Source organism: Crinia signifera, chromosome 9, assembly GCF_055691185.1.
Source record: "Crinia signifera chromosome 9, ASM5569118v1, whole genome shotgun sequence".
NCBI lineage: Eukaryota > Metazoa > Chordata > Amphibia > Anura > Myobatrachidae > Crinia > Crinia signifera.
In genome coordinates this window covers 48,703,972-48,824,750 of record NC_139225.1, presented here as the reverse complement: position 1 = coordinate 48,824,750, position 120,779 = coordinate 48,703,972, and the positions used below count along the sequence as shown (strand labels likewise).

The window sequence follows — 120,779 nt, the reverse complement described above, 5'->3', positions numbered from 1 at the left end:
AGGGACCCCATTTCACTGCAAGTCCTACACTAACAACTGGTTTTCATGGGAACCTGGCAACTGATTGCACATCATACCTAAAATGAACATGTGTTCTTTTCTTGTTTAAAGCTCAACTGCCAAGTACCTTATGGCTTTTAAAGGTGAGACCATCCCAAACACAGCACCTGAATTAGTATTAAAGGGGCAGTTGTCACAGGTTTCAGGTAAATGAGCTTATCTAGAGTGCATGAGAAAGCTATGATCACAGTAACATAGGTTAATTAAAAATCAACCCAAATATATAGATACAGAAGTACCAACACACTCGCCACTCCTAAGAATGGGCTGCAGGCAGCACCCACTTCCCAGGATGGGGTGCAGTGGCCTGTGATCATGCAATGTGACAGCCGGCAGCCACAGAGGACAGCAGGGGATGTAGTGCATGAGGAGCACCTCTACTACCCGGTGCCTCCCTGCCTGTATCCTCTGCTGAGTGGGTAGCGCAGGCCCTGTACATCGTAGTCCAAGGCTATATTGCTGAATTACACTGTATAATAAGATGCTAACACTGCTCCTAACCTCTATGGGGGAATTCAAGTGTTGCTCCATCAAGATGTGCACAGCCACCAGCTCTAACATTACGTTCATGTTGTTTTTATGGTCTGGGAACTAATACTAAAAGAAAAAGTCACTGATATTGTAAAAAATTGCATTTTTGTACTTTTATATTTATATACTTCAATAAAAAATTGACAAAAAAAAACAAATGTACAAAAACGTCAATAAAGATTTGCCTTCAAACATGCCTTCAAAACATGCCTTCAAACATGACGTCTAGGGGGTTATTCTGGTTTATTCACAAGATTGCGAATTCGCAGCCTTGCGAATAAAACAGAATAACCCCCCTAGACGTCATGTTTGAAGGCATGTTTTGAATGCATGTTTGAAGGCAAATCTTTATTGACGTTTTTGTACATTTGTTTTTGAATTCGCAACCTTGCGAGTCCACCGAACCCCACCCGACGAATGAACGCCCACCCGCCGCCCCCTCGAAATGCGGCTTCGCCCGCACAGGCTGCAAATGGATGTTTTGCATAAACATCCATTCGCATGCCTCGGGTAACCACCCACATCTTTCGATGGTCGCCGACCATTGAATGATGTGGTGCATGCACGCATATATAAGTGACTTTTAAGTCACTTACATATGGGTGCACGCTGGCGCGGATATGGGCGGGCAGCTGACATCCGGTGATGTCAGCTACCCGTCCCCCGCGTCACTGCCTCATTACCATGAGAACACCCAACGTTCTCATGGGAATGCCCATGGAACGCTGGGCATTCCCATATGGTAATGGCGCAGCCCGACACCCCCTCGCCCATCTCCGCCCCCCGCCATGGGTGCGTGCACCCGGCGAACCGAAAGTTTGCAGTGGGTGCACGCACCCTACAGTATGTCTGCAGAAACGCTCATGCGCAGACGCGCATCATCACATCCTTGATGTCACTCATTCTTTCCCTATGTCCCTGCTGTCACTATTCCTGTCCCTAGGTCCCTGCTGTCACTCTCTCTGTCCCTATGTCCCTGCTGTTGCTATCTCTGCCCCTGCTGTCACTCTCTGTTCTTGCTGTCACTCTTTCTCAAGTCCCTGCTGGTACTCTTTCTGTCCCTTCTGTCATCCTCTGTCCATATATCCCTGCTTTCACTCTTCCTGTCCCTACTGTCACTCTCTCTGTCCCTATGTCCTTTCTGTCACTCATTCTGCCCCTGAATTTTGTCTCTAATGTGTGGCATAAGGTTATTTTTGTCTCATTCCTTGTGAATTGTGCTACTCACAGTCCTCTACAAATTTACAGGTGAGTGATCAGGTCTGAATTAGGCCCTTAGTCACAGATTAAAAATACTGCTTTTGGATCCAAATACATACCCAGTGCTGATAAGAGATCCCAAGTGCAGAACAGGAATGCAGCATTTACAGTATGTGTCAGCAAGTTTAATAAATAATATGCTATGCTGGTGCATGTAATACAGTACAGGTCTTTATTTGACCTGAAATAACATAAATCTGCAGTACACAGATTTTGAAATGAAATGAGGTCTGGAGTTTAAAAGGGGCGGAACATTATTTAAACAGTAATACAGGTGTCTTAAGGGACCTCAGGAAGGACAGAGACCTCCAGCAGAGCAAAAGGGCATGTTTTTAAGGACAGTACTCTGTGTGGAGGGCTGGTTTGGCTGGTTGATGCACCAGTGTAATTGTTATTGCTATGTTTAGCGCTTAATATAGAGCTGTCTGGTTCATGCTCTTGAAAAAGATAATCTGAAATGGCAAGGTTATCACATCACATCTATGTCCAATTGTTTTAGTTTTTGTCTAATATACTCTCCCGTTTCTTCTACCAGTCCAATCCAGGTAGATTTAGGAACCTTTAGCAGGCCCACCTGGGGGAAAGATGAGTATGGTGAGGTATGACAACATAAGACAGTCATATGTTCAGGTGTGTTTGTGAACAGTTCAGCCTGTAAATTGTTTATGTAACCAGAGAAGGGTAACCACTTATGTGGGAGGGGAGGTGGAGGTAAACGGCAATTAGTGGTGACGGTGAAAAATATCAGGTGTGACAGGTAATAGTCCCAGTTATTAGTGGGATATGTCAGGGTCTGCTGGAGTAAAGGGGTCTGAGCTAGCTCAACCAGGTATCTTTTGGCATCTGAGACCATGCTAAAGTCTTTGAAAGAGGAGCCCGAAAAGATGCGCAGCCACGCAGGGAATAGGAGGGCGAACAAGTGTGATTTTTCATGAGACCTGAGCAAAGTGGTGTAAATTATTTTCTAGCTCTTCTGACTTCAGCTAAAAAGTCTTGGTAGATTAGCAGTTTACTGCCATTCCATTGTAGGTTTCTATTCTGCCAGAATGCTGACCAAATGGCCTCTTTGTGTTATTTGAATATGAGTGCTCTACATCTGCTATTAGAGTCGTCTCGCATAGGTGTGGCATCCCAGAATTGGGGGTACCCTTGTCTTTATGCCACAGACCTACTGGTGGCCAGCACTAACTATGTTTGTACATAACTGCAGCCCATGCTGCTCCCAGGAACTGTTACAACTTGTGCTTCAGGTGTTAGCTCCCTGTACTATGTTGCTAGGCACCCACCCTGCAGTCTACACAGGAGGAACGTTAGGACCCAGCAAGGTGCTAAGAGAAAGCAGGAAGTTGAGCCCTGCCTGTTGCTGGGCAGATTGGAGTGTAACCAGTTTGCTGTGAGCAGTGAGAGGAACCAGGAAGGCAGTCAAGAGAAGTGTGCCTGAGAGTAAGGAGTAAGCAGCACGTTACGCTGGGCGTGCTGAGGAGGGTGGTGAAGAGTGGAGCAGAGGCAGGACAGAGCAGCCAGAGAGAGACTTCTGCAGCAGCTTCCCAGTGGTGATTGATGGTTGGGAGAGAGGGAGAGAGAGCCTGCAGCCCACACTCGTGTAGAGACGCCATTCACACAGCAGCAGTGATTGACAGCAGGCAGACCGGCCTGCAGGGAGACGTGACTGACAGGAGTCAGCAACAGCACCCGGTGTGCAGGTACCATACTACCACTCCACACTGACACTGTCCTCCATTTCACGCCACAAGTTAACCCAGCACAACGCCATTTTTAGCCTGAGGCACAGTCCACCTTGCAGTGACTGCCTTTACCATCACCCTTTCAGTTATTGGAAACCTTTTGAGAAGTAACCCCAGTGTTGGCATTGTGCCAGAGCTCAGGACATAACTTGCCTTGGATTACAACTCCTTGTATTAGCTGTTACTTCAATTTACGGTGCACCTAGGCCAAAAGGTACCTAGGACCAACAATAGAACTGCGCAGTTTAGGGACTTACTCTTTCGACACTGGACAATTATTGTTAGTGATATATGGTTTAATATGCTGCATATTATTGTCAGTCATTTAAATGTCATTACAAATCTTTTGATTGAGGGTTGGAATTGTTTGCACTGTAGTCTTATGACATTGGTGACGCAGTATACCGTGCGAGTTGCGGTCCACAGAGGTTACCTGTGGCCCCATTGCGCACGATATCTTCTTGACGGAGTATCTTTATTCTTCCATCTTTACCTGAATTCATTGTGAATAACAGTGCATTGCATTTGTTGCAGCGTATTGTGTGAAGTGTGGCCTACCTGTGCCACAGTGGCCCCATCGCACACAATATCATAGAAGGGAAACTGTCCTCATTCGTAAACTGTTAATTGTCATTATTGTATTGTTTAATTATTTCATAGCGGTGATCCACGGTCCTTTTGCTACTAAAATAAATCCTTTTGATCACCGTCCTCACGTGTGGTGACCATTCTGTGTGGTTGTGTTGGGGTATTGTCTTCCCGTGGTGCCTTTGTCCCTCCGCCCTCTGAATTGCAGGCGAGTGAAGCAGTCAGGTAGCCACCAAGCAGTGCCGAGAGGAGAACAGGAACATCAGGTAACGGTCACACACCTGCACGCAGTCTGACAACATCACACTTGGCGTCACGAACAGGATTCAATGATGTCGGACTCGGACCAATCGGAGGCGCCCACATCAACCAGAAGGAGGAGACGACTTCCTGCATCACCTGGGGAAGGAAATCCAGCGGCACCAATCACCATGCCATACTACTTTGGCGCACCCTGGGTACCGACGTACTCGGGAAACAACACCCCAGGGACGCACACGCTGAAGGAATTAAAAAATCGGATACTTTCCATGACGCATCTGTACCGGCTCGGCAACAAACAAGCGGTAGAAATACTGGTGGGGCAACTGAGAGGCCCAGCACTACGTGAAGTAAGAACATGGGAGGCCGATGAAAAAGAAACGGCAGAGCAAATCTTTGAAAAGCTGCGGGAGATCTTCGAATCAAAGACAATAGCAGATTTGAAGAGCCGCCTGTACTCAAGAAAACAGCGACCGAATGAACCTCTGCGGGAATATGCGCTAAGCTTACAGGAAGCCATGAAGGCCATACAGCTGAGGGAAAAGACACCAAAGGAACAGGTGGATGAAACATTAACCAACCTCTTCATTGAAGGAGCGTGGGAGGAGGCGGTCAAGTCCCAATTGCGCATGTGGAGGCGACAACAACCTGACAGCTCCTTCGCCAAATTTAAGGAGACTGTCCTACAAATCCTGGGCATGAACCAGAGTGGTCGGGATGAAGATGAGGACTCAATAGAAGGGGAAGCCTGCTACCAGGCCCCAAAAGGGCAAATCACAGACGCCCTATACCCGAACAGAGCAGTTACCCAACAGGCACAAGCCCCCGCAGAACCGAGCCCACTCGAAGTGCTGACCCGCCAGATGTCCGAATTAACGCGTAATGTGACGCGCATGTCGCAAAAGCTGGAAGACCTAGACAAAAATCAAGGCAGAAACCGACGCAGAAAATGGCGTCAAGACCGTGACACAAGGAACCGTCCGTGGCGGGAGGTGACCCGAGAATCGAACCGACGACCCACCGACAAGTATGATCTACAAGGCCAACCGATTTACAGAAGGTGCCACCAGCGTGGGCACATTGAGAGGTACTGCCCAAACGCCACCTCCAGACAAGAGGATCCCGAGGCAAGAGACAGACTCTCAAGAGAAGCCCCAAAAACAATAGTGCAGAACCAAGTCCAAGTGAATGTGCCATCCGACGCTGTGGATTGGCGAATCAGAACAAGAAAGTTAACAGGCCAAGTGATGTGGTTTGACGTAGCACGTGGCTATGGTATTATCCGAAGGACAGATAATGGGAGAACCGTATATGTCCACTATACAGGCATCCAGAAGACCCATCGGAATGAATGCTTCCGGACCCTAGCAAATGAAGAGTGGGTCGAATTTGAAATGGCAAGTGGAAGGAGAGGCGTCAAGGCCATTAACATGACAGGCCCCGGTGGTGCTGCGGTAAGAGGCAACAGAGACACAGGCCAGAGTGAACGCAGACGCTTCACGCATCACTGTGATAACCCACACAGCCACCGGCCATATGGTCAGCAGAACCAAAGGGAAAGAAGACTACAGGAAGGTCTTGGCGAGACTGACAGGCCTAACACGAATTCTCCGCGACCTGAGCAGATGCCCAGACCACCAGAACCTAAAGTCCCCAGGAAGAGGGAATGGCTGGAAACGAGCCAGAGACCAGTTGTGATGACTCAGAGCGAAGCAGAGCAGCAGTGCATGGAAGGTGTGGTTAGGCCACAATTTTCTCCAGAGCAGAAGCGTGCCGCTACACAAGGAATGGAAGATGCAGATAACGGAGAAGCCAACCCTCGACTGACAGATGTTGAAGCAACAGACCGAGGAAAGGGCAGTGAAACCGTGCATCACGTGGCAGCGGAAGAAAGGATGGACCGCATGGAACCGAAGGGCTCAGAACCCATTATGCCACTGTCTAAACCCAATGTCCCTACAGAGAAGCCAAAGGAAGTCGAGAAGGCCGAAGCCCAGTCTAAGGAAGAGAGGCCTGGAAGCGAGTATGAGTACACAACGATTTCGAGTGAAAAATTCCTATTCTTGATGCAACAGGCCATCAACAGGTCCAAGAAAAGGCAGAGAGAGGAAGCACGTGCTCATTGCCGACCGCACGCAGTGATTTAAGGTGCAGTCGAAGAACACTGCTGAAGAACAGGAGAAAAGACTTGCCTGAGGCGGAGGAGCAGGGAACCTGGGGGGGACATGCCTCTGCACAACCCAGGCCCCATAGTTAACAGGTTTTTACACGGCTGAGGTAACCAGCCCTGAATGTAATTGTAAATGCTTTAATGTATAGATGTAAGGCAGAAATGTAGAAATGTTTTACAGTTTATAGGTAATGTTATCTTAGAATGCTTTGTTTCTAAATGAGAGACTGTAACAGGACATTTGTTACTTCAGCCGCCATGTCCGCGGACGGGCATTCTTCCAGCAGGGAAGCATGTGGCATCCCAGAATTGGGGGTACCCTTGTCTTTATGCCACAGACCTACTGGTGGCCAGCACTAACTATGTTTGTACATAACTGCAGCCCATGCTGCTCCCAGGAACTGTTACAACTTGTGCTTCAGGTGTTAGCTCCCTGTACTATGTTGCTAGGCACCCACCCTGCAGTCTACACAGGAGGAACGTTAGGACCCAGCAAGGTGCTAAGAGAAAGCAGGAAGTTGAGCCCTGCCTGTTGCTGGGCAGATTGGAGTGTAACCAGTTTGCTGTGAGCAGTGAGAGGAACCAGGAAGGCAGTCAAGAGAAGTGTGCCTGAGAGTAAGGAGTAAGCAGCACGTTACGCTGGGCGTGCTGAGGAGGGTGGTGAAGAGTGGAGCAGAGGCAGGACAGAGCAGCCAGAGAGAGACTTCTGCAGCAGCTTCCCAGTGGTGATTGATGGTTGGGAGAGAGGGAGAGAGAGCCTGCAGCCCACACTCGTGTAGAGACGCCATTCACACAGCAGCAGTGATTGACAGCAGGCAGACCGGCCTGCAGGGAGACGTGACTGACAGGAGTCAGCAACAGCACCCGGTGTGCAGGTACCATACTACCACTCCACACTGACACTGTCCTCCATTTCACGCCACAAGTTAACCCAGCACAACGCCATTTTTAGCCTGAGGCACAGTCCACCTTGCAGTGACTGCCTTTACCATCACCCTTTCAGTTATTGGAAACCTTTTGAGAAGTAACCCCAGTGTTGGCATTGTGCCAGAGCTCAGGACATAACTTGCCTTGGATTACAACTCCTTGTATTAGCTGTTACTTCAATTTACGGTGCACCTAGGCCAAAAGGTACCTAGGACCAACAATAGAACTGCGCAGTTTAGGGACTTACTCTTTCGACACTGGACAATTATTGTTAGTGATATATGGTTTAATATGCTGCATATTATTGTCAGTCATTTAAATGTCATTACAAATCTTTTGATTGAGGGTTGGAATTGTTTGCACTGTAGTCTTATGACATTGGTGACGCAGTATACCGTGCGAGTTGCGGTCCACAGAGGTTACCTGTGGCCCCATTGCGCACGATATCTTCTTGACGGAGTATCTTTATTCTTCCATCTTTACCTGAATTCATTGTGAATAACAGTGCATTGCATTTGTTGCAGCGTATTGTGTGAAGTGTGGCCTACCTGTGCCACAGTGGCCCCATCGCACACAATATCATAGAAGGGAAACTGTCCTCATTCGTAAACTGTTAATTGTCATTATTGTATTGTTTAATTATTTCATAGCGGTGATCCACGGTCCTTTTGCTACTAAAATAAATCCTTTTGATCACCGTCCTCACGTGTGGTGACCATTCTGTGTGGTTGTGTTGGGGTATTGTCTTCCCGTGGTGCCTTTGTCCCTCCGCCCTCTGAATTGCAGGCGAGTGAAGCAGTCAGGTAGCCACCAAGCAGTGCCGAGAGGAGAACAGGAACATCAGGTAACGGTCACACACCTGCACGCAGTCTGACAACATCACATAGGGCCCAATCTGTGAGCTCTCGCTATGATCATGTCAGAACATGCTTCCTGGATATGAATTAGTACAGGGAGTGTGGTAGTCAGGAAGGTATGCAACCCTGAAACTCTCAAAGGGAACTTCCCAGTGACTCTTGAGTAAAGTTACAGTCTAATTGGGAGGCAATAGTCACAGTACAAGCCAGCTCTATATATGCTCCCACTGTACCCAGCTACTATATAAAAGCATTATACTGGACATTATTCTAAGCTTGCACCCAAGGGAGCTGGTGAACATACAGTATGCTTCAGTGTTAAACTCTTCAGGCACACTTTTCAAGATTCCAATTGAGAAAGCCCCACCCCCGGTGAAATGTACGTCTTGGAATAAACAGGTTCTATTCACCTACAGTCTGACGGCTCCTGCCTGAGGGGTTTATTCTAGTTCATTCTTTCTGACAAAATCCTTCTTAGATGGACAAAACCATGTGCACTGCAGGGGGGCAGATGTAACATGTGCAGAGAGAATTAGATTTGGGTGAGTTTTTTTGTTTCTGTGCAGGGAAAATACTGACTGCATTATTTTACACTGCAATATAGATCTCACTTTGAAGAAAACCCCCACCCAAATCTAATTCTCTCTGTACAAGTTACATCTGCCCCACCCGCAGTGCACATGGTTTTGTCCATCTAAGAAGGATTTTGTCAGAAAGAATGAACTAGAATAACCCCCTGAGTCTCCACACTGCGGCTACTGTGAGAATCCAGTGGCAGGCACACCCGCTATCCTCTGCGGGATCCCCCAGCTCCCAGCGCATGATCCAGTGTCCCCAGGAGAACATGCTGGAAGCCTCCATTCTGTTTATATGCGCTGCGATATCTAACTGTTTCAGAGCCGGCTTGAGCCACTTCTAGAAACAGTGTGTCCTGTCACTCACTACTTTGAGCTCCGGTCCGTAAGTTAACAGCACCATAACCTGGTCTGTTTAATTATTTCTTACAGCAAACTTATATTGTGCCCACACCTACAACACTTGTTAGTGTTAATTTGGGTACTTGTGGAGTATCACGGCTCCCATCGTATGGCATCGTATGCCATATGTAGTGGCATACGATGGCATACGATGTGATACGATTTTTACCGATTTTTTAGCATTTTTGCTCAAAAATCGTATGCGATCGCATCGGATGCCATACGATGGCATGCGATGCGATGGCACCCGATTTTGCACTGAAATGCATCAAAATGCATTGAAATGTGTATTAAAGTTGTGAAATGCCCCCAAATGCCATTTTTCATAGTGCACCACCTCCACTATCAACGTCTACCTGAAGCGTGGCAAGTGCAGCGAGCCCAAGAGGTGCGGCGGTACGCGTCCTACGACGTTTTCATACCCCCACTATCCACGTCGGCGTGGAGTTGAGAATAGAAAGTGTGGCGAGCGCAGCGAGCCACTGAGCCTGAAGCGTGGCGAGCGGACGCGGATACCTGTGAAGCCCGCGAGGGGACGCGTATAGCTGTGAGGGTAGGTCATAGGACGCGTACCGCCGCCGCTCGCCACGCTTCGGATTGACGTTGATAGTGGGGGTGGTGCACTATGAAAAATGGCATTTGGGGGCATTTCACACGTTTAATACACATTTCAATGCATTTTGATGCATTTCAGTGCAAAATCGGGTCGCATCGCATCGCATCGCATGCGATTTGATCGTATGCGATGCGATTTTTTAGCATACGATCAGCATTCGATGAAGGTTGTGGGAGCCGTGATACTCCACAAGTAACTTAATTTGTGCCAGCACTTTATTATGCTATTGAACACCAGCAACTTCTATTCTGTTAATATCTGCAGCACTACTGAGTATCATCTTGTGCCAGAACTTTATTATATTATTATCAGACTCCACTGTCTCTATACCTACTAAACCATTACTTCTATTTGTCTTCATACTCTGGTGTTATCTCATGGTGCTATTAATGCACTTCTCCTGCAATGTCATTTAGATAACAGTACTAACACCTAAAGCACCGATAACCACCACTGAGGCTACTATTTGTTTTTTCATTGGTTACACTGCCTATGTAAAATCGCTCATCCCCTGTTCACTACAAAGTAATTTTTTCTCTTGTACACAAGGGACAGCAGCATTTCACGATGGGACCCAGTGAACCAACTCCGCTATATCCCTTGCTACCCCCCCTACTTATACATATGCCAACAATAGTTGCCGACAGTAGTAACACTGTCTACACATATGCCGACACCAGTTGCCGACAGAAGAAGTGCTGCCTGTACATATACCCACACCAGTTGCCAACAGCAGTAGTGCTGCCTGTACATATTCCCACACCAGTTGCCAACAGCAATAGCACGGCCAATACATATGACTGCACCAGTTGCCAACAGCAGTAGCGTTGCCTCTACATATGCCCACACCAGTAGCGCTGCCTATACATAAGCCCACACCAGTTGCTGACAGCAGTAGCACTGCCTATACATATGCCCACACCAGTTGCCAACAGTGGTAGAGCTGCCCATACAAAATTGCTCATCCCCTGTTCACTACAAAGGAATTCTTCCTCTTGTACACAAGGGACAGCAGCATTTCATGAGGGGACCCAGTGAACCAACTCCGCTATATCCCTTGCTATCCCCCCCTACTCTGAGGTTCTCTCATTCCCGCAAGTTCCACCCTCAGACTCTGCTCTGTTCCGACATCAGGGCAAGGAGGTTACTCGCGACAACAGCAGAAACCTGTTCTTCTCTATAACTACTATACTTGTGAGTCCGCTCAACTACACATTCACTAAACCATTTGGGTACATGCGTAGGTAGCAGCCACCCAGGGTGTTCATTCAACTCAAGTATCTGCCATTTATTACCATCTTTATTCCTAAAATACTATTTAGAGAAGTCAGAGGTCTCACTAAAATGCAGACACGATCTGCTACATTGTAGAAACCTCTTAAACATTTTTTTGATACAAAGGGAAGTGCAATTGAAAAGGTATACACTGCTTGCTACATTATCCACATTGTTTTGCTGTACAAGAAAGACTCAGACAATCGTCTAATTAACTGTGTGATGCTTATGTACCATATATACTCGAGTATAAGCCGACCCGAATATAAGCCGAGGCCCCTAATTTTGCCCCAAAAATCTGGGAAAACTTATTGACTCGAGTATAAGCCGGGGTGGGAAACACAGCGGTTACTGGTAAATTACAAAATTAAAATAGACACCAATAAAACTACATTAATCGAGGCATCAGTAGGTTTTTGAACATGCACAGTATACATACACACACATGCACAGTATACATACACACACAGACAGGGCCGGCGACAAGGGGGGTCAAGGGGGACATGTGTGACGGGCCCCGGCGATCTGAAGGGCCCCAGAGCCCGGCCAGGGCCCGTCTGTTTGTTTCCCCCTTGGCCACGGCAGTCTGGTGTCTGTGTGCTGCCCCGACACTTGTGTGACAGTGCGCACCGCCCCCGGGCCCCGGTTCTCTCCTGCAGGCTGCCGCAGCGCTGATGTGGAGTGTCACTCAAAGTGTCCGCCGGCGCCGTCAGTCCAGGCCACCCGCAGCTGCTCAGCGCTCAGAGGCTGAGCCTGAGTCGGGAAGGGAAGCCGCTCAAGGAAGCGGAGCTCAGCTGACTGGTTTTGACAGTGAGAGCGACCAGGAGCGTCCGCAGCTGCCACACTTCATCCTCCTGCAGCCAGCGGTAAGCACGGTGGTAGGGGGGGGGGCGGCGGCGCAAAAAGGCAGAGAACAGTGACTACTGTCCACCCGGCTACTGTGAGTTGCATGGGTGGGGGCACCTGGGCACATGCTCCCCCCCCCCTCCCCTTTAATTTCAAACTTTTCGCTGCCGCACACTGAAGCAGACCGCAGAGAGCCATAACAAACTGGGAGCTGTCCAGCTCTGCCAGACAGTCCCCTCAGAGTCTCCCCCCTCCCTGGCTTTTACCTTTTACTTCCTCTTCCTATTGCCGGGGCTTGATGTCACGAATTAGTGACTGCTCCGGCACGTAAAACTTGAGCAGCGGCTGGGGGTGCAGGGACAACCCGCTGCTTCCAGGACCAGCTACTCACATGGACGGGTGACGGCTGGGTCCGCAGCTGACAATAGGATGGATCCCCGGCTGCCTTAGGTACCTGTTCTAATGCAACAGGGAAGGAGGGTAGCGGGGGCGGGGAGGTTCAAAGTAACCCAGCTACACATGTACTCTGAGGATGGCGTAGGGTAGAGAGATATATGCACAGTGACATCTCTATTTCCCTCTATCTGTTTCTCTCTCTCCCTCTATCTGTTTCTCTCCACCTCTCCCTCCCTCCCTCTATCTGTTTCTCTCGCCACCTCTCCCTCCCTCCCTCCCTGGGGGCCAGATTCTCTAAGCTTCAAAAGTGATCAAATGGAGAGTGATAAACAGCCAGCCAATCAGCTCCTGTCTGACATTTTTCAAACACAGTTTGTGACATGGCAGGTAGGAGCTGATTGGCTGGCTGTTTATCACTCTCCATTTTATCACTTTTGAAGCTTAGAGAATCTAGCCCTCTATCTGTTTCTCTCTCCATCTCTCTCCCTCTATTTGTTTCTCTCCACCTCTCTCTCCCTCCCTCCCTCTATCTGTTTCTCTCTCCACCTCTCTCTCCCTCCCTCCCTCCCTCTATCTATCTGTTTCTCTTTACATCTATGTCTCCCTCTATCTATTTCTCTCTCCCTCTCTCTCTCTCCCTCTATCTGTTTCTCTCTCCACCTCTCTCTCCCTCCCTCCCTCTATCTGTTTCTCTTTACATCTCTCTCTCTCCCTCCATCTCTTTCTCTCATCTATTTCTCTGTCTCCCTCCATCTCTTTCTCTCATCTATTTCTCTGTCTCCCTCCATCTCTTTCTCCATTTCCTATCCGTTCTCCACCTCTCTCTGCTTTTTATCTCTCTCTCCCCACCGCTTTAATTATTCATGTTTCCAGTAGGTTCTACATGCTAGAAGAGGGTTGGTTATGTCGGTTTGAGATTAAGTGGGGAGGGCCCAGAAATATCATTGTACAGGGCCCCAAGATTTCTGTTGCCGGCCCTGCACACAGACATGCACAGTATACATACACGCACAAACATGCACAGTATACATTACATACACACACACAGACATGCACAGTACACATAGTGTGTAAAAAAACAGCATAAAGGTAATTTATTACAGCACATACCCAGAGCCCCCTCACTGCCCCCCCCCCCCCCCCCCCCCCCCCCCCCCCCCACACACACACACACCAGAATTTATTTAACATTTCATGTTGGTACCTTTATTCACAGTACCGGTACTTTAATACTTTAAGACGCAGGACGGAGCAGAGGGAGCAGAGCACCAGGCAGGAAGTGTCAACCTCTGACACTCCTGCGTGTTCCGGCCCCTGCTCTGTCCTGCTGCAGCGCGGCGCCGGCGGGAGAACGGGCGGGCAAGGTAGGGAAGCTGGGAGAGCGGGCGGATAAGGCAGGGGAGCCGGCGGCAGCAGTGCACAGCTCCGGCGCTTTGTGATATGTCTGCGCCCGGAGCTAGTGTTCTGCCGGCTCCGCCGCTGCTAAAGATGTGTATTTTCCACTTGACTCGAGTATAAGCCAAAGAGGGGGTTTTCTGCCCAAAAAATTGGGCAGAAAAACTCGGCTTATACTCGAGTATATACGGTACTTAAAGGAAATAATTATTACAATTATAATTGAGATTTTTCCTACTTCATGAGCCCATCCCCACACTAATATTGTGCCTAATTCCAGCCTGTTAGAATTGTATCCAGACCAGGAGTAAATCAACATCTGCATAATTATATTGTAATATCCTGGGATACTACATACTTAAGAAGCCCGAATATTTCCCTGCTTTCTTGTTTAAATTGAAAATTGAACTTCAATTTATAAACATTCTTGTTGTTATCGTCATGTTTGTCTATCTGCATGTTCTATGTTGATTGGATCACATTCCTCACCTTTTTGAGGAACTTTTTAACATATATTTAATAAAAGTTAATTTTTACTTACCAAAAGGCTTGTGCCTCACGCAGGGAGACTTTTATATATCCTCTCTTGGATATATCTCTTTCCATACACTTCTCAAGGGGAAAGAAACGCTTTGTTTATTTGTATACTGCACTTGAGACAATATACAGGGAATCTGTATAAACCCTCAGGAAAGTGACAAGATCATTTCGGTCAGACATTGCTTGGTACTTATTTCCTAGCACGGCGCCCATCGCATAAGATTGTATGCCTTAATTAAGACATACAATCTATACAATTGAAAAGATTTTTAATTGTATGTACAATATCGCATCTTATGGATCCATAAGATCCATGAGTTCCATAAAAAGCCATAAGATAAAAGATCCATCAACACCAACCCGAAGCGTGGCGAGGGGCGGCGGCACACGTGATTCGACCTTTTTATAACCCCACAATCCACATCGGCGTGGAGTTGATTTTATAAAGTGTGGCGAGCCCGAAGCATGGCGAGCGCAGCGCGCCCCGCGAGGGGACGCGTAATACCTGTGAAGTAATGTGCGTCCCCTCGCAGGGCTCGCTGCGCTCGCCACGCTTCGGGCTCGGTGGCTCGCTGCGCTCGCCACACTATATATATTCAACTCCACGCCAACGTGGATAGTGGGGGTATGAAAAGGTCGGAGGACGCATACCGCCGCCCCTCGCGGGCTTGCTGCGCTCGCCACGCTTCGGGTTGGCGTCAATAGTGGGGTGGCGTTAACAATGGGGGGGCATTTCACCCATGAGGGGGGGTATCAATTAAAATTGGGGTTTTGGGGGCTTTTTACATTGGAATCAATGTAAAATTGGGTCTCAGGGACCATTTCACATTGATTCCAATGTAAAAATCTCATCGATCGCATGCATCTTATGCCGCACAAACACATAAGATGCATGCAATGCTTGCGATATCGGCCCGACACATACAATCTAGATCAGGGCTGGGCAATTGCGGCCCTCCAGATGTTGATGAACTACACATCCCAGCATGCCTTGCATCAGTTTCAGCATGGCAACATAGCAAAACTAATGCAAAACATCCTGGGATATGTAGTTCATCAACATCTGCAGGGCCTATTCTGCGTAGTAAAATCACATCGCATGGGCCATTTTAGGGCCATGCGATGTGCGATGCGATTTTCCTATGTCATTTATTCACTGCTCTCTCAGCCCTAGGCCATCGCATCGCATCTGCCGCAAAATTGCATGCGATTTTCAATCGCATGTGATTTTATAGGGTGTGCGATGCCGTGAGATTAGGTAAACAATAATATGATTGGATGTCCTAAAAATAGCTTTTTCAAACCCTCCACTATCCACGCCACCCTGAAGCATGGCGAGCGGCGGTGGAACGCATCCTCCGACTTTTTTATTACCGCACTATCCACGTTGGCGTGGAGTTGATTCTATATAGTGTGGCGAGCACAGCAAGTCACCGAGCCCGAAGCGTGGTGAGGGGCCTCGGAATACATGTAAAGTAATCAGCGTCCGCTCGCCACACTTCGGGATCGGTGGCTCGCTGCACTCGCCACACCATATAAAATCAACTCCACACCGACGTGGATAGTGGGGGGTATGAAAAGGTCAGAGGACGCATTCCGCCACCGCTCGCCACTGTCCAGTGTCCAGGGGCTGTGTCCATTGTCCAGGGGCTGTGTCCATTGTCCAGGGGCTGTGTCCATTGTCAAGGGACTGTGTCCAGGGTGACAGGCTGTATCCAGTGTCCAGTGTGACGGCATATATCCATTGTCCAGAGTGACGGCATATATCTAGTGTCCAGTGTGACGGCATATATCTAGTGTCCAGTGTGACGGCATATATGTCTAGTGTCCAGTGTGACGGACTGTATCCATTCTGTTGGTGAAGCTGGCACACAGAGGGATGCGGATGATGACGATGTTGAGGATGATGTTGTTTGTTTTAAGGCAACGACGGAGACAGTTGTTGTCCGGGATATGGAAAAGCCCATTGTCATGCCAGGGCAAAAGACCAAAAAATCCACCTCGTATGTATGGAATTATTTCTACCCAAATCCGGACAACAGCTGTCAAGCCGTGTGTAGCGTTTGCAAAGCTATTGTAAGTAGAGGTAAGGACGTGCAGCACCTTGGGACCTCCTCACTGTTACGTCATTTGCAGCGCATCCATCAGAAGTTTTTGCTAAAAGAAAATGTGAACAAACATGTAGCAGCCTGTCCAGCGTCACCGTCCTGCTCCCCTTTCTCTGTTAAATCCAAGGTCCTGCAATCTCCTCAAACACATCATGCATCATCCACATCCTCAGAGATTATGGGATTGGGAAGTAGCCCTGCACCCAATGTCATGATCCTGACTGAATCCTCTCCTATCCTGGATTCCTCAGAAGCATCCTTAACAGCTACACCTGTTGCTTCTGCTGCTGCTTCCAGGAAGGGGACCAGGAATGCTAGTCCTGATCAGTTAACCAAGCAACTGACTGTAAGTCAATCCTTTGCAAGGGGGACGAAGTATGCCAGCAGTCACCCCATTGCACAGTGTATTACCGACGCCATAACAACTATGTTGGTATTAGATGTGCGTCCAGTATCCGCAATCAATTGTGTGGGTTTTACCCAGTTGCTTGAGATCCTGTGTCCCCGGTACCAAATTCCATCTAGGTTCCACTTCTCCAGGAAGGCAATACCCAGACTGTACACGGACATTAAAAAAAGCGTTGTTAGTGTCCTTAAAAATGCTGCTGTACCGACTGTCCACTTAACCACGGATATGTGGACAAGCGGAACAGGGCAAACTAAAGACTACATTTCTGTGACTGCTCACTGGGTAGATGTATTGCCTTCAGCAGCAGCAGCACCAACAGAAGCAGCAGCAGCAGCAACATCATTTCCCATTGTTATTCAGAGGCAGGCTACTCTGTGTATCACCGGTTTCAGTAAAAGGCACATAGCAGAAAATCTCCTAGAAAAACTACGGGAAGTCATTGCGCAATGGCTTACCCCACTTGGACTCTCCTCGGGATTTGTGGTATCCGACAATGCCACCAATATTGTGAGTGCATTACATCTGGGCAAATTCCAACATGTCCCATGTTTTGCTCACACAATAAATTTGGTGGTGCAACATTTCTTGAAAAAGGACAGGGTGTTCAAGAGATGTTGTCAGTTGTCCGGAAAATTTGTGGACATTTTCGCCATTCTGCAAGTGCGTGCATGAGATTGCAACACTTGCAAGAAATGCTAAATTAATCTGTTATTTTAGCAATTTTTAGCATTTTTCCCAAAAAATCCAGATCCAAAACACGAAGGGAGATCCAGATCCAAAACCCGAAAAAGTGCCCGCCGCTCATCTCTACTAAATATGAATTGAGAGAGGGTATATTGTTGAGAGAGGGTATATGGTTGAGAGAAGGTATACTGTTGCTGTACAACGTTGCTTTTAAATCAGGATGACAAATAAATTCGCATTATGGCAGGACCAGCAGGAGGGAATTACACGGATGCCTATCTCCCCATTGAGGGTGTAAATTTTCAGTTCCTGTATTTCCCTGATAATGAAGGATTGCCAACACCGGTGTGGAGATAGGTAATTTATAAGAAAGGTGTTTCACGACAGGTGATGGCAATTATTACTGTTCCTTATAGCATCAGCCATCTTTGAAAACACATGTAGGTCCTCTTCCCTAGCTTAAGTGTCGCTGTCTGCTGTAGAGGATCTAACACAGTGTGGTCTGTATATGTGCAATGATATGCAACAAAGACCTGTGGTAGAAACTCAACAGCACACCGCGAACAGGAACTGCATGTGTTTTTCAAAGATGTTGGTATGAACACTTTTTCAGAAACGTTTCGGTGGAGTGTGTTGTTGCAGGACTGGTGAACATCACATTAGTGCAAAGGGTTACTTCTGATTCAGCAAACATAGGGGTTAGATATGTAAAGCTGGGTGAAGTGGTTAAATGTTTGCTTTTTATCAACAGTCAATCTTCTCATAACTAGCAACTTCGGCTTTGTTTGCAAAGTTACAGTTAGGAGCTTTTCCGTCTTTTTTTGATACATTAACAGTGCTATTTTTCAGCAGGCTCCAGCAGGAACCGAGGCCCTTATTCTAGTTCACTCTTTCTGACAAAATCCTTCTTATATGGATAAAACCATGTGCACTGCAGGTGAGGCAGGTGTTACTTGTGCAGAGAGAATTCGATTTGGGTGGGGTTTTACTTCAAAGTGAGATCTATATTGCAGTGTAAAAATAAAGCAGCCAGTATTTACCCTGCACAGAAACAAAATGAAACTCACCCAAATCGAATTCTCTCTGCGCATTTTAAACCTGCCCCCCTGCAGTGCACATGGTTTTTGTCCATCTAAGAAGGATTTTGTCGGAAAGAGTGAACTAGAATAAGGCCCTCAGTTCCTGTTGGAGCCTGCTAAAAAATAGCACTGGACATTAATATATATACCGTATTTAACTTTTAAAACCTTTTTTATCTAACACATTGTGATCAAATTGTTTTCTGAAATGCTCTCCAAAGTTAACCCATGCCACTGTCCCTTACGGAAGAGTGTGACGCTGTGAATATACAAAATCATAATGCTATTGTAAATCGTTCTATTTGTTTTAGAAGTCCAAATATGTTGACGGTGTGGAAATTCCAGTACATATAATTAGAGATGCAGCCTACCCCTTGAGACGATGGCTCATGAAGGGCTTCACGTAACATGGTACCTCGACCCAGAAGCAAATACATTACTCTCACACCCTGAGCTCAGGCCGGATGGTGGTTGAGAATGCGTTTGGATGGCTCAAAGGACGATGGCGCTGTCTCATGAAGCGCAATGATGTGAACCTGGAAAACATGTCTAAAATAGTAGCGGCCTGCTGTATTTTACACAATCTGTGCGAGTTCAAGAGGGAGGAATTTCTTCCTGAATGGGCCAATCAGGACATGTCTGCTTATTCTGCACCTGATTCAGATTGTTACAATGGTGAACGTTCTTCTACAGCAGAGCAGATGAGGACAGCTATAGTGGCAAACCTTCTTGCTTTGCTGCATTGAAAATTGTTGTTCATTCTTGTTTTTTTCTATTTTGTATTCAAATAAATCAGTTTTAAAATTTTATGTGCAATCCCTTTTTAAAATTATGTAGACACACACATTTTGTAGTAATGAATAACAATTTTTATATAGCACAAAACATGTCTAGTAAAACTGTTGAAATATGCAAATTTTAGAAAAATAACTTCAGTATAAAACTGTATACTCTTAAAATATATAAAATTTAAGCTAAACGTGTAAAAATTGGTTCCTCCGGTGCTGTTGGATCATCACATCGAGGATGCATAGTTTCGGGGGGGGGTGGGGGGGGGGTGGGTTTGGGTAGGGTGGGAATGTGTAGGATGTACAGATTCGGGTTGGGGTTGGTGATGTGGAGGGTAGGGAAGTGGAGCATGGCTATATTGCGCATGATGAGTTTGGAAGGTACTGTAGGAGGCTGGCTATGGTCACGGAATGACAGATGGCCATAGTGTGTGTATTGTGGAGGGGCCACACGTTCTGGTGGAGGCAGAAATCACTTAAAAAGTGCGAATTGAAACGCCTGCATTTCTCTCTGTTGGGTCACTGTGAATTTCTTCATCTCTCGAAACAGACGTAATTGGTATTCTTGATTTTGCCTTTGTGAAGTATCCTCATTTAATTGGGCCAGAAAGAACGGGTTTAATTCCTGCTGAGCCTGCAAATATCTGTCCAGGCGCGCATCTTCCCATGCTGCCATGGCAGCCGTTCAGCTAGGACTGTCGTCATGATCCTAGCCGCTTGTTTGGTCCAATTTGGGCGCCTTCTTCTTGGGGGCACATTGTATACTGTGGGCACAATATAGTCACAAAATTCATTACTTTCCATTGTAAACATTCTGTATTTCACAAAATGGTTGTGTCCTACTGAAATCTACGCAATGGCCCTTATTCAGCTCTGATTGCAGTACAAATTTGTTCTCCAAATGGGCAAAACCATGTGTACTGCAGTGGGGCAGGTGTAACGTGCAGAGAGAGTTAAATTTGGGTGGGGTGTGTTGAACCTTAAATCTAAATTGCTGTGTGAAAAATGATGCAGCCAGTTTTTACCCTGCACAGAATCAAAATCTCACCCAAATCTATTCTCTTGGCACATGTTACATCTGCCCCCCTCCCCCCCTTCAGTGCACATGGGCCCTTATTCTGATCGGTGCGGATATATCCGCGTGCGTTTGGCCCGCCGATGTTTTGTGTCTGCGCATGTGCAGAGGCGTCTCTGCGCATGTGCGAGCGGGGCGTACGGCCAAATTCCGCATGATATGTGAACACTCCGAACAGGGGGTGGAGAGGGGCGTGAAGGGCTATTTGGGCTCATTACCATATGCATACGCCCCGCGTTTCATGGGAGTTCCCATGAAAACGCTGGGCGTACGTATGGTAATGCGGCCGTGACGCACGTGTAGGGGGCGGACATATGACATTGCCGGATGTCAGCTGCCCGCCCAGATCTCTGCTTTTGCACGGAAAAATGTCCGTGTGGTCTGAGGTTGCGGGTGCTGGTTGAGCACTCGGTCCTGCATTCGATGGTCTGCGACCATCGAATGATGGGGGAGGTTCCCTTAGATGGAGGAGGCGTATTCCGTGAAAAATACACGTGCGGTCCGTTCGGACAGCTTCTTACCGCATACGGACGGAGTTGGCGATCCGTATGGAAGGCGGGGTTTCGCACGCACGGTCCTGGTCGCATAATCGGCTCCGGCCGCACCGATCAGAATAAGGGCCATGGTTTTGGCCATTTTGAGAACAAATTTGTACTGCGATCAGACCTGAATAAGGGCCAATATACACACTGTGGCAGCCTTGTCCAAACTGTGGCCCTCCAACTGTTGTGAAACTACACATCTCTGCATGCTTTGGCATGGTTTAAATATTCGGTACTTGTGTAGTATCACGGCGCCAGCATGGCGCCATGCGTCTGAGTCTCCTTGTGGGGCTCGCTTTGCTCGCCCACGCTGCGGGCTCGCCACGCTATCTAAAATCAACTCCATGCCAACGTGGATTGTGGGGGTATGAACTATCCACGTTGGCATGGAGTTAAGTTACTTTATTTTAGATAGTTTGGCGAGCGTACCCAACCCGGAAGTAGCACGGCACCATGCTGGTGTCATGAAACTACACAAGAACCAAATATTCCATAATAGCAAATCTGTGGAAAGGCATGATGGCACTTTCACAACAGCTGGAGGGCCATATTTTGGACATGCGTGCATTATGGCCTTTCCTCCTAATCCAACCACACCCACCCTCCACAATCTCTAATTCACTATGAAAACACTCAAAAATAGAGGCATGCACGACAAAACCCACCCTGAAATTACTGGGGGTTTGTCTTGGTGGACATGTGTCGACATGGTACATGTGTCGACCTATACACCTGTTGACCTTCCGGTATGTCAGCCTAATGACTGTCGACCATGTTATGGTCTACCAATCAAACAATACCCATCCCCAAGGGGCTTGGTCAACAGATGTACAATGGTGGATTTAAATATATTAAAAAAACATGCTGACCTTTTCACTGTGGACCAAACCCATGTCGATTGACTTAATGCATGTGTCGACTTCTACACCTGTCATCATTGAGATATGACGACCTAGATACCTGTCAAACTTTCTATATGTCGACCCTACGATGTTGACCTAATGACTGTCGACCATCTTATGTTCGACCAAGCAGTACCAACCCGTTGTACTTACAATTTCCACGTAGCGGAGTAGGCTCAGAAGTTGGGGACATGTGCCTGTGCCCTTCTGGATTAACTGCCATGTCCACGTCCACATCCACAGGCTGCGCTTCATCAACAATTTCTTGTGTCTCCAGAACGACCAATGGTGGATGGTGTACATCATCATCATAGAGTGAGGGTGATGCCGGCGACTGTGCTTGTTGGACAAGTGCAGGTACGGGTGTTTCAGATACACACGCCTCTGTACATTCAGACTGTGTGCATTCTGACGCTGCTTCTTGTCCATTTTCTGCCGCTGCCAAACCTGAGGACAATGACAGCGGGGTGGCAAGTGCAGAATGTCCAAAAACCGACATGCATTGGTCCAAATAACGCGAATCCATGCGTCCTGCCCCACTGTGGTTGCGGTTGTGGTCCACAACCTTGTGAAATTGCCGTTTAAGGGCCTTCAGCTTATTAATGATCTGGGATGTTGTTCGGACAAATCCTGCAGCAGCCAACATGTTAGCAATGTTCTTATAAATGACTGTGTCCTTTACAGTTCCCGTCATTAGACGCAAAATCTCCTCCTCACCTCTGATTCGCAACATCTACCTGGCCTCTGCATCACTCCAATTGGACATGGTTTAAAAAAACGGGATTAAAATCACTTCCGTGTAAAGCACTAGAAAAACAGGTCTGCTCTCTTCAAAATAATCTCCCCACAGTTTATTTCCTGGTTCTGGGGAGTGACATAACGCAGGGGACAGCCTATCACAGGTCTGTAGCCTGTTGTTTTTACTAAATAATGGCAGCACTATAGAAAAATTAACACATATGGGATTGCCTGTAGGTTAATTATTTATTAATACAAAATTAAACACATTAAATAAAACAGTAAAAGAATGTAAAATACACTAGTACCCTCCCTGGCCACTAATATGATCAGTCCTCTTTAAGGATAGGACAGTTCTGGCAACAGATTGGCAGATTGAGCAAAATTTGGCAATGGTATGGTCAATTTGAGAGCAATGGGTCTCACCACTTGATGTTAGGGATTTTATCCGGGCTTGGGTCCAAGGTCCTCACTATTTCTGCTGTATTGATCTTATTTCCAATTTGCACAGCCACTGGAGGAATGTCAAGGGCCTTGTGGAGCTTCCCTGGTGGTGTCCTTTAGTTGTTTTTCTCTCTCAGATGGAACTTGAATTTGTTAGTGCCAGAAAGATTTTCTTTGAGAATCGCCAGAATTGGTTGTAGAGTCCTTTTCCTTAGGTGAATGCCAAGGAAAAAGCTGATTTCTCAGCGAAACGCGTCGGTGGGCCACTGCACCCCCCTCTGGCATTCACCTAAGGAAAACAGGACTCTACAACCAATTTCTCAAAGAAAATCTTTCTGGCACTGACCATACAATTGCCAAATTTTGCTCAATCTGCCAATCTGTTGCCAGAACTGTCCTATCCTTAAAGAGGACTGATCATATTAGTGGCCAGGGCAGGGTACCAGTGTATTTTACATTCTTTTACTGTTTTATTTAATGTGTTTAATTTTGTATTAATAAATAATTAACCTACAGGCAATCCCATATGTGTTAATTTTTCTATAGCGCTGCCATTACTTTGTTTCCTGGTAAATATATCCAGTGGTTTACTATAAGCCACCCCCTGGCAGCTGCTCTATCTATTTTACCTCTCAAAAAAACACCTCAGAGCAGCACTCGGTTCATTTACCTTGGTAAATACATCTCTTGTTTTTACTAAATACCATTTCAGAGCCATTCTCATTGCACAAAAAAAAGTCTCTGAAACGTGTAGGACTCTGCTTTTTAAACGTTTTGAAATACCGGTTAACTTTAACCATTAAATCAGCTCTGGCGCTTTCCCACTGCAGCCTTAAATGTTTTAAAATGGAAAAAAAATGGCAATATACCATTTTAAAAGTGCGTGTGAAAGGGGTATGAGTCTTACATGTAAAACAGTTAATGTACAGTATTTATTCCCTTTTGTAGTCAGTTATAGTGTCTTAAAAGAGTAAAGTTACTAGGTTTAAGAACCTGAAAATCTCCACTGGAGTAAGTAATTGTTTGCTGACCCGTCACCCTCACCACAACTAAGTCAGGGTGTTTTATTGACATTAACATAATGTAAAATTAAGCTCATTTGTGTAAAATTTACACATCAAAACTTGGGTAAAGGCACATAAATAATGAAATATCCCATCATTCCTCCTTTGCTTTGGAGGAAGGTTACACAGAGAAAGCAGATTTATTTTTTTCAAATGGACAAAACCTAAGCTCAGCCATTTACATGTGGGTGGGGCTGGTTCACTTATGGGAAAAACAAAAACACAGAAAAATGACGTTTACAATACAGGTTGACGTTTACAATACAGGTTGAGTATTCCTTATCTAAAATGCTCGGGAGCAGGAGCATTTTGGAGAAGGGACAATTTTGGATTTCAGATTTTTTTTTTATATACTCTCCAAGTCCTCTGGCAGTCACCAGGCTTCCATCCCCAGAAGCACCCCCAGTTCCAATGCTGCTTTGCTTGGGTGATGCGATGACGTCAACGGCGCAATGCATCATTGGGACCAGGAATGGCTCTGAAGATGGACGCCATGGACACCAGGGTACCAGGTGAGTATCACATCTAAAAATCACATTTGAACAAAAAAATCAGATTAGTAGTCAACTTTTGAGTAGTCAAGATTTTTAGTCAACAGTATGGGTGACTGCTAACTGATCGTAAATTTCAGCTGTGTCTCATTCCTATTCATCACTGATGGGACCACCCTTGTCTGAAGGATGTATTGCAATATGGTTGTATTTACTAAGATCACTCAAGGCTTTTCTTATAACAGTGACAGATTACAATTTTATTTTTTTATTCTCCTGCCCCCCCCGCCGCAGCTCCTCAGGAGTCTATACATGCCCCCCCCCCCAGCTCCTCAGGAGTCTATACATGCAATAAATTGCAAGTGCCAAATTGTAAGTGAGCCCTCCAGGGGAGCACAAGGGGAATTTGGTCCAACTTGTCCTCGGGACAATTCGGACTTTGCTTGTCTGTGCCAATTAATTTTAAATAAATTATTGCATATCCGAAAAAAGCCCCATCTGTTAAATGCTTAGATGGAGGCTTCCGGTTCCGGCTGCATGCAGAGAGCAGCGTGACCGCACAGCTCCGTCCTGTGACCCGCTCACCACCGCTGTCCAAGGGCACACCCGCATAAAAATAACCACGGTGACTACCTTACATCTCGGCTGACCTCATGGACAAATTTCTGTCCTCTGGGGATCCCAGCAGAATCGCCAGGAGAAGCTCCGTGCAGAATCAATATGGCGCCGGGACCCAGCTCAGCTCCCCAGTCTCCGACATCTAACAAAAAAGCAGCAGCCCTGGACACTTCCACAAACACCCAGGTACCCTGTGACCTTAATGCCCCCGTGTCTTATGGAGATGTCGTTGAGGCTATCACCTAATTGCTGACGGTGAGAGTCACTGACAATGAACATAAAATTGGTGCAATATGCCATGATGTTCTCTTAGCCCAGAAAGACATACTGAAATTGCAAAAGGAAAACTTCCAGCTATGGAAAAAGCTGGATGATATCGAAAATAGATTGAGAAGAAATAATATTAGGGTGGTGGCCTTACGAGAATCCAGCTCTGGAAACCTTTGTTACTGTTTCACTGCCCCAGTTGCTGGGCATTCAAGAAGAATGCAAGGATTTGTTGTGGAGAGAGTGCATTGTGTGGGCCCTGTCCCTAGACCTAATGACTCTAGTCCTATTTAAATGTTTGAATTATCTACATCAGGCATGTCCAACCAATCTTCAATGGGAAGGAAAGAAGCTGCGACTGTTTCAAGATTTTTCTGTTGAATTGTCCAGAGCCTGAAGATCCTTCTGACCTATATTGCTCGGCTTTAGTGTAAAACAAAAACGTAAATTTGCTCTGATCTACCCCGCCAAGCTACGCATTTTCCTAGATGACACACATTATGTCTTCCACACTCCTGATGGTGCCCGTGAGTTTCTTAAAGAAAAGATCTCCAACGCCTCAGCAGATATAACGGACACTCCTGAATGGCTCCCATCTTGCTGGACTCTTATTGCTTCAACCATCTGACCTGACTCTTTCTCCGCATCTCAAGAAACAAGATGATGTCTTCCTACGAACTCTCCCTTACTTGAAGTTAATAATCTTATTTTTTTTTCTCAGATCTTCACGATGAAGCCTTGTTGTTCCAAATTCCTCATGTATCTAAATGTTTTCTTTCCTCTATTCTAGATATAATCATATCTCACCAATATAGTTATTGTTTAGATTTGTTGTGTTTTAAGCCCGTCCTCTCATCCTGATTGCTTAATATTGACCTCTCCTGATACTTACTATAGGTGCCTGGCTCATCAGTGCCACCACAGTTGATATGGCTACCTTCTCCTCTCCCTGAGGTGTTCATGGACCATTCTAATCATTACTTTCGTTAGGTCTGCATTGCCCCGCTTTGTTATTAACCTGTTATATACTGAAATGGGTTTACCTAATTTCTTAGAATATTTTTCTCACAGATACCGTTTGTCACTGTATTGCTAGATGTTTATAGTAGGTTGATCATACTCTAACTGCATTGTTTTATATGCACCCCATGTCTTGTGCTTTTTTTTGTGTCCCCTCCCCCCCTCTTTCATTTTGTTTCTCTCCCTTTAGGTCCAGAGTCTCAAAGTATACCATCACCTCTTGCACAGGGTTGACGGGTCCATCCCACCCCGATACACATGACTGGTTTAAAAAATAGGATCATTCAACGTTTGGAGGCCTCCACTCCCCAGCGAAACACCGTAAGGTATTATTGTACCTAAGCAAACAGTCTCTTGATATTGCATGCCTTCAAGAAACTCTCCTTCTTCACCCAGAAATTCTCAAACTGCAAATGGTAAATTGGAAAGTCATAGCATCAGCCCCACATAATAGTAAAGCGAAAGGCATTGTTGTTCTGACACCCCAATCATTACCCATTGAAGTATCTCTAACCATTTCGGATCCAGAAGGGAAATATGGCCTGCTATGTATCGAGAAATGAACAATCACATATGTACTCTGCTCATTACATGCCCCAAATATATATACTCAAAACACTTTTTCAAGAAGATTATTGGCCTACTAATGCCCAATGCATCATCTTCACTTATTTTATGTGGTGATTTTAACCTTACCTCCCACCCCATATTAGAGAGATCAGATCCCCAAAACAAGTAAGACATCTTCCGAAACTAGGTATCCCTTTCCTACTAAACTCTCTTCAACTAGTTGACACATGGCGGGCTCTTCATCCCACTCTTTGAGCACACAACACGCTATCTCAAATTGACTACATCTGTGTTTTTGGCTCTCTATTTCCACTAGTGAAGGAGACAGATATCTCCCATCATAATCTCAGATCATGCGTTAATCAATGTATCCCTTCAGGTTTCAATGGAAACAACTACATATCGAGCATGGCGTTATCCAGCATATTTATCAAACCCACCCTCCTTTCAGGCTTACTTAACTGACACTTGGAATGACTACGACACCCATAACCACCATAAATTGGCAGAGGATCCTCCATTATATTGGATGGCAGCTAAAGCAGTACTGAGAGGTGCAATTTTAAAATAGGAGTCTTCTACGAAAACGCCATTCTCACCTATACCTTTCCCAACAACAAGCTGTCACACAATCCTGCTCTGCATTTATCTCTAATCCTCCCCCTCCATTAAAAATACGTATTTTCAAGATAAAGCACTTTTAGAAGAAACTTTACAATCTGACAGACAAATAACAGTTTACATCCAATTATAAATATCATAAATGTGGCAACAAAACTGGCAAACTCCTCACCAACACGTTTAATTCTTCTAGACCCCCAATGTTAGTTCACCCTCTCCCATTACCCGATGGTTCCCTCACTACGACCAACACTCAGATCTTCCAAATAATGGCAGATTTCTACGCCTCTATATACTCCAGTCCACTATCTCCACCTTCCCATCCTTCTCCCCCTCCCACTGTTTCTTCCTCAAACCTACCCCATGACTTCTGGTCCTCTTTGCAATACCCTACTGCCCCACCTGATCTTCTCCCTCCCCTTATTTCACCCATTACACTGGATGAAGTTACCAGAACCATTAAAGGATTAAAACTAGCAAAGGCTCCTGATGGATTTTCTCTAATGATTTTTATTGCTCCTTCCCAGACAGAGTAGCTCCTATCCTAGTCTCCACCTTAAATCACATCCTCCAAAATGCTTCTCTTCCCCCTCACTTCAATTCTGCGATCATCAAAGTTCTCCCTAAACCAGGCAGAGACCTCTCCAAACCAGGTTCCTATCGCCCCATTTTGTTACTGAATTGTGATTACAAGAAATTAACAAAAATTTTAGCCGGCCGTATTAGCCCCTCAGTAGGAGGATAGAAGCGACACTATCCACCCACTGAGGACCGTGCCCCCCTGATGCTCTTTGGTAACTACGCAGGAGACAACACCTTACACATATCGGCGATTTCAACGGCATTACCGGCCAGTGATCCCTGACTTTAAGGGGCTGGAACTATTCTGGGGGTTTAGATACCCTATAAGATTGACTGACCGGTTTCCCTTCTTTTAAGCACAATCAGAAGGCAACATATCCCACATTAATACTATCCAAGTGCTGGCCAGCCACTAATGATAGAATTAAAAAGATGGCTTAAAAAATCCCTAGGAGGCTCTATTATTCATTGTTTTTCGTGGAAAATAGTGGTTTTCATTTTTTTATTTATATGTATTTGTGTATTTTTATTGTTCTTTATTAACTGTGCTGTTTTTTTACTTTGATTCATATTTGTAATAAATCATTTATTATTGAATTAGTGCGCTCTCTGAGAGAGAACTCTCGTATTCCTTATGTTCTTAAAAGTGAATAGGACCATGGGCCTTATTTTGGTTCATTCTTTCTGACAAAATCCTTCTTAGATGGACAAAACCATGTGCACTGTAGGGGGGGCAGATGTAACATGTGCAGAGAGAATTAGATTTGGGCGAGTAAATTTGTTTCTGTGCAGGGAAAATACTGGCTGCTTTATTTTTACACTGCAATATAGATCTCACTTTGAAGTAAAACCCCACCCAAATCTAATTCTCTCTGCACAAGTAACATCTGCCCCACCTGCAGTGCACATGGTTTTGCCCATCTAAGAAGGATTTAGTCAGAAAGAATGAACCAAAATAAGGCCCCATGTCTAGATTCCTCTGGAGTGGTAAAAAGTATTGTGTATATTGTATTAAGTATTTTCCACGTTCTGCGACTTTCTTTAGGTTTCGTTGCAGATCATGTAAAAAAATAAAATACAAACCTGTACACCAAACACATTTGGTTTACACAAGCTAGTTTGACATGTATTTGAACACAAACCAATAGCTATGTACAATGCAAATATGTTGGAAAAACACAAGAAAAAAATATGTTCAGAGACTGTCAACAATTTTATTAAAAAAAAAAAAAACACTAGGAAGGAGAGTAAACAACATTGGCTAGTGACATGGTAAAGAAACAAATGCAGGTTATTCCAATAGAATTCCTTACGAAACTCAACTCTTACAGTACGGACACCACCCGAATATGTTACAGATAAGCAGTGCCGGCCTAAGTTTTTTGCATGTAAAACATTCTCATTTAATACACATTCTTAAACAGGCAGAATAAATTTGTGTCTCTCACTGAACATTCACATGACAGTTTTCCCCCTTATTCCTTCCTTGGCTAAACCATAAGGGCTTCTACACACTTAGCCCCTCTCACATTACAAATAAGATTAATTTGCATTATTCCAATCAATGTGTTTTCAAGTGTGCATATGACTTTTATTAATTTAAACTTCAGTATGCCACATTTCTCATGCATCACCACATTATACCAGTACCAAAGGAAGTACTGGCAAGAGTGTAGGAGGAAAACACATTAAGAACGAAAGAAACGAAAGAACGAAAGAAAATAATGAGAATGTTCATTTCATGTCATATGTTTGTTTCAAGTGTGTGTGTGTGTGTGTGTGTGTGTACAAACAATACTGTTTTACTCTAAACATATTGAGCCTCTCTGGCCTGAAACACTGCCATTAGGGTATCCGTGCATTCACAATCAGGTTGCCCCTGTGGATTTTTGAATCTGTTCCTTTAAGATCAGGATGCTCTGTCTCTGCTCAGGTGGCAGCATAGCTATCTGGTCTGGGGTTAACTGTAAAACTTGCATAATGAGGGCAGCCTATAGGAAACAAAGAGAACAAAGTGAGCAACATTTAGTGTAGCTTTAGTACATGCTACATAGAAACATGTATCCCCTTTTCTATTTTTTTCAGCCCAGTGGATATTTTTTTTATGATAGATCACTTAAATTTAAAATAATATTTAAAATGTGATCCTTAAAATAAAAAAAATAAAAAAGAATTCACCACCGAGTGGAAGAATCCTGAAGCAACTTTAGAGAGATTAACACAGATATTAAGGGCAAATGTACTATACCTTGGAGAGTGATAGAGGGGACATAGATAAAACTACGACCAATCAAATCACAACTAATTTTTCAAGCACATCCTGTAATATGTCAGTTAGCAATTGATTGTATGGTACTCTCTGTTCACTTTAAAAACTCTTTAAAAAAGGAATAATGGGGGTGTGGCCTAGCGGTGAGGAAACCTTTCTGCAGAGCTCCTGCTATATTTTCAATAAAACGACACTTTGTGCCTGTTCCTGACATCTCACCTGCTTGGTGGGGTCTCCCCGGACTGAGGCTCACAGCTCACAGTGCTGCGGAGCCGGGGGTGGGAGAAATCCTGCCCTGTGGGTTGCGGCCTGGTGCCTCGAGGGAAGCAGCGCCCTAAATTTTAGCAGCCTCCCAGTGGCCGAGCTCCGGAGTCCGATCGCGTTGCAGGGCTGTGAAAGACACCAACCGGCACCCAGAGGCTCCCCCTGCACAGATCACCGGTGTGCCCCCCCCCCCTTATCCTAGTGTGGCGGGAGAGGCCTGGGGCTCCGGGTTCTCTCCCTTTCTCATGCCGCGGTGGCCATCTTGGATCCGGCCGGCGGCTCTTACAGGCGGGCAGAGGGAGAGAGTGCGGAGACTTCTGGAGGGTTGCGGTCTGTACTCCAGGATAACAGGACACTTGTGACTGGGGCTCAGTTTGCCCAAAGCTATCTACTCGACCCCCCCCCCCCAAGCTAGGTGACACTCCCCGGGCAACCCCTACCACACAACAGCACCTCTGGTGGCTGGTGGAGCAGAGCTAGAGCCGGGGGATTCACGAGTCCTTGCAGGTTGTGGCCTGCACACCTGGGTGAGAACGGGACCGCGGTTAACGGGGCTCCCCGCAGAGTCACTTTGCAGTGACCAGTTTCCTGAGACAGAAAAGTCGGGGCTAACAACTCATACATATCCTTTTAAACTATCAGACTGTCTCTATTTACGGCTATGCCCTGTGAGAGGCCATCCTGCCCCACTCAATGTTAAGGAAATATAACTCTTAGGGCAGTATTCAATGAGGCTGATTCGCCATGTTCTATGGCGAATGTGTGCTATTTTCGTGCTGTAAGGCAATTTTTTGACAAAAAAAAGTGAATCACCCTATTCAATGACCAGATGGCGAATACAGTTCAAGGTTATTATCACCGTGCTTCGCCGTGTAGCAATCGCTATCTTTTTATGGTGAAGTGGAATGTGAACTTTTAAATTAAATGGTTTATTTATTTATTTTTTTTAAATGTGGTGTCAAAAATCAGGAATTTTATTATGTGAAGGGGCATGCTATTTTTATTCATGTGCTTACGGCACATGAATAGATTTAATTTCCAATTTAATTTTTACATTTTCTTTTTCATACACATTGGCCAGCAGGGGGCCGGGAGCCGCTCATTATATATTCACTGCTCTCGATCATTACATATGCACGATCGGGAGCAGTGCTAGCCGGTCCCCTGCTAGCTCTCCCGGGGGGGCAGCTTGTGCTGTCTTGGTCCCGGGGAGCCCTCCTCCCCCCCCACATACATTCTGGGGCAGGCAGGGAGACTTCCATCTCCCTGCCTGCCACCGTTCCCCGGCACGATGCAGCGTCCGCCGCAGGGGTTAAGAATCGCTGTCAGGGGCAGCGAGCCCCTGCGACGTTGAATACGGGGACAGCGAGGCTCCGGAACACGGCGACTGTGCAGCGAATCCTAAACAGGATTCGCTACACATCCCCATAAAACTCATTGAATACTGCCCCTAAGGTATACCCTTTCATTCTCTATTCTGTTGGACATTAAGACTGGAGCTCCATCTTGTGGACAGATGCATAATTATTACAACTACAGAACTTCTCCCTGTTATTAAAAAGTCTCTTAAGAAGGCCTAAATAGGCGACACAGCCTCATTATTACCTCTGCATCACTTGGCACTGCTTACACCGTTTTTTCTGGCAGAAGTCAACGGGATCACACGTCCTCCGCAATATGTGATCGGAGACTCACAGAGATAATTCGCATTGTTTCTTAATGTAATCCCTCAGGCCTCTCAGGGGGGATTTGGAGACCATCCTCTATAATACTATGATGTGTGCTATACTGAATACACATACTACTGGACCCACTACACCTCATTATTAAACCTAGGATGTGAAATCTTCTACACAGCTGCACCCGTGCGAGACATTGCCTAAAAAAAAAAAAAAAAGGCCCTTAAACTAAACCCCCGCCCATGTACCTACCTCAGAATATACATGAGTCATAGGAAAAACAGAGGCAGAAAAGGTGTAGCAAGCACTACTAAGTCCCTCACAGGTTCTGACCTCCGCAAATACCTGGGCACCCAAAGTAACTTGGGCTACGGAGCCTGCTCCTCCCTCCCCGACCCACTCTTTTGCCTCCATAGTTGAAAGAATCATCTTCATTAGCTGCACAGCCAAATAAACAAGACATACAACAAATATACTAAATTCTACAAACTCTCCCCACCCAGATATCCCTACCAAGGATGACTGTCTCTTTGGAAAATAAACTGCGAGAGGTGGTGCATACTGAAATTACAGGGATAAAAAGAAGAAAGTACTTAGTTGGGATCTCAGGTGGAAAACTTAGAGAGCACGGGAGAGGAGATCAGCACCTTCCACAAAGCTTTGGTAAATACTATTAGGCAAAAAGCTGAAGAGATTCAATCCTTCGAGACCATCTTGTTATTGACAACAGGGGGCGGAGAAACAATCTCAGGATAAGAAGGATCCCAGAAGACATCCCCTAACAAAGTCTCCACGATGTTCTGACTAAAATTTAATGAAATCTTGGAAAATGACCCCAATGACTCCATCACCCTCGACAGAGCCCATAGTGCCCTGCGGCCTAGAGGCCTTCAGTCAGAGCGCCCGAGAGATGTAATTTGCAGACTTCATTACTTCTCCCAAAAGGACAACATTTTGAGAAAGCTGCAGAACTCAGAAGGCCTTGAGTTTAATGGTCACCCTATCCAAATATTCCAAGACCTCTCCTGGCTGACGCTTCAGTCCCGTCGCCATGTTAAACCCCTAACGGATGCCCTCCGTAAACTGAACATCAAGTACAGATGGGGATAACCCTTTAGTATCACAGCAACACATGGTGGAAAAACAGCCTCCCTACGTCACCCAGAAGATGTGCCACCCTAGGAATCCCTGTTGTACCCTTTTTCAATCCCTGGTGCACCCTTTTGCACCACCTTAGGAATCCCTGTTGTGGAAACTTCGGAATGGCGCTCCCTCAAATCCCAGATCTTGCCTCCACAAGCCCCCTAATCAAGCCCCCCCGTTTCAAAGAAGGGCAAGGTCTCCCAGATCCAACACCCGTTCTCAGACCCCAACACCTTTTTTCTGCAACATTTCCACAAGAGAAGACCTGAGACTATACCCATCCTTAGTCTCTTTGAATATGGAGATGCTGAACGGTAACATATAGATTTTTGTCTTTTGAAGATCTGCATAACAACTACAACCTTTATGCCTTTCTTATGTTGGTAATTCATTTTATTTTCAGGTCTCCACTGTAGGCAGTTAAGGCCTTTTTTTGGAACTTTTTCTGGTTAATACGTTCTATCTTACATTAGTTGGTACAGTTTATATATGGTTTGATAGATGCTGTATTTATCGCTGGACTAAATTTGTTTATGTTTTCTCTTGTGATATTCAGATGTTAGAACACGGGACTATGTTCAGCTAAATTATCACCTTTGATTATATCTTCTCCTAGGTCACACAGTGATTATATCCAGTAGTTTATTGCTTTGCTACTTTATTGCTCTTTATAATATAATGTTTATTACATGTATCCTGATAGTTTATTTCGGAGCCTATATATAAATATAAATAGGTAAAACTTAATTTTTATTGGATAATAAATAATAGTTATATATATACCTGGCTCAGCGCTATCTCTAATTTTTTTCTTGTATCTCTGTTTTAAGGGGTAGACAGCTGCAGACCCAAGGGAGCTATAATATAGACCTGCGCTCTGACACAATTTCTTCCAATACTGTAAATGTTCTCTTTTTTTCTGTTCTCCTTTCTTTTTTCCGCCTTATCATAGAATTTGACTGCAGATAAGAACCACTTGGCCCATCTAGTCTGCCCCTTATTTTAAACATGTTACCTCAAACCATATTTGATCCTTATTTTTTTGTAAGGATATCAATATGCTTATCCCAAGCATGTTTAAATTGTACTACTGTATTTGCGTCTACCACCTCTGATGGTTGGCTATTCCACTTATCTACTACTCTTTCTGTGAAAAAAAATCTTCCTCACATTTCCCCTGAATCTTCTTCCCTCTAGTTTCAGTGCATGTCCTCGTGTTCTGCTGCTCCTCTTTCTGTGAAGAATGTCTCCCCCCTGTACCTTGTTAAAACCCTTGATATATTTGAAAGTTTCTATCATGTCCCCCCTTTTCCTTCTCTGCTCTAAAGTATACATATTAAGATGTTTTAGTCTTTCCTGGTTATTTATCTTAAAAAGTGCATTGAACGCACAAAACACCGGTTGCCCCATTGAATCCCTACAGGAGCCGCAGGGTAGAATTACTACCATCTCCTCATCCGCTGCAAGCTGACAACTTCACCATCAGAAAGAGCAGGAAGTCCCATCGCAAGCCGCACAAGTTATCACCAGTGAGATTCAGAAGCCGGCAAGCACCTGCATAGCGCACTGTGCAGGCCATCTTACACTAGACCCACACCTGCCACGAGCGGTATCCATCTGCGGCACAACCAGCATTCACACCCACATGGGACTGCTTCTAACTTCTCACCATCTAGATCTGGGGTAGCCAACCCTAGTCCTCAAGAGCTACCAACAGTGCATGTTTTGCAGGTCTCCTCACAGAATCACATTTGAGCTAATTAGCTCCATCTGTGTATCTTTTAAAATGTGTCAGTGTTTAATGAGTGCAGCTGTGCAGCAGCTAGGTTGTCTGGAAAATGTGAACTGTTGGTAGCTCTCGAGGGCTAGGGTTGGCTACCACTGATCTAGATGCACAGATAGTATACACCTTCCCTAGGACGCCAAACCTTTATTTAAAGAGCTGCAAACATTTCTCTAATGCTGTGTACACACAGTGAGATTTGATATTACATTTTGATATTTTTATATAGTCAAAATCGCATGCTGATCGTATGTAGATCGCACAGGTTTTTTACCTTGCGACCCTGATGCGCGCTTCTGTGACAGCACAAATCGAAACCCAGGTAGACAGGGCAGCAATGACTATATAGTGCAAATCTAAAGCTGATTGTATGTCATAAGTACAGAGATAGCAAAGATTGCATAGCACTCAAATCTTAAGTTGAATAGCAAGAGAATCTCATCGTGTGTACACACCAGTACCCAGATTGTTTTACAGGTGCCAATTATTATTTACATTTTTTATTTTATCTGTAAATATTACTCCAAATAGGCGGCACTCACACAGACTTTTGATAAAAAAAAGTCCTTTAATGGTCCGACAGTTTCGGGGTTCCCCCCTTAGTCAGGGACAGGTGCTGCTGTCCCTGACGAAGGGGGGAACCCCAAAACTGTCGGACCATTAAAGGACTTATTTTATCAAAAGTCTGTGTGAGTGCCGCCTATTTGGAGTACTGTGAAGTCGGATCAGGGATCTAACAAGGAAGGCACCTCCAGCAAGTATACTTTCATTAATTATTGCTTCACTGTGTGCATTACAGTGATCAGAAGTGCCGGGTCATCCCCTTTTGAGATATATCTATCTATCTATCTATATCTATATCGGTACTCTTTACCTAGAACGGCGCCCACGATTGAAATCGCGGGCATCGCGGGTAAAATCGCGGTAATCGCGGCATCGCGGGTAAATCGCGGGTACATCAAAATCGGGTACCCGCGATTACCGCGATTTTCCCATAGAGAACAATGTTAAAAAGCCTGATTGACCGCGATTTTAGCGTTAAATGCCTCAATGCCCGCGATTTTCCCATAGGAATCAATGTTAAATGGGCTACAGAGCCCAAATAGCCCCAATTAACCCTTAAATGTCCCCCCAATTTTTGTACGCCACCCCACGATCCACGCCAACCCGAAGCGTGGCGAGCGCAGCGAGCCCGCGAGGGGCGGCGGTACGCGTCCTACGACCTTTTCATGCCCTACTATCCACGTCGGCGTGGAGTTGAGAATAGAATAGTGTGGCGAGCGCAGCGAGCCACCGAGCCCGAAGCGTGGCGAGCGCAGCGAGCCCCGCGAGGGGACGCGGATACCTTCACAGTTATACGCGTCCCCTCGCGGGCTTCACAGGTGTCCGCGTGGCCACGGACACCTGTGAAGCCCGCGAGGGGACGCGCTTACCTGTGAAGGTATCCGCGTCCCCTCGCGGGGCTCGCTGCGCTCGCCACGCTTCGGGCTCGGTGGCTCGCTGCGCTCGCCACACTATTCTATTCTCACACCACGCCGACGTGGATAGTAGGGCATGAAAAGGTCGGAGGACGCGTACCGCCGCCCCTCGCGGGCTCGCTGCGCTCGCCACGCTTCGGGTTGGCGTTGATCGTGGGGTGGCGTTAAAAATTTGGGGGGACATTTAAGGGTTAATGGGCTCTGTAGCCCATTTAACATTGATTCCTATGGCCAAATCGGGTGGATTGAGGCATTTAACACTAAAATCGGGTCCATCGCGGCTTTTAACATTGCTTCCTATGGGAAATCGGGAGCATCGCGTCGCGGGCATCGCGGGTACGTTTATGGCCGGCCGCGACGCGACCGACGCGATTTTTCAGGTTTAACATGGTTTTCAATGGGAAAATCGCGGGCATCGCGTCGGTCGCGTCGCGGGCAGGCATAAATGTACCCGCGATGCCCGCGACGGGCGCCGTTCTAGGTAAAGAGTATCTATATATCTCTATCTCTATCTCTAGATATAGATATAGATATAGATATAGATATAGATATATATATATATATATATATATATATATATATATATATATACACACACACACACACACACTTTTTCTTACACTTTTCTTTCTCCAAATACCCTCTTTTTCTGTATCATTTACAAAAGAGGGCTCTAATTCTTTTTTATGCTTAGTACTACCAATAGAGCTGCATACCAACACCTAGCCCAGTCATTCATCATTACACTTAAGTCTGTCAGAGGTATTCGCCTGAACTAGTAGCAAAGCTACCCATTGCAATAAAGGATAATTATAGGTTAATAGCAAAAACATGGCAGGTATTAAGTCGGGGTCTGCAATTTATTAGAATGTGACTTTGAAATTGTGGAAATGACAAAGAAGGGGCATATAAAAAGAGTAGACACTACTCATTTAAAATTGTTTAAACCTCAAACCTTTTATATAGAAAAATTTAAATCTCGGATATCACTGAAAGAAAAGTGCTATTAACAATACGGACCCTGCATAAGCAACTTATATACCTTTTCATGGTCCTGTGGGGTGATCTGGTTCTGCCCAGGACTAAAGCCACCCTGCTGGGAAGGTGCTGGACCACCAGGAACCTAGAGAAGAAGAAAGTGACATTTATTAAAGATTAATGTTTAAACTAGACAGGAGTACAAACGCATCTGCAGGACTTCTTCACGTACTCAAAAGCAACACTAAGCTCTTCGTTAAGTTACTAAAATTATGTTTGCTAGCTTAATCACCACTGACAATGACTGGAGGTTAAAGATGGTTTGAAGTGAGACATTTTAATAATTTGCCTTCATACAGTATGGATGGCTTCTGGGCAATAACCCCATTGAGGGAACCTGGGGACTTCCATTTCTAGCATCCAGAGATCAGTTATTTCCATCAGGCTGTGCAAATCTCATGCTTACCACCAACAACTGGCATACAATACATTAAATATATTTATAATTGTTAATGTTTATTTAAATCTAATGATATTAGCCATGGTTCAGAGAATGAAAATAATGTGCAGTCACGTCAAGCAGCCCCCTTAGTATTCCTGTGGGAATCTGGGAGTCTTATTTATTTATTTCCAGTTTCTTATATAGCACAGCAGATTCCGTTGCGCTTTACAATTGTAAACAGAGATAAAACAAACTGGGTAACAACAGACAGACTTGGAGGTAAGAGGGCCCTGCTGCAAGATTACAATCTATAGTCTTGTTGAAATGGTCTTGTTAAATTCTGCATACAAAGGGCTACAATGCAGCAGCTCTGGAATTTTTTTAACATATGTTCAATGCAATATCATCAGTAAAATATATTCTAGAATAGGGCTGACATGGATAAAAAAAAACTCAGACTGTACTAGAATAGTTTATTACCCACACAATCATAAAAGCGATACACTTCAATATGCACACACAAAAAAACCCACAAATGCATAAAAAAAGCAACCAAAGAGGTGGAATTTTTTTTTTAAATGTTCAAGTATTAAATTAGCATCAATGCATCATATATTAACAAAGTCCATATATTATTTTTATTATTAAGAGTTTCTTATATAGCGCACACATTCATATATACTTTTCTCCTTTAAGGCTGTATTAACCAGTCACTAAATATATAAGCAAAATTGTCCAAATTAATACTGTAAAACAGACATCGGCACTCCTATACAATATGAATTTGGAGTGTTCAGGTCGGCTGGGGGGGTGTTACCTCTCCCGGGATGGAACTCATCACTTGTTAGGCCGTTGGCACTGGCGCGATGCGGTCACTAGGTCTACAAGCATTTAGTCAACAGTCAATGGGTCAACAAATGAAAAAGGTAGACATGAGTTTTTTTTTTTTTTTTTTAAAGGTGGTTTTTCATACTACACTATCCAAGCGAGGCACCATGCCCGACGCATGGCGAGCGAAGTGAAGTTGACAGACACCAAAAACACATGAAAGTAGTCAACCTATTCCTTGTCGACCTAATGACCCTTTTTCATTTGTCGACCTAGTGACTGTCAACCTATAGTTTAAGCTAATGACTGATGACCCTATAACCCATACCTGGCGCTGACTGTGTGCTGTAAAAGGGAAACCGTGAATGGCAGCAGCTGTGGCTGTGAGTATCCTGATCTCCCTTAAGCCGTATGAGTAGCAAATGGGTAGCTTTTAATGACGTATGGTGTAATGGTTAGCAATACTGCCTCACAGCACTGAGGTCATGGGTTCGATTCCCACCATGGCTCTCACTGTGCAGAGTTTGTATACTCTCCGCGTGTTTGCGTGGGTTTCCTCCGGGTACTCCGGTTTCCTCCCACAATCCAAAAAATATACTGGTAGGCTAATTGTCTCCCAACAAATTAACCCTAGAATGTCTGTGTGTGCGTGTACATGTGGTAGGGAATATACAGAGGCAGAACTCTGGGAGGCAATGGAGTCATCTGCCGCCGGGCTCCTGCTCTCAAGGGGACACCTCTCCTCCCCTGTAATTTTAAATCCATTAATTGAAGGCCATTGATATCACTTCTGGAGTTCTGAAATATGTGTTCTATCTCTATCTCTAGATATACTGTATATATGCCTGTTATATTTCATAACAGACATACAGTATAAACTTTATATAAGGTTTTGTGTGTGTATGGGGGGGGGGGGGGGGGGGGGGGAATACACATCTTGCCTCCGGGCAACTGGGACGAACCTACGTCACTGGGAATATAGATTGTAATCTCTCCACTGGGGCAGGGACTGATGTGAACGTTCAACTATACTCTTTAAAGTGCTGCAGAATATGTGTCCAAGGGTATAAGTACAGTAACAGGTCCAATGAAATAGAACTCTCAAGTGAGGAGCTCCACCCCAGGAGAGAGAGAACACCCCCCAGCCGGCCCAAACAATCCAAATTCATACTGCAGAGTCTGTTTTACAGGATTTATCTGGAAAGTTCCACTTATATGGTCTTAGTGACCGGAAAATAGAGCCTTAAAGGGAAGTGTCCATATACAGACTTGGTAAATATTTTATGCATCAATGCTAATTAACTTTTGAATATTGAAAAAAAAAAAATCCACTAATTTATGCATTTGTATGTGATTTTGATAATAAATATTTAAATATTTGATAAATGTTATGATGTGTAGGTAATAAACTATTATAGTGCAATTTGAGTTTGATATTAATCCATGTCGGCCTTATTTCTAGATAATATATTAGCGCAGATATTGCACTAAACGTTTGTCTGTATACGGGATACATCCAGATGACCAGTTGTGGGGATGCTGGCATTCAGAATCCTGCTGTGGGCATCGCAATGGAGGGAATCCCAACAGGTCATATATCTTGGTAAATAATTATATAGGTAATGTTGTGCCCCACCTTAATACGGATACATATTTTATGTTTTTTTGCCTAAGGACTACAAAAGCCAAAACTCCTATTCCTCTATACCTGCAGAGGTTCAACGGGAAGCTCATTGCTTGATGGCGCTGATCATTGTTACATTACTGCCTTAAGGATTTTCTATTTTTATTTGACTTATTTGGTATCCCCCCCACCTGTACCCACAATGTTAGAGCAACTACAGGATCCTGGAGCTCGCAGTGGAAGTAACACAATTGGTAAAATCTTCTTGCCTACAATTACCCTAGGTAAAGTCAAGTAAGAATTTTTGCCCACAGTTCTGAGACATGACTATGTAGGATTTTCGTCCTTGAAAGAGGCCCTTAGCCTGGAAGAAGTCTCCAGAAAAGAGGTTACTCTACACGCTCTGAACATTTTAAGACCTCTCTAGGTCTATAGGACCTGTGAAATTTGTGGGAAGGATGAATTGTTGGTCTTCTACAATGTCCACCTGCCACATGATAGGTTGATAAATGCCTAAATTGACCACTGCCAAATGACTTGCCTCAGTAATTCACCAGGCTAATCTTGAAGCACAACAGCCTGTTCAATAAACCAGTGGGTGACTCCGGAGGCAGTATTTGGCCACAGCTGATCAGTTGTGTTGGGTGGCCACTTGGCTTTTTAGAACACTCCCCCCTTTAAAATGTTTACCAATTCAGAATTCATTGTGCAATATGCCACATTTACATTTAAGGCGCTGCACACTACTTTAGAGTGCAACTTCCATTAGGGTCAGCTTTGGAACATCCCCAGCGCCCTCACACAGATCAAAGAAACAAATAGATTTTTAAATAGAGAGGGGACACTGCGCTCATTTGAAATAAAGTAAAATGCTCGATAAATATTGCGCTCCATCAATATAGAAACACTCTCTCCACTTTATCCTGCTCCCAGCCAATTAAGCCCACTCTAGAAGCAGGGAGAAGACTGGTATACATGCCAACATGCTTACAGAAAAGGAGTTCAGAGAACTGGTACTATATGAACCAGCCCCCCACAAGCTAAATGCATCAGAGTGAGTTAACTGCATCTGAAGATGTAAAAGGTGTAGAATTCATAAAAACAAAGAGAAAAAAAAAAAAAGTGTGTGTAGAGGACCAAGTGGACACTATACTAAGTTGCACTGTAGAAGCACCACACTGAGCTACCCAAGAAACTAGCACTGACCAGGTGGAATGAGCAATCACCACAGCAGAACCCATTAAAGCCACTGCAGAGTAAGTTAGAAGCAAAATGGCCAAAGTCCGATTTGAAACCCCACTTGTGATCAAACAGGACAAATAATCTTGATTGCAAACTTCCCTTGTCTTGTACATGCGCGTTGCACGGCTGCGCGTTTCCGCGCATAAGCAGGCGTAGGGTGCGTGCACCAATGGCAAACTTTCGGTTCGCCAGGTGCACGCACCCATGACAGCTTACGGGGGGGCACCGGGCTGCCTTATTACCATATGGGAACGCCCAGCGTTCCATGGGCGTTCTCATGGTAATGAGGCAGAGGCGCTGGTGTGGGGGGTGGGCAGCTGACATCACCGGATAAGTCACTTTTATGTGCGTGCACGCACCACATCTTTCGATGGTCGCCGACCATTGAAAGATGTGGGCGGTTACCCGAGGCATACAGATGGGTGTTTATTAGTTAAGGTTAGAAAAATACTAATGTGTCCTGCTCCTGACTACCTTTAAAAAAGAACAAATCTAAACCCGGTTTCATGTGACTCCAGTGATCGAACTATGGGCCTAATTCAGACTTGATCGCAGGACACATTGGGGGGGATGTAATATGTGCAGAGGGATCAAGTCTGAATTAGGCCCTATGTCCGGTTTACTATAAAATAAACAGCAGATAAGTGGACAAATCACATATCAAGTATAAGGTTTAGGTAGAAGTCTGACTATCTTTAACGGGGAAAGTAGCTGAATGCCTCTTTATTATGCAAGCAGAAGAAAACTACATAATGTTTCCAAACCTGTCTGGGGGGTTGAGGACCAACTGGGCCTGGTACTTGCATTCCAGGCATAGGCCCTCTTGGTCCTGGGCCAGGAATAGGGCCCCTTGTCTCCATGGCTCGTGGTTCCATTGCTCTGGGATCCCTGGCACCTAAAAAGCAGAAAATGAAGTATACACAAAAACATAAATCAGTGTTCGCGAAAACCACCCAAAAAAGTGGGTCCTACCTGACCTTTTCTGGGTCCCAACGGAATAAAGGGGGGGGGGGGGGGGGAGTATGAATTGGGCCACTCGCATAATGATACATATATACTAGAAACTATACAAACCCTTAAGCAGGGACAGTGCGCGCAGGAGGCGCGCTAAAAATTTAGGGCATTTTTTGGGAGGGTAAGTGGTGTGGTCACATAGTAGTACCAATTCACATTACAGTACACACCGTAATGCCCAGTACACATTATAGAACACACACCGTAATGCCCAGTACACATTATAGAACACACACCGTAATGCCCAGTACACATTATAGAACACACCGTTATGCCCAGTACACATTATAGAACACACCGTTATGCCCAGTACACATTATAGAACACACCGTTATGCCCAGTACACATTATAGCACACACCTTTATGCCCAGTACACATTATAGCACACACTGTAATGCCCAGTATATATTATAGCACATAAGTGCTGCTTACCTACATGCTTGTTGCCAGGGGTTATATGCTCCTTGCAGGGGTTACATGCTGGTTGGCGCAGGGGGGGGGTTTGAGTTGAGCAGCGTGTCAGCTCTTCCAGCCTCATCCAGTCCCCCACTGCACTGACAGCTCGCTCACCTCTTATGCTGAGAGTGGCTGTTAGTTGTTACAGCCATATCGCATCCCATCCCCAGCTCTCAGCAGCAGAATGAATTTACACAGCGGGGGGTGGCAGAAGGATGCAGACTCGCAAAGCCACAGACACTGACCGTGAACCAGGCTGCCGCTGCTCTCAAAACAAATGGCAGGGTGCGCGGCTTTAATGATTGGCGCGCACTTGCAGTGATTGGCTGCCGGGCGGCCACTGTGCAGTGATTGGGTCCCGGCGGCCGCTGCCCTGATTGGCTTACAGTGGCTCACAGACGCAGCTCAGCGCGTCCTCGGGGACCCCTTCAGTTTCAAAAACTGAGTCCCCAGTGAGCTTTTAGGGTAAAATACGCACTATAGCACGTATTTGCGAACCCTGATTAATGCAGGAGCGTTACCAACTAACACCACAAAGGCCAAAACAATGGCATTCCCAATACATATGGTGGCAAGTGGATGACTGCAACTATACCATCATGTTAAAAATGTTCTTACCTCGTGCATCTAAAGGAGGTCCACGTGGATCTAATAGCGGTGCACCTCTGGATTCGACCATCATAGGCCGGGGTGGTTCCCCCATTGGCCCACCTCTCATTTGAAGAGGTGCAGGACCTCGATCATGATGGATGGGTGGTCCACCTTGCAGAGGTGGTGGCATGTACCCACGACTTAATGGAGAAAAAAAAAAAATTAAAGACACCTTAGTTTGAGGCTACGGTTTAAAAAAAATAATAAAAAAAAATAAACACACACAATTTGACCAATAAGTTTAGTTTTCACATGCAAACATACAGCCTGATAGACGTCTTAAGGGGCCCATACACGGTCCGTTAAACGGATCCGTTTGGCTCTTAATTAGCACGCTTCGCATCGGATCGCATGCCTAGTGCATGCAGTGTGCATGCAATGCGATCCGATGCGAAGTTTAGCTAGTACAAAAAGTATGTGCAGCACATACTTTTTGTACCGTACTATGTGATGCGCGGGAGCGCGCATCACATAGTACAAAACGGACGGTCTGGGAACGGACCGTCTATGGGCACCTTTAGACTTACTTCTCTAAGTCTGAGGTAGCCAACTCCAGTCCTCGAGAGCTACCAACAGTTAATGGTTTCCATGTCTCCTCACAGAATCACAAGTAAAGTAATTAGCGCCACCTGTGGATCTTTTAAAATTTGTGAGTAATAAGTGCACCTGTGCAGCAGCTAGGTTGTCTGGAAAATCTGTTGGTAGCTCTCGAGGACTGGAGTTGGCTACCACTGGTCAGTCTATGGGGACAATATACTAAGATGGGAGTTCTATTGAAGATGGGATGCAACCAATCAGATTCTCCTTATTTATTTAGCACCTTCTAGAACATGGAATCCTTCGGCCCTCCAGCTGTTGTTGAACTACACATCCCAGCATGTCTTGCTACAGTTTTGCAATTTAAACCTAAAATGGTTAAAGGGCATGTTGGGATGTGTAGTTCAAAAACAGCTGGAGGGCCGAAGGTTACCAATCCCTGTTCTAGAACATAATAGTTAGAATCAGACTGGTTGCTTTGGGCAACATCTAATCTTTAATCAAACTCCCATCTTAGTAAATTTACCTCTAATAGTCTAAGACAGACGTTCTCAAATTATTTTCCTCTGAAACTCAGACAATAAAAATGTCAGAACCCCCGCAAGTTACCGCAGAATAGCCGCCACAAGTGGCAGCAGATCACACATACATGGCAGCATTGCGGAGGCACAAAACAGAAGCAAAGTGACCGCTAATGTGATCACTTAATTCCTTACACAATTGCAGAGATGAGCTCCTTTCGGTGTACCTGCCCTGCATGTATTTTTCATATATTCATGTGAATTTTAAGCTATACCTGCTGTGAAGGTTTTGGGTATGGCAGGGAGGCAGTGGGTGGCAAGAAGAGGCAGTAGAAGACTGGGCAGGCAGTTAATAACATGAGGAGACAGAAGATAATCAGAAGCCTGCCTGATGACTACTCTGATCTTTAAGCCGGAGATCCAAGGAGTCTGAAATAACCAGACCATTCATTGAATTTTTAGACTCCTTGGAATACTGAGAGAGATATCAGAGAAGTCATCAGCCTGACAGTCAGCAACATGGAGTCGTGAGCCAAGCTGAACAGTCGCAGCACACAGATTGAGAACCGCTGGTCTAATATATAGGGTAAAGGACAGCGTACTGCTGTGGAACTGGCTTATCTTCTCTAGTGGGCAGGATGTGCAACATTGAGTCAAATGAACCCTGAAACAATGCTGAATAAGTCACGCAAGAAAGAATACTGAACAAAACAGATAATAGTTTCCATTTACTTACTTAGGAGTCTGCTCTTCACTTGTCACTGTAAGTAAAGTTCCTCCCCGTGGGTCATTGGGGCCATCTCCAAGAAGACCACGGGGCGGGACGTTCGCATTTGGAGGGCCACGCTGTACAGGAGCACGAGGATCAGGAATAGGAACTACATTTTGGATTAAAAAATATGTAAAAAAAAAAAAATCTGAATGTCAGATAGTTTCAAATATATGTATTTTATGTATTCTATGGAATATACGCTGCACCAAGAACTCATAAAGTCCATACACACTGGGCGATTATGCCCACCATGTATGGACAGCGATTATCGCTGGGGGGCAAGCCGCTCAGTGCATACACACTGAGCCACTTTTCCGCTGTCCGGCTCGGTCAGCGTGGGGTCGGACGTCTTTGCATAGCACAACGCTATGCGAAGCGGTCCTCAAACCTCTCATCTGCTGGAAATACCAGCAGATGAGCAGCTTTCCCAGCAATGATGCAGGAGTGCACATCACAGCTCATCGCCGGGCCATACACACTGGGCAGCTTTGAGCTGAAAGCCGCTCAAACCTGTTGTTTTGAGTGGCTTATAGCTCAAAGTTGCCCAGTGTGTATGGGCCTATACTTTCATGATTTTTACAGTGCAAGTGATAACTGGTTTCCATATAAACAATATGATAATAGAGTAAACTCTAAATTATTAGGAGATTGCTACTTATGCTTTACAAACATCACCTCAAATGTGATAATACAATGGATATAATTAAAAGTAAGAGATTTAAGTATTTGTTGTATTGTTAGCAGTTTCTTGCAGCTCCACAAACTACCCATTGTTCTGCAGACATGAAAAGATGTAAAATTGACTACGTATCATAAAGTACAAGCACTGGTTTATGCACTTACTGGGTTTTTTTTGGCATTACAATCATCCGCCTGTGGCCCTTTTCTTTACTACATTTTGTGCATTCAGTGTTTACGGTCCCTTACTAAATCACTGAACTCGTTATAAGAATATAAGGTAACAGCATAAATATGAATACAAATTTAACTATGATAATATATTAAGAACACAGTGTAATTTTAGTTATCTGGTGCTTGTTTAATGCAAGAAATAATTTTCTAGTCTACAGAATTGAATTTTTATTTTAAAATAAGACAGCTGATACATATGCATTTGCTGATTGTCTTTAGAGATGTGGTTTATTTCCGGATTTGGAAATGCTTTAAAGGCACTGCGGATTTTACACAATTTGTTTGTTCCCAAACATCAATGATGGTCACTTGAATAAAACATTGTCCATATCACATATAACAAATACAGTAATAAATAATAAAACATTGGATAGATTTGAATCTGTATAGGTTCATCCATTCCGTTTATAAAAAGACGCAGCCGATCCTGGAGACTGGGATTTATTTCAAGATTAAGTAACAATTGCAGTTAAATTCATTGCTATGGGTTAGTATTATTTTCAATGTATATGTTGCCAATAGAACTACATTTTTCTGTTAGACAACTTAGGATGGGTATTCAATGTCCCGCCGCTATTTCCAACAAGGGAAATAGCGTCAGGGCCCTATTCAATGCTGTCTTTAGCGACAGCATTGAAGAGGGATCACGGCAGAACAAGCCCGACTTTAGAAGCCGTCAGGCCCGTTCTGCCGATAACGGCCATGGAATGTCGTGATCGACAAGGAACGGCCGTTTTCATGCCCTCTTTTCGTCAATCGGCAGGCGGGACATTGAATCCGGCCTGCCGATCTGCTGTCGGTCAAACCGCAAACTGGCCAGGATCATGGCTGTCGGGAGGGTTCGACAGCCATGATCCTGGATTGCATACCCCACTTAAACGTTAAGATAATACCAATTATTGCAATACCCAAGCAATTGCAACAACAACAAAAAAACTTAACGTTGCTATTCACTAAGTGTCAAAGCTCACATCAGCATATTGCTACTACACACTAAATCTTTTAGGGATGGATTCCCAATAAATAGGCTTTTTTCCATGCATAGTAGGTACCTGATACTCTCTCTAAAGGAGCAGGCCCAGTAGAGGGCACAGGAGAGTGCTGCAGGCTCCCTTCCAAAGAAAGCATGAAAAGAAAGAGCAAGACAAGGCAATGAAGAAATAGCAATTAACTGCAATATTCCACAACGCATGCGAAAATACTTTCCTCTTGCGTTTCAAAGCTAAAAATTTTGAACTTCAAAGAATATTTTTCTTGCACAAATACACAAAGCAACCTAAAATAAAAAAAGGAACCTAAAAGTAATAAGGGCGGGGGACGGGTTGGGACACTATACTTCAAAATATGAAGAACTAAATTAAATTAAAGCACATAGCATTCAACTTGATAGAATAATGTGCTATGTGTAACTTTCAAGTCGCTTGTATACATCTATTGCATATTACCAATACAATGTATTTCATTTTTACATTTGTTCAGTTGACTATGAATAATGGGTTGTGCAGTACATTCATAGTAGGAGATTTTCTGTAGAACAAAAAAAATGATAAGATACACAAAATAAAAATCCACCGTCGGAAATATCTCCACATACCTATTCAATGTGTCCATTTTAATCCGTATTTTGTCCCAAGCAGATCTGACTTTGTTACAAGTCAAATCTGCATTGTCCAAAATGGTCACTAAATTGTCGAATCTGCAGCAGTTTGACAGAAAAACACCTGGATTTGCCAATCCACGTGTTTTCTGACAGTTGTATAGATTGAATGGGTTAAATGTAAATTCGATCTATTCTTGTCGGAAATAAATCGGCACACATTGAAATAACACCCAAGTGGTTTAAAGCTTACTTTGATTTTCAAACCTTCTTAAGTAAAACAAATGAGCAGATATTTAGCTAAAAGAAAAGTTGTTCATTACATTTTTTTTTTTTTTTTTTTTTACTTATGGACTAAACCTAAAAAGGAAAATGTGCTAATGTTAAAGCATTTATCATGCTGCAATGCACCCCAAACCATTAAATTCAGGCGGCTAATGAGTAATATTTTACATCGGATAAAGATTAACAAAAAGTAGATATCCAGACTTTTACCTTGGCCTCTTTCTAAAGGAATCGATGGGCCAGGTGGGATCCCAATCTGAGGCTGCATGACTCCTAAGAGAAGAGGAGAAATTATAAAAGCACTCCAACTAGGCATCAGTCTCTGATCAAATGGTTCCCGGATGGCTGGCAAGTTCTAGGTCAACAGTCAATAGACATATATAGTCAACAAAAATACAGTTGACATGAGGTTTTCAGCCTTTATTTTTGTAACCTTTACATACTTTACCATCCATGTGGACTACGACTGGGAATGGTTAAGCCTGGCCTGAAGCAAGCCATGCGAGGGTACGCATACCTACTAACATGACCCCCTCCAAGAGGGACACAATGCTCTGTTCCTGGACTTCCCTCTTAATTTATGATTGCCATCACATGTTTTAAACAGGTAAATTGCTCAGAAAGGTATTTCTATGTGATGGTAATCCTAAATTAAAAGAGAAAAGTAGGAACTGAGCATTCTGTCCCTTCTGAAGAGGGTCATGTTGGGAGGTATGGGTATGTAATATACATTTTGGACCACGCGCTATGGTGTCAACATTTAAACCATAAAAAAAAAAAAGTGAGAAACTCAGATTGACCTGCTTTACCACACCCTGCCAAAAGCAACCGGTTTAATTAAAGGGAGGGGAGACAGCAGATTATATTAACAGGTGTGGTATAGGGGTCCGACCGTCATTATCCCGACTGGCCGGACCCAGACAGCATGGCAAGCGCAACAAAGCCCCTTGCGGGCTCGCTACGTGAGCCACCTATTCTATTCTCCCTCTATGGGGGTTGTGGCCCCCATAAATGGAAAATAGCCGACGGCCGTCGGGAACCCGGCTGTCTGTTTTGACAGTCGGGATCAATGTTCCCTCTAATTTTACGAACGCTGTGTGCGGCTAAAGATTTTGGCTGTGCAACTTTGGAATGAAATTTACATTTTTGTGCGTCACTTATACTGTATATAACTGGAAAATGATGTTCAGCATTTGTGTTAACTTTACTTCAAAATGATATTAAACATTTAAACATTCAAAATACAGTACACACAATAGTTAATGGGTAAAACACACATTAATTGAGTCCACAACTGCAAAAATGGACCACTGCTGCTTTGTGCGCTCAATTGTAATGTCTGTGCGCACGCTCGTCAAGGTGTGTGCGCGCGCACGTGCGCACAGCTTAGAGGGAACACTGGTCGGGATCCCGACGTCGGGTGAATGCCTGGTCGGGATCCAGACTGTCTGGACCCCGTCCGGCACCCATACATATGACAATTCCATTCTTAGGAATACTTCATGGCGACCCTTTTACAGTGGGTTATTCTAATCATGCCCACGTGTCCTAAAGTCCTTCCTCAAAGTGAAAAAAGGTTGCCTTACAGATCCTTATTTCGGCACCTGATATATTTGTAAATGTTTGGTATTTAGTGTTCCCTCCAAGCTTTTTTTGCACCCTGCCTGTCATTTAAAACCTCAAAATGCACCCTACCCTTTTTGTGTGTGGCACTGTGTCCCCTTATGCTGTCCCCCACTGCAGTGACATGCAGCTGAGATCTTTCTGTGTGTGCCATCATGTTTAATGGGTAATACGGTGTGTGGTATAATATGTAAGAGGCATTACAGTGTGTGCCATAATGTGTAATTGCCATTACGACAGACTATGTAATGGGCATAGCAGAGTATGACAATGTTTAATGGGCGCTATTCTAGCGCAGTGTGAAAATTGTATATGTGTGTTTTTTTTGTTTCCAATGTAAAATTTCTATTATAAATGTGCGCCCCCCATTTAAAAAAGTGCCCTGCCTGTAGGTCAGCAACCTGCCCTAAAAAAAATCCTAGAGTGAACACTAAGCATGGCTCCCCTTAAAAATGTCTCTTTTCTAGTGTAAGTAATAACAATTTGTTCAATCTGTCTTCATGGTGTAAATTCTCCAACCACTTTATTAGCTTTGTTGCTCTTCTTTGGACTTTTTCCATTTCTAGGATGTCCTTTTTATAGGGTGGTGCCCAGAATTGTACCCTGTATTCCAGATGTGGTCTAACCAATGCTTTATGGAATGGCATAATTACATTTGAGTCACTAGTCTCCATACCCCTTCTTATACACACTAGTATCCGGTTGGCCTTATTTGTTGCTACATGACACTGAGCACTACACCCCAGACACAGGCATGCATTAAAAGTGGAATGGATTCAACGGATGCCAATGTGATAGTGCCTCTTTACAGTTCTGGCCAGCGGTGCAGTTCTGTCCTTTTTAAGGTGCTTAAAAAGGACAGAAATGAATTGGAACAGGTCCAGAGAAGGGCGACTAAGCTAGTAAAAGGTCTCGAACCACTAGAATACCAGGCTGATATGATTAGTACAGACGGAGTGCCTCTCTTCTTGCCGGCAACTGGCGATAGAATCCCCTTCCGACGGAGCTCCCCAGTTGCTGGGTCGCACCACCCCCCCCCCCCCCCCCCCCACCACCACCACCACCACCTAGTGAATGATACACGCATGCAGGAGAGATGCAGATGGCGATTCCTGGCACTGAATCGGTTTCAGTTAACATAAGCCACCACCATGGTGTTGTTCGACTGAGAGGAAGATGGACTTTCCCGCCGTAGCCTTATGCTGTGTACACCCGGTGAGATTTGACATAAAAATTTGACTATATAGTCAAAATTGCATGCAGATTGCACAGGTTTTTTACCTTGCGATCCCGATGCACGCTCCTGGGACAGCACAAATTAAAACCCAGATAGACAGGGCAGCAATGACTTATGTCAAATAGGCGGTTCCTTTAAGGCAGCGGCCCCTGGAACTGGTAATACAGCCCTTTTTGATAACAATAGGACATATCTCGCTCTATTATTGTATTTGAGAAAAGTTACTAATTATGATTATTTTATTGTGTTTTTTAAGTATATGTTATCTGTTATATGTTATATGTGAATTCCCCATCATGCATCAAATTGATCGGTGATCTAATACGTCTGTGCTCTATATTCCCATATATATTGGATAATATATTGGTCTGTGACGACTATGCAGCGGATTACAAACAAATCTCTCACCATGACAACCGGCAGGAAGATAGCGTAGCCGGACGTCAGAGTAAGACACCAAGACCGCACAGTGGAATACAAATAAATTGATTGCCATGACAACCGGCAGCCAGACGTAAGAGTAGCGCGCCACGCGAGTAATAATCATCGCGACGTCACAGCCGGAAACTGCATAGCGTAAGGCTGCAGTAAATGGAATCGAGGCTTGACCCGCAACGCGGGCGCATGCGCAGACGGCCCGTAATCCGCCATAAAAAGGCGGAAGTGAATGTCTGCAATTACACCACTCCTGAGGAAGCCTGAGAAACGCGTAGAGAGGTCAGAAGGGGATACTATTTGGCGACAGACACGAAGCGCTGGTTCTTGGATATGACCAGGTAACAAAACATCAGCACCAAGGTCGGAGAAAAACAGCGTGTGTTCTTCAAAAGCCGTAAGGATTGCCCCGTCTATGCCTCAAAACTGGAGACTAATATGAGTTTACTCTAATCCTGCATGTGCACAGCAAGTACTGTCTCTAATTTCTAACCAATCAGGAATATTCCTATATATATATATTTTTTTCTTTTTGCATGCATCTAACAAAATACTAATTAACCAGTTGGTTGAGATGGGAATGGACTAATCAAGTTTCTAAATGTTGTAAGTCTTGTCTGTCATTGTTGGCCATAAAATTGTTATTATTATTTTTTAATAAAAATATTTTATTATTTAATATTCAACACAGCGCTGCACTCAATTCTTTCTTTTTGATAACCGCAAGATCCACCGCAGGTGGGGTCTCCCAAAGGAAAGGTAGACAACCACTTTTAGAAAAATTTTAATTTCGGTACTTGTTTCCTAGCACGGCGTCCATCGAATGCCATCGCATACCACTAATTAAGGTATGTGATGGGACCCGATTTTCGGGTCCTAAGAGCCGCACTGTACAATTTTAATATCGCGTCCCATCGCATGCAATTACGAGGGGATGCAATTTTTTATTGTACAGGCACCCTGATGGGTGATTACTTTGTTAAATGCACCCCCATTGTTAACGCCACCCACACTATGAACACCAACCCGAAGCGTGGCGAGTGGCAGCGATACGCGTCCTCCGACCTTTTCATACCCCCATTAACCACGTCGGCGCGGAGTTGATTTTACATAGTGTGGCGAGCGCAGCGAGCCACCGAGCCCAAAGCGTGGCGAGCCCCGCGAGGGGACGCGGAATACATGTGAAGTAATCCGCGTCCGCTCACCACGCATCGGGCACGCCACACTATATAAAATCAACTCCACGCCGACGTGGATAGTGGGGGTTTGAAAAGGTCGGAGGACGCGTACAGCCGCTCCTTGCGGGCTCGCTACGCTTCGGTGGTGGACTTTAGGACACGTGGGCATGATTAGAATAACCCACTGTAAAAGGGTCGCCATGAAGTATTCCTAAGAATGGAATTGTCATAAGTATGGGTGCCGGACGGGGTCCAGACAGTCTGGATCCCGACCAGGCATTCACCCGACGTCGGGATCCCGACTGTCAATGCGATGCGATCAAAACGATGGCATAAGATGAAAATCGTGTGTGCCGTGCTAGGAAACAAGTACCTTAATTTCTTATCAGGATTAGACCAGGGTTGTTTAAACAGATCATTTAAAACCTTAGAGTCGGGAAAAGTGATTAATGGCTTTTGTTTAAAAAAAGGATTGAGTGGATTCCGGCTCTTCAGCAATAATTTGTAAGACATCACCTATAGCCACTATAAGTGGTTCTAAGCCCTGTGTAGGAGGACTGTCTGTGTTAGAAGAGGGTGATGAGAAGGAAGATCCTAATTCCAAAGCCTCCTCTTCATCGGGGAAGAGTTCTGGCATACCACGCTTATGTGGTATGAGTGTTATCCCCACTTTTTACTATTCAGAGTACCCAAAGACTCCTGTAGCTGCAGTGTCTGTTGTGTAAAAGCAATCTGCTGAGTAATCTCAGCCATCAGAGTTCATAAGCTGTCCATACACGGTCCGTTTAACGGATCCGTTTGGGACTTAAACAGCACACATCGGATCGCATCCCTAGTGCATGCACTGCGATCCGATGTGTACCTAGTACAAAAAGTATGTGCAGAACATACTTTTTGTACCGTACTATGTGATGCGCGGCTCTGAGATATCTGTCCCTCCCCCCCCCACCAGAAACGGAGAGATTTTATAAGAAATCTCCAGGGTTTTTTAAAAGTGGCAATCATTTATACGGCAAAACCAGTTTGATGTTGAAGTGTAAATGACAACAACAACCACTACTACTGTACCAGAAAACCTCAAATGACAAAGGGGAGCATTCTAACCTGCTGGAAACATTACAAACTATGGATTAGAGAGCAACAAACAACTCACCGCCTTGTAGAACAGGTCCTTGACCGGGGTTTACTATGGGACCAGTAACTCCACCTTGCATAGGGAGCGCTTGCATCATTGGGGGAGCACCATTCACATGCATTGCCGCCTGGCAACAACAATACAGGTAGTGACAAATTAAATGAGAGATGATTGGTTGAGAAATTTATTTCAAAAATTGCCATTAAAAGTTTAAGTTTACAGAAGGACCAGTCTGTTACTATTATTATTCTATCTCTGGAAATATATATGTCCATATTGTATCTTAATGTGTACTTCCAAAACATATTTTGCACTAAAGACTGCCATTTTAAAAGGAATTGCAACTGACTTAATGCCAAATAATTAGATGAGCCCTATGTTTATGCGACAATACAACTTCTCCCATTTGTGATTGTACATTTCAGTTTAATCTGAAACCTTTGGTATTAATAAATACTTTTACCACACCTAATATGGTACAGTTTACACACTGCCTTACCTTCTAATTCTTATTTCTCTGTACTCTCATTGGCTAGAAGGTCATTCATCACATAAGGACCTTGGCCAAAAGCAGCTACAGTTACACATATCAGTGTGCTTTATACTGTAATTCTCTTTGGCCTGCTGATGTAATGTAACTAGCCGGCCAAAAACAGACAGAAACTATTCTCATACTATAAGTATACTGTATATGAGAAATATAGCGGGGCAGATGTATGAGCTTGTGTTATGGGGAGAAGAGGTATCAGCGCACTGATACCACTTCTCCCCATGTAAGAAGAAGCTGCTGTTCATTAAATGACCAGCGCTATGCATGGTGCGATTTGCACTTACTTGCTATCAATTTTGACTATATAGTCAAAATCGATAGCCTAAATCGCACCATGTGTACACAGCATTACACACAGTTGTGATTGAAAGTTAAGTTTTAACTATTCTAAAAGTGCTCCAACAAAGTTTTTTCTTCTTGATAATTTGCCTACCATTCTAACACTTGGAAGCACTACTGGAATTACTTTATTCCATAAAATGTTTGTTCTTTTGCATCAATGCTAATATACCGGTATGTTACTAATTAACCATGGCCAGTAAGGGAAATATGTGTACCTCACAATCTCTGTCTTTTACCAACTTACCACAGGGGGTGGTTGTGCACCAACAGGGGCATTCTGGGGATTGATAGGAACATTTGGGCCCTGAACAGGCTGCTGGTTTCCAGGTATTATGGGTGGCACAACTGTTGGACGATGAAGGATTTTCTAAATAAAGAAAAGTAACAAAAAAAAATGTACCAAAACAGAGATACCATCCAGATAACACAAAATACAGGAAAATGGTTATTAAAACATCACTAAAAACTCAGACATTGAAAATTTCAGATAAGCATTTCGTCTTTGCACATTGCTCAGAGCACCACTACGCAAATGCTTACCACAGCAATTTCTGGGTCCACAATCCTCATTACCACTTGAGCTTGCAGGAGGGCATAAGCTAACTGAGGGTTCTGAAGCAGCATATTCCGAGCCTCCTGGGGACTGTTCTGTACACACAACTAGAGGAAAATCAAACAAAAAATAAATTATATTGGCCAATTTTGGTGAGGCTGTAGAAAATTAAAAATTCTACTTCGAATTGCCGCTCACCAGTAGTCAATTGATGACACCTTTAAATTATTTTTAATTTAAATTGTTATTTACAAAACATAAATATTTTTCAGACTCTTCCGATTCTGAGTCTGGTAAACTTTGCTGAAAGTTTCAGTTTACCAGATAAAAATGATAGAGGCCAATTTTCTGGAAAACTGAAAAAATAAGCTTTGCAAGAGTTTTCACTGGATACCGCAGCTCGGCAGATAATGGGAATTATGTGGCACCTAAAAGTAGTATGAAACACAGGGGCAGATGTATTAAGCCTGGTGAAGAGATAAACTGGAAGGAGATAACGCACCAGCAGATCCCAACTGTCATATTTCAAACACAGCTGATTGGCTGGTGCGTTAACTCTTCCAAGTTATCTCCACTTTATCTCCAGTTTATCTCTTCTCCAGGCTTAATACATCTGCCCCACATTGTGGGTTTCAATTAGCCGTGGTTAATTACCACAGCAAATTAAATTCCCTGTGGCAGTTCACTTATCTCCGATAGCTGGCAGCATTGGTGGGAGGATTTTTTACAACTGGTGAAAAGAAAATCCCAGATAACTAACTCGCAGCCACGAAAACACATGGATCACGGGAATTAAAATTTTCACATGGTAAAAACAGTGGAGTAATTACCTTTAAAAAAAAAAACTTATATATAAAATATGATCGTGTAATTTTTTCTTCACCAAAAAAAACACGTCTAATTGAATTCTCCCTTAAATAACTTGTCTATTTAAAAAGGGGAACTTTGATACATGCCTGGGTACAGAATAAGTAAATTGTGTGAAAGCAATGTGGTTACTTTTTAAACTTTTCTAGGAAGACCTAGTAAAATGGAACTTGGGAAATAATTAAAATTGCAATAATTTTTTTTTAAAAACAAAAAAAAAACACCCACATACACATCACTTCTCCACATGTTGTGGATAGATACACCAGTTTATACAGTATGAGCCTATTTACTGGAAGACCAATAATATTCTACATTATTTCAATCAACTCTGTGAACCAAGCTGTATACATTCCAACTCACCTTCATCTGTTTCATTAGTTCAAACATCTGCTCAGGTGGTAAGCTGGCCACAGCGCGACTTATGGATTCTGGTGCATCCTCTGGTGACACTGGATCACCATACGGGGACTCAATAACAGGTGCACCTGTTCCCAGACCTGAAGGGCAAGGACAAAAGCTTCTGGTTTACAGACATCTCTCTGAGAAAGCCTCTGACAGAGTAAAGCAGGCGGGGAAACGCATAAGGGTCCCAGTACCTTCAAGCACAGCACTGAATAAACCAGCACTTCATTCCTACAGTGAACACAGCATGGCTACCTAATGATCAACTCTGGATAAAGTTGCATCTCAGGTTAATAAATCACCAGCAATCCAGCATCTTTTCACTTGATCTGTGTCTAAAAAAAAAAGTTCTATGTGATCCAAAAAGGGGATTTTTGGAAGAACTTACCATTCTAATTATTTTCTCTGATTCTATCCTGGTGACACAGCTTCAACCTTGGGATGTAGGAGGTGTCCGAAGGAGCCAGGCACCTATGCTAAACTTTCAGAGAGGCAGGCTCCTCCCTTCCGCATCACAGGATTAATCAGTTCAACTTCCAGAGCACACTAGGATACATTAACTCAGTACAACGCTTGAACATATTAATATGCACAATCAATTTAACATAACCATTATAACATGACCTCACACGAAAACAGTATTACTTACTGAGCGTAAGGGAGGGATCGCTGTATCACCAGGATAGAATCAGAGAAAAGGATTCAAACGGTAAGTTCTTACAAAAATCCCCTTTTCTCTTTCATCTATCCTGGTGACAGCTTCAACCTTGGAACGTTCAAGAGCCGGTGCTTTGGGAGGGTACGCTCGGGTCTGCAGTTCTCAACACTGCTCGCCCGAATGATGCGTCCTACGATCCGAACTCATGGAACCTATAAAATTTGGTGAAGGTGTGAACAGATGACCAAGTGGCAGCCCTGACTACCTGCTCTGCCGTAGCTCCGTGGCGCACCGCCCATGAGGCAGCAACCGACCTGGTGGTATGAGCATTGATCCTGGAAGGCACTGGTCTCCCAACTTTGGTATAAGCAAAGGCAATTACCGACCTTAACCACCGAGCAATGGTCTGCTTAGAAGCTGGCAAGCCTTTTTTGTGTACATCATAAAACAAATAATGAATCAGTTCTTTCACTCTGTCCACATAAATGCGCAAAGCCCGTACAACATCCTAATTTTTAAGTCTGTCCCTTTCTTGGATTCCTACAGAGGCTTAAACACCGGAAGAACAATATCTTGGTTTAAATGAAACAAAGAAACCACTTTAGGCAAAAACTTAGGGACTGTTCTCAACACAGCCATATCATCATGAAATATGAAAAACGGAGCCCTACAGGATAAGGCTCCTAACTCTGAAACATGCCTTGCTGAGGAGATTGCCAACAAAAAAGTCAATTTCCATGTAACAATCTTTGTCACCCGACCTTAAGGGTTCAAAAAGGAGGTTTCTGCAGAACTGACAACACCAAGGATAAATCCCATGGTGCCACCGGTTGTTTATAAGGAGGCTTCAGCCTCGTAACTCCTTGTAGGAAAGTCTGTACCTACAGTATCAAAGCCACTGTCTTTTGAAAGAAGATAGACAAGGCCGAAATTTGAACCTTCAAGGACTGACTGAGGACTCAGTCCCGAGGAGAAACCATCGTGTAAAAATTCTAGCAATCTAGAAATTTTAAACCTAGAAGTGTGAACCTTTTGTTGTTCACACCTCCTGATATAAGTTTTCCAAACTCTATAATAGTTTTTTGAAGAAACCGGTTTCCTCATGGTACATATAACGGCTTCAGAAAACCCCTTCAGGATAGAGGTTTCAAGAGCCAGGCTGTCAAATTTAGCCGAGCGAAATCCTGATGTAAGAAAGGACCCTGTCTGAGTAAGTCTGGTCGCAGAGGAAGACGCCACAACTCTGTCGATAACCTCAGAATGCTGGAGTACCAAGATCTCCTTGGCCAGACCGGCGCTATCAGGATGACACACGTCCCTTGTGATCTCACCCTCTTCAGCACCCAGGCAATCATTGGAAATGGAGGGAAAACATATGCCAACCTGACATTCCAAGGCACTGTCATGGCATCCACTGCCCAAGCCAACGGATCCCTGGTCCTCGCACAGAATCTGGGTACCGGTCAATTGTGCCTGGACACCAGCAAGTCCACTTCTGGAAGGCCCCAACAAGCTACAATCTCCTGGAAGACTTGCGGATGTAATGCCCATTCCCCTTCCAGAAGCTCCTCCCTGCTTAGGAAATCTGCATCCATGTTCCGGATTCCTGGAATGAACACAGCAGATATGACCAGAACATTTTTTTCTGCCCATTGGAAAATCCTGGAGATTTCCATCATTGCCATCCTGCTGCACGTGCCCCCTTGAATGCGAATGGGCGAATCCTTCAGCCTCTCTTCCACTTGTGACAACATCTTCAAGACTGCACATAATTCCAGTACATTGATCGGTAACAATGATTCTTCCCTGGACCATAGGCCCTGTAACCTTAAGTCCAGAGCCACTGCTCCCCAGCCCCTGAGACTAGCTTTGGTGGTAACCCCCAGCCACTCCCATGACTGAAGAGAGCAACCCCATTGCAGGGAGTCCACTTCTGTCCACTTAAGTAAAGCTGTCCGCGTTTCCGGAGTTAATATCACTTTCTCCGTTTTCATTGTCTTGGGATCTCCCGACCAACATGCCAAAATGTTCCACTGAAACGGTTGAAAATGGAATATGGCATACTGAAGGGTCTCGAAAGTTGCCACCATCTTGCCCAGTAACTTTAGGCAATGCCATACAGAAGGGCCGGATGACCTCAGAATTGTCCAGACTAACCAACAGATGTCCCTGGCCTTCAATTCCGAGAGAAATACCTGATGCAGATGTGTATCCAATATGACCCCAGAAACTAAAGTCTTTGAGTGAAACACAGGTGAGACTTTTGAATATTCAGAATCCACCCGTGGTCCTTTAAAAACACAATGGCTTCTGCCAGGTTTTGTTGCAGTTTCTACGCAGACTCTGCTTTGAACAGAAGGTCGTCCAAATATGGTATGACTACTATACCGTTAAAGTCTGAGGGAAGCTGCCATGACCGCCATAATCTTTGTAATCTGTAGCCAGCCCAAAGGGAAGTGGCTGAAATTGCAGATGTAAGTCCCCTATTGACGTTCTAGCATACAGGAACGTGTAAACACGCGTCTTGAATGTCCATAGGCGCTAGGAATTCCCCTTGTTATAGGCTCAGCAGAACCGACCTCAAGGATTCCATTCTGAAATGATCCACCCACAAGTGGAGATTTAGGGACTTTAGATTCAGAATTGGTCTGAATGAGTTGTCTGGCTTTGGTACTAAGAAAAGAATGGAGTAAAACCCTTTCTTTCCTCTCGTGGCACCAGAACTACCACGCCCTTTTCCAGGAGAGACTTTGCTGCCCCCAAAAGGGCTGTTCTGAGGCGAGACTCTCTGGCCTCTTTGGAGGAACTCCTTTCCGGTTTATCCTGTAACACCACGTTGAGGACCCAAGGATCCTGGCATAACAAGCCTCAAGTGTCCCGGTACTGCAAGAGGCGACCCTCCACCTCGAGTACAGATTGGGGAGTCTCCGGCCCGTCATGCTGAGGGCTTCTCCTTACCCTTGGAGGCCTGCTTCTTTGTAAAGGCCCCAAAACTTAATTTTGGAGCTTTACCTTTTCCAGCGACAAATCTTCCTCTGCTGTACTGACCCTTGGAGGGCGCACCTCCTTTAAAGGAGGGCCGAAAGGAAGAACAAAAAGCAGTAAACCTTGACAAACTTTGTTTGGCTGCCGGTGTGGGAAGGAAAATGCTTTTCCCACCTGTTGCCTGTTTAATAATGGCTTCCAATTCTGAGCCAAAAAGTAATTCTCCCTTAAAAGCCAAAGCCCCTAGCTACTTCTTGGACTCATTGTCAGCCTCCCAGGCCTTGAGCCACAAGACTCTCCGTGCATTCACAGAACCTGCCGACACATTGGACACCATTTTGACCGCCTCTTCACCAGCCTCCAATGTCTATTCTGCAGCCGCATTTAACTTTTCAGCTAAAGCCAAGGCTTCTGACTGGTTGCAGTAAAGCACACAGGTTATTTGCCCACACTATCATGGCTTTGGACACCCATGCAGAAGCAATCACCGGTCTAAGGGAAAATCCCACACCTTCAAACACTGCTTTTAAGCACCATCTAACTTTTTATCAACAGGGTCTTTAAACGCAGGACCCCCATGCACAGGCAGAACGGTAGCTTTTGACAACCTAGCAACCGGGGCATTTACCAAAGGAACCTTTTCCCACAACTTAACATGCTCCTCCAGCATCGGATATAGGCTTAAAAACCTTTTTGGCATCAGGAGTTTTTTAATGGGCGTTTTCCAAGCTCCCCCTAAACCTTATCCAAGGGGAAAGTAACTTTGTCTCTGGGCTGTCTCTTAAAAACTCCCTGCACTGGAGTTTTATGCCCTTCAGACAAATTTAATGCCTGTTTCACAGCCAAGATTAAATCTTCTATACCAGGGACAGAACTTTCCATATTGTCCCTCTGGTCCCAGGACATCTCCACCCCACAATCTCCCTCCTCCTCTGAATCCACATTGAGGATAGGAAGAGAGGATAAGGAATGCCTAGACCAGGGGTTCCCAAACTGTGCGCCGTGGCTCCCTGGGGTGCCTCGGGACACATGCAGGGGTGCCCTGGATTGGTAGTCCAGGACCAACTCAAATTATTAATGGTTAATTATTTATAAGCAAAACCTGTGCTGGTGGCTGCCAATCATAAAATGTGTACAAACAGAAGCAATTCCTGCCCTTTTCCCTATAACTGACCCTAAGAATCGCATATAAATCCAATCTAATTAAAATAATTTTGGCCTAGGGGTGCCGCAAAAAAAATTCTTATACTTTAGGGTGCCGTGATTAAAAAAAGATTGGGAACCCCTGGCCTAGACGATACCTCGGGCTCCTTAGAAAACTGCTCCATGAGGGCATTAAACCTGTTTATCCCCTGAGCAGTGTCTTGCATTACTTGTAAAAGGGAAGGCTCCCCCTGATATAGAGAAATGAAGCCAGTAGACTGTTGAGAAGATGACAATGTTCTAGGGGATTTCACCAACTCATCTCTCTGCCTGTTCAAAACCTGTACCAATGCAGTGACAGACTTGCCCAGAGCAGCTGCCCACGCAGGCTCTGGATGTTCTACCCTCTGAGCTTGTGCTCCACTGGGTACAGCTTCACATACAGGGCAAATATCCCCTTGTGTCATCTGTGCAGGAAAAGACCAAAGTCGCTGCTACAGCAGGGTCTGAGGCTTTTGGCACCTTCCACCTCCTGTGAGCCGCTCTTGTGATTGCTTCCTCCTTTCCTAGTGCCTCCCCTCGGGATCACTTGGAACTGCCCATGTCTCTGGGCTCCTGTAACAGGCTGCAACCCTCCACAGAGTTCAGCCTGCAAACCCACTCTATCAGCCCCTGCTGCGCTGCCAGTGTGAGGATTCTCAAAGAATCCTCCACTGTGCCTGTCCTAACTAACCTAACGGAAATTAATAATAATAATAATAAAAAAAAAAACACAACAACAACAAACACCTTAGCTACTCTCTTCTGGCTGCGGCAGCAGCCCTTCAGCATAGCACCCAATCCAGTGGGCACCTAAAACAAACTGAGGAATCCTGGGATGCAGAAGGGAGTGCCCTGCCTCTCTGAAAGTTTAGCATAGATGCCTGGCTCCTTCGGACCACTCCTAAATCCCAAGGTTGAAGCTGTGTCACCATGATAGATGAAAGAGAAACACCTCAAACTTTGATTTGTCTGTCTATAACACTTTTTTCCAATCTTCCTGTCCAATGTCTGTTCTTTTGCCCATATGAATCTTCTCCTTTTATTGGCCAGTCTCAGATATGGCTTTTTCTTTGCCACTCCTAGGCCAGCATACCAGGGTCGGCTCTTCATTGCACATGTTGTCACTAGTGTTTTATGGGTACCATTTAAGGACCTGTAAGGCATCTATTTTTTAAAACACTTGAGTGATAGTTGCTGGAAACTGGTCTCTATACACCTTTCTAGATATTGCTTTAAAATGCAGACGTTTGCAGCAAGTATAGTCATTTACCACATTAACAATGTGTAGAGTGTATTTTTGATTAATGTAATGTTATCTTCATTGAACAAAACTGTGTTTTTCTATAAAAAAGAAAAGAACATTTCTAAGTGACCCCACACTTTTGAACGGTAGTGTAAATTCTTGGTTTGTGTGTTGCATTAAGAATAAAGGATGTTAAGCATTATTTGCCCCCAAATTCTATTTTCAGGAGTTAGAGCAGATATCCATTATCAATACAAGATATATTGTTCAATTATTTGGTCATAGTCCGTAAAAAGTGAATTAAATGGGCTCCATGAAGGCACAGTGGTTAACACTGCTGGCTCCGCTCTGCACCATGAGTGATATGCCTACCAGGATGTTTGTATGCATGCAGAGTTTGCACGTTTTCGTTGTTTGCATTAGTTTCCATTGGCTGCTAAGATTTTCTCCAACATAATGAGAAAACCAGACTGTAGCATGTATGATTGTATTAAAGAGAACAGACTGTAAGCTCCAATAGGACATTTTGCAATTATTAAATAGGCAAGAACAAGTTTCAGATATTACAATTATTTCAATTTTATATACTCTGCTGGAACAGTACCAGTAGGATGCGTGCTGCACTACACCGATGATATAGTCTCCAATGTGGTCCTGAAAAGTTAATAAAGCTAACCTATTACATATGCTCTCACTCTATACCCCCTTGTTCTGGGTGATGCTGAAAGACAGTTTATGGAATAACCCAGCCTTTCCCTCAGGACCAGAAAATGGCACAATATTAAATTCTTGCCAAATATGTCTGTTGTGTTCATTGAACTCCACAATGGACTGCCTTCAAACCCACTGCCTTATACCAAAAATTGTATTTCTCCATGGCTCCAAGCATCTGGGATCCCCTACAAATGAAACCCGCACTACAGAGTTTATTTAGAAAGTCTGGTTGTAACACTTCTCAGTGTGTTTAAACCAGATTTTTAAAAAAGGCAATTATTTTACTAGTAAGACATATAATAAAAGCATTTCCCTTGCAAATATCAGACAAACACTCAGAAGTGTTGGGTTTTACAACCCAAAACTCCATAAATAAACCCCTATAGCTCATAGTCAAGTTATTTTTAACCCAAGATGTTGGCCTCACCCAACCGATGTGACTTCCAGAAATGATTTGATCTTTCTCCCCTCTACTTACTCTAACAATTCTATGCTACACACACACACACACACACACACACACACACACACACACCTGATGCCGCGCCGCCCCTCCCCCCCCTTCCATTCTGCTTTGTACCACATTATCTTTGAACAGCTTGTTGTGGTCCCCAATATAATCACTAGCTGGTACTGTGTTTTAACTGCTAGGAGGCAGGATAAATGCTATCCACGTTAAGTAACTTATTACGTGGCCGCAACAACACATGGATCTGGAATTCCGTTTATCGCCAAAAAGCAAGGATTATACTCACGATAATACCTTTTCTTCGGAATACTTCATGGCAGCCATTACATTGGGTTCATCCCTCTCTCCTCTCCAATTAGACAGGTAGTTTTTTTCCCCTAGGATCCAGCCCCTTCCTCTATATAATCTGGCACCTCCCCCTAGACCGTAGTCTTTGACTGTCTCCGTCCTGATCCTAGGGAAAAAACACAAATAGGGAGGGCCAACAAATTTTTGGGCTGCCATGAAGTATTCCGAAGTAAAGGTATTATCGTGAGTATAATCCTTGCTTTCTCCTTCATACTTCATGGCAGCCATTACATTGGGATGTACCAAAGCAGTAGGGTGGGTTATACTATACCTCAAGCCAAGACTTGTTTAAGGACTTCACTTCCAAAGCTTGAGCCCGCAACATCCAATGCATAATGCTTAGAGAAGGTATGCAAGGAAGACCAGGTGGCTGCTTGACAAATTTCCTTAGTCGAAACTTTGGCCTCTCTCGCCCAGGAAACCGCCATTGCCCTTGTCGAGTGAGCCTTAATACCCTCGGGAACTTCACGCCCCACCTTCTTGTAAGTAAATGCAATTACTTCCTTTAGCCACCTTGACATTGACTGTTTTGACGGAGCCAAACCTTTCTTTGCCCCCTGGGGAATCACGAATAATGCTTCTGACTTCCTGAACCCCGTAGTCCTGTGTAGATATATCTTGATAGCTCTCAAGACATCTAAGGTATGCAATTTTTCCTCTTTCTTCGTCAGAGGATTTTGGAAAAAACAAGGCAAAACTATTTCTTGACTTAAATTAACTGAGGAAACTACTTTGGGTAGAAAGGACGGCCTAGTCCTCAGCACTACGAAGGTTTTTAGGGATAAGGGGAGGGGGATAAATCCGCACAAGCTGGTGCTACAGCACCCAAGTTGCCCCAAACGAGATATTTATCAATTATGGATCTCAGAGGGGGTGCAGCCAAAGACAATAATTTTAACAACAGAACAAAAGGACAGAGAAGAATGTCTTTTTTGTTGGCGCACGAAGAGAGGTTTTAAGAAGAAATTTATGAATTAAAAAGTTATTCTTTATTTGATTAAATTTAAAATAAAACTGTCCAGTATGTGAAATATTCTATATGTATATATAAGTGTGAAAACCCTTTCTTAATTTCATGGGTTTTAATTAATAAATTACACTTTAATTGTGATCTGTGTCCTTTATTTTATATTAAATTATGTTAGGTCCTTATATACTAGGGAGTTTTACTGATTCTGTAAGGTCGTGGGTACGTTAGTCCTTAACTGTATTTATTAAATTACTCGTAGTCTATTATTTATAGTATTACTCCCTTGTGATGTTATTCTTAGATTGTTCTGTCATTGACTGTTTTGTGCGAGTTTTGATGCTTACAAGTGAATTTACTTGACAATTGTCACCCAATATCAATGTTTCATTTCTCACTCTATGTGCACTGAATGGGTTGAACCTGTTGTCTACTGTTGCCACCTTTGAGACAAATTGTACTTTGTTGCTTTTAGCAATATAAGTAACTGTATAGTAATTGTACTTGAAATGAAAGTACAGAAGGTTGCTGTAGATCTTATTGTTGCTATTCCAATTCCTTCTATTAATAAGATAAATTATCTGTACAACTTCAATCCCTACAAATTGTTCTACATGTCTACCATATATCCACTTATACAGACTGACAGTAGTAGGATTTAAATTATCCAGCTGGTATTGCCGGTTATCCAATTCAATTTGTCAAATCTTATCTTGTGGGAGTTGGTAATTTTAATTTGACATGTTGCCAGCTTATGGTATTAATAATATTGCTGGTTATACAATCAATGTGGGAGAATAAGATTTTGTATAGATCTCACAATTAATTCAAGTATATTTAGTGCCAGCCAGTTTCACAAGATATAATTTTAATGCTGGTTCCACTATTTATAAATTGTGTTGCCGCAATCTTAATTTATTGCTGCCGGCTGAGCAACTTATATATATTGATAAAATTGAATTATCTGTGCAACTCCAATCCCTACATATTGTTCCACATGTCTACCATATATCCACTTATGCAGACTGACAGTAGTAGGATTTAAATTATCCAGCTGGTATTGCCGGTTATCCAATTCAATTTGTCAAATCTTATTTTGTGGCAATTGGTAATTTTAATTTAACATGTTGCCAGCATATGGTATTAATGATATTGCTGGTTATACAATCAATGTGGGAGAGTAAGATTTTGTATAGATCTCACAATTAATTCAAATATATATAGTGCCAGCCAGTTTCACAAGATATGATTCTAATGCGGGTTCCACTATCATAAATTGTGTTGCCGCGATCTTAATTTATTGCTACCGGCTGAGCAACTTATATATATGCTGAAGGCAATTGGTATTTCTAAGATCTTATTTCAATTTGTGGCAAGTTTCAGCAGGACAGATTTGTACAAATGTTACCCCTTTATTGGAAAGCATAGGAGGCAATTATGGCTGTTACTGCCTTTGCTTCAGCTTTATATGTATCGCCGATTCGCTGGGGTATGTTCTATAATTGAGTGCGTTATCTGTTGGTGTGTATCACCTCTTATATTATTGCAGGTGCACTCTTGTAAATTACCATACAGTATCTGCTGGTGTGTATCACCTTATACGCAGTTATTCTTTTATGGTTTTATTCACTAGAAAACATTTGTACAGTTGATTTTTGAATTTTTAAATTTTTTAAATATATGTGCACATATAAGTATGTCGATACTCCTGCTGTGTCGATACAGCTAACAAGGCAAGCGCAAATGTGCATTAGGTTTATATTAATTCTGCTTACACATATAGCGGTTATTGTAGATAAATCAGTGGTTATTCCCACTGTATTTATACAGTCTGGTAAAGCAGTTGCAGTATGTACATTAGTCTTACACTGGCTGTGCAGATATGGAGTGAGGTTCTTGCAAATAAATCAATCGCTACTGCTGTTATATTAATACAGCTGGCAGAGTGAGTGCAATTGTGGGTTAAAATTGCACTGATGCTGCGCACACATATGATGATATTAGGCAAATTTAGAAGCCACTATTCCAACTATATGGGTACAGCAAGGTTACCCTAATGCTGCGCATACAAATGGTGATATCAAGCACATAGAGCAGCCGCTGCTCGATACTCCTGCTGTGTCGATACAGTTAACAAGGCAAGCGCAAATGTGCATTAGGTTTATATTAGTTCTGCATATACATATAGCGGTTATTGTAGATAAATCAGTGGTTATTCCCACTGTATTTATACAGTCTGGTAAAGCAATTGCAGTATGTACATTAGTCTGACACTGGCTGTGCAGATATGGAGTGAGGTTCTTGCAGATAAATCAATCGCTACTGCTGTTATATTAATACAGCTGGCAGAGTGAGTGCAATTGTGGGTTAAAATTGCACTGATGCTGCGCACACATATGAGGCGTTCACATGTCCTAAATGTTAGGTCCAGAATAATGTGTTTAATGTGATGTTAAAACTGTCATAGACTGTAATTTGCGAAATGACAGGGCAGCGTTAATACGCGACTGTACTCGCTCCATCAGCTGCTAGAGTAAAGCCAAAGCAGCGGCTGGCTTGTCCGTTAAAACTGTGATACACAACATACGGACACAGTGACGGAGCAGCGCTAGCACCCGCTCTGTCGGCTGCACTCATATAGCGGGAGCAGCGGCTGCTCTATGTGCTTGATATCACCATTTGTATGCGCAGCATCAGGGTAACCTTGCTGTACCCATATAGTTGGAATAGTGGCTTCTAAATTTGCCTAATATCATCATATGTGTGCGCAGCATCAGTGCAATTTTAACCCACAATTGCACTCACTCTGCCAGCTGTATTAATATAACAGCAGTAGCGATTGATTTATCTGCAAGAACCTCACTCCATATCTGCACAGCCAGTGTCAGACTAATGTACATACTGCAATTGCTTTACCAGACTGTATAAATACAGTGGGAATAACCACTGATTTATCTACAATAACCGCTATATGTATATGCAGAACTAATATAAACCTAATGCACATTTGCGCTTGCCTTGTTAACTGTATCGACACAGCAGGAGTATCGAGCAGCGGCTGCTCTATGTGCTTGATATCACCATTTGTATGCGCAGCATTAGGGTAACCTTGCTGTACCCATATAGTTGGAATAGTGGCTTCTAAATTTGCCTAATATCATCATATGTGTGCGCAGCATCAGTGCAATTTTAACCCACAATTGCACTCACTCTGCCAGCTGTATTAATATAACAGCAGTAGCGATTGATTTATTTGCAAGAACCTCACTCCATATCTGCACAGCCAGTGTAAGACTAATGTACATACTGCAACTGCTTTACCAGACTGTATAAATACAGTGGGAATAACCACTGATTTATCTACAATAACCGCTATATGTGTAAGCAGAATTAATATAAACCTAATGCACATTTGCGCTTGCCTTGTTAGCTGTATCGACACAGCAGGAGTATCGACATACTTATATGTGCACATATATTTAAAAAATTTAAAAATTCAAAAATCAACTGTACAAATGTTTTCTAGTGAATAAAACCATAAAAGAATAACTGCGTATAAGGTGATACACACCAGCAGATACTGTATGGTAATTTACAAGAGTGCACCTGCAATAATATAAGAGGTGATACACACCAACAGATAACGCACTCAATTATAGAACATACCCCAGCGAATCGGCGATACATATAAAGCTGAAGCAAAGGCAGTAACAGCCATAATTGCCTCCTATGCTTTCCAATAAAGGGGTAACATTTGTACAAATCTGTCCTGCTGAAACTTGCCACAAATTGAAATAAGATCTTAGAAATACCAATTGCCTTCAGCATATATATAAGTTGCTCAGCCGGTAGCAATAAATTAAGATCGCGGCAACACAATTTATGATAGTGGAACCCGCATTAGAATCATATCTTGTGAAACTGGCTGGCACTATATATATTTGAATTAATTGTGAGATCTATACAAAATCTTACTCTCCCACATTGATTGTATAACCAGCAATATCATTAATACCATATGCTGGCAACATGTTAAATTAAAATTACCAATTGCCACAAAATAAGATTTGACAAATTGAATTGGATAACCGGCAATACCAGCTGGATAATTTAAATCCTACTACTGTCAGTCTGCATAAGTGGATATATGGTAGACATGTGGAACAATATGTAGGGATTGGAGTTGCACAGATAATTCAATTTTATCAATATATATAAGTTGCTCAGCCGGCAGCAATAAATTAAGATTGCGGCAACACAATTTATAAATAGTGGAACCAGCATTAAAATTATATCTTGTGAAACTGGCTGGCACTAAATATACTTGAATTAATTGTGAGATCTATACAAAATCTTATTCTCCCACATTGATTGTATAACCAGCAATATTATTAATACCATAAGCTGGCAACATGTCAAATTAAAATTACCAACTCCCACAAGATAAGATTTGACAAATTGAATTGGATAACCGGCAATACCAGCTGGATAATTTAAATCCTACTACTGTCAGTCTGTATAAGTGGATATATGGTAGACATGTAGAACAATTTGTAGGGATTGAAGTTGTACAGATAATTTATCTTATTAATAGAAGGAATTGGAATAGCAACAATAAGATCTACAGCAACCTTCTGTACTTTCATTTCAAGTACAATTACTATACAGTTACTTATATTGCTAAAAGCAACAAAGTACAATTTGTCTCAAAGGTGGCAACAGTAGACAACAGGTTCAACCCATTCAGTGCACATAGAGTGAGAAATGAAACATTGATATTGGGTGACAATTGTCAAGTAAATTCACTTGTAAGCATCAAAACTCGCACAAAACAGTCAATGACAGAACAATCTAAGAATAACATCACAAGGGAGTAATACTATAAATAATAGACTACGAGTAATTTAATAAATACAGTTAAGGACTAACGTACCCACGACCTTACAGAATCAGTAAAACTCCCTAGTATATAAGGACCTAACATAATTTAATATAAAATAAAGGACACAGATCACAATTAAAGTGTAATTTATTAATTAAAACCCATGAAATTAAGAAAGGGTTTTCACACTTATATATACATATAGAATATTTCACATACTGGACAGTTTTATTTTAAATTTAATCAAATAAAGAATAACTTTTTAATTCATACATTTCTTCTTAAAACCTCTCTTCGTGCGCCAACAAAAAAGACATTCTTCTCTGTCCTTTTGTTCTGTAGTCCTCAGCACTACCCGATCCGGGAAAATCTTCAAATATTGTTCTTTATTGCACAGAGCATGAATCTCTCCCACTCTTTTTGCTGAAGTTATTGCAACTAAAAATAACATCTTCCATGTTAGAAACTTTAGCTTCGCTCTGTCCAGTGGCTCAAACGGAGCCTCCATTAGTCCATTCAAAACCAAATTAAGATCCCACTGGGGGATTATTGACCTAACTCTAGGCCGGATTTTCTTGAGAGCCTGGCAAAATCTTTTAATTAAGCTATGCTCCGCTAGTTTCCTGTCTAGCAGCGCACTCAGTGCCGAAATCTGGACCTTGAGTGTTGAAGCCGACAGCCCTTTATTAAGCCCGTCACAAAGAAACTGTAACACTTGAGGAATGTTTGCTTTAGGAAAGATAAACTTGCCCTTGGACCAATTTGCGAACACCCGCCATATTCTGTAATAGATCTCTGACGATACTTTCTTTCTCGCTTGGAGAAGTACTTCAATGACTTCTGGGGATAAATTCTTGTCTCTTAATTGCCGCCTTTCAATTTCCAGGCCGCTAAATTCAATTTGTGAGGCTCTAGGCAATTGACTGGGCCCTGCTTGAGCAGATCCTGAGTCACTGGAAGAAACACTGGACCCGCAATCGCCATGCTCTCTAACATGGGGAACCAAGCCCTCCTGGGCCAGTAGGGAAGGATAGCTATGACTTGGACCCTCTCCGTTCTGACCTTCCACAATGTCCTGTGAATGAGGGGAATTGGAGGGAACACATACCCCAGGTGAAACTCCCAACTCTGCGACAGGGCGTCCACTCCGCTCGACCCCCAAGCCGGGTACCGTGAGTAGAACTGTGGCAACTTCTTGTTGACTGCTGAAGCCATGAGGTCCACCTCCGGTTGACCGAATTGCTCTACTATTTCCTGAAATACTGAGTCCTTCAGTTCCCATTCGCCAGGAACCACGCTTGTGCGGCTCAGATAGTCTGCGAGCTGATTGTCTTCCCCCAGAACATGGAGCGCTGAAATGGACAACAGGTTTTCCTCGGACCAGCACATGATGTTTCGCACCTCTTCTAAGAGCCCGTGACTCCGTGTACCTCCTTGTCTGTTGACATAAGAGACGGTAGTGGCGTTGTCCGAAAAAATGCGCAGGTGCGCCCCTCGGATATCTTCGCTGAAGAATTCTATTGCCTTCCACACGGCCCTTAGTTCTCTGTGATTGGAGGAGAACTCTGACTCGTGCCGGGACCACAGACCTTGACATGTCTTGTCCAGACCATGAGCCCCCCAACCCGTGGCGCTGGCGTCTGTGGTGATCACCCTGTAACGGGGACTTGCCAGTGAAGACTTCCTTGATACTAGCTGATCGGCCTCCCGCCATCTTAAGGATTCTTTGGCTGCCTCTGAGATCTTTATCTTCCTTTCCAGCGGCACCAGTCTTCTCGAGTAACCTAGAAGGGACCACTGGAGAGGCCTCATCCTCCATCTGGCCCATGGGATTATGTCCACCGTGGACGCCATCATCCCCAAGAGACTCATTGCTGACCTGAGGGGTACGCGATCCTCCTCGTAGATTTTTGAGATTAGCTGCTGGATTTTCTCGCATCTCTTCGTGGACAAAGATACTTGAAACCTCACGGTATCCACCAGCACTCCTAGAAACTGGAGACTCTGTGTTGGCTCTAGACAGCTCTTCTCCCAGTTTAACAGCCACCCGTGTTCTTGAAGAAACTGAATGGTGTAGTCTCTTGCTGTGACCACCTCTTCCTCTGAAGGTGCCACGATCAACAGATCGTCTAGATATGCCCATATCATGACTTTCCTTTTCCTCAGTTCTTCTATCAACACCACCAGAACTTTGGTGAAGACCCTTGGTGACGAGGTGAGGCCGAAGGGCAGACAGGTGAACTGGAAATGATCGTGACCTATGCAGAATCTCAGATATTTTCTGTCGTCTGGGGAAATGGGAATATGGAAGTAGGCGTCTTTTAGGTCGATGGAGACCATAAAATTGTTTCTTTCCAGCCCCATCAGGATCGACTTTGTAGTCTCCATGTGGAACTTTCTTTCCTTTATGCGCAAGTTTAATTTTCTTAAATCTAATATAGTTCTGTAACCTCCAGAACTTTTGCTGACTATGAAGAGACGAGAATAAAAACCGGCTCCTTTCTCTTCTTCCGGGACTCTCACCACTGCTCCTGATGCGATGAGTCCCTTTAAACTTAAATTTAGAGCTTCCCTTTCTATCTCCGAAACTGGGACCTCTGAAACACAAAATTTCGCCATTCTTGGCCTTGACATGAACTCTAGGTGATAGCCAATCCTGACTACCTCCAGAACCCATCTGTCTCGGACGGTTTGTTCCCAGACGCGAGCAAAGCCCAACAGCCTTCCCGCTACCTGGGCCTGCTCCACCATGGGACCACCGTCACTGTTTCTGTGTGGTTCCCGAACTTTCACCTCTTTTCTTGACGTATTGCCGAAAAAAGGCTCTGGATGTCCCCTGCGCGTATCTGTCTCGGACAGACCTGCCTGGCCTGTAGGACTTGGCCTGTCTATACGCTTGTCTGGAAGAATATGAGAAAAATCTCCCCCTTCTGTCCTGTGGCAATCTGACTGATTTACCACCTGACATTCTTTGAATCATCTGATCCAAACGACTGCCGAAAAGAAAAGCACCCTCATAGGGCAATGTAGCCAGCTTGTTCTTCGAATGGGAATCTGCTGCCCATGACTTAAGCCATAAGGCCCTACGGGCCACCAACCCCGATGTCAGGGATTTTGCTGCAAAATCAAGACCATCCAAGGAGGCCTCACACATATAGTCCACTGCCAGCTGAACCTGGGTAAGACTCTTGCAGATTTGATCACGGGAAACCTTTTCCTGTATGTCTTCCTGCAATGCAGAACACCAAATCCTGAGTGCCCGAGAAAGGGAGGCCATAGCCACCCCTGATTTTAACGAGACTGAGGCAGAGATATGTAGTCTCTTTAGAGCACTCTCCATTTTTTTATCCATTGCGTCTTTTAGTGACGCCCCATCCTCAAGAGGAATGGTAGTACGAGTCGTCACTTCTGACACTGCTGCGTCGACTTTAGGTATATTACACCACTTAATGAACTCTTCATCCTCAATGGGAAACATTTTTTGAATTCTCTTAGTCGACCCCACTCTCTTGTCGACACCCTGCCATTCTTTAGCTAGGATATCCTTCACAACCTTATGTACTGGAAAAGATCTCCCTTTTTTAGAACGATCCTCAAACAATGCGTCAAACTCAGATTTTGCAGGCTGTTTATAGTTAAGTGTCCTATAGAGATTTTTAAGCACTGCTTCTACCAACTCCACATTAAATAGACGCTCGTCCTCCAATACTTCGCCTGACTCAGCAGATGAGCCCCCAGACTCCTCCTTGTCCGCATCCTCATGCACTGACACATCACCGTCATCTTTATCAAGGCTAGTCTGGGACCTGGACCTTTTATTCCCTGCATACTCCTCTTTGGAAATAAAGTTTTTCTTCATCCAGTCTCTCATCTCAGCTAACTGGGCTGATATATTCATCCCAACATCCTTTTTTGTCAGACACTCTAAACACAGTACTGTCTCTCCAACAAAGGCTCTATCACATCCTGGACAGATCTTAGTATTCTTGGTCTTAGCCACTTTCTTTCTGGGCACTGAAGGCACACTATAAAACAAGAAAGAAAGATACTAACTATCTGACTGAAAAAGTGGCATGCTCTAACAGCGTGTCCTCTGCAAGAGGACTTACCTGGGCGGCGGTGTAACACCCTTCTGAGAGGCATCCTCCATGGCAATAATCCTGGCTTGATACCAAAAACGCTTCAGCAGCAGTATAGCCTTGCGCCTGTAACACCGACCAGGCGCCTTTTAAATACACGCTGCCGCAGCAGCCAGCGTCCCCCCCTCTCCCGCCGGCGCCAACCTGGCGCGCACTTCCGCATAGCTGGAACGCACGCGGCCGTGACCCGCACGCCGCGTGCATCCGCCGGAAGTGACGCGCGCACCACTGACGCCGTCCTGACTGCCGGGGAGACTCAGCGCCTCCCAGAGAAGGAAGCCGGAGCCTGACCCGGACACTGGGACCACGCCGGAGACACCGGATAGGTGATACTTACATACGCTATGCAGGGAGGGACGCTGTGGGTTTCTCATAATGTCCTTGCCACCGGCCCCCGGACACTCTTTTAGGCTTAGGCACCGCCAGCCTGCCCGCCCAGGTCTCCGGTAGCATAACCAGCCTACCGGGTATATAAAAAAACAAAACAGCTAACTCTAACTGACTACCTGTCACAGACAGAAGGAGACAGGAAAAAGACTACGGTCTAGGGGGAGGTGCCAGATTATATAGAGGAAGGGGCTGGATCCTAGGGGAAAAAAACTACCTGTCTAATTGGAGAGGAGAGAGGGATGAACCCAATGTAATGGCTGCCATGAAGTATGAAGGAGAAAATAGCTTTAAATTGAATTGCCCAAAAAAAAAGGGAAAAAAGCCTGTTCAATTGAATTCGCCCCCCCCCACCACCATCTTTTTTACTGTTTATTTATTGTTCTGTTCCCAAAACCAATACTTTTTAATTCTTTGTCTGCCTTCCTTTTCTATGTGAGCAAACAAGACTGAAAACAACCACATAAAACTATGAAATACAAACTCTTAAGCTCTTCCTTGTTCTTCTCGCTGGCAGCATTGTCCACACGTAGTGCTCGGCCGCTAAATTCTCTCCCATTTAGGTTGCGCATGGCACTGAGGGCTGTCTCCTGATCCTGGTACTCACAGAAGCCATATCCTTTGGGCTTTCCAGTTTCCCTGTCATACACCAACCTAACAAAAGGAGAAATTGTTTTTTATATAGAAGTTGCATAAAAGTGGAAGGTGGTTACAGAGCTACTGCAACAATGATGCACAAGCAAATGCACAGTATTAATTTTCCGTTTTTTGGCATAAAATTTTTTTAGGCATACTTACCTGTCCCCTGGTGGTGCCCAGTGGTCCCTCGGCGTCCACAGCAGGCCTTCAACACCATCTCTGAAGTCTTCAGCGGTCCCAGGAGTGCTTTGCACCAGTTCCCAGGCGAGCCGGTGACGTCACCTCCGCGCAAAGCACTCCTGGGACCGCTGGAGACGCCGGAGATGATGCGGAAGGCCTGCCATGGACGCCGGGGGACTTGGTAAGTATAACAAAAGGGTTGGGGGGATAATAAAAAAGAAATGTCGAATTGATCCAAAATAAATCACGAGTTTTGGAATCATTCGGATACGGGATACTCAACCTGTATTGTTAATTTATATGGCACCACAAGGGTTCCACAGCAACTAACAGAACACATAAATGAGCAAAAACAAGAAAACAATGACCGCACAAGTCAACTTAGGCCAAGTACATGGTAAATAAAAAAGGTAGCTGCATCAGGGGACAGGACACTGAAATTATTAGGGTGGTAGAGACCTAGGGTTAGGTAACATTCATAGGAGTAAAAAGAAAATAAATATAAAAATGGATATATTTTTTTCTTTTAAGAGCAAACCTTCTAAAAGTGAAACGGCAGACTGGTGACACAGAAGGGGTAAAAGTGAGCATTGACAGAAGGTCAAGACGGGTTTCCAGCGCCTCTAGGCTGGTTTAAGCACATGTGGTGCTGGTCTCAAAGCCAAGTGGGTGCAAATATAGGGATTTTTGTAAGAACTTACAGTTCGAATCCCATTCTCTGATTCTATCCTGGTGATGCAGCTTGACCTTGGGATGTAGGAGGGGTCCAAAGGAGCCAGGCACCTATGGTAAACTTTTAGAGAGGCAGGATCCTCCCTTCTACATCCCAGCATTCCTCAATTCAACTTTTAGCATGACAACCCATGAAAACGGCATTACTTACTGAGCGAAAGGTAGGGATCGCTGCATCACCAGGATAGAATCAGAGAAAGGTATTTGAAGAGTAATTTCTTACAAAAATCACCTTTTCTCTTATCTATCCTGGTGACGCAGCTTGACCTTGGGACATTCAAGAGCCGTTCCTTTGGAAGGGTACGCTCAGGTCTGCAGTTTTCAGCACTGCTCACCCAAATTATGCGTCCTCCGACGCAAACTCATGGAACCTGTAAAATTTGGTGAAGGTGTGAACAGATGACCAAGTGGCAGCCATGCATACTTGTTCCGCTGTAGCTCCATGGCGCACCGCCCAAGAGGCAGCCACCGACCTGGTGGTATGAGCATTAATCCTTGAAGGCACTGGTCTGCCCACCTTAGTATAGGCAAAAGCAATTACTGACTTTAACCACCTAGCAATGGTCTGTTTTGAAGCAGGCCAGCCCATCTTGTGAACATCATAGAGCACCAACAACGAGTCCGTTTTACAGAGATCTCTTACAATCTGTCAACATAAATGCGCAAAGCGTGCACCACATCCAAATTTTTTAGTCTGTCCCTTCTCTTGGTCTCTTCCTGAGGATTGAACACTGGTTTAAATGAAATGAAGAAACCACCTTAGGTAAAAACTTGGGGACTGTTCTAAGCACAGCCCTATCATCATGAAAAACTAAAAATGGAGGCTTACAAGATAAAGTTCCTTAACTCAGACACCCGCCTCGCTGAGGCGATGGCCAACAAAAAAGTAAATTTCCAGGAAAGGAATTTTAGGTCCGCTGACCTTAAAGGTTCAAATGGATATTTCTGGAAAACCGCTAGGACCATTGACAAATCGCATGGTGCTACCGGTTGCTTATAAAGGAGGTTTTAGCCGAATCACTCCTTGGAGAAAGGTCTGTACCTCCGGTATCAATGCCACTCTTTTATGAAAAAATATTGATAAGGCTGAAATCTGAACTTTTAAAGACTGAAGGCCCCGCCCAGATGAAAAAAACAGCTTTCTTGTAAGGAATCTAGAAGTCTGGAAACCTTGAACCTAGAAGTGTGAACCTTGTGCCGTTCACACAATCAAACATAAATTTTCCAAACCATAATATTTTTTTCTACGAGACCGGTTTTCTAGCATTTATCCTGGTAGAAATAGCAGCATCCGAGAACAACTTCTTTTTTAGGATGGAGGTCTCAAAAGCCAGGCCATCAAATTTAGCCGAGCTAGGTCCTGATGACAAAGGGACCCTGTATGAGCAGATCTGGCCATAGAGGAAGACGCTACGACTGTGTCGACAACTTCCGAATGCTGGAATACCAGGACCTCTTTGGCCAATGTGGAGCTATCAATATCACCGATATCCCTTGCGATCTTCACCACCCGGGCAATCATCGGGAACGGCGGGAAGACATAAGCCAACCTGAACTTCCAGGGAACTGTCATGGCATCTACTGCCCAAGCCAGAGGATCCCTGGTCCTTGCGCAGAATTGGGCACCTGGCAATTGTGCCTGGACGCCATTAAGTCCACTTCTGTTCTGGGAGGCCCTAGCGAGCCACAATCTCCTGAAAGACCTGGGGATGTAACGCCCATTCCCCTTCCAGAAGTCTCTCCCTACTTAGAAAATCCGCCTCCACATTCTGGATTCCTGGGATAAAAACCACAGAAATGGCCGGGACATTTTTCTCTGCCCACTGGAAAATCCTGGAGACTTCCGCCATCGCCAATCTGCTGCGCGTGCCCCCCTGGTGATTCAAATAAGCCACAGCCGTAGCATTGTCTGACTATGCGAAGGGGAAGACCCCCTCAGTCTTTTCTCTGCTTGTAACAAATACATGCAATTCTAGTATGTTTAATCGGTAAAACTGATTCTGCTCTGGACCACAGACCCTGAAGCCTCAAATCCAGAACAACTGCTCACCAGCCCTGGAGACTGGCATTGGTGGGGACCACCAGCCACTCTCACGACTGAAGAGAGCGACCCCACCCACTGAAGAGACTCCATGTCCGTCCAACAAAGCATCGCGGTCTTTGTTTCTTGGGTCAAAATCACTGTCTCGGACCTCATGGTCCCCTGACCAACATGCCAAAATGTTCCCACTGGAAAGGCCGAGAATGGAATGAGCAAACTGCAGGGTTTCGAATGTTGCTACCATCTTGCCCAGGAGTTTTAGGCACTGCCATTCCGATGGTGCAGGGGACTTCAGAATAGTCTGTACAAACTGACAAATGTCCCTTGCTTTTGCTTCTGGGTGGAATACACGGTGTAGATGTGTATCCATTATGACCCCCAGGAACTGTAGTGTCTGAGTGCTACACAGGTGGGACTTCTGTAGATTTAGAATCCAACCGTGATCCTGTAAAAACTGAATAGCTGTTGAAAGATTCTGCTGTAGTTTCTCTGCCAACTCTGCTTTGAACAGCAGGTCGTCCAAATATGGGATGACTACAATGCCCTATAATCTCAGGGCTGGCTCAGGGAAGCACTTGAAATTGCAGGTGTAAATTTCCTATTGCAAAATGCAGTAAAGACTGATGTTCTCTGTAAATGGGCACATGTAAATATGCGTCCTGAATGTCCATGGACGCTAGGAATTCCCCTTGCTCCAGGCTCAGCAGAACCGATCTTAGGGATTCCATCTTGAAATGGTCCACCCACAGGTTTTGGATTTAATGATTTCAGATTAATCTGAAGGAATTTTCCGGTTTTGGTACCAAGAAATGAATGGAGTAAAACCCCCTCTTTCTTTCCTCTTGCGGTACCGGGACCACTATGCCCTTCTCCAGAAGAGACCTCGCCGACCCCAAAAGGGCTGTTCTGCAGCGAGCCTCTCTGGGCAAGGGAGTAGGTAAAAATCTCCTTGGAGGAGATACTTTTAGGTTGATCCTGTACCCCTGGGAAACTACTTTGAGGACCCACGGATCCTGGTTTAACAAGGTACAAGTGTCCCTGTACTGCAAGAGGCGACCCCCCACACTGATTACAGACTGGGGAGTCTTCACCCCGTCATTGTGCAGGCTTCTTCTCTCCCTTGGACGCCGGCTCCAAAATGGGACTTTGTAGATTGCCTTCTTCCAACATTAAAGCGCCCTCTACTGGAATGACCTCTGGAGGATGTGCCTCCTCTAGATGAGGGCCGAAAGGAAAACAAAAAGCCGCAAACCTGGAGGAGCTATTCTTTGCTCCTGACATAGGAAGGAAAGTACTCTACCCTCCTGTAGCCTGTTTTATAATTTGCAGCTGCGACTGGCTTACAAGCCCTAAGCATAGCCTGAACCACTGAATCAGAGAGACGTTTATTTTTTAAAAAGGCAGTCTCATAAGCCAGGCCGTCAAACTGAGCCAAGCAAGGTCCTGGTGAAGAAATGGTCCTTGTCTTAGCAGGTCTTAACAAAGAGGCAGAGGCCAAGACTCCACTGACAACCTCAGAATATCCGAGAACCACGACCTCTTGGGCCAGTTCGGTGCTATCAGAATGGTTTTCACCTGCTGAGACCTCACTCGTTTCAACACCCTCGGTATCATTAGGAACGGAGGGAAGATATATACCAGATGAAACTGCCACTGAACCGTCATGGCATCCACCGCCCATGCGGTTGGGTCCCTGGTCCTGGAACAGAACATTGGAACCTGACAGTTGTTCCTGGATGAAATTAAGTCCACTTCTTGAAGTCCCCAGAGATTCACCAGTTCCTGGAATACCTCCGGATGTAAGCGCCATTCCCCCTCCAGCAGATCCTCCCTGCTGAGGAAATCAACCTTTACATTCTGGATTCCCGGAATGAAGACAGCAGACAGAACCGGAATGTTGATTTCTGCCCAGGAAAGTATCTGAGAGACTTCCCGCATTGCCATCCTGCTGCGAGTCCCACCCTGATGATTCAGGTAGGCCACAGCTGTGGCATTGTCCGACTGCACACGGATAGGAAGACCTTTCAAACTCCCCTCGGCCTGTTGAAGAGTCATCCAAACTGCACGAAGCTCCAATATATTTATTGGAAGTCTGGATTCCCGCTTGGACCAAAGACCCTGCAACCGATGGTGAAGTGCAACTGCCCCCCAACCCCTGAGACTGGCATCGGTCATTATCACCACCCTGTTCCAGGAGTGAAGGGACCGCCCTAGCTGCAATGTCTCTATGTCCGTCCACCAAAGTAAGGACACCTTTGTCTCATGAGAGAGAAGCAAAAACTTTCCTGTTTCAGGGTCTTTGGGTTTCCCGACCAGCAAGACAGAATGTTCCACTGCAAACTTCTGGAATGAAACCTGGCAAATTGAAGAGTCTCAAAAGTCGGCACCATCTTGCCCAGGAGCCTCACCCCTTGTCAAACTGTAGGTCTGTGAGCATGCAGTAACAGTAGGACCAACAGACGAATGCCTTTTGCTTTGGATTCTGGAAGGAAAACCCCATCTAAATGGGTGTCCAGTATTACCCCCAGAAAAAGCAATTTCTGAGATGGAATTAAATGGGATTTGGACATGTTCAAAAACAGTGTTGCTATGGACAGGTTTCCCCAACAACTTGGTCTCCGACTCTGCTTTGAATAGCAGGTCGTGTAAGTAAGGGATGAGCACTATCCCCCTGAGTCTCAGTGATGCAGCCATAACCGCCACCACCTTTGTAAATACCCTTGGCGCTGTAGCTAGACCAAAGGGTAGGGCCTGGAACTGCAAATTAGTCTCCCCTATTGCGAAGTGAAGAAGAGACTGAGGTTCCTTGAAAATTGGTATATGTAGACATGCATCCTGGATATCCACGGATGCTAAAAATTCCTCTGGCTCTAAGCTGCCAAGCACTGAGCGGAGAGACTCCATTCGGAAATGATCCACCCATAGGTGGATCAGACTGACTGACCAGTCTGGTTTGGGTACCAAAAAGAGTATGGAATAAAAACCCTTCTTGCATTCCTCCTGAGGGACCAGGACCACAACGCCCTTCTCCACGAGAGACGAGGACGCTTCCAGAAGAACTGTGCATGCCCTGACCTCTCAAGGCAAAGGGGTTGGCAGAAAACGCTTTGGAGGATTTCCCGAGATTTATCCAATAACCTGTAGAGACTATGGACATAACCCACTGGTCTGCTAATGGGAGGTTCCATCTATCCCGATACTGCAGGAGGCGACCCCCACTCTGAGCCCAGAACGGGAAGCCTGTACCCAGTCATGCGGAGGACTTATCCTCTCCTTTTAAAACTTACTTCTTACTGAAGGCCCCAAACCTGGATTTGGCAGCCTTACCTCTACCCGCCTGTCCTCTACTGGAAACTCCGCCATGAAAGGAAGAGCGAAAAGTAGGCTTAAACGCCCCAAACTTAGAATCTGAGGCCTTAGTGGTGGTTGGCAAGAAGGTACTTTTACCTCCCGTGGCTTGTTTAATAATGGCTTCTAGTTCAGAGCCAAAAAGCAATTCCCCTTTAATATCTCCAAAGTTTCTAGGGCTTTCTTAGATTCACTGTCAGCATCCCAGGCCATCAGCCAAAAGGCTCGCCTCACTGACACAGAAGTAGCGGAAACCTTAGATGCCATCTTGGCACCTTCCTCCCCAGCCTCAGTGAGTACTCTGCAGCACACCTGAGTTTTTCTGTGAGGAGATATGCCTCCGTATCAGGCCGCAGCTGATCAGCTAAAGCCTCAGCCCATTTACTCATAGCCTTCGCTACCCAAGCTAAGGCAATAATAGGGCAGAGTGTAAATCCCACTCACTCAAAAACAGCTTTTAGGCATCCTTCCATTTTCTTATCCAACAGATACATAAAGGCTGCAACACCTTGGACTGGTGATGCTGTGGCCTTGGACAGTCTAGCTACCAGTGCATCCACCAACGGGACTTTCTCCCACAGTTTAATATGATCCTCGGGCATGGGATACATATTGGCATACCTCTTGGACATAAAAACTTTCCATGTCTCCCCTAACAATGAGACCACACCAGGGTCTGAAGGGAAAGTAACGGCTTCTCTGCGCATTCTTTTAAAAATGCACTGAGCCTGAATTTTATCTTCCTCCTACAAATCCAAAGCCTGTCTAACAGCCAGGATAAGATCCTCAATTCCCGGGACAGAAGCCTCAGCCTCTTCCCGTCTGCACACACACCATCATCGTCGTCTGTATCTACCAACAGCATAGGTGGTGTAACTGAAGGCTGTCTAGAGGATTTTGGATTATCAGGAGCTTTAGCAAACTTTTCCATGAGTGCATTCATTTTAAGTACCCCCTGTGCAGTGTCCTGCAACAACATGGGTAGTGTTCACGCTAGGCTTATTTTACGGGGCGCTGCGCCCTGCCCCTTTTAATGCTGCCGATTTCCGCCCTGCCCGTTTTTGCCCGCCCTGCACAAGCTAATAGCTGCTGCCGCGCTAGAAGTCTCCTCCCGCTGACAGTAACACTGTCAGCGGGAGGAGACTTCGAGCGCGGCAGCAGTGTAAGCCTCCTGCGCAGCAGTGTGTGGAGAGGACATTCCCCCCCTCAGCCAAATACCGGGTGCCCGTCCCCTGGAAGTCAGCAGCGCGGACAGGGTGTCCGACAACCCTCTCCCCCCTCCTAAGGTATCGCCTGCGGCAGCGCACGGAGCGGCGCCCGCCCACCGCCGTCCCCCACCTGCTGGGTGTCCAACCCTCCCCCCTCCTAAGGGACCACCAGCGGCAGCGCACGGAGCGGCGCCCGCCCGCCACTGTCCCCCACCTGCTGGAAGTCAGCAGCGTGGACAGGGTCTCCAACCCTCCCCCCTCCTAAGGGATCACCAGCGGCCGCGCACGGAGCGGTGCTTGCCCGCCACTGTCCCCCACCTGCTGGAAGTCAGCAGCGTGGACAGGGTCTCCAACCCTCCGACCTCCTAAGGTACCACCAGCGGCAGCACACGGAACGGTGCCTGTCCCGTCTGCAGAAAGTCAGCAGCGCGGGCAGGTGCCCTCTGTAACAAGCCAAATATACATACAAAGGTGCTGTAGTCTGAGCACCCCCCTCCTAAGGGACCAGCGGCAGCGCACTGTGTCGACCCCTTGAGTGCAGCAGCTGCTGCTGAAGAACTCGGCGCCTCCTGTATGCCCCTGGAAACACGTTAACCCCTGGCAAAGTATGTACCCCCAAGGGGATAGGGAAAGGGGTGGGGGGGGGGGGGGTATGTTTTGTGTATCATGTTTTGCCCTAACCACCAGCATACATATGTCCCCCGCCTGCATCAACTGTGTGGCCTGCACCCCCCTGCAAGTGCCAGCCTGTCCCACCTGTGTGGCCTGCACCCCCCTGCAAGTGCCAGCCTGTCCCACCTGTGTGGCCTGCACCCCCCTGCAAGTGCCAGCCTGTCCCACCTGTGTGGCCTGCACCACCCTGCAAGTGCCAGCCTGCCCCACCTGTGTGGCCTGCACCCCCCTGCAAGTGCCAGCCTGCCCCACCTGTGTGGCCTGCACCCCCCTGCAAGTGCCAGCCTGCCCCACCTGTGTGGCCTGCACCCCCCCTGCAAGTGCCAGCCTGCCCCACCTGTGTGGCCTGCACCCCCCCTGCAAGTGCCAGCCTGCCCCACCTGTGTGGCCTGCACCCCCCTGCAAGTGCCAGCCTGCCCCACCTGTGTGGCCTGCACCCCCCCTGCAAGTGCCAGCCTGTCCCACCTGTGTGGCCTGCACCCCCCCTGCAAGTGCCAGCCTGTCCCACCTGTGTGGCCTGCACCTCCCCTGCAAGTGCCAGCCTGTCCCACCTGTGTGGCCTGCACCCCCCCTGCAAGTGCCAGCCTGTCCCACCTGTGTGGCCTGCACCCCCCCTGCAAGTGCCAGCCTGCCCCACCTGTGTGGCCTGCACCCCCCCTGCAAGTGCCAGCCTGTCCCACCTGTGTGGCCTGCACCCCCCCTGCAAGTGCCAGCCTGTCCCACCTGTGTGGCCTGCACCCCCCCTGCAAGTGCCAGCCTGTCCCACCTGTGTGGCCTGCACCCCCCCTGCAAGTGCCAGCCTGTCCCACCTGTGTGGCCTGCACCCCCCTGCAAGTGCCAGCCTGTCCCACCTGTGTGGCCTGCACCCCCTGCAAGTGCCAGCCTGTCCCACCTGTGTGGCCTGCACCCCCTGCAAGTGCCAGCCTGTCCCACCTGTGTGGCCTGCACCCCCCCTGCAAGTGCCAGCCTGTCCCACCTGTGTGGCCTGCACCCCCCCTGCAAGTGCCAGCCTGTCCCATCTGTGTGGCCTGCACCCCCTGCAAGTGCCAGCCTGTCCCACCTGTGTGGCCTGCACCCCCCTGCAAGTGCCAGCCTGCCCCACCTGTGTGGCCTGCACCCCCCTGCAAGTGCCAGCCTGTCCCACCTGTGTGGCCTGCACCCCCCTGCAAGTGCCAGCCTGTCCCACCTGTGTGGCCTGCACCCCCTGCAAGTGCCAGCCTGTCCCACCTGTGTGGCCTGCACCCCCCTGCAAGTGCCAGCCTGCCCCACCTGTGTGGCCTGCAAGTGCCATCCTGCCCCACCTGTGTGGCCTGCACCCCCTCTAGTACCAGTCTGCCTCACCTGTGTGATCCCCCATACTGTCTGTCCATCTTTGCCCCAGTCCATTCATATATTCATAGATGCAGCATATGGTGCTCATTCCAACCATTTTCCCCAATCTGTACTGTACCTCTATCCATCCATCCTACCTGACTGTCCTGGCAATGTCTCTCCTGCTCACTCTCCTTTTATACCCCTATCTCTCCCTGACTCTCTTGCTCTCTGACACTCTCTTTCTCTCCCTCCCTGATACTGCCTCTCTCTCCCAGACACCCTTTCTTTTAGTTACGCCCCTGGCCATGGGCATTACGGCATGTGGTATTATATGTAATGGGCATTACGGTGTTTGGTTTACCGGGTAATAGGCATTACGGTGTGTGTGGTATATGTAATGAGCATTATTGTGTGTGGTATAGTATGCAAAAGGTTTTTCGGTGTGTGGCATATGCGTATGTGTAATGGGTATGTGGCATGTGTAATAGGCATTATGGTGTTACTTTTTGGCGCACACTGTCACAATTTTTTTTTCTGGCTCCTGCATTTCATCCTGGCTCCTAGATTTTTTTTTAAAATTTGTCAAGCCCTGTCTTACGGTCTTACCGCAAGGCAGCGATGCCATTGGTTATTTGTATTCACAGCGCCCAATTATTATTATTGGTTTATATAGCATAAATGTGCTGATGGTGTGACGCTCAGGTGTCACAAGATGGTTATATAGCATAAATGTGCTGATGGTGTGACGCTCAGGTGTCACAAGATGGTTATAGAGCATAAATGTGCTGATGGTGTGACGCTCAGGTGTCACAAGGTGGATTATATAGCATAAATGTGCTGATGGTGTGACGCTCAGGTGTCACAAGATGGGTTATATAGCATAAATGTGCTGATGGTGTGACGCTCAGGTGTCACAAGATGGATTATATAGCATAAATGTGATGATGGTGTGACGCTCAGGTGTCACAAGATGGGTTATATAGCATAAATGTGCCGATGGTGTGACGCTCAGGTGTCACAAGATGGATTATATAGCATAAATGTGCTGATGGTGTGACGCTCAGGTGTCACAAGATGGGTTATAGAGCATAAATGTGCTGATGGTGTGACGCTCCGGTGTCACAAGGTGGATTATATAGCATAAATGTGCTGATGGTGTGACGCTCAGGTGTCACAAGATGGATTATATAGCATAAATGTGCTGATGGTGTGACGCTCAGGTGTCACAAGATGGGTTATATAGCATAAATGTGCTGATGGTGTGACGCTCAGGTGTCACAAGATGGATTATATAGCATAAATGTGCTGATGGTGTGACGCTCAGGTGTCACAAGATGGATTATATAGCATAAATGTGATGATGGTGTGATGCTCAGGTGTCACAAGATGGGTTATATAGCATAAATGTGCCGATGGTGTGACGCTCAGGTGTCACAAGATGGTTATATAGCATAAATGTGCTGATGGCGTGATGCTCAGGTGTCACAGGATGGGTTATATAGCATAAATGTGCTGATGGTGTGACGCTCAGGTGTCACAGGATGGTTATATAGCATAAATGTGCCGATGGTGTGATGCTCAGGTGTCACAAGATGGTTATATAGCATAAATGTGCTGATGGCGTGATGCTCAGGTGTCACAGGATGGGTTATATAGCATAAATGTGCTGATGGTGTGACGCTCAGGTGTCACAGGATGGTTATATAGCATAAATGTGCCGATAGTGTGACGCTCAGGTGTCACAAGATGGTTATATAGCATAAATGTGCTGATTGTTTGTAGCTGAGGTGTCACCATTTTGACCTTTTAAATTAAAATGTGCCCTCACGAATGAAAAATGTGCCCTTCCCGTGGTCAGCACCCTGCCCTAAAAAATTTCTAGAGTGAACACTAATGGGGTCCCCCTGCGTGGGAGCAATGGACCCTTGAGAGGAAAAACTGGGGCCAGGAGACCTGATTAAATTGTCTCTCTGCCTATTTGGTGCCTCAACCAGGGCAATCATAGACCTCCCCAAGGCTGCAGCCCACGCAGGCTCTTGCTCAGCCCCCTGGGCCTGTTTAGTGCCCGGCACAGACTTACAAGCAGGGCAAGGTCCCCCCCTTGGTCCATCTGTTCACATGAAATTTCTACCCTGCAAAAATTGCAGTTAAAAGACATGTCCTGCACAGCGGAGCGCGTCCTTCGACCTTTCATACCCCTACTATCCACTTCAGCGTGGAGTAGACTTTATATAGTGTGGCGAGCGTAGCGAGACACCGAGCCCTGCGAGGGGACGCGGAATACATGTAAAGTAATCCGTGTGCGCTCGCCTTGCTGCGCTCACCACACTATATAAAGTCAACTCCACGCCGGTGTGGATGTAGGTGTATGAAAAAGGTTGGAGGACACGCTGCGCTCGCCACGCTTCGGGGTGGCGTGGATAGTGGGGGGTGCCTAAAACCTCATTGTATGTCATTATTGTATACCTAATGGCATTGTACACCCTATACAATATAAATAAAAGATCACTGATTATATTACATAGGAAAATCGGATCGCATCGCGAGAAACTTGGGTGCCATGATAATACACAAGTACCAAAAGCCGTCTTGCAAACCTGCTACATCATCTGGACAAGGCGCCTTGTAGAAACCTCTCTTATTAAGGAGGTTCATAACTTCATAACAGTCAAAGCCAACCAACAGAGGTCCTGATGAAGGAATGGGCCCTGCTGCCACAAGTCTGGATATAGAGGTAGCCAGGCCCCCCGAAGACAAATCCAGAGCGACCAATATAACTAGTACCGTCTAAGCTTTCACTGTCTTCAGCACACATGGGAAATGGAGGGAACAAATAAGACCACCTAAAAGTCCAAGGGACTGTCAAGGCATCCACTGCCCAGGCCCTGGGGTCCCTGATCCGAGAACAGAACCGTCACACCTTGCAATTGTTCCGGGCCATCATTTTCAACTCCAGCATTCCCCAGAGAACCACCATGGTCTAAAAAGAGACTTCAGGATGCAGGGATTATTCCATATTATATTCCTCATATAATATGACCTCTAGCGTCTGTCTCCTCCGAAGGGAGACTGCAGTGGAGATATGTGCAGGGGAAGGTGGCAGCAGCAGGCAGACAAACAGGTGGATAACAGTGGTTCATCTAACGGTAGATTGTGTGCAACAGGTTGGCATCCACAGTTTTAATTTATGGCCACCTTAACTGATATTTCATATACCATTTAGATGCTTGATGACAGTTTGGCATTAAACACATAACATGGCCATGTGATAAAATCTGAAGTGAATATTTTTATTTGTGAAATCTTCCTGTAAACCAAATAAGGGGAAGATTCAATGGGGCAGATGTATCATAGCAGCGCTTATCGCGCCGCTATGATACTTTCTGCTTCGCCTCAATAGCGAGGCGAAGCAGGAAGGGACATCGACAAGATGTATTAACATCTTGTCTGCCGAAGCGGAGGAGCGTTAACTCCCCCCTTCGGCGATGTCCCTTTCTGGAGATAGCGCATCAGTTAATACTGATGCGCTATCTCCTGTCCCCTGGCCGGCCGCACTGGGCATGGGCGGGATCTCGCTGTTCACCAGAGATCCCCAGCGCAGCCCAGACCTAACAGCAGGGACAGCGCTGTCCCTGCTGTTTAGATAGGGCTTCGTCTGATGCTGGCGAAGCCAAACCCGGCTTCATGCGGAACGGCCAGCGATGCTGACCATTCATACATTCGGCCTGCTATCATTTTGATAGCAGCGCCGATATGGACAGGGGCGCATAGCGCCTCTGTCCATTACCGCATCCCGGCCGCTTCATACATGGGGGAGAAGCGGTATCAGTGCACATAACGTGCACTGATACCCTTCTCCCCCATATCGACACATCATACATCTGCCCCATTATGCCATATCCATTCACTTATGAAGCATAGCTGACCATCATTTGCTTATGCTGCCCTCTTTGTCAAATACATACCCCCATTCCCCCTAAACAATGCTGATTGTTGTAGGATCGTCTTTATTTATGGGGTGAAGAGAGTCAGGTGAGTGTGTTTGTTAGATCAGTGTAAATGGTAAGGTCAGGGAAGGTGTGTGAGATTGGGGTTCCTCCCACAAGATTTGGGGTAATGGCAGAAATTTGGAAGCTAGAATGGGAGTTTGCTTTGTACACATGGTGATATTTAACATTCGATTTTGACTATATAGTTAAAATCGCATCGGGATCGCATACACATCGTATGGTGATCGCACAGGTTTTTAACCTTTCGATCCCAATTCGATGCCGATGCGCACTCCCATTCAGCACAAATTGAATAGCAAAATAGACAGGGCAGAAATTACTATATAGTGGGAATCTAATGCAGATAGCATGAATTGTATGTAAATAGTACATAGTTAGCAAAGATTGCATAGCAATCGAATCGTAAGTTGAATAGCAAAGGAATCCGACCGTGTGTACACACTATGAGAACATAAAACAATGGCCCTCATTCAGCTTCAGTTGTAATTTTCAATGGATAGCATGCAAGTCATTCTAAAGCCCCGTACACACGGGGGGAGATATATTGCCCAGCAATATATTGCTAGCAATACATTGCTGAGCAATATATTGCTCAGTCTCTCATTTTCATCAGCGACCAGAGATGGTCGCTGATGAAATGGAACCTCTGCCGGCGGTGCCGCAGAGGTAATCAGCTGGTCACAGGAGCAAGCTCCTGTGACCAGTGATTAGAAAGGGGCTGGGAGCGTGCACCCGGCGATTTATCGCTGGGGCACACTCCCATCACTGGCAATATGGTCGCCTGCAACCATATTTCCAGCGATTTCAGCCCCTATTGCCCCCGTGTGTACACAGCATCACTGTGACTGGAGTGATTGGGGCAGCTGAAAGGGTGCTATCCTCACCTCCAGCGTGACAACAGTTGAAATGCTAGGCTCCGGTGTATTTTAACATACCCTCCAACATATGGAGAGCAAAAACTGGTATAAATTCGGAAAGGGGGTGTGACAGTGTGCAAAGAGAGTGTGGCCAAACACCCTATTCTTTACTTACAATGGGCAGTTGGAGACCCCCCAAAAAAGGTACAGGCCATAAAAACAAAAACCAGTACTGTACCTGCCAAAAACGTACAATTGAGTTGTAGGGTATACTTTAATATTGAGAGCATACCTCCCAACATGACCCTCTCCAGGAGGGACTCAATGCTCTGTTCCTGTACTTCCCTCTTAATTTAGGATTGCCATCACCTGTGGTGAACAGGTTAATTGAAAACAAAGGTGTTGCTACATTAAGCGGGAAATCGAGGAACAGAGCATTGTGTCCCTCCTGGAGAAGATCATGTTTACAAGTAAATCAGGTAACAATATATTGCACTTCTCAATTACCAGTGTATGACTGCCTGAACTATTTACCTGAAACTAACAACAGGTCCGACTTCAGAAAATATATCTTTCAGCTGTTCCTCTGTAGCTTCATAGGGTATGTTCCCAACTGCAAATAAAGCAGATTATCAGGGTGCGAAGGTATGGGTCTGTTTAATAATAATAACATAAAGTGTATAATCAATCCCTCTTCCAACCGTATAAACTAGTTTGCTCGTCTACACCTGTTGGAATAATTTGGAACATGTAATTATCAGGCCAGTACAATATATGTCAGACTATGCATAATAATATACCTCCAACGTGACCCATTCCATTAGGTAGTAGTCCAGGAGCAGAGTATTTTGTACCTAATGGAATGGGTCATGTTGGAGGGTATGTGATGATATAAGTGTAAAGCTCTGCGGGAAAACGCGTGTACCCTAGAGGCAGACATTGGCACTATGCAGTTTTCTCACCAAAAACGGATCGTAAGGATCTATCCACCGCGGGGTCCCGTACACCAAGACCCGCCATTGTAACGAACACACTATATCAGCCTCTCTGTCTGGTCCAACCAAGAAATGCTCCCGTCACAAATTCAATTAACTTCCGGTCCGACAGGCTTAGATTTCCGACGGCTTTTTTTCTGATATACCCACGACAATAAGGTTCCCCCTATTCTTGGCGTGCGCGTCCCTGAGGTTGGCTGAGGCTCAGTGTGTCTCTCGCCCTTCAGGCGGAGTCGGGGAGGGCTCGGCCCCCCTTTGTCAATATTTTATTAATGCTTTGTTTTATCATTATCACATCCCCCATTCTTCTCAGATCGCGCTCCATTTATATTCAGAGTAGAGCAGACAGGCTATGCTTCCTCTCATGACGGCTCGGCTACATATTAGACGAAGAGAGAGGACGCCGGAGTAGTTCAGGTTGCATGCGTGAAGCGGCAGCAGCCTCAGGGTAGAGGAGCATATGCTGCTGCATGGGACTTTTGTAGGGAAAGAAAGAGGTGAGGGTAGAAAATTGTATGGATGGGAGTGGACTGTGATAGAAGAAGGGGGTCAGGACACTATGGATGTTGGAGGAAACAATGGCAATGCCATAGTCGGTTTAATGACCCTGTTCTGGATGGCGGTGGATACAATGATAATACTATGGATGGGTATAGGGACACAATAACATTGCTACCCCATCCATACCAATGTGATTGTGTCATTCCTACCGTTACCGTAGGGGGATAATGAAACTGCTATGGGGGTGAGGCACAGACAATAACGCTGATGTGCAGCCAATGACTCGGCTATATGGATTAAATAGCTATGGATAACATAGGGGGAGACACTGACACTGCTAATTGGAGGGAGGGGGGACATTGCTATGGCTGGTTACTATGGGGATGCCATGACACTGCTAACGGGGGTCGACATGGGGTTAAAAAAAATAACTGTCCCGAATGTCGACACAGACACTGTGCTCGCCATGCTTCAGGCATGGTGCCTCGCTATGCTCAGCACACTATTTTATTCTCCCACCACCATCCTAGGGGATGGTAGGGCATGAAATACCCCTTGTCGGCTCAAAAAAATGTGAAAAACCCTATGTCGACCTAATGAACCATGTCGCCCTTCCTGCATGTCGACCTAGACTCATGTCAACCTAAATGCATGTTGACCTAATGACTGTCGACCAGCATGCTGGTGACCCAATGACCGTATCCCTTACATTTGGGCCACACTGTTGTTGTTAGACCACACCTACTTTTTTAGGTGCAGGTGGAAAACACCTATCCACCTCTTTCCCTCCTGATATTGTGCACCCCCTGTAATTTTGTTCTGATCCCACCCCTGGTTCCTCATATCAATGGGCATATGGAGAGGGTACGTAATTCAAATTGCAAGCAGGCTCAATCAGGGATTTATTTGCTAGGTCTTTAGTACATGGGAGGTTTTATGACTTTTTGGGGTAGTAATTAGGAAAATTGATCAGAATGGAGGATATCAATATTTAGGCATAAATGTACTAAATATGCTGTGTATTGTAAGCGCTCACACTTCAATGATTTGGCCGCAAAATTTTGTGGGGTCATTGTGGGGAGGTACTCACTAGTGGGATGGCCTTGCCCTGTGCGGGATGCCCCCCCCACAGCCTAGCCGAGTAGTCATAATTTTGTGAAATTTATCAAAATTAAAACTTACAGGCCCTGTGTCTGATTATGAGAACTCTAATACGCTTTATTTTGCAGCTATTCCTTTAGGTTAACTTTGTAAGTCCTCAGCAGTTCGAGGCTGGACATGGAGCCAGATGGAGATCATGCACCCGGGGTTCCTGCCCTTATTACCGAAGCTGCTTTCTCACAGAGATACAGGTATTAAAGCATAAGAAAATATCTGAGAGAGGCTGTATTTAAACTTTAGTTTCAAATAGTGATTGCTATAATAGATAAAAGGTAATTAGAGGCACAAAGTGCATCGGTGCAAAATGAAATTTTTTACTCCAGCATAACAAGGAAAGATTTAGTTCAAAAGCACAAGAGCCACAAGATACAAGCTCAGAGCTATACTATCCACACAGTAATCCAGAAACAATTGGGTATATTAATAGATAAATAACAGGTAATGAGGTCTTCCATTGGTTAGTCCATGAAAGGCATTATGGGTAGCTGGCTGCTGATTGGATTGTAGTCTATTCTGTTGTCCACATTGATGACGCTGGATACAGGCCTATGGTTCTGTCTATATCTATAACTTTAGTACTAAACAAGCTATCAAACTATAAATCACTACATCATTTATACAATGGAAGAAATGCAGTAATACTAAACATGACTATGCTGAGACTCTATAGCTATGTACACACACTTTGTTTTTCTTTAGATTAAATTTTCGGTACTTGTTTCCTAGCACGGCGCCCATCGCATCGTATACCATAAGCCTTACAATGGTATGCGATGCGATGTTGCGCGATGGCACCCGATGTTATACAATTTAAAATCGTATACCATCGCATTGTATGCCATATACAATGGTATGCGATTTTAAATTGTATAAGCACCCTAATGGGTGTTTTTAATGTTAAATGGCCCCCCTATAAAATTATTAATTGTATAAGCACCGTAATGGCTGCTTACAATGTTAAAAGCACCCCCAGTATCAACGCCAACCCGAAGCGTGGCGAGCGCAGCGGTACGCGTCCTCCGACCTTTTGATACCCCCACTATCCACGTCGGCATGGAGTTGATTTTAGACAGTGTGGCGAGCCACCGAGCACGAAGCGTGGCAAGCGGACGCGGAATACATGTAAAGTAATACGCGTCCCCTCGCGGGGCTCGCTGCACTCGCCACTCTTCGAGGTCGGTGGAGAGCGCAGCGAGCCACACTATCTAAAATGAACTCCAGGCCTATGTGGATAGTGGGGGTATGAAAAGGTCGGAGGACGCGGGCTTGCTGCGCTCGCGTATGGTTAAAAAGTATGTTTCAAATGCCCCCCCCCCCCATTGTTAACGCCACCCCACTATTGACGCCAACCCGAAGCGTGGCGAGCGCAGCGGTACGCGATCAACTCGATTTTACATAGGTGACCATGTGAAATGGGCCAATATGGCCAATTTCACATTGAATATGGTTAAAAAGTATGTTTCAAATGCCCCCCCATTGTTAACGCCACCCCACTATTGACACCAACCCGAAGCGTGGCGAGCGCAGCGGTACGCGTCCTCCGACCTTTTCATACCCCTACTATCCACGTCGGCGTGGAGTTGATTTTATATAGTGTGGCGAGCGCACGCGGATACCTGTGAAGCCCGCGAGGGGACGCGGATACCTGTGAAGGTATCCGCGTCCCCTCGCGGGGCTCGCCACGCTTTGGGCTTGCTGCGCTCGCCACACTATATAAAATCAACTCCACGCCGACGTGGATAGTAGGGGTATGAAAAGGTCGGAGGATGCGTACCGCCGCTGCACTCGCCGCGCTTCGGGTTGGTGTCAATGGGGGGGGGGGGGGCATTTGAAACATGAGGGTTTTGTATTAAAATGGGGGGTTTTGGGCCTTTTTACAATGAAATCAATGTAAAATGGGGTCTCAGGGACCATTTTACATTGATTCCAATGTAAAAATCGGGTTGATCGCGTCGATCGCATGCCAACCAAATTGCACCGATTTTTCCGACAAAATCTGTGGCGTCGTGCTAGGAAACAAGTACCTAATTTTGTAGTCTGATTTTACTTACAGTTTATTAGTCCTTGTAATGTTTCTGAATTGTATATACTGTTTCCTCTGATCATTTTATTTCAGAGAGTACTTGGAGAAAGCCTGTATTTTGGATGGACGTTATCGTGCACAGAAACTTTATGATGGCACTGTAGCACTTCCTGTTCTTGAAGGAAAGCTTAACGTGTCTGCCCTCGAAGATTTGATGGAAAATGTAGCCCCTGGGAGCTCCTGCAGAGAATCTGTGATTACGGTGAGCATTTGGATGTTATTTCTGCTAGCATCCTAATAGTTAATGATTAATTATGGTTTGATTACTTTATATGCTTAACTTATAACAAAGAATATTGATATCTGATCCAATATCTATCCAACTTCCTTTGAAATACAGAACACCCCTGATCGTGGCCACACACAGAACGATTGAGTAGCTACCAGAGAGTTTAATCAATCGTTCAGTGTGGCCATGATAGGGTTCAGGGTCTGCCGCTCTACCTGTCTCTGTACCTCCACCTGCCACAATACCTCCGCACCCCCGCATCCTTGGTCCAGTGAATTTTCCAGTGTCACCTGGTGTGTGGGAGATCACTCCTATACCGCGGCTTACTGAGCGGTGCTCCCGGTTCCATTTTCGTGCTGTTTTATATGGTGTGATCCTGTGCTGGCAAGCCGTTTCTTTCTTCCTTTTGATGTATGTGAGCGGATTTATTTAGTAAAATTACTTTATACTATTTATTTATTATTTTGCATCTGGTGGTTCAGTACCCTCTCTGTATCTGCCTTTATGTCTAAATCCTCCATTGTATTTGCACAAATGTCACAAAATCTTACATCACAAGAATGGTTGGCTGGATTTTCCCTCATACTTGCCGGTTCTCTCTGTTGATACCTTCCTGAAATCCTTTACTATGAAAGACTACCGTCATCCTTTACTATGAATGACTACCGTCAATTTCTGACCTCCATAAATTGCAAAATTCTATCATTCTCCCTGTATGAGGTATAAAGCTAGGTATCCACTATACATTGCATCTCACTGGTTGAGCTGTACATTTAATGGAGTGATCCCACAACTTGACGTAGTGCCGCTAAATTCATTATATAATGCTACATTGCACAGTTGTGCAGTATCTTGATGTTACATCATAGCTCAGGTATGTACCCATCTTAACTTTAATTAATCATTCCTGGAATGTTCTGTTTTTTCCTTTTATTCAAAGTATAATTTCATTATGTGTTTTTTTTATTTATTTGTTTTTCATTTAAAATATTATAAAATGTGGCATGCGCCTTTTATTTGTATCCCAGAATCCTGTGCTCTCCAAAAGAGCCAGAGTTCAGTCTCCAGCCCAGAAGTTACGTGTGAACCTATATGAGCTCTTGGAACGCTGTGGAGTATTTTGGGGGCGGAATTTAGAACGTGACCTTCCTCACTCCTGGCAGCAACATGGCGATCTGATTGTCCTGAGTGAAGACTGCTTTTGTGACCCTGTATGGAAGCAGCTAGGTGATTACAAATACAAACTGTTAATTAACTTTGTTGGACTAGTTTAATATATATATATATATATATATATATATATATATATATATTATGACAACAAATCTCCAAAATTGCGCTATTAAGTATTATTATAATATGAAATATACACATCTCAGAAAGTGCTTGGTGTGGAAGGATCATCTACTACTTATGCTGTGGTTTTGACAAAGATACCAATTCGGATCGAAATGTTAACAAGAATAAATCTTATGACAAACTTTTTTCATCAAAATGGTGAGTGCACTCAAAATTTTCTGATATTTATTGGACATTTGTTCCCTGGAGTGAGCACCACTGAGTACACCCTTTTGGGTATATAGGTGTGGACTTTCTGTGTGTGTGTGTTGGTTAATTATGCGGTGCCCCCCGTGAGCAAAACCTGGGAGATTTTCCAGGGTATCTAGAGACTGGGTTACGATGGAACTCGTCACAATAAACCTATCCAGTCTCCTGGCTTTTTCTTTATTGTGACTAGTGCCCCAGGAACCCAGTCAGTCTATCTATCTATCTATCGGAGTGAAAAAACTGAAAACGTGAAAAAGCTTTTTGATCTGAGTCAACATCTTCTGTTCTGGCAAGAGGCCTAAAGTTTCACTTTTTTGGTGAAAATGACGAAAACTATGAAGATGCTCCGATCTAGTTAGTTAAAATTATGTAATGATGTCTTAGAGTGGTTTATTAATATACTTTAGCTTAGTAAAAGAGAGTACGAGCTTGTCCTAGTGCAAAGTGACTGACTTTGGCGGGAGAAAAAATCCCTGATAAATGACCCATTTTCAGGTTTCAATTGTGAATATGGTGTTTTCTCCGGAACGTGTTTTTTTTTTTTTTTTTTTGGGGAGAGGATGTGATCAAGAAAGGAAACTTGGTAAAAAAAACAAAAACAAACAGGGTAAATCCCTTTTGTTTGCCTTTAATAGAATAGTGCACCTATGTGTCTTCTAATGTCCAACAAACTCTTTACTAAATGCTCCAGTAAGTTCAGTAACAATGCATTATACTCTGTTCTTTAGGTACAAGATTTAAAACACTTCTGTTTATTGTCTTTACTTGTGGCAGTTTATTTTAAACATGAACAGGTCTGAAAAACAGTTTTGCATCCCCAATGCTAAGAACATGAAAGGGCTGCATTACGGCATATAATTATGCAAAGATAAGCCAATATATTAACAGTTAAATACGTTGTGTGGCTTTGACAAATAAGATAAGACCGAAACGTTAGCCTGGTCATGTAAGCAACATTAAAACTTTTTCCTATTTTTTTTTTCAACAAATGGTGAGTGCCCACTGTTTGTTTTCTATTTTTCTATTGGATTTATCCTTGGAGTGAGCACTACCGTGGTAGCTCAGCTGGCATATGTGTGGAATCTGGATACTTTTTATTTATTTATATATATATATATATATATATATATATATATATATATATATATATATATATATATATGTGTGTGTGTGTGTATAGACAGTAGTGTATTGGCGCTTGTAATAAATGTCCATGATGGTTGCCAATGTGAATAATGTAGTTTTCCCAATATCCAGAGTACAAAGCAGAAGTCTTATCCAGTGTTTGTTTGTTGTGGGTTTTTTTTGTAGTTTTAAATATGAACTGGCACAAGCCAACAGGTTCTTCAACAGTTTTTCACCGTCAAGAAGAGTTACCCAATGCATTTTGTCCTTAAAAGGACTTAATCAGGGGTAACAGATTCTTTGATGTTAGCTTTATTGTAAGTTGCTGTATTTAACCATATTGTAGGTAAATGTCAAATAAATGTAATCCCTTTTCCCATATGGGCAGGCAAAGCTCATAGGGGTAATGAGAGTAAAAAAATAAAAACAAATTCAAATTGACCTCATAAAGTAGGACCTGTTCTGTCAGAGTCTGAAGTAGGAGAGTCTACGCTTGCTCTACAGAAAATGAAGGGAGTTCAGGGATGTGGTAAAAATTTCTCCCAACATGACCTCCAGAAAATATCGAGTGAACACTAATGTGATAGGGAGGCAGTGGGTAGCTGGGAATGGAAGAGGAGGCAGTGGGTGTTTATGTAATGTGTTTTTTCCTGACCCACCACAGACATTATTATAAAGTCTGTGGTCAGTGCTTCCCTCCTTCCCCCTCATGCTAAACTCCTCCTGCTTTCCAGAACTACCCCATGCTGCACTTACTGTACTTACACAAAGTTCTTTAGCGATTCAGAGTCATGCTTATTGATAGCCGACTCCTCTGAGTCTCACTGCGGTCTACCCGTTTTCTACAGCTCAGAAGCCCCAGGACCCAGGAGTGCCTTCGCTGCCAGCCATGTGTCCCCAGTGGACCTCTGCATGTAAATCCAAGAGTGCAGCCTGCTGGTAGCAGTGGCGATTGCAGATGCTGCTGGGCAGGACAAGGGAGGCAAAGCAGTGGCATGGAGGCAGAACTGCCTGATGACACTTTGGATCTCTAAGGGCCCCCATCCACTTGTGCGATATGGGAAGTTTTTATGCAGTTCCGATGCATTGCTGTGACGGATCTCATAAAAAAGTGACACGTTGCATGTTATTTACCTGCGATTGTGATGTGAGGTGTGTTCCCGTGCGCATCGCAGTCGCAGATCCTACTGGCTGCCATGAATATTTGTCGCAGCCTGTAGCCCCTACTAGGATCACATATGGTATATTGTATGCAAAAGGATCACATACGCCAACAACATCTGAATCAGGTTCATTGTGTTAAATAAAAAAAGTGATTTCCTCAATTCATGTTGTAGATTTTCTAGTTTAATAAAATAGCAGGATTTGTTGGGCTGCAATATATTGCTTTAAGCAAGATGGCAAAAATTACAAAATAAAAAATATTAAATAATACTACAGGTTGCGTATCCCTTATCTAAACAGCACTACTGGGGTCGTGATATGTAACCGGCACTACTGGGGGCATCTGTAACCGGCATTACTGGGGACATAATATGTAACTGGCACTAAACATGTGCATGAATATCATTGTTTAGCATTCAAATTTAGTGTCTGAGATAGTACACAAACTTTGTTTCATGTTTTAAAACCTTGTTTCCTTCACAAATAAAAAATATTTGTGTGTAATTCCTGTGTTGTACAACATAAATGCAAGATAACTCATTGAAATATATAAATATTCCGAATTACGGAATAATCCATTATCCAAAATTCTTCTGGTCCCAAGTAGTTTGGATAAGGGATACTCAACTTGTACTATTTTTTTTTTTTTGTGTGTGTGAAATTCTACAAGAAGGATCATACTGGTTGCAATTTTGGTATGGAGAGTAATGCTAATTAAGAACAAACTATGGGTCCAATTCAGACCCGACCACTCAGCCCGAGCGTTGATAAAACGACCGCGCATGGTACAGTGCACGCATGTGTGAGCTGCCTGCTCACTAGCTGCTCGCAGGGTGATTCTGAGATTCTGGACATCTCACAGCCATGGGTAGGGGGTGGTGGCTACCTGCTCGCTAGGCTCCGTACACTCGCAGCAGCGATCAGGTCTGAATCAGGCCCTATTTTCAGTAGAAAATGGTTGTTTTGGCTACATTTTATTTGACATGTTACAATGAGCAAAAAAATCCATTTCTATTTTCTTAACGACTGTTAATGTCAGAACATGACTTCTGCACAGATTATAAAAACCCTCAGCAACGAAGGGGTTAATCTGTTTCAAAATTTGCAGGTGCTGAACTTTGGCCCAATGTAGCATGCTCTCTTGGGGTTAAACGTCTAGCAAAGCAAGGTCGAGTTCTGGATGATGGCATGAGATCACCTAACGTGACTCTATTACTTGGAGATACTGGATGGGTGGAACATGTGGACAATGGTATCAGGTAACTGCAATAACAAATTGAAGTTAGTAAATTAAGTGAGGACTAAATTCTCTGTCTAATCGCTTCCCAACTTTCTGCAGATACGCATTTGATGTTACCAAGTGCATGTTCTCAGCTGGAAACATTGTAGAAAAACAGAGGCTGGCGGCGCTTTGCTGTTCCCAGGAGATAGTGGTGGACCTTTATGCAGGTGAGATATATGTTTTGTACAACAAAGAAAGTTTTAGGAGTGTGCTGAATTAGGCCCATAGTGTGTAAATACTATACAATGTCGATTTATCATTCTGATCTGCCCACAAATTAGATTTGCATGCAACTGAATCAGACCTTATAGTAGTTCATGACCTTTGCAAAGAATTATGTGTAAATTATCTTTGAGGCTGAGTACGGATGGCTGTATCCACCGCCATAGTTTGGCCACACACGTGTGTAGCTAAATTGAATTGTGATCCTGTTGCTTTTTGCTCAGGCTGTGTGTGGCCAGCATTATTCAACAAATTCTGATATAATCCCACAATTATGAAACGTCGACATCTATCATCATCATCAATTTTTTTTTTTTGTAAGATGTCATGTAGATCTGAATAAACTATCTAGATAGATAGATAGATAGAATTTCCATCTATCTACACTGCTCCTCACCTCTGTGGTGCCACTGGAGGTAGCCAGATGATGCTCCATTCTGGTCAAATACACACACGTGTGTAGTTTGCAATGCAAACTAAACACTTAGGGCTCATTGAGTTGGTTATTTAAAGGAGGTTATTCTTGCTTGCACTGGCACTGTACGCCATTCTGTATCCTCTCCTGCACATTTCTGAGAGAGAAGCCCACAAAAATAGAATATGAGGTACTAAGGAGGGGGGAGCTTACGAGCACTGGTAGACTGTGGAGGGTGGGTGTCAGCGCCGGCAGATTGGGGTTGTAGTGGCCTCTTCCTGAATCACCACCTTGAGCTCTATACGATCTTCCTATCTCCATGGGCATCTCTCTGGATGCTGCTCTATGTCTACGGGGTGAGAGAGAGGGAAGAGGGGGTGGTGGTTGTTTGACACTGGTATATTTCTGTAGGGGAGAGAGGGGTGGGGGTTTACCAGTTGCTGTTGTATAGTGGGGGTATGAAAAGGTCGGAGGACGCATGGAGGAAGATAGGGGGGAGGTTGCCAGCTGCGGCTCTACATACTGTAGAGGGGTGCCAGCCATTACTGTGGTGGATTTCAGGGGACCCTGATGTGAGCTCTCTAGATTGCACCCTATGGACCTTATTCTGGTCCACACGCAAAGCTGCAAATTTCAGTCGCTCTAATAATAGCTCACAAGACCATGGCGAGTAAAGTCAACGTTTCAATGCCACTGTAATGGATAGGTATTTCATCAGAATAACAACAAACAAAAAGTTCTTACCTTAGATTTTTTTTAAACACCTAGTAAAGGTGTAGGAGTTCTGGGCTGGGGCAGACCCCGCTCGCTAGTGCTCGCCAGTGAGGTGATTGCATCAGCCATGCATTACATTATCGCATCAATCACATGACCACTGCCACCAATCAGTGCACAGCCACCATAACAACAGACTATAAATAAACAAATGATCTGTAAATGTTCTACAAAACAGATTGTTACACAAAATACAAATCCTGAACTGAGCACGTAAAACTCATAGGATGTGTATCTATTACTAGAGATGAAAAAAAAGGTGTTATATGGGCTTAAATTAAACATGTCAGTTAGGGTTATTGGGGTAGAAGTATGAAGCAGTGATAAGGGTGGAGAAGTGATAAAATGCCTGCTACTTTAACACCAGCCAATCAGCTCCTTTCTAAACCTAGCCTGTAACTTAACAGTCAGGAGCTGATTGGCCGGTGATAAAGTACCAGGCATTTTATCACTTCTCCTCCCTTATCACTTCTTCGTACATCTACCCCATTATTACTAAAAATTTTGGTACTTGTTTCCTAGCAAGGCGCTTTTCCGTAGTGAAATCGCTTTGCATTGCGTGTATTGTGCTGTGCGATGCGATGTCCATATTAAGTGCACAGGAGTGCTTATACAATGAAATATCGCATGGGATTGCATGGCACCAAATGTGATGCGATGCGATATCTCATCGCACGGGTGCTTGTACAATGGACGTGGAAACCATGTAAAGTAATCCGCGTCACCTCGCAGGGCTTGCTGCGCTCGCCACACTATATAAAAACAACTCCACGCTGACATGTATAGTGGGGGTATGAAAGGGTCGGAAGACAAGTTCCGCTGCACTCACCACGCTTCGGGGTGGCGTGGATAGTGCTGGTGTTTTAGGAACACATTCACACCTGCAAAATCATACAGCTGTCACAGTAATGACGACATGTGTTAACTAATTTACTTAAATAATTTAATTAATGTGCCATAAATACTTAAGAACATTCATTAATAATTAAAATATAACAACTTTAAAATCAGAAACAGTAATGATTACAGAACAAGAAGAATAAAAAGAACAAGAAGAATAAATGAAATCATAATTAATTGTCCTTGGGGAGGAGTTTCAGGGCCTCAATTATGCGGAGGAAAGGGTCCTCAGCTCCCAGTGTTTTGCACCACATGAATTCTGTAAGATATGACTGCAGATCATGATGCGCAGTGCCTCTTTGGCGCTTATTGTGCCACTTACATGCACCCCACAGTCATTCCACATTTTGGGTAGGGACCCCTGTGGCCAGGTCAATAAAACTGAACCGGAGGTTCACCGTGAAATGCTGGTAACCAGCCAGTTCAAGTTGGGCGGTCGAGTATGCCCTCCAGCAGTCCATATAGATCGTGGTGCCCGGCTCTATATTCTGCTGGATGCAGTCCCTTAAGGTTGTGGCATCACACCTGGGCACCATTTGCAGGAAGCACTGTCCTGTCTCCCGGCATATCCCTCAGAAATACACTGCTGTGGAAGAATGCGCCCTGCATTGTTTTTCCTCTTGACGAAAATGGTCTTGTCCACTTCAACTATGTGGCCAGGTCCACCAATTCTTCGCTGGGTCTGCGCCATTATGTCCATTGCGCACGCCTCCCACATCCAGCGGTTATAGAGGACAACCGTTTATTTTATTTTTTTAAATGTCCAGCTGCTGGCTGCAATATTCTATAGAGGTGAGTTCCTGGGCCCATGAATAAATGAACTGCAGCATGGTCACAAACGACAAGCGGCACCCTGGAAACCAGGGTGCCACTCTCAGGCTCACCTTCAGCCGGCACACTTTTTCACATGGCAGCGCCACATCGACTCCTTTATAAAAAGGGGCATTGCGTGGCCATTTGCGCAATTCTGCGCCACTGGAAGCAGATCATGTGCTTGGAAAAAGGCAACAGCCTCCTCCTCAGTCTGCGGCAGCGAGAATACGTTCATAGATCCAGCCATCTCGATAATCGCAATCAAATAGTAAAGAATCTCCACAAATCACCACCAGCTCTGAGGTATGCTTCTTCTACCGACAGAATATCACCTCAGAGTGATATCTGAGAGGATCTGACAGGGGTCGGGAATGAGAAAATCGCATTGCATGCTATTACTATACGTGATGCGATGCGATGCAATTTCAGTACGTTTGCGTACGTAATAAATCTTGGCGCCCTGCTAGGAAACAAGTACCAAATCTGTTACCTACAATAATTATTACAACTTTTGTTTTGCTATGTCTAGTCACTGTTTAGCCAAATGTGTTTTTTTTTTTTTTTGTAATATTAGATGTATTGTCTTCTAACCATCTATTCTTCTGCTGGGTACACACTGAATGATTAGTACCCATTGCAATGGGGACTTGGTGAGAATCCGACATAGGCAAGTGCATACAGGGCGAAGTGGCAGGAGCCATGCTGCTTATTCCACTCACTAATGATGTCCATTGTCCATTGACGGAGGCTGTCACTGACGAAGGCCATTTTTCGGGTCGCAGCGACTGCGTGTGATGTCAGCATACCACCTGGGCACTTCCACCTGGAGCAGCCCAAAAACCCATTCGCTTTCCGGGCCAATATTGTTTCCTGCAACACCTTTTTGTTGCGTCATCGTCCCCCATCATGCCTTAAACAGCGTCACAGTTTAGGTGTTTGCGCACTGGTCCATAAAATAAAAACTAACGATCTGTGGACATCTCCGCACAGCTCTGAATTAAACCCATAGTGCATACACAATATACAATATTCAGATTTTGATCTGTCTGACCTGTCAGAATCTGTAAAATCGTTGTCTAGTGTGTACCCAGCATTTGGTGCAGGTCATCATTTTTGTATGTGTACTTATATATAGTGTATGTATTGATTTTGAGGTATTGGATATTTCACTCTGCCTTTCCTGGTGCATGCGGGTGCTGCCTTTGTTCATGCCTGTGAGTGGAATGCTCATGCTGTGACAGCATTACGGAAAAATCTGGAGCTTAATAAGGTGTCTCACAAATGCCAAATTCATGAGGGTGACAACAAACAGGTAACACTGTCATCACTACACTGAAGTCAAATGTTACTTCTTGCCTTTTATGATTTCTGTATTTTCAGTTTTTGATGGTTATATAAACTAGGGCAAGATTAAGGGCCGCAAGGACCTAGGTCTGAAAATGATTGTGCAACGCTGTAATGTTTGTTCAGTCGGTGAACATACACAATTATAGGCAGGTTTTACAATGATTGATATTCTTGTTAACACTCATTATGAATGATAAATAGGGCTCCAGCCAAAAAAGCATCTGTCATGTGTTTGAAAAATGAGTTTGATGTTGAAATTGGGCGTCGATGGAAATGTCTACAGTTTCTAGCTAGACAATAGGTCGACACCAAAATGTTGACATGCAAAATGCTGACTGACAATGTTGACACAAGCAAAAGGTCAATTTGAAAAAGGTAGACATATAAAAATGTAGACATGAGTTGTAAGTTGTTGTTTTTTTTGTGTGTGTCATTGTCAGCACCTGTTAACATGGACCCCCCAATTAGTGCAGCGCACTGGTACCATTGCGCTCAGCACACTTTTCCGTCCTTAATCAGAGTCCTTGTGGATGTTAAAGTATGACAAAGACCAAAATAAATGTGGAAAGAAAGAGAATGGAATTTTACCTCTTCACGTGTCAGCCTTTCATGTCAACCTTTTTGTGTTTAACTATTAACTGTTGACCTAGGCACTGTAGCCCTATCAACTGGATGCTGTCAGAATTCATGACTGAATCCCTTGTTTCATGTCCTTGTTCCCTCCCCCCTTTTACTTTTTCTGTACTAACCCCGTAAATATTTGTTGTCTTAAACATTGATGAACCAGTTATCCAAAAGGAGGAGGAAACTGCGCTAATATAAAATAGATTGTAGTACACCAGGAATGAATGCACATACACAATGATAAAATGGAGACTTTCAATAAAAAGTAAGACAATTTAGGTGAGATTTAATAGGATGAGAGATTCAGAAAGAGAGAGATTTGGTAAGAAATTTCCAGGTTTTTTTAAAGCGGCAATCATTTACACTGCAAAAATCAAAACTGGTTTTGCAGTGTAAATGATTGCCGCTTTAAAAAACTGGAGATTTCTTACCAAATCTCTCACTTTCTGAATCTCTCATCCTATTAAATCTCACCCTTTATTTCTACAGATGAAAATTTATACTAGGCGGCCACCTATAAAAGATTAGTATAAAAATTAATCATATTAATATTATGCAAAATACATATACATACACACTAAAATATTAATCTATAACACATATAAAGAGGGCTTTTTATCAAACAGCAGTATTTAGTTCAACTTCCGATCTTGACCACAAGATTTTAAACAAATTGATGATCAATGTAAACATTTGCCATATAAATTGATTTTCCATAGAAAAAATGTGATAGCCGGGCTGTACCCGTAATGTGTACCCGTAATGATGCCGGGCCACGGCACTCACAACGGGGAGTATTTTAGGAATAAGGTAACTCACCAATGGACCGTTTATTCGTTAATAGATGATACATAAAATGATGCACGGTATGCACATACAGTATCTCACCTGTGCTGCTTTGAGATTATGTCCTAAATGCTGTGAGTTGGTGGAGTGTCCCGTCGGGAGGAGACTGACGGGTAGACCTCGCTGATGGATGCGGCTAGCTTACCTCTCACTTACGCTGCCGGTCAGACACTGCGGCAGCGTGTCTCTCACCCTCGTGTGCCTTGACTCCTACTGGCGTTCTCCAAGAAAGACTGCAAGCTGCGGCTGGGGTGGCTTAAAGATGCAAAAAGCTATGTAGATGGATAGCGGCTGTCTATATGGCAATTGATGGCAGTCATCCAACAATCTCAGGCTGGTGAAGGAATAAACCAGATGGCTGGGTTGTAGCTTCTAAAGTGTTTTCTTCCTCCAGAAGGGCTTTTCCAAAGAATATTTTCCATTTGTGCTGAATGCCTCCTTATACCCAGCTTTCAATTGTTAAAGTCATTCCATTGGTTCAATTTGATTATACAGGTGTAGCTCCAAAGGGCCTTGGCTGTATTAGGCAAATTAAATTATTCAGGTGCGGGTTCAGTTTTAACCCTTTCGCTGCACAAGCTTTATTAAATATCACCTTGCCGATTAGCTGCATATGCTACCTTCCCATTTATAGCAATATGTGTGTGTGTTTTTCATTGCATCGCTAACTCACAGTATATCTTTATAAAAATAAAATTAAAAAAATAACAATATACTTACAAATACATCAAACAATCGCTATATATATATATATATATATATATATATATATATATATATATATATATATATATATATATATATATATATATATATATATATATATATGAAAACAAGATAAAAATTATAGCTGTCTGGAGCTATAATCTAGCCATTTATAACACACAATAACAAGAATATCACTCATTGTTAATTAAATCTGCTCCTTAGTTCTTTTCATTTATGGCCGATCATGTGGGCAATGGTCTCTTATACACTACAGCAGATACATCAGCTGTAATTTTACAAACAGGAATTATTAAAACTGCCAAGGTGATCATCTTGCTCATGGACTCAGTGGGGTAAGACCAAGGAGACTTAATTGTGATATTATAACCAATTTACATTCACAAATACTTCGCCTATCCCCCCTGTGAATAACAATAGAAGCTATATTACCGCTGAAATAATTAACAACTATATTTCGATTCACGAAATGGTTGGTCATGCAGCAGAAGTCTAATTAGATAGTCTATAATTGTTTGAGTATAGGTATATTTTATGGTTATATATTGTGTTGATCATTATATATATATTGTTAGCTAATTATCAATTGTTTCTTTTTAATTGAGGTTTATTGCTAAATGAATATTCAGATTTTTGGTACTTGTTTCCTAGAACGGCCACAATCTTGTCCATCGTGTACCTTATGCTGGGTACACACCAGGACGACTAGGGCCCAATCCCCTCAATCTAGATCCAGTTCCGACCAATTGGATGTAGATTGTGTGCTGATTGGGCCCTTTTCTGTCCTGGTGTGGACCGATACCGATCCGATGCGCGGTCCCGCGGGTCGGTCGTTATTGAGATCCTACCTGCTGCAGGTAGGATCTCAATGACGACCATACAGCCGGGTGCGGGTCGCCATCGGATCGGACCCGCTCACGGTGCACATCGTGAGCGGGTCGTGCCCCCCCGCGTCACTGTGAGCGGGTCGGACGAGACACTGACGACCCGCTCACGATGTGCATCGTGAGCGGGTCGTCCTGGTGTGTACCCTACATTAAAGTTAAGGTACACGATGGACCCGATTTCCTTTGAAATCAGGTCCATTTTGCCGGCAAAGGCAAAATCGGGAGCATCGCGTCGGTCGCGTGCATTAACATGGCCCGTGACGCGATGGACGAGATTTTGCCATAGGCTTCAATGTTAAAATATTTTTAACATTGAAATCGGGAGCATCGCGTCGGTCTTGTGCCATTATAATGGCACAAGATGAGATGGACTTGATTAAGTCCATTTTACATAGCAAACAATGTGAAATGGGCCAATATGACCCATTTCACATTGTATATGGCCCCGTCATCGTTAAAAAGTTAAGCAACCCCATTGTGAGCGTCACCCCACGATTGACGCCAACCCGAAGCGTGGCGAGCGGCGGCGGTGCGCGTCCTCCGACCTTTTCATACCCCTACTATCCACGTCGGCGTGGAGTTGAGAATATAAAGTGTGGCGAGCCACCGAGCCCAAAGCATGGCGAGCGGACGCGTATACCTGTGAAGTTATACGCGTCCGCTCGCCACGCTTCGGGCTCGCTGCGCTCGCCACACTTTATATTCTCAACTCCACGCCGACGTGGATAGTAGGGGTATGAAAAGGTCGGAGGATGCGTACCGACGCCCCTCGCGGGCTCGCTACGCTCGCCACGCTTCGGGTTGGCGTCAATCGTGGGGTGCCGTTGAGGGGGTAAAATTTGGGGTCTGGGGACTACTTTACATTGAATCCAATGTAAAATAGGGTCCCAATTCACATTTTGATTCAATGTAAAAATCAGGTCGGTCGCATCACATGCGATTTGGTCGCATGCGATGCGACCGACGCGATTTTTCCGACACGATCACCCCGATACAAATCGGTGTGGCTGTGCTAGGAAACAAGTACCTGATTTTTAATAAATGAATGTTTACTTATCAACACAGTGCGCTCTCTCCATTTACTGTTTATTTCTTGTAGTTTGCCAGCTTTTTTCCTGGAGCAGCATACCATTAATAATTGATCATTAAGATTATACAAGGGAATATTGTCGATAACAATTATTATTATTATTATTTTTTTTACAGTTTCTTATATAGTGCAGCAGATTCCGTTGCGCTTTACAATAGTAGACAGTGATAAAACAAACTGGGTAACAACAGACAGACTTGGAGGTAGGAGAGCCCTGCTGCAAGCTTACAATCTATAGGGATATAGGAGGGAAAAACAAGGACAGACATCAGTAATAGCATAGCAGTCACACCAAGTTACAAGTCCAGAAGGGAGGCTATATAATACGTAAGTGCCTCAGAGGGTTATGCGTGTAGAACTTAATATGATAGGCTTGCCTAAAGAGGTGAGTTTTCAGGGAACACTTGAAAGTTTGGAGACTAGTGGAGAGTCTTATTATGCGTGGAAGGGCATTCCATAGGGTGAGAGCAGCCAGATGAAAGTCCTGTAATAGTGAATGGGAGCTAGTGATCCATGCACAAGAGAGACGCAGATCTTGTGCAGAGCAGAGTGGTCGAGATGGGAGATATTTTGTGATAAGTAAAGAGATATATGCTGGTGCTGTATGGTTAATAGCTTTATATGCGAGTAGAAGTGTTTTATATTGAATACGGTAAGATACAGGCAACCAATGGAGGGACTGGCAGAGCGGATCAGCAGACGATGAGCATCTTGCAAGGAAGATCAGCCTAGCAGCAGCATTTAAAATGGATTGCAGTGGCAAGAGTCTGTTCTTGGGAAGACCAGTTAGGAGACTATTGCAATAATCAATGCGGGATATAATGAGTGCATGGATAAGAGATTTAGTAGTGTCTTGTGTGAGATAGGGTCGTATTTTGGATATGTTTTTTAGATGCATGTAACATGATTTGGAGACAGATTGAATGTGGGGAAGAATGGACAGTCGAGGTTGACCCCTAAGCAACGAGCTTGCGGGGTAGGATAGATTGTCGAGTTGTCAACAGCGATGGAGATATCTGGATGGTAACTGTTCTTAGTTGGCGGGAATATAAGTAATTCCATTTTGGAAAGACATTCAGACTCGACCCAAAACCACTGGTGACAATTCTGGGGTTGATAGATTTGAGTATCATCCGCATATAAGTGATACTGAAATCCGAAAGAGCTGATTAGTTTGCCAAGAGAGGAAGTATAGATTGAGAAAAGCAGAGGACCTAAGACTGAGCCTTGTGGAACTCCGACTGACAGAGGTAATGAAGAGGAAGTAGAGTCAGAGAAGCGAACATTGAAAGAGCGATCAGATAGGTAAGATGTGAACCAGGAAAGGGCTGTATCATTAAAACCTAGGGAGTGTAGTGTTTGTAAGAGAAGAGTGTGATCGACAGTGTCAATCGCAGCAGAAAGATCTAGAAGAATAAGTAGTGAGTAATAGCCTTTAGATTTAGCAGTTACCATATCATTCACCACTTTAGTCAGTGCTGTCTCAGTGGAGTGTTGAGAGCGAAAGCCTGACTGAAGCGGGTCTTATAGGGTGTTAGAGTTTAAAAAGTTTGTGAGGCGAGAGTAGACAAGTCTCTCCAGTAGCTTGGAGAGGCATGAGAGCTGAGAGATAGGACGATAGTTAGAGAGAGAGTTAGGGTCAGAATTCTGTTTTTTTAGAAGAGGAGTAATCACTGCATGTTTGAGCAGAGAAGGAAAAGTACCAGTAGCGAGAGAGAGAGATTGCAGATTTTAGTTAAGGTTGGAATAAGCACAGGAGATAGGGTTTTTAATGACTTGTGCTGGTATAGGATCGATAGGAGAGGTAATAGAGTAAGAGGATAAGAAGAGTGTGGCTACCTCCTTTTCATTTGTGGGCTCAAAAGTGGGGAAGAAAGAGGGTTAGAGGTTGTGGAAGAGCATACCATTTCATCTCGGATGTTATCAATCTTGTCCTTTAAAGTAGGAGGCAAGTTCTTGTGCACTGATGGTAGCCGGAGGGGGAGGGTACAGAAGAGACTTAAATGTGTTAAAAATGTTCTTATGGTTGGTGGCATGAGAGGAGATGAGAGATTAGTAGTATGTTTGTTTGGCAGTGTCCAAAGCATTGCAGTAGGAGTGGTAGCTAGTCTTATATGTGAGGAAATCAGGCATACTACAAGATTTACGCCGTTGGCGTTCTACTTTACGTGACTGATTTCGTAGTTGTCTTGTTGTTTTGAAGTGCCACGGTTGGCATCTAAGCCTACGTGGGGTGTAATGGGTAGCTGGAGCCACTTCATCAAGGGCTGTTTCAAGAGTCTGGTAGAGGTGGGAGACAGCAGAATCAGGAGAGGTAAATGTAGAAATTAGTGAGAGCTGTTGTTGCAGGGAGGTGGAAAGTTGTGGAAAATTAATAGCATTAGTATTTCTGCGGGTTAGAGTAGGCTTGCATGATTTCAGGGTCAGTGAGCTTGGGGTAATGGAGGAGAGCGAGAGGGTAATGAGATTGTGATCAGAGAGAGAAGGGAGTGTAGTAAAATCAGAGACTGAGTACAGCCTGGTGAAAACAAGGTCAAGGCAGTGGCCTTACTCATGAGAAGAGGCATCGGACCAATGAGAGAGGCCGAGAGAGGAGTTTAGAGAGAGAAGTTTGGAAGCATGCAAAGATGGTGGACTGTCAATAGCAATATTGAAGTCACCCAGGATGATAGTGGAGATGTCAGAGGATAAGAAATGGGGGAGCCAGGCAGAGAAATCTTCTAGAAATTGAGTTTTGGGAAGCCCAGGTGGGCTATAGATAGCAGCAACACGCAGAGAGAAAGGGGAAAATATCCTTTTCTTCTTTCAGTCTTCTTTTTTTTTTTTTCTTTCTAAAGATATTTTTGCGCCTGATTTATATAATTGAATTTATATAATTAATGTAGGTTATCATCCTGCTGTTAAATATGCCTATTGTTCTGGATAATCCTGTGGCTGTAGTTGAATCCACCACATTGTTAATCTGGCCCTAATAAAACTACACTATTTTCTTTGTAGCATAATCCAATAATGGGTAATGTCACACATATATTGTGCTGCTGAACTATATGAGGGTTGGAAAGCTAACCATGCCAACTTAAAATGAGATTTATTTGGTAGCCCAGTCACAGGTAAGTGCATGTTATATGATTTTCTTATTAAAGTATAATTTTTCTTCTGTAAAAGAAGCATAAACTGAAACCCTAGAATGGATCCAAGGCTGAAAGTAATCTACTCTCTGTAAACGTGCCCATACATGTACCGATTATGCGGTACGTTTTTTGCTCAAATAGCATTGCATGCGATGTGCTTGCGATGCAATCAAAACACCATACTAAAAGTATGTGCAGCACATACTTTTTGTACTGTGTGATGAGATGCCGCGGAAGCGCACATCTCATCGCATACTTCGCATCCGGAAAATCGGTGCGTGTATGGGCACCTTAAGGTTGTAATTACTGTGCTTTATTCTGCAGTCAGGATTGCCTATGGATATATAGTTTGAATCCTATTCTCATATCACTGTGTTTTTTCCCTAGTTATTGCTGCATAATGTAGCTGATCGTGTGAATTTGGGCCTTATCCCCACATCCGAGCCAAGTTACCCCATAGCTTGTAAAGTACTGAAGAAAAACTATGGAGGAGTACTGCACATACACCACAATGTGGACTGCTTCCCTGAGAAACTCCAAGCATTCACTAATAAGGAGGCGGATGATGATCTTGGTAGTTGGAGTAGGATGATTAGGAGAAAATGGGCAGACTCTGTAGTGATTCAAATCCAAACTCTGCTAGAGCAGATCCATGGCACGCCCTGGCAGACCAATATCGTGCGGTTGGAGAAGGTGAAATCATATGCACCACATGTGGACCATGTTGTCTTGGACCTTGACTGCCGCCCTATACAGGTGTCATGAATAGTGATGCCTTTTATTCTTTTTGGGGTTTTTTCTTCTCGTACCCACTTTCTACTCCATGCTAATGAAAAGTATTAAAGTAGTATATATATTAAAGATTCACTAAAGCTCAAATAAGGGTTGTTTTTTTATTTATAAGAGCTGCTAATGATGTGTGTGTGTATGTATGTGTATATATATATATATATATATATATATATATTCTGCTGACCACAGTTGTAGGAGACAGAGGCTATTTGCAGAGGTTGTTTGCTATCCTTACCAACCCCCCAAGGATAAACTTCTCATTAATATTCTGTCAATATCTTGGGAGAGTCCCACTAGGTTTCACTTTCATATTTCACGGTTTATTCACTATTAAGAATTTTATCATATTTCGGATAGAACAAAGGAATATTTCATTGTGAACTTTCCACAGTGGCCAGAAGATTGTATCATGGTACCCCTGATGAAGTCTTTTTAAAGACGAAACGCATTGGGACGTTTTTTATACATCTGATTGTACTATTGACTCAACATTGAAGGACAAAATAAAAACTAATATTGGATGAAATCCTCGTTGCATCATTGAAAAATAATTACCACTTATGGACTGTGTTTCTGTATTATAGGCACCTTTCCACTATTGGAAAACATATATATATATATATATATATATATATATATTTCGAGATTCCGCACTCCCAGCCAGCTTTGAGAAATAATGAGGGGTGCTCCTTTAAGGCAACACAGATGTGTCCCAAGTATAGAGCAGGGTAGGATCAATTGAATCCAATAAGGGCACTCACCAGCGTCTCATCATGTAAAATTTATTGGTACATTACCAGTCACAGAAAAGGGTGAAGGTCTACGTTTCGGCCACCAGGTGGCCTTTCTCAAGACACACAGCAATTGACGTCTTCACAGCATGAGGGTCAGGATACACTGACACTGTTTCCCCTCGTTCCTTATAAAGCACAGGTTTCTAATTGTATCTAGCTCAGCTGTGTTCAGCTGGTACGGGTGCCTGTGTGTCTCAACACTAGGCGCACCATGTGACTGCAGCATGCCTTGTGATAGGCTATTTGCGGCAGTTCAACACAAAAACAAAATGGCTGTGCGTTCCAGACGCTATCTGATGCGTTCCACCGCTTTTTCGCTGTCTGGGGATAATCTATACGGGTGCAAGTGTAAGTATGCAGCTACCTACATAGCGCTGGGCATGTCCTCAAACAAAGGAGCATGAAAAATATATGTAAAGTCGCACTTCAGCCCAAAAACGGAGCCAGACAGCTCCTCATGCACAGTACAAAGATGGCTGTGCGTGTCAGCTGGCGATTTTTGCGTTCCAGCAGCTTATAGCAATTTATGCAGTGTCTTACATACAAGGAAAGCTGGGGGACAGTATCAGTTAACAGTTCCAGGGAATATACAGTGATATTATATAAATTTCATCATGACATTATTTATAAAAAAGCGTCTTTATAGAAAAGACTAAAAATAGGGGTAAGGATGATAAAGGACTTGTCTATTATGAGTCCAAATAGGGAGGAAAATTCAATTCTCTATTTACTATACAATGCAGCTCATTCATTTAAATATTTTATCAAGAGGAGTTAATTCACTCAGTTGCTCTCACCTAAGTGCAACATGACTCAAACTTGAATATATGCAAAAACAATTTTTTCATATACACATACAATTATATATCATTGAAGAAAATCATATTGAGAAAAATAATAATAGATCGGTATGAAAGGGTAATTAAAGCAAAATAAGGGGGATGTACTCATGGTCCGTACCACCCTCTTCATCTCAACACCATTGATCACCATAAAGTTTTATATACATTTTCAAAAAAAGTTAATGCGCGTCAAAGAAAACAATTGAGTGGATTGTTTTCGTTTAAGCCCCTTGGTGCTACCGTATCAAGATCGAATATCCATCGAGCTTCTAGTTGTTTTAGGGTCTTGACCCTGTCACCACCTCTTGGGGGTGCAGGGACGTGGTCGATGAGCATAGATTTGATGGTTGCCACCTGGTGTCCAAATTCCATGCAATGTTTGGCAACCGGTTTGTCTGTTGCACCAGTTTCAAGGGCAAGCCGGATGGTATAGCGGTGGTTTGCCATCCGCTCTCGAAATGGTTGTGTCGTCATCCCCACACAGTATGATCCGCATGGGCATATCAGAATGTAGATTATGAATGCTGACATGCAGGTTAAACGATGTTTAATTTTGTAGCGTTTCCCACTGTGCGGGTGTGCCACTGTGTCTCCTGCCAGCATTGCATTACACGTAGTGCACCCCTTGCACCGCACACATCCCGGCTTGGCCGAACGTAACCATTGTGTGCCCTTTGCTGTTGGTCTCAAGGTTGGGCGCATAAGGATCTGTTGAATATTTGCATTTTTGCGGTATGCCATCATCGGGGGGGGGGGGTAATTGCGCAATTTGAGTGATGTGTCGCTTTCGAGTAATGCCCAATACTTGTCGTAGACCGCCTTGGCCTCATGTGCTGTATGGTCAAATGTGTTGACATGTACCAATCTGTCATCCTTACCCCGTATTTCTTTGGGGTTAAGGTGACGGGCTCTAGCTTTATTGAGACATCTCTCGATGATCTGTGGTGAGTACCCACGTTGTAAAAAGCGTTCTTTCATCTCTACAAGTTGCCCTGTAGCCAATTCCATTGAGGAATTAGTGCGTAATACCCTCAGGAACTGAGAAATGGGCAAGCTCTCCTTGAGTTGGACTGGGTGCTGGCTTCTTGCTTGGAGTAGGGTATTCCTATCGGTCGTCTTACGATATAGCGTGAAGCCCAGTGCATTCCCATCTCTGAAGATCGCCACATCTAGGAATGTGATGGTATAGTGATCAATGGTGTGGGTGAAGCGGATAGGCTCTGGTACTAGGTTAAGACCCTGTATCATCCCCAAAACGTCTCTCTTGTTCCTGACCAAATCAAAAAAATATCGTCTATGAAACGAAAATAACATAATAATTTATTGCCATGAGGCGAAACGATGTACTTCTTCTCATAGTTGTCCATATACAAGTTGGCGTATGCGGGCGCCAGGTTCGACCCCATGGCGGTGCCGTTCACTTGTAAAAAGTGTTCGGCACCGTACATGAAGTGGTTCTTTGTAAGAACTAGTTCCGTTAATAACATAATGAATTCAATGGGAGGCTGCGTATGCTGGTTGGCCACCAAATGTTCTCTTATGGCCCGCATCCCATCACTGTGGGGTATCACTGTATACAATGATTGTACATCAAGTGTGGCCAACCAAGTTTCCGTATCAGGGAGCTGAACACTGCGGATTTTATCCAGAAAATCCGGTGTGTCCCTGATATAGCTAGGTGTCCTGTGGACAAGTGGCTGCAGGAACCGATCAACATAAATGGCTAACGGTTGCAACAGTGACCCCCGGGCCGATATAATCGGTCGGCCGGGGGAACTGTCCAACCGTTTATGCACTTTAGGTAAAGTGTAAATGATGGGTGTCACAGGGTGATCAACCATTAAATATTTAGCCGTCTTGGCATCGATCCACCCTGCTGACACTCCCATGTTGATTGAACTGTCAATCTGCTGTTTCAGTGACACAGTTGGGTTTTCACCCAATTTACAATATGTTTCTGTGTCACTTAACTGGCGTTTGATTTCGGTGTCGTAGTCGGACCAGTCTTGTACAACAACCGCCCCGCCTTTATCCGCGGGGCGTATTACTATCTCAGTATTAGCTTTGAGAGAGGATAGGGCTTGCCGTTGTTTGAATGTTAAATTTTGGTATTTGGGTTTCACGACTAAGTTCTGTTTCATGTCATGTTCAGTCATTCTAACGAAGGTATTGATGCTGGGATTAGTGGACGGTGGATCAAATGTACTAGGTTTGAGGTTTTTTGGCAGTACAGATCTGGCCATTACGGGTTGTGAGTCTGGAAAAAATTCACGTAATCTAAGTTTTCTGCCAAAACGGTAATTGTCCACTACCCAGTCAAAATGGTTGTGCGGGGTTGTCGGGACAAAAGAAAGACCTAACGACAGTACTGAGGGCACTCACCAGCGTCTCATCATGTAAAATTTATTGGTACATTACCAGTCACAGAAAAGGGTGTAGGTCTACGTTTCGGCCACCAGGTGGCCTTTCTCAAGACACACAGCAATTGACGTCTTCACAGCATGAGGGTCAGGATACACTGACACTGTTTCCCCTTGTTCCTTATAAAGCACAGGTTTCTAATTGTATCTAGCTCAGCTGTGTTCAGCTGGTACGGGTGCCTGTGTGTCTCAACACTAGGCGCACCATGTGACTGCAGCATGCCTTGTGATAGGCTATTTGCGGCAGTTCAACACAAAAACAAAATGGCTGTGCGTTCCAGACGCTATCTGATGCGTTCCACCGCTTTTTCGCTGTCTGGGGATAATCTATGCGGGTGCAAGTGTAAGTATGCAGCTACCTACATAGCGCTGGGCATGTCCTCAAACAAAGGAGCATGAAAAATATATGTAAAGTCGCACTTCAGCCCAAAAACTTTAAGAGAAAGAAGCTTGAGACCGTGAATACAGACTATAAAACCCATACAGTCTATAGGTGGCTTGTGGGGGAAGGGCAAAGACCGACAGGACGTAAACCACCCAGATACCGCAGACAGCGTAGTAACCCCAATAATTATTCTAACAAATCCTCCTCTGAAGGGGAATTCACTGATTCCAGTGATAATAGGGGTGAACAGGGTCTTTTTTTAGGGCCATCCAACCCCAGACGCAACCGGGGCGGCAGAGGCGCCTCAGGTCCCATCAGAGGCGCGGTGGGTGGAGACAAAAAAGACAAAAAGACACGGACTTAGACCTAGTGTTTAATCTGTCTAAACACAAATTAACAGAGGACGAGACCTCAGTACTGTCGTTAGGTCTTTCTTTTGTCCCGACAACCCCGCACAACCATTTTGACTGGGTAGTGGACAATTACCGTTTTGGCAGAAAACTTAGATTACGTGAATTTTTTCCAGACTCACAACCCGTAATGGCCAGATCTGTACTGCCAAAAAACCTCAAACCTAGTACATTTGATCCACCGTCCACTAATCCCAGCATCAATACCTTCGTTAGAATGACTGAACATGACATGAAACAGAACTTAGTCGTGAAACCCAAATACCAAAATTTAACATTCAAACAACGGCAAGCCCTATCCTCTCTCAAAGCTAATACTGAGATAGTAATACGCCCCGCGGATAAAGGCGGGGCGGTTGTTGTACAAGACTGGTCCGACTACGACACCGAAATCAAACGCCAGTTAAGTGACACAGAAACATATTGTAAATTGGGTGAAAACCCAACTGTGTCACTGAAACAGCAGATTGACAGTTCAATCAACATGGGAGTGTCAGCAGGGTGGATCGATGCCAAGACGGCTAAATATTTAATGGTTGATCACCCTGTGACACCCATCATTTACACTTTACCTAAAGTGCATAAACGGTTGGACAGTCCCCCCAGCCGACCGATCATATCGGCCCGGGGGTCACTGTTGCAACCGTTAGCCATTTATGTTGATCGGTTCCTGCAGCCACTTGTCCACAGGACACCTAGCTATATCAGGGACACACCGGATTTTCTGGATAAAATCCGCAGTGTTCAGCTCCCTGATACGGAAACTTGGTTGGCCACACTTGATGTACAATCATTGTATACAGTGATACCCCACAGTGATGGGATGCGGGCCATAAGAGAACATTTGGTGGCCAACCAGCATACGCAGCCTCCCATTGAATTCATTATGTTATTAACGGAACTAGTTCTTACAAAGAACCACTTCATGTACGGTGCCGAACACTTTTTACAAGTGAACGGCACCGCCATGGGGTCGAACCTGGCGCCCGCATACGCCAACTTGTATATGGCCAACTATGAGAAGAAGTACATCGTTTCGCCTCATGGCGATAAATTATTATGTTATTTTCGTTTCATAGACGATATTTATTTGATTTGGTCAGGAACAAGAGAGACGTTTTTGGGGATGATACAGGGTCTTAACCTAGTACCAGAGCCTATCCGCTTCACCCACACCATTGATCACCATACCATCACATTCCTAGACGTGGCGATCTTCAGAGATGGGAATGCACTGGGCTTCACGCTATATCGTAAGACGACCGATAGGAATACCCTACTCCAAGCAAGAAGCCAGCACCCAGTCCAACTCAAGGAGAGCTTGCCCATTTCTCAGTTCCTGAGGGTATTACGCACTAATTCCTCAATGGAATTGGCTACAGGGCAACTTGTAGAGATGAAAGAACGCTTTTTACAACGTGGGTACTCACCACAGATCATCGAGAGATGTCTCAATAAAGCTAGAGCCCGTCACCTTAACCCCAAAGAAATACAGGGTAAGGATGACAGATTGGTACATGTCAACACATTTGACCATACAGCACATGAGGCCAAGGCGGTCTACGACAAGTATTGGCCATTACTCGAAAGCGACACATCATTCAAATTGTGCAATTAACCCCCCCCCCCCCGATGATGGCATACCGCAAAAATGCAAATATTCAACAGATCCTTATGCGCCCAACCTTGAGACCAACAGCAAAGGGCACACAATGGTTACGTTCGGCCAAGCCGGGATGTGTGCGGTGCAAGGGGTGCACTACGTGTAATGCAATGCTGGCAGGAGACACAGTGGCACACCCGCACAGTGGGAAACGCTACAAAATTAAACATCGTTTAACCTGCATGTCAGCATTCATAATCTACATTCTGATATGCCCATGCGGATCATACTATGTGGGGATGACGACACGACCATTTCGAGAGCGGATGGCAAACCACCGCTATACCATCCGGCTTGCCCTTGAAACTGGTGCAACAGACAAACCGGTTGCCAAACATTGCATGGAATTTGGACACCAGGTGGCAACCATCAAATCTATGCTCATCGACCACGTCCCTGCACCCCCAAGAGGTGGTGACAGGGTCAAGACCCTAAAACAACTAGAAGCTCGATGGATATTCGATCTTGATACGGTAGCCCCAAGGGGCTTAAACGAAAACAATCCACTCAATTGTTTTCTTTGACGCGCATTAACTTTTTTTGAAAATGTATATAAAACTTTATGGTGATCAATGGTGTTGAGATGAAGAGGGTGGTACGGACCATGAGTACATCCCCCTTATTTTGCTTTAATTACCCTTTCATACCGATCTATTATTATTTTTCTCAATATGATTTTCTTCAATGATATATAATTGTATGTGTATATGAAAAAATTGTTTTTGCATATATTCAAGTTTGAGTCATGTTGCACTTAGGTGAGAGCAACTGAGTGAATTAACTCCTCTTGATAAAATATTTAAATGAATGAGCTGCATTGTATAGTAAATAGAGAATTGAATTTTCCTCCCTATTTGGACTCATAATAGACAAGTCCTTTATCATCCTTACCCCTATTTTTAGTCTTTTCTATAAAGACGCTTTTTTATAAATAATGTCATGATGAAATTTATATAATATCACTGTATATTCCCTGGAACTGTTAACTGATACTGTCCCCCAGCTTTCCTTGTATGTAAGACACTGCATAAATTGCTATAAGCTGCTGGAACGCAAAAATCGCCAGCTGACACGCACAGCCATCTTTGTACTGTGCATGAGGAGCTGTCTGGCTCTGTTTTTGGGCTGAAGTGCGACTTTACATATATTTTTCATGCTCCTTTGTTTGAGGACATGCCCAGCGCTATGTAGGTAGCTGCATACTTACACTTGCACCCGCATAGATTATCCCTAGACAGCGAAAAAGCGGTGGAATGCATCAGATAGCGTCTGGAACGCACAGCCATTTTGTTTTTGTGTTGAACTGCCGCAAATAGCCTATCACAAGGCATGCTGCAGTCACATGGTGCGCCTAGTGTTGAGACACACAGGCACCCGTACCAGCT

General features: G+C 44.5%; 2 protein-coding genes across 5 annotated transcripts; one reads left to right on the top strand and one right to left on the bottom strand.

Moving 5' to 3' along the window:
* Positions 1-29,640: 29,640 nt before the first annotated feature.
* Positions 29,641-91,374, bottom strand: CSTF2 (cleavage stimulation factor subunit 2). 2 transcript variants are annotated; one of them, XM_083159038.1, is made up of 14 exons: positions 91,188-91,374; positions 90,760-90,838; positions 75,709-75,878; positions 57,206-57,342; positions 55,963-56,082; positions 55,667-55,789; positions 54,549-54,657; positions 49,133-49,195; positions 48,093-48,152; positions 46,093-46,234; positions 44,266-44,438; positions 42,941-43,071; positions 38,105-38,185; positions 29,641-30,437 (listed from the first exon to the last, which is right to left on the bottom strand). In XM_083159038.1, the coding sequence occupies exons 1-14, from the start codon at positions 91,243-91,245 to the stop codon at positions 30,315-30,317; spliced, it is 1,569 nt and encodes a 522-aa protein (XP_083015164.1). In that variant the 5' UTR covers positions 91,246-91,374; the 3' UTR covers positions 29,641-30,314. The 2 variants fall into 2 exon arrangements, with proteins under 2 accessions (XP_083015164.1, XP_083015165.1); XM_083159039.1 differs by lacking the exon at positions 48,093-48,152 and having other exon boundaries at positions 91,188-91,371.
* Positions 90,628-113,371, top strand: TYW2 (tRNA wybutosine-synthesizing protein 2). 3 transcript variants are annotated; one of them, XM_083159042.1, is made up of 8 exons: positions 90,628-90,704; positions 92,951-93,073; positions 94,999-95,167; positions 96,223-96,421; positions 100,140-100,290; positions 100,371-100,480; positions 104,592-104,749; positions 112,476-113,371. In XM_083159042.1, the coding sequence occupies exons 2-8, from the start codon at positions 93,000-93,002 to the stop codon at positions 112,851-112,853; spliced, it is 1,239 nt and encodes a 412-aa protein (XP_083015168.1). In that variant the 5' UTR covers positions 90,628-90,704; positions 92,951-92,999; the 3' UTR covers positions 112,854-113,371. The 3 variants fall into 3 exon arrangements, with proteins under 3 accessions (XP_083015168.1, XP_083015167.1, XP_083015166.1); XM_083159041.1 differs by lacking the exon at positions 90,628-90,704 and adding an exon at positions 91,368-92,585 and having other exon boundaries at positions 112,476-113,370; XM_083159040.1 differs by lacking the exon at positions 90,628-90,704 and adding an exon at positions 91,369-91,717 and having other exon boundaries at positions 112,476-113,369.
* Positions 113,372-120,779: the final 7,408 nt, after the last annotated feature.

What these genes read in the sequence shown, in the direction of transcription:
- CSTF2 (XM_083159038.1), bottom strand. Translation starts at nt 91,245, where the DNA reads ATGGCGGGTCTTGGTGTACGGGACCCCGCGGTGGATAGATCCTTACGA. An exon ending in TCCTTTAGAAAGAGGCCAAG is followed by an intron (nt 48,153 to 49,132) that starts GTAAAAGTCTGG and finishes TTTCTTTGGAAG; the next exon opens with GGAGCCTGCAGCACTCTCCT. An exon ending in ACCTCCTTTAGATGCACGAG is followed by an intron (nt 43,072 to 44,265) that starts GTAAGAACATTT and finishes TCTGCTTTTTAG; the next exon opens with GTGCCAGGGATCCCAGAGCA.
- TYW2 (XM_083159042.1), top strand. Translation starts at nt 93,000, where the DNA reads ATGGAGCCAGATGGAGATCATGCACCCGGGGTTCCTGCCCTTATTACC. An exon ending in GCTTTCTCACAGAGATACAG is followed by an intron (nt 93,074 to 94,998) that starts GTATTAAAGCAT and finishes ATTTTATTTCAG; the next exon opens with AGAGTACTTGGAGAAAGCCT. An exon ending in AGTGGTGGACCTTTATGCAG is followed by an intron (nt 100,481 to 104,591) that starts GTGAGATATATG and finishes ATTGATTTTGAG; the next exon opens with GTATTGGATATTTCACTCTG.